Consider the following 125,799-nt stretch of genomic DNA (forward strand, 5'->3'; position numbering starts at 1 on the left):
TCGTAGATGAATTACAGCCGGCCGCGGTAGCCGTGCGGTTCTAGGCGCTTAAGTCCGGAACCGCGGGACTGCTACGGTCGCAGGTTCGAATTTTACCTCAGGCATGGATGTGTGTGATGTCTTTAGGTTAGTTAGGTTTAGGTAGTTATAAGTTCTATGGGACTGATGAGCCCGCATCTCGAGGTCGTGCGGTAGCGTTCTCGCTTCCCACGCCCGGGTTCCCAGGTTCGATTCCCGGCGGGGTCAGGGATTTTCTCTGCCTCGTGATGGCTGGGTGTTGTGTGCTGTCCTTAGGTTAGTTAGGTTTAAGTAGTTCTAAGTTCTAGGGGACTGATGACCTTAGATGTTAAGTCCCATAGTGCTCAGAGACATTTGAACCATTTGATGAATTACATTTCCTTAAGATTATGTGATTACCCCAATTTAGGTGGCTCCCGGTGGCAACTTCTAGGTATTTTATAGTAGTTACTGTTTCGAAAATAGTGTAATCACACAGTAGTGGATTTCTTTTCATATGTATGCGCAATATGTTACATTTATTTACGTTCACTGCCAGCTTCGAGTCACTGCACGATTCATCAATCCTCTGCAGATATTACTGCAGTTCTTCTGATGTTGATACATTCCTATAAACAAACGCATAGTCTGCAAATTGCCTCATCACACTTGGCTCTGGGGCTATATGAGGATTACGAATTCCGTCCATTAGCGTTCTTTCTCCTCAGAGCTTCCGTACGCAGATATGGGAATTGTAATGCTTTACGCAGAGACAGGTCTGAAAAGGCGATGCGGTGGCATTCCTGTTTCCAGTGCTGTCATTAACCACATCACCTCGCTCTCTCTGCTGCCATATCAACAGAAGCTACAACAATGGCCGTTGTACTGATATCTCGTGCTGCTCCAGGCGTCGTTGCACTGTCTGTGTGGACACTTATCTTGCTGTTAACTAACCCATTTCTGATCCAAAGTACCCTGACATGGTCACGTTATCCTCCATGGCCGAGCAACTATTTGAGCACGTCTGTCCCCTTGAGCGCTGGTTGTTCGGCCTGCTGAGATCCTCCAGTGCGTTGAGTATGGCCCTTCTGCACCCAGAGATTTTGCATTCGTAAGGTAGTAACGAAACACAATCTAGCGGCGTTAGTAACACAGTGGAACAACAAACCAAAGTGTCAACCACTGGTGGGCGTTTCTCCTTGTTACACGAGAGATAAGTCAGCCTTCTCACAAACAAACACTAACCCAAGGCGGTATCTGAATGGCAAAGCGCTACGTACAGAGTGTAAAGTAAGGCTGTCATCAATCCGATTGTTGCCCTAAACATCACAGCCCTTTAATAGACATGATCCTGTTAGGAGTGCTATGCCATTGCCTTCCTCCAATCTCTGGACTCCCTTATCCAGCCAGTGATAGGAGGAGCTGCAGTTTAACTTGGATTCTGAGCCATGGTGCAGCTCTGTAATTTATCACATTACTAGAGGCGAAAGAAGTGATAACTGACAGATAAAAACTACAGGACTGATTGGTGATCGAACTTGAGACCTTTGGATTTGTAGTGTGGTGCATCAATACTAAGACACCGAGCCACAAAAGGCAGATGGCTAAGTTCCAACCACCTTTGTACAGCTGCACTGAAATTGCAGTCATTTGCATATTCAAGTTGTTCTACACACCATGCCAATTTGACGTTTGTTGCAGTTTTAACGGTCAGCAATCTGGAATGGTTGGGCACATATCAAATGAGTCTTTGCTGAAAACTGAATTTGAAGGGACGTTGAAGGAATGAATCACAAGGACAGCATGTGCAGATGTAGGTATTCAAAGCAATTATCGAAGATGTGGACTGCCTTAGTCATGGTGAAATGAAGGAACAGTGGCAGGAATACATGATATGAATTTGAGGATTGATGTTCGAACCAAAACTCATGCCGGCGGCTGTCGCCGGGCGGTTCTAGGCGCTACAGTCGGGAACCGCGTACTATTACGGTCGCAGGTTCGAATCCTGCCTCGGGCATGGATGTTCCAGGGGACTGATGACCTCAGATGTTAAGTCCCATAGTGCTCAGAACCATTTGAACCAACAGCCATAGATATCCCCCAACAAGCAGGTCCAACTACCATACCCCACCCATACCAGTAAAATGCAACGGAACCATGTCACCGGTTTCCTCAGAGTCATTGTGCAATGATGTAGTTACTGTTATTCAGCCGAGTAGTTGTTTCTATTTTATGTTGATCTCGACGACCGACGCAGTTGCCTTCTTCAGGTGCAGCAAGTTTGTAAGGTGACAATTTTGAGGATGTATATTTCATATTTACTTAGTATGAGATCGCGTTTTCGGTGGTGTAATCGATTTATTATTTATTGCTTGCTACTCGGTTGCCTCATCTAACATTTCTGTAGAGTTGTACGCTTGGAACGTAATTTCGCACTGGCACAGCAGGGAGAAGTCGAGGGACTTCGCCATCGAAGAGACATACAGGCCGAGGGAGATGGCTCTGGAGGTAGGGCAGTTTTTATGCCTCTGAAGAGAATAGGAGAACAGGTGCGTTTATTGCCTAGGCCTGCCATCCCCCCGAGAATCTAGCGGAACAGGCTCCTCACGGTGGCCCATATCAGTGTTAAAAAGGGTTGAGGGCGAAGCGACAGCTGAAAGCATAAGATCGTAGAGATAACTCGGCACATGAAGGAATGTGCGAGAGAAGTTTAATGCAGATGCGAGCTAATGGCCGTGGAAATTCTCACAGAAGACACCATGTCGTATTCCAGCCACAAGGAACAGAAACGAATCTGGCAGAACTTTCTGACATAGGAGTAGACGGAATGATCTAGAAAGTTTAACCGAACTGCGTATGAGTTGGCTGACAGCTTCATGACTCGTAGGGTAGGAGGCATTTCGTTTGTAACGGGCGCGAAGATTGGCCACATGGCATGCGCATGCTAATGATGTGAGATATGCTGTAAACTGACGTTCGGCGTGTCGGGATTCTCTAGGGCGTGTGGACAAGACACACACCACTGGAGAGTCGTTGTTGTTGTGGTCTTCAGTCCTGAGACTGGTTTGATGCAGCTCTCCATGCTACCCTATCCTGTGCAAGCTTCTTCATCTACCAGTTCCTACTGCAGCCTACATGCTTCTGAATCTGCTTAGTGTATACATCTCTTGGTCTCCCTCTACGATTTTTACCCTCCACGCTGCCCTCCAGTACTATATTGGTGACTCTTGATGCCTCAGAACATGTCCTACCAACAGATCCCTTCTTCTAGTCAAGTTGTGCCACAAAATCCTCCCCAATTCTATTCAATACCTCCTCATTACGTATGAGGTCTGCCCATCTAATCTTCAGCATTCTTCTGTAGCACCACGTTTCGAAAGCTTCTATTATCTTCTTGTCTAAACTATTTATCGTCCATGTTTCACTTCCATACATGGCTACACTCCATACAAATACTCTCAGAAACGACTTCCTGACATTTAAATCAATATTCAATGTCAAAAATTTTCTCTTGTTCAGAAACGCTTTCCTTGCCATTGCCAGTCTACATTTTATATCCCCTCTACTTCGACCATCATCAGTTGTTTTGCTTCCCAAATAGCAAAACTCCTTTACTACTTTATGTGTCTTATTTCCTAATCTAATTCCCTCAGCATCACCCGACTTAATTCCACTACATTCCATTATCCTCGTTTTGCTTTTGTTGATGTTCATCTTATACCCTCCTTTCAAGACACTGTCCATTCCGTTCAACTGCTCTTCGAAGTCCTTTGCTGTCTCTGACAAAATTACAATGTCATCGGCGAACCTCAAAGTTTTTATTTCTTCTCCACGGATTTTAATACCTACTCCGAATTTTTCTTTTGTTTCCTTTACTGCTTGCTCAATATACAGATAGAATAGAATCGGGGAGAGGCTACAACCCTGTCTCACTCCCTTCTCAACCAATGCTTCACTTTCATGGCCCTCGACTCTTATAACTGCCATCTGATTTCTGTAAATATTGTAAATAGTCTTTCGCTCCCTTTATTTTACCCCTGACACCTTCAGAATTTGAAAGAGAGTATTCCAGTCAACATTGCCAAAAGCTTTTTCTAAGTCTACAAATGCTAGAAACGTAGGCTTGCCTTTCCTTAATCTTTCTTCTAAGAAACGTCGTAGGGTCAGTATTGCCTCACGTGTTTAACATTTCTACGGAATCCAAACTGATCTTCCCCGAGGTCGGCTTCTAACAGTTTTTCCATACGTCTGTAAAGAATTTGCGTTAGTATTTTGCAGCTGTGACTTATTAAACTGGTATTTCGGTAATTTTCACATCTGTCAACACCTGCTTTCTTTGTGATTGGAATTATTATATTCTTCTTGAAGTCTGAGGTTATTTCATCTTGCTCACCAGATGGTAGAGTTTTGTCAGGATTGGCTCTCCCAAGGCTGTCAGCAGTTCTAATGGAATGTTGTCTACTCCCGGAGCCTTGTTTCGACTTAGGTCTTTCAGTGCTCTGTGAAACTCTTCACGCAGTAGCATATGTCCCATTTGATCTTCATCTACCTCCCATTTCCATAATATTGTCCTCAAGAACATCGCCCTTGTATAGATCCTCTATATACTCCTTCCGCCTTTCTTCTTTCCCTTCTTTGCTTAAAACTGGGTTTCCATCTGAGCTCTTGATATTCACGCAAGTGGTTCTCTTTTCTCCAAAGGTCTCTTTAATTTTCCTGTAGGCAGTATCTATCTTACCCCTAGTGAGATAAGCCTCTACATTCTTACATTTGTCCTCTAGCCATCCCTGCTTAGCCATTTTGCACTTCCTGTCGATCTCATTTTTGAGACGTTTGTATTCCTTTTTGCCTGCTTCACTTACTGCATTTTTGTATTTTCTCCTTTCATCAATTAAACTCAGTATCTCTTCTGTTACCCAAGGATTTCTACTAGCCCTCGTCTTTTTACCTACTTGATCGTCTGCTGCCCTCAAAGCTATCCATTCTTCTTCTACTGTATTTCTTTCCCCCATTCCTGTCAATTGTTCCCTTATGCTCTCCCTAAAACTTTATACAACCTCTGGTTCTTTCAGTTTATCCAGGTCCCATCTCCTTAAATTCCCACCCTTTTGCAGTTTCTTCAGTTTTAATCTACAGTTCATAACCAATAGATTGTGGTCAGGGTCGACATCTGTCCCTGGAAATGTCTTACAATTTAAAACCAGGTTCCTAAATCTCTGTCTTACCATTATATAATCTATCTGATACCTTCTAGTATCTCCAGGATTCTTCCATGTATACAACCTACTTTTATGATTCTTGAACCAAGTGTTAGCTATGATTAAGTTATGCTCTGTGCAAAATTCTACCAGGCGGCCACCTCTTTCATTTCTCTCCCCCCAGCCATATTCACCCACTATGTTTCTTTCTCTCCCTTTTCATACTCTCGAATTCCAGTCACCCATGACTATTAAATTTTCGTCTCCCTTCACTACCTGAATAATTTCTTTTATCTCATCATACATTTCATCAATTTCTTCATCTGCAGAGCTAGTTGGCATATAAACTTGTACTACTGTAGTAGGTTTGGGCTTCGTGTCTATCTTGGCCACAATAATGCGTTCACTATACTGTTTGTAGTAGCTTACCCGCACTCCTATTTTTTTATTCATTAGTAAACCTACTCCTGCATTACCCCTATTTGATTTTGTATTTATAACCCTGTATTCACCTGACCAAAAGTCTTGTTCCTCTTGCCACCGAACTTCACTAATTCCCACTATATCTATCTTTAACCTATCTATTTCCCTTTTTAAATTTTCTGACCTACCTGCCCGATTAAGGGATCTGACATTCCACGCTCCGACCAGTTTTTCTTTCTCCTGATAACGACATCCTCTTGAGTAGTCCCCGCCCGGAGATCCGAATGGGAGACTATTTTACCTCCGGAATATTTTACCCAAGAGGACGCCAGCATCATTTAATCATACAGTAAATCTGCATGCCCTCGGGAAAAATTACGGCTGTAATTTCCCCTTACTTTCAGCCGTTCGCAGTACCACATCAGCAAGGCCGTTTTGGTTAGTGTTACAGGGTCAGATCAGTCAATCATCCAGACTGTTGCCCCTGCAACTACTGAAAAGGCTGCTGCCCTCTGACTTCGTCACTAGGACTGGATTCATTCATTTCTCTGTGAGCAGAGAAACGAGTCTATGCTTCTTTGCGGAGACTAAGACATTACCAAGTGCTTTGTTTACGACACGCACTCCTGACTTTTGAGCAAGCAGAATCGTTGATTCGTGTCTAGCACTGACCCTAGGAGTTTGCAACTGCTGGTTCACATTCTCTCTATTGTCATAATTTACAGCTACGCAACGCACTTTGGATTCACGTCGGCGAGCAGCACTGAATTTGGTGACATACGCACCATGCATCGGCAGACACGCATCTTTAGTAGCAAATGTGTTAAGTTCCATTTTCTTGATTTCTGAGGTCTTTACTGTCCGTGTTAGTCAGGATGGTGGCTTTCTTACATGCGGAGTGGCCGTGCGGTTTGAGGCGTCATGTCACTAATTGCGCAGCCCCACCCGCCGGAGGTTCGAGTCCTCCCTCGGGCACGGGTGTGTGTGTTGGTCTTAGCGTAAGTTGAGTAGTATTTAAGTCTAAGGACCGATGACCTCAGCAATTTGGTCCCTTAGGATTTCACACACATCTGAACATTTTTGATGCTTTCTTAACTTCGATGCTGATTGGTATCAAACACGTTGTCCGCCCCGATAGCTGAGTGGTCAGCATGACGGATTGCCGTCCTAAGGGCCAGGGTATGACTCCCAGCTGGGTCGGGGATATTCTTCGCTCAGGTGCTGGGTGTTGTGATGCCCTCATCATCGTTTCATCGTCATCCGGTACACAGGTCGCCCAATGTGGCGTCGAATGTAATAAGACCTGCACCAAGGAGGCCGGACCTGCCCTGCAAGAGGCCTCCCGGCCAATGACGCCCACCGCTCATTTCCATTTCCATCAACCACCTAGTGTTCCTGTTGAATAGAAGGGGCGCGATTTCGTGTCAAATCATAGATGTTTCACCGATCTCAAATTTAGATTAATGACTAGGAGCTAATGTTTTATGTCAATACCTGTTCACTCTGCATTTTTAGTGCTGGATTGGATAAAAAAAATTCTGGGATTAGATTCCAAATAGTGATACTGATTAAATAAGAGTATTATCCTAATTTAGAGATTTATTCCCATGATACTCCCGGTTGCAGGTTGCCAATAGCAGGGCTAATTTAATTCACTTTTAGGCGTGACCATTACACTGACACACGTTGTATGTACAAGCACACCTGGAGTAGCATTGGAAGCTGTGTTGTTATGTGTTCTCGCTGCCTGGACTCTAACCTGACTGTCTGGGATTGAAATTTTTATCTGATGATGCACATTTTGGACTTCTGCAGTTTACGTCAGACTGCTTCATCTGAAATTTAAGACAGCTCTATTAGCAAGGTCAAAAATATTCAGTTTTATCGCCAAGTTCTCATCGCATCAGATGATCACATTGTCGACAAGACTTTAATTTCTCACTTTTCTTCCGTCTTCCGTCACTCATATTCCGAAGGAGACGCTATCCAATCCAATTATGATCTTACAGAGTAAAGTTAGCTCCATCTTCTACCAATTAAGTGGAATGTATGCTGGAATATGGTCTCCAAAGATTTCGTATTCGTTTTAGTCCAGTGTAATGTCTAAGGACATCGATTTGACTGACTGACCTCTAGTTTTCACCTTGAAGGGTAAACTTCTGTACAAGTCCAGTTCCGCGCAACATTGAAGCTGCTTTTACGATTGGCAGGAGGAAGAAGTGCGCTGGCGGATGCGCCGGAGCCACCTTTAAGTGACGTCACAACTCCCCTCCCGACCCGTTCGGCAGCGGTGCCCCCCGCCATCGCTGGTAAACAGCTGGCGTCTGCACCGCAACACATCGCACAGTGTGGTATTCCCCGCCATGGCGAAGATCCTGCTGCTTCTGACGGCTGTGGCCATGTTCTGGTCTGCCGCCCACGCCGTCGTTGCCTCCAACCGCTGCATCGTGTGTTACTTCGATGGTGCTGCCCTCAGACGACCAGGTAACCTCCAGAGTGTCTTATGTTTTGTAACGTCCATGTTGTCTAAGGAAGGGAGGGTGGAGCGAAGGACGACTGTAACGGAAGTGATGTCATACAAGAGTATGATGACGTCAGACGTTTCGTAATGAAAAGATAATGTAGAGGGCACAGCTGACGCGCTTCAGGGAAATGGATGAATATTCCGAGTAATATAAACATGTCGTAGCACACAAAATGTAAAAACAGCATGGTTTTCACTTCTTTAGGTTGTACTATACAACTCCAATAACAGAAATTTTAATATCTTACACCAAAGAGCTGCTATAAAGCTTTAATGCGCTGCAACTTGTTTTTGCAAATTTACTTCATCAAGCTCTTAACTCATAATGCTGTATAGCACATGTCCATTATTGCAAGATATGTTACACAGCATTAAAATATGCATGATGTTTGTCTTGACTTGAGACAACTAAATATCTCGGGAACAATGCGTCGTATGAAAAAATGTTCTAGGTGAAAAATTAATTTTAATAACGGGGGCATCTGTCTGTGCTATAATCGGCCACCTCAGAACCCCCCCCCCCCTACGTGTACGGGGTTAACTTTCTACTTTCAAATCGGACCGCTCCCCCCCCCCCCCCACCCCCTCCCATACAGATGTTATTGTATTTTCGGCTGTAATCGATCAACAACCTGTGCGCCTGTCTTTGCAATTACGAACAGACGCATTTAATTCTACATTTCATTTACGAGATAAATGTAAACGTTTGTGCTGTAACGGTTGATACTGATACTGAAACGTTGGTTGAATGTTGCAGATGAGATTGTACAGTGCAGATAATATGGCTAGACATTGGCATTTCTCATGAATAAGCTACTTGTATGCTGTATGGTAACGTAGTTTTCTCTTCCCTACGACGTTAATTGTGATGAGATGCCCAAATCATCGGAATGCTTGGTTTCGATGGCTGCCCTCGAACCACCTCCCTCCCCCCCTCCCCCATCAGGGTGACAAATCTCGGTGTTTGTTTCGATCCAAACGACGTTAACTCTCGCACTGCCCTCTATGCAGCTAAAAGAGGAATTGTAACAAGGTAAAATGATCATGAAGTTGTAGTGACAGACGCACTTGTCAAGGATACTCACCCAAGTCAAGCACTGCTAAGGTGAGAACCTAGGGGGCTAACCGAAATCAAGCACCACAATCGTCAGAGGCAAGGGGACTCACCAAGCATGCCGATGGGAAAAGAAAATTATTACATTCACGTTATTGTTTCATGATGACGCTAAACATGATTTCCAAACAGACTTTCAAACCACTAATAATATTGTACTGTAAAATCAAATTTGCAACACTAAGGTAAATTTCGAACATAAATAGGAACCATTACATCGAAAGTGAAATGTAGAATCAAAAATGTCAACTCATACTTGCAAAAACGATCACACATGATATTTATCGATCACCAGCCATTGTCCACGAATGAGTAACAATGGTTTCAATAAACCGTATGTAATTTTTGGCGTAGAATCCGAATAGACAAAATACGGGTGGGAGGGGGGAGGAACTCATTTTAAAATACAAAGTTGATAGCGGCCACACATACGGGGTGGTTACCAAATGAGTACTTATAGCACAGACAGGTGTCCTCTTTGCCAATATTAATTTTTCACGATAACATTTTTTTTTTCATACGATGTGTCGAGATATTTAGTCGTCTTAAATTGAATCACACTGTATATATATTGAAATAATGGACATCTGCTATATATATCATTTCAGGCATTAAAGCCTACCGGATGATGACTAAATGGACGGAATTAATTCCAGCAAATTGAATTTTTAAGACAGTGTTTTTGGTGGTACACATCAAATTGTCTATTACATAAAAAGCAGAAGCCGAACTGTGTGGCCGATCGGGTCTAGGCGCTTCAGTCGGGAACCACGCGACTGCTACGTTCGCAGGTTCGAATCCTGCCTCGGGCATGGATTTGTGTGATGTCCTTAAGTTAGTTAGGTTTAAGTAGTTCTACGTTCTAGGGGACTGATGACCTTTAATAATATACACTTGCTCTCAAGTTCTCTTATGGGTCTAAGCTGAAGCTTTGAGCCAGTCTGTGAAGAAATCTCGGATGGTGTAAATGGCTGAGCCTGCCCGTGAAAGATAGGCATCTGCCTTCTGTCACAAACAATCATCACAGGAAATTACTTAAAGAAAGAGAATTCATTTTCACTCATGGGCCTGAATTACGATGTGGCCTCATGGAACTAGATACTGCCTTGAAAATACATCTGATTACGGGCTGGTGTTTTGTGGACACGAAGCTGACGCCAATAGCGCGTACGATATGCATTCAATTGAATTGGGATCAAGCGAATTTCATCACCAAAGTATCAACCTGAGTTCACTGCTATACACCTCAAACCACGGTATCACGATTGTGGCTTCGTGACTCAGTTATCCTATTGGAAAGTGCCATTGGCGTCATGAAGACGTCAAGCATGAAGGGATGTAGGTGCTCCGTAAAAACAGCGTTCACGTAGTCCACACCTGTCACGGTGCTTTCCATTACTGCCACATGTCTCGTGGAAGAGCGCTTGAATGGCCCACATACTATAATTTTGAAACGATATGTAAATCAAGACCCTAAGCTGTCAACAGGCGTTGATATACATGAACGGGGACAGTTGGAAATGTCTGCCCCGTCCGCGACTCGAACCTGGGATCTCCTGGTTACATGGCAGATTGTCTATCCATCTAAGCCAGCCAGCCGCGGTGGTCTCGCGGTTCTAGGCGCGCAGTCCGGAACCGTGCGACTGCTACGGTCGCAGGTTCGAATCCTGCCTCGGGCATGGATGTGTGTGATGTCCTTGGGTTAGCTGGTTTAAGTAGTTCTAAGTTCTAGGGGAATGATAACCACAGCAGTTGAGTCCCATAGTGCTCAGAGCCATTTGAACCATCTAAGCCACCGAGGGCACACAGGGCAGTGCGACTGCAGGGATTTATCCCTTGCACACTCCCCGTGAGACCCACATTCCCAACTTAAGGTCCACACACTATACTCGCAGTGCCCCTGCCCATTACATTCATTAGTCGCGGCAGACAATCTTACCGAGCCCCGCAAGAGTTGGGGCAATGCGTGTGCATCCAGCACAGAAGAAGGACGTCAATGGTCTGTTAGCCTTAACTACATGAAGATGGTATCATGTCCGAAAGAACAGATACCATCTTCATATGCTATAATTTTGCCCCCACCGCCCTACGTCCCTGGTGCGCCACTCGTTAGTCAAGATGACGGTGTACTCGGACATTACCATAGACCAAGTGTATTAAAAAAAATTTCTTCCAACCACACGACGTATTACTGTACGTCCACAGACCAAACTCGATTATGCCGTGCCATTTGTAATTGATGGCGTCAATTTACATACACGTAGGAACTGACTGCTGTAGAGCCCTGTGTTTAACAATGTGCACTCAACACTTGCGCCTGCACTAAGACTCTCCTCTATCGTCAGATCTTAAACGAATCGCATTCTATCCTATTTTACAGAGCAGGTAAGCCTCCGACCTTAAGTTTTTTACGATGGGACGTCCACGTCAAACATCAAGTCGCCTACTTGTGGTTTCACCGACCTTCAACCACCTTCCATAGGCGCTCGTGACAGCAGCAAAAGCACAGCTGACCAGGTTTGCCACTTCCGTGATGCACGCTCCCTGGCGCCTATAGCAATCTACCCTTTTCAAAATCGCTTATGTAAATAGATTTCCCTATGTCCAGCACTTGTTGCCAGAATGATTTCCCATTCGTCTCTGCTCCGCTGTACTTTCCTTACCGCGTCAGGTGACTGCGATGCCTCCATGCTAAAATCAGTCTCTCATTGGGTAGTGCTCACAATGTTTTGTCTCATCAGGCTATTTTTTCCTTCTGTTCACTGATTGAGAGGAGGATCAGCAGCTGCTTGTACGACTCTTTGTGAGATGTGGTTAGCTTAATTTCAATTGTACTGCCTCTACCAGATAGATTGTTAAGGGGCTAAAGAATATTTGTAACGTCTGTCCCGAAAGAAGGTCCTTGAAGATTTATAAGTTGGAAAAATAGAAAAGAAACTACGCGAACAGACCGTGAAGACCACGCCATGTTCATCAGCCGCCATCTCATTTTCCACGATGCGGCGTCATGCGGATGCCATAAGGCGACACGACACCGCACTTCCGACCACTGTCGTCGTTTAGACAGTGAGGCCGCTACCTCTCCATCAGGTTTGTTCCTCAATTGACTTTACGAGGCCGAATATAACCCGTACCAGTCCTCTCACTAAGGAAAAATCCATGGCAGTATCGGGAATCGAATACGGGTCCTTCGTATGGCAGTCATCTACACAGACCACTCACTTACGAAAGAGGACGATTCCAGAGTAGGTTCTTGAAAAATGTACAGCGGCTTTCAGTATCTGCCAGTTAATATGTCTGGACATTTTTTCCTCCCACCAGTGAAACGTCTACGATTATTCGGACCGTCCTCCTTTGTACTCAGTGCATTCGGGAATTCCCGTTATATGCTTCTAGGACCTGTAGAGGGGAGAGCGTATTTAATATTTTGAATAGGAACATATATCCAGAAATGTAACTTTTCCGTCCTAAGACGGTTTCAATTCAGATGTTTAACTCATCCACTTCTGCTTCAGGAATTAAATTAGGTGCAACGCAGTGCAATTATTAGGTAGCAGTTCGAAAGGAAACACAGCGAAGCATCCTTTTATCACTTAAGCACATTTGTTTGTATTAATAATTGAACATTACGTGCCGTGCATACAGTATGTTGGGTTCATTTTGGGAATAATGTAAACACATAATCATGTTTGATGAAAACATTAACGAACGACATCCACAAAATATTAGGCACATCGCTCTGAATAGAACAATGAATACGAAATCTATAGGTAATGATATACATGTGGCTTGAAATGAGTGAATGTCGAGCCCAGATTTGGATCGTCACTTCAAGTAAAAAGAAAGAAGGCATTTAGTGATAGAATATGGATACAAAAGACAGATAAGTTGTGTAGTGAACTGTCGATGTATGGAGAAAAATGCCGATACCGAAGTCATCTGGAAGGCTCTCGGACAATAAAAGATCCAAGCAAAGTATAAGGGACAGTACAAGGTCAAGGCGGAACCGCGCGTTATTGCTGTTTTTCAACCGAAAAAACAGTTATTGAATTATTAATGTTATCATAGAGAAGAATCGATCAGTAAAGATGCATAATTCTGCGAGGTATTACACGACCTTCAGCTTCAGTTGCACTGCAAAGGACTCGTCCAGCTCGTCTTAGTCTCCTACATGAAAACTGTCGTCAACGTTGGAGTACGACCCTGCACATTGCTGGCGAAGTTTCATGCACAACAGTCCTGCCGGCCTACACCCACACTGACCTGGGTACAGAAGCCAGGAGCGGCGGGTTTCATTGCAGTAACGAGAACCAATCATTTTCTTCGAAGGACGCATAGTTTCCGAAATAAAAGCGAAAAGCTGAAATAAGTCCGAAAATTGTGAGGGCCGGGCGCTGTGGCCGTGCGGTTCTAGGCGCTTCAGTCCGGAACCGCGTTGCTGCTACGGTCGCACGTTCGAATCCTGCCTCGGGCATGGGTATGTGTGATGTCCTTAGGTTAGGTTTAAATAGTTCTAAGCCTAGGGGACTGATGACCTCAGACGTTAAGTCCCATAGTGTTCAGTCCCATATTGTGTGGTTTCTCGGGATTTTCGTTGTGACCTTGACCTCGTACGAGGCGCTTACTTGTATCACACCGATAAGTCGTAGCGTGCCATTTTCTGTACCTTATGGTGGCTCTCCTTCATATCTCTACACACTGCTGTTCCCAACTGTCTGTGTGGCATGACTATTTGTTACTAATTAATCCCGTACTCGAATTATGCCTTGTGTCGTGAAAAGCTCAAGTTTGAATTCCTCTATATTGAGGACTAACTGGTAGACTTCGCGTCAGTTTGATACTTTGTTGAGATATAACTGGATATTACTAACATTTTTGTCGGTTAGAACTTACTTTGTTCTAGAAATAGTCAAATATTGCAACAGGTACCACTCGCTAAATTATTAATGACCATTCATGTATAATATGAACAGTAACTACTTTACTACAAGTAGGATGGCTCGCCATCCAGTATAAAGTGCTGTAGCTTATCTGTCACGATATTTTTGGTCCTTTAATAAGGAAACAACGTTATGAAAGGCTTTACCACGAGAAACTGGAGACTAGTGGCACTGTTGAGAGACATTTTGGAGTAATTATCTTAGCACAGGATAGAGCTGCATAGAGGAAAAGTTAAGAGGCATACAAAAATGGAAGTAATAGTATGGAGTGTGGAAAACGTTGGGCGTAGTGCATACGTAGGAACGTAACAAGTGTCCCATAACAGGCAAAAGTGTAGAAGGCTCTCGACACTTACTTTAAGCCAAAACACTGATGTAGTGCAACTCAATTCTTCAGGCCACAATTTAAAAACACCTTGTACAGGTGATATTTTCGACATGAGCAGTAACATATTTTTATACACTGAATATAATCTGGAAAGCTATTGCAAAAGACTTTCGGAAATTGATCAGTCAGGTTCTTTATCGCGTATTACGATACGCTGAGCTCCCAGAATATTCACGGAACTGTGCGTTCGTAGAGGTCAGCAACCGGTCACGTAAGCGATAACACATGATCTTCGGAGTACATTTTGAAATTAGTCTAGTACTGAAAACTTTATACGCAGTAGAGCATTATCAGCCTGAAGAAATTCATAACATACATAATGAGTCTGAGGAACTCGTCATATATTGGGCAAAAATGAGATGTTTAGAAAACAAACACACACGTGCCAGGCTCAATAGCAGCACAGTGTGGAATTGTTGTAACACTGTCTGGCTACAACAGATATAATAAAGACATAACAAACCTCATTTTACTGTATTTTATTATCTTCAAAATAATGGTTTTGGGAAGAGATACTACACGTAGATGTTAGTCAATACGCATGATGTTTGAAAAAGTGTTTTATGCTCTCACAGAAGTCAGGGTTGATGTCCAGAATTCAAATGTTATTACTGTTGTTGTGCTGTACATTTCGAAGACTGGTTTGACGCAGCTTTCCACGCTAGTCTACGTTCACCAAGCCTCTTCGCCTCTGCGCAGCTACCGCAGCCTACAGCCATTTCAATCTGCTTACTATATTCAAGCCTAAGCCTCCCTCCACAACTTCTACCCCAACCCCCACCTCCACCTCAGGTTTCTCTCCACTGCCAAACTGACCAGACGTGTCCTGTCTATCGATTTCTTCTTTAATCTAGTTATTAAATAATTTTCTTCCCCCCAATCGATTTAATATCCCCACTTTTTGGATTAGATCTACTGACGTAATCTCCGGCATTCTTCTGTGGCACCACATTTCAAGATCTTCGATTCTCTTCTTGTCTATACTGTTTGTCTCCCAAGTTCACTCCAGACAAATGCCTTCAGAAAACACTTGCTAGCACTTAAATTTATATTAGGTATTAACAAATTCCTCTTTTTCAGAAATGATTTTCTAGATATTGCAAGAATGCGTTTTGTATCCTCTCCACTTCGGCCATCGTCAGTTGCTGCCCAAATAGCACCACTCATCGACAACTCGTTGCCTCATTTCCTAATCTAGTTCCATCAGTAACACCTGATTTAATTTGACTATAATTAATTACCCTTGCTTTAATGTTGTTGATTTTCATCTTACTGAATCTTTTTCAATCCGATCAATTGCTCTTCCAAGTCGTGTGCCGCCTTTAAGAGAACCACAATAGTAGTATAGCTACGACGATCCTGGTGCACTTTACACACAGCTAGTGTCGAGAGGAGCGAAGCCCCACTTTAAAGACACAAACCAAGATGGCGCTCATGAGAAGTTTAAATGTGCAACATGGTGCTGACGATAAATTTAAACATGGAAAATGGCGGAACTAAACTAGCTGCGACTGTCGGAAACAAAACAAAAATTAAAATTAAAAAAAAATTCAAAGAAGACGGAACTCGCTTACATCTGATAGTGGCCATTATGGTGTCATGCTCAAAAGTATCTAAACGATCTGAAATTAGCGCCATTTCATAAAGGGTGTAATACGCAATATCTCCACTTCTTAAATACGTAAGCTTCATCATTGGCATCACTCACTCAATCACACACACACACACACACACACACACACACACACACACACACACAATGTTTATACTATAAACCTTCCGGTAAAGCGGAATTTTTGAACGTCCATAGCTAATCTCTGTACCACACTTGGTGTAAGACGCAGTAAATCCTTAAATCAGATATTTCCACATCTAAACTGATTTATGGAACGTTGATTCCCACTATATCTAACTTCGACATAGTTATTCCCCTATTTAAATTCTTTAACCTTCCTACTCAATTAATGGGTCTTATATCCCATGCTCTGACCAAAAAAATGGGAGTGTTGAGTTTTGTGACGACGACATCTTCCAGAGTAGTTTCCAGACGTCCAAATGGGGACTATTTCCTCTATGGTATATTTCACCCAAGCAGATGTCATCACCATTAAATCCTGTAGTAGAGCTGCATGCTCTTGCATTCAGCCATTCACAGTGCCAACACAATAAGCTCATGTTGGCTAATTTTACAAGGCTAATCAGTCATTCGTTCGAAATTTTGCCCCTGCAACTACTGAAAAGACACCACAGGTTTGTCTGGTGTCTCCAGGTCTCTCGAAAGATACCTCTCTTTTGAAGTTACACTTTTGGTACAGCTTCCGTATCACTGAACCACACGAACCACCTCCACTGGTCTAACGCACGGTTTTCCAGGCTGGAAGGAGCGCCGGTCCCTGGCACGAATCCGCCCGGCGGATTAGTGTCGAGGTCCGGTGAGCCGACCAGTCTGTGGGTGGTTTTTAGGCGGTTTTCCATCTGCCTCGGCGAATGCGGGCTGGTTCCTCTTATTCCGCCTCAGCTACATTATGTCGGCGACTGCTGCGCAAAGAAGTTCTCCACGTACGCGTACACCACCAGTACCGCAAACATAGTGGTTACACTCGTCTGTGGTGTGAGACGTTCCCGGAGAGGGGTGGGGGGGCTTCCACCAGGGGCCGAACCGCACAATAACCCTAGGTTCGGTGTGGGGCGGCGGAAGGGTGAAGTGGACTGCGGTAGTCGTCGTGGGGTTGCGAACCAAGGCAGCTGCGGCGGGGGCGCAGCCTCTCCGTCGTTTCTAGGTCTCCGGTTAACATAACAAAACATAACATAACTTGTGTGCTAAGCAATATAAGTTTGCTAATGCGAATCGAACATAGTGTTCAGGAGAATATAAAAGAGTGCGCTGAAAAGTAATGGCCCAGAATTTTTTATTCTGTTCTCAATATCGGTTGACATATTACGTGCTATACATGTTATACGGTCGAATTTCCCGCTTAGCTGACCGACGTTGTTAAGTCTGCCGCTAGAGGGCTCCGAATTATAGTGTGTAACATGGCGGTGTGTTACTTAATTGTGTCGGTGCGTGAGAAAACAGAAAGCACGAATTCGAAGAGTTCTTCCGCACACGGAGAACCCTCTCTTTCAACATGACAATACCAGATTACACAAGAGCACTGCCACGTCTGCAACAATCCGGCACGTTGCGTTTACTGTGTCATCGATCGTCCTCCATACTTCCCGGCTTGGCCCCACTCGACTTTCATCCGTTTCCAAAACTGAAAGAACATATTCGAGGACTTTGCTTTGATAGTGATGAAGTAGTGCTAACAGAGGCGACGCTGTGGTTTCGTTAACAAGTCTATAGTGACGGTATAAAGAAACTGGTCTCTCATTGGGAGAAAAGTGTTTGTGGCAGGGGTGACTATGTTGAGAAATAAATATGTAGTCATGAAGACCGAAGCTGTACAATGTTGATGAAATTCGTTTTATTTAAGAAAGCTTGAAGAGTTTTGACATAAGAAAACCGGAGGCATTATTTCTCAGCATGCCCTCGTACTTTGTGCAAAGCGAATTAAAATGAAAGTTAAATATGTCTTTACTCATAGAGCTAAATAGTTGTGCTTTGTCTGAAAAAAATAAAGAAAACAGCTACATGTAAAATTTGCCGATAGAATAATTTACTGCCAGTACATCCTAACATGCTGGTGCTACGTGTTTCGTGTACTCATGACGCTGATTTGCTTTGAGTTTCGACAGGCTGTCACAGAGATCCCACCCACCTGTCAAGTTGTTTCTGGACTAGAGGTCTCCTTCAACGATTGACGTACACTACCGACCATTAAAAATGCTACACCAAGAAGAAATGCAGATGATAAACGGGTATTCATTGGACAAATATATTATACTAGAACTGATATGTGATTACATTTTCACACGATTTGGGTGCATAGATCCTGAGAAATCAGTACCCAGAACAACCACCTGTGGCCGTATTTACGGCCTTGATACGCTTGGGTACAGAGCTTGGATGGCGTGTACAGGTACAGCTGCCCATGCAGCTTCAACACGATACCACAGTTCATCGAGGGTAGTGACTGGCGTATTGTGACGAGCCAGTTGCTCGGCCACCATTGACCAGACGTTTTCAATTGGTGAGAGATCTGGATGAGAAAGTGCTTGCCAAGGCAGCAGTCGAACATTTTCTGTATCCAGAAAGGCCCGTACAGGACCTGCAACATGCGGTCGTGCATTATCCTGCTGAAATGTAGGGTTTCGCAGGTATCGAATGAAGGGTAGAGCCACGGGTCGTAACACATCTGAAATGTAACGTCCACTGTTCAAAGTGCCGTCTATGCGACAAGAGGTGACCGAGACGTGTAACCAATGGCACCTCATACCATCACGCCAGGTGATACGCCAGTATGGCGATGACGAACACACGCTTGCAATGTGCGTTCACCGCGATGTCGCCAAACATGGATGCGACCATCATGATGCTGTAAACAGAACCTGGATTCATCCGAAAAAATGACTTTTTGCCATTCGTGCACCCAGGTTCGTCGTTGAGTACACCATCGCAGGCGCTCCTGTCTGTGATGTAGCGTCAATGGTAACTGCAGCCGTGGTCTCCGAGCTGATAGTCCATGCTGCTGCAAAGTCATCAAACTGTTCGTAAAGATGGTTGTTGTCTGGGAAACGTCCCCATCTATTGTCTCAGGGATCGAGACGTGGCTGCCCGATCCGTTACAGCCATGCGGATAAGATGCCTGTCATCTCGACTGCTAGTGATACAAGGCCGTTGGGATCCAGCACGGCGTTCCGTATTACCCTCCTGAACCCACCGATTCCATTTTCTGCGAACAGTCATTGGAACTCGACCAACGTGAGTAGCAATGTCGCGACACGATAAACCGCAATCGCGACAGACTACAATCCCACCTTTATCAAAGTCGGAAACGTGATGGTACGCACTTCTCCTCCTTACACGAGGCATAACAAAAACGTTTCACCAGGCAACGCCGGTCAACTGCTGTTTGTGTATGTGCAATCGGATGGAAACTTTCCTCATCTCAGCACGTTGTAGGTGTCGCCGCCGGCGCCAACCTTGTGTGAATGCTCTGAAAAGCTAATCATTTACATATGACAGCATCTTCTTCCTGTCGGTTAAATTTCGCGTCTGTAGCACGTCATCTTCGTGGTGCAGCAATTTTAATGGCCAGTAGTGTATATCACCGTAATAGGCGAGGTCATATTGGCACTGTATGTGTCTTGTAAGCATTTACATCAGCTTCAAAATGAAGCACCAGGTGACTCATCGTCGTTCAGCAAACATCTCTGTAATTCGTAGGTTGTTTCATTGTTTCCTTAAGTTGCTACGTTTCGACGTCATCATCCTGTTCACGGATTTGACACTCTTCCGCCTCTTCTGGCCGTTCGGCCCACGTCCTTTTTGATCGCTTCATGCTTCTTCCGTTTGGTCGGTGGCATATTCACACCGTACTCGTGGTCTCCAGTCTCAACGAAAGTAGCAGAAGATAAAACTGAGGATGTGTTAAATGTGTATCAGTTTCACTTTAGAAAAGATGACGGCACCAGAGGCGCAGTTATTACGGGAGTAAGAATTTAGGAAAATCAAGACACGTCCATAGGATTTATCGACCTAGAAAAAGCGTTGACAGCGTAAAATGGTGAAAGCAGTTCGAAATTTTGAGACAAATAAATGTAATCTACAGTGAAAAACGAGTAATAATCAATATGTACAAGAATCAGGAAAGAAAAATAAGATTGGAAGATCAAGAATGAAGAGTTGGGACTCGAAAGGGTGGTCTTGCACCCCTACTGTTCAATCTATACATCGAAGAAGCAATCACGGAAATATGAGAAAGATTATGGAGTCATAATTCATAGTGAAAGGATATCATCGATAAGATGCGCTGATGACATTTCTATCCTCAGCCAAACAGGAGAAGAATTTTAGGGCCTGTCGAATTGAATGAACAGTATAATGAGTGCACACTATGCACTGAGTAGAGTGGTGTTGTAAAAGGATGTAGAAAATTAGGTGGACTGTTAACGTAAGGAATGAAGAGGCCATTCGCAGAATCTGTGAAGAAGTCAACGTATGGAAAACACTGACAAGAAGAAGGGTTCAAATGGTTCAAATGGCTCTGAGCACTTTGGGACTCAACTGCTGTGGTCATTAGTCCCCTAGAACTTAGAACTACTTAAACCTAACTAACCTAAGGACATCACACACATCCATGCCCGAGGTAGGATTCGAACCTGCGACCGTAGCAGTCGCACGGTTCCGGACTGCGCGCCTAGAACCGCGAGACCACCGCGGTCGGCAAGAAGAAGGGACAGGACAATAGTAAGCGTGTTTCGACATCAGTAAAGAAACTCCGTGATACTAGAGGGAACTATAGAGGGTAAAAACTTGAGGGGAAGACATAGACTAGAAAACGTCCAACAAGTAATTGAGGACGTAGGGTGCAAGTGCTACTCTTTAGATAAAGAGATTGATTCAAGACGGGATTTGATGGCGGAGCACATCGAACTAATCAGAAGATTAATGACTCCAAAAAATATCAATTATATATGCCTAAATCAAATGTGGAACATACAGATCGTTTCATCTAGTATGTGTCTTATTTTAATGAGAACAAGTTAGGATACATACTCACTTTTCTTTTAGTTTTATTACGTTTATAGCTTGAGCGTTGGGCTCCTGTTCTGTATGAGAGCCGGGGTGTGCAAGTGCAAAGCTAGTTAAAAACAAATCTTTGATCATACAAGACGAGCGAGTGCAATTCTCGCTCTTTTCTCTGAATTCCTAATCTATCTTATCGTTGAGTTTGGCCTCTGTGTTCATCGATAATGCCGCCACAGTGAGAACAACATGCTTAGGTATGCGCCAGCTTATCTCTATTATTAGTGGGTCACCTAACCTTGGAAATGTTGTAGGACAGTGTATAGGACCTTGGTAACTAAGTCAAGACTGAGATTAAGAAATATTTATTAGCTCAAATGAATGACAGAAATCGCAAGAAAAATTAAAAGAAAATGAAGTTCTCTAAAACTCATATGAATTAAAAAATGACACTAACACTATGAGAAGGTACCAAAAAGTGTGAAAAAGTGTACGGAGACGAAGCAACAAGATCTCCTAATCTGAACAGATCGCGAAATCAATGTTAACGATACAACAATATGCCACAAATTATAATCAAATTAAGCAACACAAGTTGCGTACAATCTAAGCAAGTGGCGAGCTGCTCAGAATATGGATCGAACTACCAGAACTGCAACACTTACATTTCCTCGAAATCAGTAAACCTTGTGCCCATCAGTCCCTAAGGTCGGCTAGGAGATAAGGACTATCACAACGGGTGGCGACTGAATGACCATAAAACATAGATCTCTCTCGAAAAATCTCTAACTTAAAAAAATAAAAATAAAAGAAACACATTGTGTGGGCGGGACGACTCAGTTTCATGAAAAAACGGGAGGCCCTGTTGAAACATTCCGCATTTGGCATACAAAGCACATGTTAACAAGTAAGGGATTCGTAGTGGGATGAAGCAGGATCAAATCGATTGGTCGGCTTCTTCTCACCAAGCACAGTGACAGGGCGACTCAATTTGATTGGGTGCACAAAATTTTGGAGTGAAAACAATGGCCGTTCCCACACTGGTAGGGTGGCGTCTCGGCTTTTCGTCCTCTGATGTCCGAAAAGAACAGGCAAAAATGCCGTGCTCAGTCATTCTCTGGGGATGGCAGTGACGGCACGGTGCCATTCGCTCAAGGCTAGAAGAGACACTGGCTCGGCGGACAAAGGCGCAAAGGAGGCCGCATGATTACTTCCGCAAAAACAACCCAACACCAAAGGGACTTTACATCATCCTAACGACATTCACTGCTCGCCTCCTGCCGACAAAGAGCGTCCCAGAGACCACACTAGGAAAATGCCTCTCTAATGAGAAAATACAAAGTTTTTCTCATAATACAAGTACCAAGTGCGCCCTAAATAAATTTAATTATGAAATGATAGCAAAAATGAATTAGTATTGTGTAAAAAAATGTGACGAGTTGTATAATGTTAATGAATTGTCAGTTCATTTTTTAATGTACACTCATGTGTTTTCCTTATAACTGCTTACGTTAAAAGTATACTATTAACAGACAGAATGAAGCACACCTTCTATTTTACCTATATATGATTGTATAAAGATGCTAAAACTATGCATTTGCAGCACTTTCAGAATAATGACATGTACATACAGAGCACAAAATTTACAAGAAGATACATTTTATACTTTGCAGTAGCAAAAACTGGTATGTTTGCACATCACACCTATATTACCTGTAAAATTAATGTGAACTATAGTTCATTAAGTTTGGTGTAATTCAGTTGCTATCTGTGGTTTTCCTTATATATTTATTTCATCAAAAAAAAAAATGGTTCAAATGGCTCTGAGCACTAAGGGACTTAACATCGGAGGTCATCAGTCCCCTAGAACTTAGAACTACTTAAACCTAACTAACCTAAGGACATCACACACATCCATGCTCGAGGCAGGATTCGAACCTGCGACCGCAGCGGTCTCGCGGTTCCAGACTGAAGCGCCTAGAACCGCTCGGTCACACCGGCCGGCCTTATTTTATCAGACTGAAGATGGTTAGCCCCAAAACCGGTAGTTGTGACAAAGTGCATATGCCACGAATGAATGGAAATAATTGCAGTAAAAGTACATGCTGAGGCTTTATAGTTTCCAGCAAAGGGCCCGAAAATTCAGTGTGAGTCACATCACAAAAAACTGTTAATTATCCTCTTAACCCTTACGTGGTTCTTAGGTCATTTAGGTTCCACTAAAGTAATATGCAGTTTTGGACGTCTAGTGCTACCATATAGCGAGATGCTTTCCTAGCATTGACAAAAATCCAACGGAGCATGGAGTGGATACACAGGGTCAGCCAGAACCACTACCAACGAAATTTCGGAGGTCTTTCACGGATGTTTTTTGGACTATTTTGATTCAAGGAACTAATCTTCAATAGTTGGTTATGGAATCGGCTTTCTTACCAAAATTATTTTTGTTTCTGTGAAATATTTATAAGAAGGTGAAAATACCTAGGGACGAGAAAGGATCCAGTTATTCGTGGGCGCCTGTGAACGAATGGAAAATTATTGCGATGTAGTTGCTGTTACGGTGGGACCTACTGACCACAGCGTCGCCATGCCGTTTCTCCACTGTATTCAGTGGAACTATACATGGGGTGCATATTGATCAACTCTTCATCAATTACTCGTATTCCCATGTCAAAAATTACGTGGTGATCCTTTTGTTCTTATTTTGATGACTTGTGATTATTGTGTTACGTGTGATCCTACGGAGAACATCTGTCAATTCATTGCTGATCTATCGTGTTGGTTTTCTTGAATAATAATCAGTAATTATTCCCATTTACCTTCAAGAGTTTCTCATCCAGAAACCACTTATAATTTGTCATGCTTTAGTAGTCAGCTTCCACGTGCTCATTTAGCTTTTGTCTACAGTCAATAACTGACGTGAGCACGCTTAACGGAATACGTTCTGCATTCAGTGAAATCGTTGTTAAGAAAAGCTGTTATCAACAAGTTATGCAATTATTTTTTTGCATGCAAGTCACAGAGTGCATACGGTATGTCTGAGCTAAGAACGAGCCACGTGCTAATCCTTAGTATCTTGAGAGTAACTTTTGTGAGTAATGGCTTTTTACAAGTAGGCGTGATGTTATACAAATGGCCTACGTGAAATGGTGGATGCAGTATATTTCAAGTTGTGTTACCAGCTTTAAGCGAGTTGGTGCTACTGTACAGCATCCCCTCTTTTTATCGTTGCCATATCAAAGTCTTTCGTATCTCCGAATTTCTCATAAAAAGAAGCCAGATAGCTTAAATATTCATTCATGGGTGAAAATCATGTACACAAGGGGAATGATTACAGGGACCTGATACTGCAGTCATACCAGCTTGTACTCAGCTTAAGTTTAAAGAGAAATAGGAGGCTTTCAGTATTGTACTAGTCACAGGACGTCTTCAGAGACAGACAGTGGCTCGCTGTACTACGCAAATGCTCATGTAAGCATGCAGAAGTAACCTCGGAAGTATCGGTTGCAAGTGTAATGAGGTCACTGCTATATTATTGTTTACTAATTGGAGAGAGTATATTAGCAAATAGTATTAGTTGCAATAGCAGAATATATAGTTATCTGTGAGGAAGTTTCAAGAAAAGGGAAGTTTATTAATAATCTTTCTGTGCAGGTACAGTCGAGATAGGGCGGAGACGGGATATGGGCGTTCGGACTTGTCAGGAAAGTTCTCAGGAAAAATCCATGACCATAAGGCTTTGCGAAGTACTCGTTGAAGTTATTATCTTATTAACTGTCCTTTGACTCATGTGCGTGCATTCGAAATTTCACATTACTCCACTCCCAAAGATATGAAAAACCTCATCTAGAGGAATGAATTTAGCCCTGTGATATTTAGTTCAAGGTCTGGCATTTAGCACAAATTACTGCTGATTCTAACTGTTTGTAATAAACATCTGACTTACATGAATTTAAATTTACTACTTGTTTAAATCTGTATTCATAGCATACAAAATCTTCGAAGATGACTAGTGCTACAACTTGAAGCAAAGATGAATAGCATTTATTTTCACCATATAAAAATCGACACTGAACATGATTTCAACAACTACTGATCACATTAAGCCGGCCGCGGTGGCCGTGCGGTTCTAGGCGCTGCAGTCCGGAACCGTGGGACTGCTACGGTCGCAGGTTCAAATCCTGCCTCGGGCATGGCTGTGTGTGATGTCCTTAGGTTAGTTAGGTTTAAGTAGTTCTAAGTTCTAGGGGACTGATGACCTAAGATGTTACGTCCCATAGTTCTAAGAGCCGTTTAAACCATTTGATCACATTAAACATGAACCAGAAGGTCCATTAGAAAAACAACAATGTGTTTAATTGAACTAGGTGACCATGTCTTAGGATATGGGAAAAGGGGAAATACACTATTGGCCATTAAAATTGCTACACCACGAAGATGACGTGCTACAGACGCGAAATTTAACCGACAGGAAGAAGATGCTGTGATATGCAAATGATTAGCTTTTCAGAGCATTCACACAAGGTTGGCGCCGGTGGCGACACCTACAACGTGCTGACATGAGGAAAGTTAGCAACCGATTTCTCACACACAAACAGCAGTTGACCGGCGTTGCCTGGTGAAACGTTGTTGTGATGCCTCGTGTAAGGAGGAGAAATGCGTACCATCACGTTTCCCACTTTGATAAATGTCAGATTGTAGCCTATCGCGATTGCGGTTTATCGTATCGCGAAATTGCTGCTCGCGTTGGCCAAGATCCGATGACTGTTAGCAGTGGTGGGTTCAGGAGAGTAATACGGAACGCCGTGCTGGATCCAAGCGGCCTCGTATCACTAGCAGTCGAGATGACACGCATCTTATCCGCATGGCTGGACCGGATCGTGCAGTCACGTCTCGATCCCTTAGTCAACAGACGGGCACGTTTGCAAGACAAGAACCGTCTGTACGAACAATTCGACGACGTTTGCGGCAGCACGGACTATGAGCTCGGAGACCACGGCTGCGGTTACCCTTGACGTTGCATCACAGACAGGAGCGCCTGCGATGGTGTACTCAACGACGAACCTGGGTGCACGAATGGCAAAACGTCATTTTTTTTCGGATGAATCCAGGTTCTGTTTACAGCATCATGATAGTTGCATCCGTGTTTGGCGACATCTCAGTGAACGCACATTGGAAGTGTGTATTCGTCATCGCCATACTGGCGTATCACCTGGCGTGATGGTATGAGGTGCCATTGGTTACACGTCTCGGTCACCTCTAGTTCGCACTGACGGCGCTTTGAACAGTGGGCGTTACATTTCAGATGTGTTACGACCCGTGGCTCTACCCTTCATTCGATACCTGCGAAACCCTACATTTCAGCAGGATAATGCACGACCGCATGTTGCAGGTCCTGTACGGGCCTTTCGGGATACAGAAAATGTTGGACTGCTGCTCTGGCCAGCACAATCTACAGATCTCTCACCAACTGAAAAGTCTGGTCAATGGTGGCCGAGCAACTGGCTCGTCACCATATGCGAGTCACTACTCTTGGTGAACTGTGGTATCGTGTTGAAGCTGTATGGACAACTGTACCTGTACACGCCATCCAAGCTCTGACTTAAGCCCAGGCGTATCAAGGCCGTTTTGCGGCCAGAGGTGGTTGTTCTGAAAACTGATTTCTCAAGATCAATGCATTCAAATTGCTTGAAAATGTAATCACATGTCAGTTCTAGTATAATATATTTGTCCAGTGAATACCCGTTCATCATCTGCATTTCTTCTTGGTGTAGCAATTTTAATGGCCAGTAGTGTAGAAACCGATAGACTTTCTACTTCTCTTTAACAAGACAAATTTTCTTTCCCGAATGAATGTGCATGACAGAAGTTACCAAAAATAGTGCATTCATTAAAGAGAAAAGAAAAAGAACTGTCGAACAGAAAGAAATTATGCTGAATCTTGCCACCTGACTTGCGCACCGTCCCAGAGATGTGCAGTACTTTGTCATAGTTGAATGATCGTAGTATCGTGGCTATGATTACTAGTGGCGGTCGGATGTCCTCTGCATAGCGCGGTCTCTCCCGCTTGAGGTTCGAGTCCTCCCTCGGGCATGGGTGTGTGTGTGTTGTTCCTAGCATAAATTAAAGTAGGTGTAAGTCTAGGGACCGATGACCTGATCAGTTTGGTTCCTTAGGAATTACCACATATATTTTTATTCCCCTGCATACCGGGCCAGTGTTTTTAGAGTCGTCTGGCAGTGGTTGAATCACGTCTAAACCTACCCTATGCTGAAATAATTTTATCAAAATTTAAGTCAAAGAGTATGGCAGTATGCGTCCAAAGCAAGAACAAAACACTATCTTTAAACTTGTGTAGAATTTAAAACAAAGTCATTTTTAGTTTCCATGATCATAACCAGAAGCCTATCAAATCTTGCAGTTATGAATAGATTTTAGTCTGCTACGACTGAAGGTGAAACAGAAAAGTGTATACTTGGCTGTGAGCTGAGGTAGGTAGCTGGTCAGGAGGTGATGATTGCCAAGCAGAAGTACCTTATGTCCATTGCCAGGGTTGCCAAACATAGAAACGACTCTTAATTTTATAAATCAGTCAGCTTGAAGTCATAAAATTGGGAAACAGAATGACGCCAGATTCTCGCACTGGAAATTGTAAAACTTCACATACCCCCTCCTACTGTCATCATTTCTTGCATGCCTATGCCAGTCACAGGACAGAGCATAGTGCAGAGCATCTGTATTCAAATGAGAAAAATTTGCGTCCATTCCCGCGTTTTGCTACAATTTTATGTTTGTCAGGAAAGCGTCTTCTACCACCCCTCTGACATCATGCTTAATCCAATCAACATTTCGCTCTCTACACATTACTAAAGTTACAGCTTTCTCACACACAGTATACAGTTTCTCTAAAACCAGCAGTGGATGTCAGATGTATTTCACTGTCTTTTGGCTGAAATTCTAAGATCGTAAGTTCCAAGAGAGCCGTCTCTCCAATGTTTGGTGGGGAAAACTTTTTCCACGTTGTAGTGCATTAAAATAGCAAGCTTGTTCTGTGTTTTTGCCGGGCCTGAGGCCTATTGTATACTTTGGAGGCAAAAACGACTTTCTACATCAGGCTGTACATATGCTACGACCCTTTGCAAAATCATAGCGTCTGTCTCAGAGGGTGGTGCCGCCTCTGCATTGTAAAGATATTTATCTGGAGGCTGAGAGCATGCCACTGTTGATTGGCCCCTTCAAGATCTGCCTTCTCGCTCAGCCTTCACTAAGTCTGCTCTGCTATGAGGCATACTCACTGCAACTAAACTACAGTGGTTATAAGAAAAAAGAGAATAAGAAGAAGCAAATGTATGCATATTCACTGAGTACTCATACGAGTACCACAACAAATTTGTGTAGCCTATCGGTTCAATGCTCTGTAAGGCACTTAAAAGGATAGTTTTAAATTAATAAAAACATGAAAAACAGCACATACATCTGTAACGTTTTTCAACTTGATTTTACTACTTTAGTTAATTGGCTCCAAATCGTACTGCTAGTAGATAAAGAGGTGACTCGATCGGCAGCGACAAGAGGTTGCCCAGGTAGAATGTGTAAGGTGCAATATTTTGTGATTTGCTTATTCTAGAATTGAAGACAACTCTGTAAGTTGAAATTACATGTTTAATGTAGCAATATTAGCACAAAAATACACGCTTTTCACAGTGAAAAGTGAAAAGTGAAATAAACATAAACACAACAATATTAAGTATTAACTCTCAGCCGGCCGCGGTGGTCTCGCGATTAAGGCGCTCAGTTCGGAACCGCGTGACTGCTACGGTCGCAGGTTCGAATCCTGCCTCGGGCATGGATGTGTGTGATGTCCTTAGGTTAGGTTTAAGTAGTTCTAAGTTCTAGGGGACTGATGACCATAGATGTTACGTCCCATAGTGCTCAGAGCCATTTGAACCATTATTAACTCTCAGAAAGTTAAATATCCTAAACACGAAAATATTAAAGTGTAACTAGAAGTTTCTTTACAAAATTCTTCCTACACTTACATTATGATGTTGGTCAGTATTATAAAAGTCGTCCGATTCCAGTTCAAAGTTGGGTAATATTTTTAGGATGACAATCAAGTCTACAGTGGATGGCTGGTTCTGTGAGAAATTGAGCAAAAGATTACCCAAGGTCGCTCGAGTTTACAGTGGACACAAGATGGTGAACCAATAAGTTTACGCCTCTGGATGCTGTATTTACCTTAAGCTACGATGAGCTGTCATCTGTTAAGCCGCTCTCTTCTGCAGAAATTTCTATAAAACTAATTACACCTTTGCTGAATTTTCAAGCAGAAACTTTCCCTATGTTTCTCGTTATGCAAGAGAACATGTACTCATCCCTAGTCTCAAAATGTGGCGATATACACGCACATGGTTGGAGCAGCACACATATTATAATACTCTCTCAGTTCTCACAAAAACAGTTAACTAATTGGCTGGTTCGTTTCTCCACAGTTGGAGCTAAACGATGCTACAGCTAATTTCTAGGTGGATATCAGCCTCTGTGAGCGCAGTGTTCACACAAATTACTCCTCTGCATCGTACAGAGCGGTATGCATTCTGTTCTGTACTTGACGTCACTTCAGGCAAGAGTCCTCGAAAATTTCCGTCTTGTCTTATAGCCGAACTGTCTCCCCGCCTGGGTTCTTTCATTCTTCACGTCACAGCTTTTTTCGACCAATAGAAGCGTTCCCCTCTCTCTACCAATAGCAAGGTTCATACCATTAAATTGCGTTGAAACTTTGGCTCTTTTCTCCTTCCTAACGCGTTTCCGCCAATCAGACTTTTGCGTCTGTTCCAGACGCCTAAATGCGTACCTTGACTCATGTGTGTACCATTCTCTGGACATGTGATCGATAGTGCGTCACTGGTCTTGTTTCGTATCCATTTGGAATTTCGAAACACAGTTTTCTAAAAGCTTTCCTACCTGTTCTCCCTCAGATGAGCCGCTCTGCCCGTCTGAATCACCTGGTCAGTTATTGAGTCTCTGCCTGGGACACCCCCTTAAGTGGTTTCTGTGGTACCCCCTGTAGCGTGGCCTTACCTCTGCCCTCGTCCCTCTGAACTCCACACTAAACGCCTCTTACTGCTTGTTTCACCTTCCGCTCAAACTTGCATTATAGGAACGTTATGTTAATTATTGTCGATTGAGTGTCATCCCTTTTTGCATTACATACTGCTAGGCAAATTTACTCATAACTGCCATATTAAGTTAGGTGTCATATTCACCTTCCCATTGTGATGTATAAAGCTCTCATGTAAGGTGCGAATCTGACTTTCATTTATTCTGCCACCTCACAACTGAGGACATGTTATCCAAGAAGAGGAGCCAAGAAACGTGTCTCGTAGGGACGGGAACTGGAAGGTTAGAGTGATGCTGTGGCACAGACTAGCCAGCCCACTCTGTGTTCCCCACATGACCATTACTAACCCACCGACTGGCTGGTGGTGGGGACCTCAATGCATCCCTCTGTCACCAATGCGTTTTCAACAGCATCCCCTGCTCAGCAATACTTGATGTGGCAATGCTGCCCTCGTTAACTGAGCCTGGATAGTTGTGTATCTACCAACATTCAGTGCCATACTAGACCAGTTGCAGCCCCTGTTTCGTCATAAAATGAAATACCACAGTCCCAAGAATAAAATCAAGTGAAAAAAAATTAGAAAAATCTCTCAATCTTCTTGATAATCCACTGTGCATGACTGCTCATGCTCCTGTTACCTTCCCTCTTCCACAGGAGTCATGTGTAGGTTTGAAAATGAGGTAACAGTAGCGACAGATAACAAGAATTTATGGATTCCTAGGATACCTTGTGCCGACATTTAGTAGGGGACATTCTATTGGTGGGTGGTTCCCAAATTGGACAAATGTTTTAAAGTGGCAAAAGAGCAATGGCTACAGTGTCAATAGTTTCGAAACAATAATTATTGTTCAATTTTTGTGCAGTAAGTCATTTTAGCTGTGCAAGAAAAAATGAATATGGAGGAAAGTGGTTCTTTTTGTTTAGTTCGCTGATGTGGTCTGCCTGAAGACGAATTGTAGGCGATGGATGGAGCTGATGAGGGCGGCATGGGAGTGTCAGCCAGGCAGCAGCCGGGCTGGCGCACAGACAATGTCTGAGCTAGGCGATGAAGGATTGTGGTCACGACAGTGTTGACACTGTCAAAGGAAGGTCAGCAGGCACAGTGATCAGGCCTCGTGGGAAACATGACACTGCAACACACAGTTATGCGGACACAGTAATGGAGGGTAATATGGAGGTGTCAATATGAGGGGTAGGGGATGTTACAGGCTATAGTGGTACAAACTGTTCACAGCAGTAGTATGTTTACACATAACAAGTAAGACAATCAATGACTAACATTTATAAGCCTAACAACCTGTATTATTTCCTCTATATTTCAATGGTATGTATCTTTCAGAAGTTATATCCAGAATTGCACTCCCAATTTTGGAGGTTGATTAAATGGAGAACAGTAATTCCATGTTACTGCATTCCTATTACATTTAGTTAAATTATTTCTGTAGTATGAGGTACATCTAAGTGTAAACGCTTCGTTTGAGGAAAACAACTAATTGTCGTGAACACATAATTCTTAATCTAGGATGGAGGGCCATGTTTGCGATGTAAAATGTTCCACAGTGCTTCAATCACGATATTCGCCTGATGGCTGCTAATCAGGTATTGCTAGCGGTTGTAATTTACAATGTCTGCAGTAACCTTGGGTATTAGAATCCATATAACAAAACAAATAGTGATCATAGTTAGAGGAAGTGACGTAGCACTAGGAATATAACAGAGCTAGGTAATTCTTAGTGTTCCAGTCAACAATGAGAGCAGTTGCACAGTCAACCATTGCTCCCAAGGTAACAAGTCGTTGACAGACTTCAAGAAACGAACCTTGGTATTATTTGGCAATACAGGCAGGTTGTCAGAGTGATGCAACATCAGGGGTTTCAGGCAGGTAGAGTAAAAAGATTTGATACTAGCATTTTGTGCATGTACTCGTATTAGATGGGCAGACAGTTTAACAGTGAGTGTGACTACATCAGAGAGGAACTGTTAAAAAGACCTCCACTGTCATCCAAAGCTATCCAATAGGTCTGAGAGACAAATGCATGATTGAAGTAAAGCAGAACCACCATAACTGGTTGTTGTGTTGAGTATAGTATACTGTTACTGACAGGGACGAACCAGGGTTCATGTGTCGCAACAACAGAACGAGGGAAAGAAGGCGTTTTGGTTTTCTCTAGAAATAGTGCGGCCTCACAGCCACTCGCCCAAATCGGTAAAGGGTAAGGGCATGAATGCAAGATTGAAAGGCATAGATCGAATGGCATATCTGAATGTATTTGATGTTCTTTACTAAACATTAAAATATACTCCATTTGCCTAATAATGTGTTTCTGGGCAGCCGCAAAACCTACTGAAACGACTGAAGACGGTAACATTTGAATTCACAATTTGCACAAGTTACAGGTAATGATAATTGCACGTTAAATGTGGCTACATACCATAAGAATTGTGCCCTAGCAGCTGTTTAGTAATATGGCAGGGTTTATTCCCATATGGGGTAAATCATCTTCATTTGTGAAATGCCAAATACAAAATGATTATCTGAACCACAAGAACAAAAAACAACCTCCAAACATTATCATTACTCATAATACTTACAAATAAATTATTCTTCAACAGCTCCACAAACAGGACGAGGTAAATATCTACTCTTACACTGAACAAAATTCGTCCCTGGTTCTCAGAATATAAGGATGCTTCTTTCTTAAAGCATACCTAGGATGCGCTGGCAATAACTTGTCTTTTTTCTTCCTCACACTCTCCGCAGTGTACTTACTCTGCTGTGAAGTTCTTGAGGATCAACTTAGCGGTGCTACAGGGGGGCGGAAAAGTTGGGCCATTGTACGGCTTTAACTGATCAAAACGTACTACCACAGTGTGATCAGACAACTGGATCACTGCGTTCACAGGAGAAGTTACCGGTATAATAGGATAGGAGCCTTCATATTGATGTGTGACTTTCTTAGTTTTCCCTTCCTTAACAACATGACTTTGGAGCAAAAGTGTATGTCCTTTGTAGCTGCATTTTAATTGATTTGGAATATTTTTGGAATTATTTTCATTAATTTGTATCCAGATGGCTTTAAGGCGGCGGACGAGTTGCTTCACTTCGCCATATCAACGCCGGTTGGTAGTTTATAGAGTGTGAAGGGAGAGTTCACAGGTCTTCCATGAACTGCTTCATAGAATGTATGTCAGGTTGTTTTGTGTGTACGAGTATGAGATGTTGAAGCTACTTAAGCAAAATACGATCCCAATCTAAATGTGATTCATTTACGTAGTAGGACCGCATTCAAATAGCTGTCTTTTGGACATGTTCGAGATAACCATTAGCTTTAGGATGAAAAAGCATAATGCACCATTTTTTTGTTCGTAACAATTTGCATACTTGTTCGAACAAGGCTGAATAAAATTAGGTCCATAGTCGGTCAAGACAGCCAGTCAAATGTTATTGGATAGTATCCTCAAATGGTAGCCTGTATGGTTTCTTGAGCAATCGGTAGTGTCAGTTGCTGATAAAGTCTGCCGTTTCTCGAATAACGACGCAGATTCCTCCAGAACTGAATACAATAGATTCTGTTCTGATTGTGGCAAAAGTGCTAATTTATCTTTGAAGCGCTTTCATAGCAAAGGCTATTACAGCGCAAACCTTTGTCACTGGCGACTGGACCTCTCCGTTACATTTAATTTGCTTTTCACTTCGAATTTGTACATCCATCACTTCCTCACCACTAGCCAAACAGTTCCACAAAACATGACATGAATGTACAACCGATCGTGAACATCGTTCTGGCTGAGGGGATTAACCAGAAAGTTAGAGCTCAGTGATAACCGGGTTTTGGCATCAACCCAGCAAACTTTTCCTGTGCCTCCACTGATTTGAGAGGAATGCTATTTTTCAATGCCAGCATTCGCGATTCTATCTGAGCCTGTCGAGGAGGCCTAACATCACCGTTGCCTCGAGTCTAAAGCGCGCGAACTCTTCAAACGCTACCACACCAGTTTCCACCGACTCATCTTCCAGAACGCTAACATTTCATCTGCAAATTCTTTTTCTCTCTGCGAAATTCCTTGAGTTACATTCTGACGAAATGTCAACATCGGGAACTGTTGTTGTAGATGTAACGGAATGTTTGCTTTGTTTACCATTGCCGTTGCTCTGCTTTGTATCAACACCATTTTCACTGTAACACTGCTGCAACTTACTGCTCAACTAAGCATTTCAACTACGGTCTGTAGCCTCATGCTGTGTTCACCATTGGATACCTCCAGTCCTGCCTCCTGTTGCCATTAGCAGCCAATATTGTGGTTGCTTCGTATACAGTGTGGGACGTTGAATACCGTAAACATCATTGGCCTTTTCCGACCTCACACTCAAGGGTTTCTTGTAAGAGTTCGCCAATGCGGCGAGGGAGGGCTTAGTACAGACAGCGGCATGCATCACCCAAATGCGTGAGATGAAAATGATATAACATATCAGCTCCTTCTGTGGAATCAATCAGCAGCAACTATTCACAGCCGGCCTGTGTGGCCGAGCGGTTCTAGGCGCTTCAGTTTGGAACCGTGCGACCGCTACGGTCGCAGGTTCGAATCCTGCCTCGGGCATGGATGTGTGTGATGTCCTTAGGTTAGTTAGGTTTAAGTAGTTCTAAGTTCTAGGGGACTGATGACCTCAGATGTTAAATCCCATAGTGCTCAGAGCCATTTGAACCATTTGAACTATTAACAAAAGGATGTACTTCCCCATACCGAACGGCGAGTTTAGTCCCGCAGCTGGCACCAGTTTGTGCAGGTACCACCGAGTTAGGATGGAGATGGGATGTGGGTATCCGGGTATGCTTAGACGGTTCTCAGAAAAAAATCCATAACCAGACGATTTAATGTAACTGCTAGAACTTACGGGCTCCAAATTTTACTGCTAGTAGGTACAGAGGTGATCAGCGGCAGCCAGACTGAGGACACGTTGCCCAATAAGAGCAGCTAGGAAAGGCGCCTGGTCGGTAGAAGAGATGTCTGGTAACAGAGCGACATCGAGGTACAGGCGCGCTTTCGCCTGCCCTTTCTACGTGCCGCCCGTGACCGTTTCCAGCCCTCCGACTGGCTGGCAGAGGGGCACCTCAGCACATCCCTTTATCAGCAATACTTTTGAGACAGTGTCCCCTGCTCAGCAGTACTCGATTTCGGAACGCTGCCCAAGTGAACTGAGATCGGGTAGGTTAGGGTATCTAGAAACATCTGGTGCCTCACCGGTCCATGACCTGCAGCTGTTTCATCCTTAGACGCAGTATCAGAGTCACAAACATAAAATATACTGCAATAAAAATTTCTAACAGTCTCTCAATGTTCTCGATAATCAGCTCAGTCCGCCTGTCCACAATGCACAATTCATACCTCAATAGTATATTAAGCTTTTGCGAACACACTCAGTTACCTCTAAACGCCAAGAGAACTGTAGTTCTGTGTTTCACGGGACGAAAATTTTAATGATAATTAAATCGAAACCCTTAGCTGGCGACAGGCGTTGTTGATATACATCAATGGGGACAACTGAAAATGTGTGCCCCGACCGGGACTCTAACCTGGGACCTCCTGCTTACATGGCAGACGCTTTATCCATCTTTTTTTTTTTTTTTTTGAACTCATTTTGTTCTATATTGTTCGTTAAACTTGTTCGTGGCCGACGTCCTATAACACCCATTCAGGTTGTTCGTCGATCCGTTCACTCAGTTTTTTTTTAATACAGACGGTAGCTAAACCCTCTGACCGAACACGCTGAGCTACGATACCGGCTCCAGTGGGCCACCGAGGGCACAGAGGATAGTGCGATTGCAGGGACTTATCCCTCGCACGCTTCCCGTGAGACCCACATTCCCAACTGTCCACAGCCTACATTCGTAGTGTTCCGGATAGACACATATTTTCAGCTGTCCCCACTGATGTATATCAACAAGACCTGTAGGCAGCTAAGGGTTTAGATTTAATTATTATTTCATTCTAGATAATCTGCACGGTCGTCAATGGTATCTGTTCTTTTGGGAGCAGATCCCATCTTCATACAATGTTAATGAGTCAGAATAAGAATCTGTCATGTCATACAAATACTTGGAAGTAAAAATACGTATTGTTATGAAGCGAACAGTCATATGCAGGGTGATTATAATTAAAGTTAAACTTTCAAACCGCTGTAGAAATAACACCACTGGCCAGAATGACGTCGAATTGCAACGGAGTATTACCGGGAAAGGGGGAAAACAAAATGTAGCAATAGACGGCCCTGTGAGCATCATAATTTAATAGTGGTCGACCTCAAATGACAAATGAATCATACAAGAATGGCTAGGGTGTACGTCTGATGTTAAACAAACTGTACTACTCAGTGTGCATGGGTGTACAGATGTGATACTATTAGTTACGTAAGCCCATCCACCACGGCAACGTCATATCACATCGGATGGGAGAAATCGGTTTTTAATTGACCTGAGGCGAAAAACCTCATAAAAGCGTCAATCACATCGATTTTTAATTGTCCTAATATCAAAAATCGCATAAAAAGCATAAATCGGAATCAAATCGGATTATTAATTTCCGTGCGTCTGGCGCAAAACATGTTCAATACGTTGTCCAGCGATTTCTGCAAAAAGTTGAAATAGAAAAATAACATGTTCCACAACTGATCGAAGCTGGGGTCACGTTCAGAATGTGTTGCGCAATGCGTGCCTTCGATGCAGCTAAGTTTGCAATCGGAACACTGATCACAACATCTTTCAGACAACTCCACAGCCAGAAGTTACACGTATTAAGATCAGGTGGTCGGGCGGCCATGCTGTAGAGGAATGGCGGCAAATAATTCTAGCATTTCCGAAATGGCACTGCAGCACTGCTTAAATGGATTTGCAATATGCGCAGGTGCGCTATCTTGCGTAAAAATGATCCCATTCACACATGCAGAGTGTTTGAGAGCTGGAATGACGTGGGTGCGCAAAAGACACTCATAGCGCTTACCAGTGGCGGTACAGATAACAGGACTGGAAGCAGCTGTCTCTTCGGAAAAAAATAAGGCCCTATGATAATTGAGGCCGAAAACCTTCATCACACAGTCACCTTTCCAAGATGAAGTGTTACTGGTTGATTTGTGCGCGGATTTTCCGTTGCCCATATTCGACAATTCTGTATGATGGAAATGGGCTTCGTCTGTCCACAAAATCTCCACGGCCAGTCATTTTCCACTTCCATGCGAGCAAGAAATTGTAAAGCAAAGGCCTCTCTTGCTGGCAGGTCAACAGGAAGCAACTTGTGCACATGGGTAATTTTGAACGGATAGCAAAGAAGGATGTTTATGCACTGTGCTCACTGGTACGTCGAATGTTCGTGAATCACCACTCGTCTCCTCCTGCACTGCTGTGGCCACCGCTTCCACTGTCGTCAAATCAATTAGTTTCCTCCCTCTACTGGGTTGCACCCCAAAAGAACCCGTCTTTTCGAATTTCCGAATCATTTTCTCTAGACCCACGGCAGTCATCGGACCAACGCCTTTTTTCAAACCCTTCAGTGTCCGGAACTTCTGCAGAGCGACGTGTGCATAGTCATCATTCTTGTACTACAGCTTGACAAGCAGAGCACGATTCTGTATTGAGACAGTCACGGCTAACGTCGCAGATTCTAAAGGAGAAAAAACCGTGTATCCGGCATGTTTATACCAACTTCAATGGATCGTGCTTATGACATATTTCCAATAACGTGTGCTGACACATACAGCGCCATCTATTGATCAATTTTTCACAGTTTTTTTTTCTTTTGCCATACGTTTTCCCCCTTCTCCGATAGTATTCCGTTGCAATTTGACATCATTCTGGCCAGTGGTGTTATTTACACAGCGTTTTGAAAGTTTAACTTTAGTTTAACCACCCTGTATAAGAGGCAGTCAAATAGAAACGAGGCAGCTGGTTCGAATGGCTCTGAGCACTATGGGACTCAACTCCTGTGGTCATCAGTCCCCTAGAACTTAGAACTACTTAAACCTAACTAACCTAAAGACATCACACACATCCATGCCCGAGGCAGGATTCGAACCTGCGACCGTAGCAGTCGCACGGTTCCGGACTGCGCGCCTAGAACCGCGAGACCACCGCGGCCGGCGAGACAGCTGGGAAAGACATATGTTAATTATTTCAAAATTAATCACCAGATCTGTTAATACATTCATCCCACTGTGAGACAAGATGATTAATGCCTTCATCGAAAAAAGGGTGGGCCCACATGTTCCCAAAGTTGTTTCGACTACGCTCCAGACGTTTCGCTGCGAAGCCCGTTACGCACCATCCATGCAGTCCCGATCTCTCCCCATGCAATATCCACATTTATGGAACGCATAGGAAGACGTTCGTGTCTGGCGATATGCTTCAAACAAGGAGGCTCAAGCCTTGGTAAAATCATGATTCTGAAGACTACTGCAAACATTTTTCCATGAAGACACTGACCATCTTGTATTACAGGTGGATAAATGAGTTAACAGTTATGGCGATTACTTTTGAAATAATAAACAGTTTCCAGAATGAGATTTTCACTCTGCAGTGGAGTGTGCGAAGATATGAAACCTCCTGGCAGATTAAAACTGTGTGCCGGGACGAGACTCGAACTCGGGATCTTGCCTTTCCAAATCTCATTCTGGAAACATCCCCCAGCCGGTGGCTAAGCCATGTCTCTGCAATATCCTTTCTTTCAGGAGTGCTAGTTCTGCAAGGTTCGCAGGAGAGCTTCTGTAAAGTTTGGAAGGTAGGAGACGAGGTACTGACAGAACTAAAGCTGTGAGGATGGGGCGTGAGTCGTGCTTGGGTAGCTCAGTTGGTAGAGCACTTGCTCGCGAAAGGTACAGGTCCCGAGTTCCAGTCTCGGCCCGGCACACAGTTTTAATCTGCCAGGAAGTTTCAATGAACAGTTTATTTACTTTTCTTCCATCTGCCTCATTTTCATTTGCCTGTCCTTCGTACACTCAACGGTAGGCGAAGGAAATGACAGGACTCGATCTCTGGTAGGACCCTGCAAAACTGCAATTGTTTATTATAGAGATGTCCTATATCGGACGACTGCTCAAGCTTATGTGAATCGTGCGTTTGGCAAACCAATGGAGTGAATTGTAGAGTGCAACTTAAATTCCCACAAAGCTTCATAATTTAAGTGGGAATATGGCACGAAGTTCGTACCATTTAATAGAGCGCTGAAAACTAAATATCTTTTGTCTAAAAAGTCTTTCTGTATTTTGGGCCAATTCGATAGTATTTTGACAGCGACCCGTGTCATAACTTCTCAGCGCAGCTTAAGTGAGTGGCAACTGTTGACACTAGGTACTGTGACTTGTTCTTCGCTGCTCTGTTGCGACTTTTATTGTGCTTACGTTACTCGTTCGGCAGTGACGCATTCTGAAGGTGAGGGATTTGACATGTTTATGGTATTCGGAAATGTTACCAGAATTAACGACAAGGTGAATACGTTTATGCAGAGAAGTATCAAGACCGTTCACGCCGGTGAAGATTCGAGTATGTTTCTCGCCTATTGGAGACTCGGAATGACAATCGTGGTCATGAACAGTAAAAATGACTCACAGTCATAACAAAAAACGGCAAATGTGTTTCCGACGGCAGAAGTTCAAAGATTCTCGTTACAATAAATTGTGACCCATTTCTTTCCACACGAAGACCAGCACAGATTTCCCGAGTGAACACAAATATCGCCTGGAGAATTCTGTATGATAATGTTTTACACTCTTGTTCATCAGACTTTAGACAAGGTGATTTCCATACCAGAATCACCTTTTACAACCAGTTCCTAATTTAACGTCTAGACATCCCGGCTTTTACCTGTGGGCTGATGAGGCCACATTCAAATCAGACGACAAAGTAAATATCCACAATGCTTTGGAGCAGGAGAGTAATGTCACTAGATGATAAACCACTAGCGTAGATCCATCGACGATCAACTTGCAGATCTTATTATTGTATGAATGCCGAAAGCTAAATGTTTGGAAACTCTTGTAATTTTCCACCACTCATTGAATGAGTTGCTAAATCTTGCATTATGATTATGGTTATTTTTCACACTGCAGCATTAAAATACGCATCACCAACATTAAAGACTTCCTTTTTCTTCGTTTAACCGTTCTTGTAGTAAGATATATGAGGGTATTATTCTTTATGATACCAGAAATATCTAAAATCACATTTTTCGTGGTCTGTCGATTGGTCTATATGGTTCCATTAATTAGATGTTTATTTCTACGGGTTTGGTGACGGGGGCGTGCCAAATAGATCATTAAAGAGATACGATATGAAAGACCGGATTTTCAAAGCACAGTGATTCCAAATGCAAAGATACTTAGAGTACTTAGGAACTAGCTGAAGTGTACTTAGAAAACGCGGTAAGCATCTGGTGTGGTTCTAAACATTCATCGTGGTGTCTGTTTGCTCTATATCGTGTCTCCCTACCACTTTCGCGCAACGACGCTCTGACCGTGTTTTTTAGGGAATTGACTAGTTTCATCCTGGGACCTGTTGCTGGTCAGGAGACGCCAGACCACACATGACATGTAGAATTCAGAAGAGTTCAGCGAGACTAGCGATGATATAACCAAATACTAAATGATCTCAGCGTCAGCTCCACTGCACTCCCTGTAAAAGAATCTTAACACTGTAAAAGAAAGTGGAAGGGGTTGAAGGCTTTCCTATTTTTAGTTAGCTGGTAAAATAACGTCGAAAAAGCAGTTAAGTTTACCATTGGAAATTTTATTCTACTCACAAAACATTGTTTATAAATTGCACTATTGATAAAAGGAAGTGTTTTAATACAGGATGGTAAAAACCAACTGCGTTCAACAAAAATGTGAACGAATATTCCCTGAATGGGTTTCCAAGTTCTACAATGGATCGAAGGATGACCTATGCCATATCACATCTATAATCTAGGTTTTAATCAAGTTTCACAAAAGAAAAAAACTATCAAAATGGTCTACAGTGACCCTCAATTATCTTTAATAACTTATCTAACTTGTCGTAAATTACAGTGCCTGATGTGGCTTCTCAATAACTATATAACAGAAAAATCATCGCGTTTCAGATTTTTACGTCAAGTGGCAAATGTGAACACCATGAGCTTTAATTGACGATCGACACTAGTGTTATGCAAAAAGGAGGTGTAACAGATGAGACTTCTGCAGTTCTAAGTGAAGCTTTATGCGCTGTTATGCGGCATCGCCTGCGTTCATTACCTTGTTGGTGTTCGTCAGGCGGGCGGCGGCCGGCGTAGCAGCCATCCAGCTCGTCGTCTCGGAACTAACTCTCTCCTAACTTCTCCTTACTACAATTTACCGAAGTTGGTTTAAAAGAACTATCTGGTTGTGTTTTCATCTGACCAATCAGGGTCAGAATGTTAACCTTAAGCTCCGCCTACAAAAATTCTGTCTATACTTTTCTTGGTGGGGCAATGTGGTATTTTTTTATTTTTTTTAAAGTTTGCACCGTAACAGAGACGCGAAAAAGTCTCACGCTAAAACGTGCGGGTGGTGTGGCCATAGTGGTTAGCTTGGGTGTCCAGTCCGTCGCTTATCGTAGGGTCTTCTAGCTTAACACGGTTCTGCTCTCAGCTTCTGTTCTCGTTTCTCCCCTCGGAACTGCGTCGGTCTCACGGTGGGAAGGTACGACATGCATTTAGGCATTCTTGTGTTGGTCTGTGGTATTCCATTTGCTCACTCATTACTCGTAATACTTTGGTTAATTTAATGTCACGATTTATTCGGAGCTATGTGAGATACTACTGGACTTGCTTATCATGTCAGGGTTTTCATGGAAGGTGTGGATTTGCCTGACACCTTACAAAGTATACCCAAAAGTTAATTTGTTATAAGAAGTTATTCTCTCTGTATCACATTCAAAACCACATCGTCCAATTATGAAATTTCTTATTCGTCCAATAAGTGCCATTCAAATCGTCAGCTCCGAAAGAACTGTTTTGAACCGATATTCATATATAAAATTGATGGGGAAAGGAAAGAAATATAAAAATACAGCAAGTGAAGTACGTGTAAGAGAGTTCCGACGTTTAGAAACTGAAACTGACAAATAGGCCAAATGAAAAGTAAAAATTGCCAGAAAACAAAAGCTCGGTTGTAGAAACATGTATTACTAGGGGAATAATTGAAGCTACCGGCAGAAAAATTTAAGAGGCCTTTGGAGATATGAGAAGCGTAAACAAGTCTTTAAAGTGGATAACATTGCCTCATAACTACTGAGATCCTTGAGAGAGCCAGTCATGATAAAACTATTCCACATGACTGAAATTTTCACTCTGCAGCGAATTGTGCGCCACGAAACGCAAAGATCCCGAGTTCGAGTCTCGGTCCGGCACACAGTTTTAATCTGCGAGGAAGTTTTATTCCACATGGTTTACAAGGTATGTGCGAAAGGCGAAATATCTTCTGACTTCAAGAACTATGCAGTAATCTCAATTACAATGAATGGTGGTGCTAAGAGGTGTGAATACTACCGAAACATCAGTTTAATAAGTATGATTGCAAAATATTGACGGAAGACTGAAAAAAAAACTGCTTGAGATTGGCCTTGGGGAAGACCAGTTTGTATTCCACAGAAATGTAGGAACACACAAGGCAATATTGATCCTATCACTTATCTTAGAAGATAGGCTGAAAAAAGGGAAACCTATATTTACAGCATTTGTATATTTAGAGAAAGCTTTTGACAGTGTGGTCTGGACTACAGTCATTGAAATTTTCAAAATAGCAGGGATAAAATGCAGAGAGTGAAAGCTTATTTACAATGTACAGAAAGCAGATTACAATTATACAAGCCAAAGCACATGAAAAGGAATCAGTACTTGAGAAGGGAGTGAGGCAGGATTGTAGCCTGTCCACTGTGTTATTCAGTCTGTACACAGAGCAAGCAATAAAGAAAACAGTAAATAATATAGAAAGGGAATTAAAGTTCAGAGAGAAGAAACAAAAACAGTTGCAGCAGAGCACAACAGAAATGCCTTTTGCCTGCTGCATATTAATTTTTTATTTTACTTATACACCCAGATCATATCCAACAACCAGATTTTTCAGTAAGATAAAAGTGTCTTAAAAATGTAGACTGCACATTATTAGACAGAAAAACAGCAAAATTAATAGAGAGTATTCTCACTGTACCCACTCGCCGATGCCAACTAAAAATCCATACATCAAATATCCCAGTAACATCCATTATAAAATTCAAGAAAACTACCACTTCCACATTCGCAGGACTACTTAAAATTTATAATATATATGATAGAACTATAAGGAACACTTCATAGTTAATATGACTTATAAAAGTCCCAGGCACAACTACCCTCTTCTCGCTTGATATAGAAAATACGTTTTCAAGCATACCAGTAACAGAAAATACACGTCACAGAACAAAACCTGAAAAATAACAGCCAAATTCCATTTGAATACGTCAAAGAAATAAACAAGTTTCTGTAACTGATAATGGAACAAAAGTACTTTCAGTTTAATAATGAGTCCTATTTACAAGAAGCTAAGCTACCAGTATGATTCCCATTTCAGGTTCCCCAGCAAACATTTTCATAAAGAACGAAGAAAATCTCTATCACAAAAAGATACAACATACTAGACTGGGTCATATAGACAGATGATCCGTTGTTTAATTAATGAACCAGAAACAAATAGACAAGTTACGTACAGATATAAACGCAATACACAAAATGATAAGATTCACAGTGGAAAGAGAATCTGATAACATAATAAAATTCTTAGATACAACAATTAAAAAACAAAACAGTCACCACGGCTTTGAAATTTAGTGTAATCCTTCAACATCTGGCACAATCATACATCAAGTTTCAAATCACCCACACTCACAGAAACAAGCATCTCTTATGTACATAGTTTGCAGGGTTAACACAGTACCATTCAGCTGAGAAAACTTCCAGTAACAAAATAGACATCGTCAAAGAAATAGCAACAAATAAGAGGTACAACTGCAATCTAGTCACAAAATTAAACAGAAAACACTAAAAGCAAAAAGCGAATTGAAACTGTCGAAATGTGATGCTAAGGGCGAATGCTGATGATTAGGTGGGCAAATTGAATAACTAGTGGGAAGGAAATGAAGCGCTTTGAGGAAGAAAGAAATTTATTGCACAACTTGACTACAAAAGGGATTGATAGCTAGGACATATGGCGAAGGAATCATGAGTTCCAAAATGGAAGGAAACATGGTGGCCGAAAATTGTAGAACCAAATGGATCCAGGTTGCAGTAGTTATGCAGAGATGAAGAGACTGCACAGGACAGACTAGCTTGGAGAGCTGCATCAAACCAGTCTTCGGACTAAAGATCACAACTACTAACACTCAACTAAAGCTCCTATTCCAATTTCTAAGCGTTGTAGCATCCTCAGCCTTGCCTGTAATTGAGTTTGAGCCTGCTGCGTTGGACAATTCTGGAATCGGCAAGTGGCTTCCAGCACAGAAAACACTGTCACGTCACCTCACATTTCCCAGAGAAAGTTGTTTTGTTCGTGTAGCTGCGCTGAATTGGAACGAGCTACCTCTCTTGCGCAGTACAAGGTTGCTACGCTTGGCTACCTGGCGGAGAACTCAGCTTGTAAGGCCTTGAACAACACTCTTGAGGTCGGGGCAGTGACGTGGCGGGGATCCACTGGCCCACTTGGGGCAGTCCAGTTCCACGGCTGCTCTGTCTCGTAGCGACCCACAGCAGCGGAAGCGCTGCGCCACTTGGGTTCTCACAAGGTGGCCCCTGAAAGAGCCCCTAAGTAATGAATGATGTGTCAATCACAGGTCACCGGCTTTCTTAAGACCGTATGTAAGACATTTACAGAACGATTCTAAGATACTTTTGATACTGTCTTTGTTTCCAAAGGATGGAGCTGACACTAGTAAAAACGTTGGTCAAAATAATAATGTGTTCAGTTTATGGCAAGTACCCATATCTATGTATTTTCGTTTAAACATATCTCACAAAAACAAACAACTGATATCGAAACGCTTCTGGATAAAATTACTACGAGAAGTATCTGTGTTTTCGCTCGAGGCTATTACCTGAAAATAGTTAATTTAGTAATTATTAGTCATGATTTATGATTGCACGAGAGCATGCTTTGAAATTACGCCCCTGATTTTTTAGCTCAAAACCCTTAAAGCTGTCTAATTGAAACGAACTTTATTAACACTCAACATCTTTATTTTTCATGTTTACATATTTATTTCTCAAAACAGTCACCCTCTCGACGAACACATTTCTCCCAACGAGAGACCAGTTTGTTGATACCGTCTCTGTAGAATGTTTGACTTTGTTGATGCAGCCAAAACCTCACCTCCACTTGCACCGCTTCATCACTATCAAACTGAAGTCCTCGAAGGTTTTCTTTATGTTTGGGAAACAGATGAAACTCGGATGGGGTGAAGTAGCGGCTGTACGGAGAATGACCGAGACTCTGAACCCGGATTGCTGCAGATGTCACAGCGGTCTTGAACAGTCTGGTATAGTCACGCTGAAGGAGAGTGTGGTCCTTGTGGTTAGAAACTCGACTACATCAGGCTGTTTCTCACGTACCCATATAGTTACGTTGCACACTTCCGTGTTACACGCTATAGTTACGTGCCGTTCTGATGGCAGAGGGCTGTACCTTCCGTCAGCGAAGCGCGGGAATCGCTCGAGTAGCATGTACGACATGTAATAACTCAGCCGATTTCAGAACAGAAAAAAAATTCGGAGGCATTAATTGTCAGCACTCCCTTGTAGTTGGCTCCATCTCTAGCCTCTGAATCTCCTACAGAATCCATCCTTATACAAATGAAATTACACAATTTCAGAGACTTTACTGGTGTCATACAGATATGATTTTATGTATACAGACTGAAGCGGACAGTGAAAATTTGTACCAAGGCCGTGAATCGAGTAATGTGAAATTTAAAAGTAAACTGGGGCGGCAGTGTGAATGCGGATAGAGGAGGGAGACCTGCCAGTATAATCAGTGCAGTTGCGTGAACCGCTGTACCGACGTGGCTCTGTGATTTACGCACCTTACTAGCAAGCGGGAAGCATAGGAAAGTACGTAGAACGATGCATAGAATCCATCCTGGATGTACACTGTGGCGACAAAAGTCGTGGGATACCTCCTAATATCGTATCGGACGGTGCGGTGGAGCAATTCGACGTGCCATGGACTCAACAAAATGTTCCAAGTCCCCTGCAGAAATATTGATCCATGGTGCCTCTGTACTCATCCATAAGTGCAAAAGTGTCCGCCCCCGGTAGCTGAGTGGTCTTACGTGCCCAAAACGAAACGTATGGCTTCTCATCCAACGAATCGTGGGCTTTTACCTCCGTGCCCCGCCAACGACGGTAACCCCGGATTTCTTGTTGTTGCCCCAGATATTCCACTACCCTATTGTTCAACACCATACGCTAATCTGGTTTCGCGCACAATCTTTAGAATACCTCTTTCAGAGTGGTCGGCAAACAGTCCTTGACTTCTGGTACAAAGTCTTACCAACAAACTTTTGCCGGTTATCTCCGCAGCGTCTTCCTTGACCCCCCTCAAAGTTGGGGTGTGCCATGCCTACCCGTCACATGATGCAACACCCTTCTCCACGTTCTCATGGATCGACCAAAAAATAAAAATAAAAAAAAGGAAGAAGACAGAATATGTTACATTTTGTTGTATTTAAGGTTTTTCTAATATTTTCTGTTTAACTAACAGTCATTTGTATATGTTTTTTGGTACGTTGAAGAACTGTTGCATAGCGTATATATATGTATTGTTAGTTTGTTCAAAAATGGTTCAAATGGCTCTGAGCACTATGGGACTCAACTGCTGTGGTCATCAGTCCCCTAGAACTTAGAACTAATTAAACCTAACTAACCTACGGACATCACACACATCCATGCCCGAGGCAGGATTCGAACCTGCGACCGCAGCAGCAGCGCGGCTCCGGACTGGAGCGCCTAGAACCGCACGACCACCGCGGCCGGCCGTTAGTTTGTTCAATAAAGATTATTGAAAAAAAGGAAGAAGACAAAGTATGTTATATTTTGTTGTATTTCATGTTATTCTAATATTTTTGTTTAACTAACAATCATTTGTATGTGTTTAAATGGTACCTTGAAGAACTGTTGCTTTATATATATATATATATATATATATATATATATATATATATATATATATATATACTCTCAGTTTGTTCAGTAAAAATTATTTAAAGAAATGTGGTCAGCGCGACAGAATGTCAATCCTAAGGGCCCGGGTTCGATTCCCGGCTAGGTCGGGGATTTTTTTCCGCTCTGGGTCTGGGTGTTTTGTTGTCCTATCATCATCATTTCATGCCAATCGACGCGCAAGTCGTCGCAGTCGAAAGACTTGCACCCGCGGGACGGTCTACCCGAAGGGAGGCCATAGTCACGCGACATTTACAGTTACTGTGAAAGTGTTGCCGGTACAGGATATTGTGCATTAATTGATCTCTCGATCATTCCTCACAAATGTTCGCTGGGATTCATGTCAGGTGATCTGTGTGGCAAAATCATTCTTTTTATTTATTCATAATGTTCTTTGCACCAGTCGTGAAGAATTACAGTCCGGTGACATTACTTATTGCCATCCCTAAAAAATCCTTCGTTGTTTGGGACCATGAAGTCCATGAATGGCTGTAAATAGTCAATGATCAGTTCAGTTGGACCAGAGGACCGGGTCCATTTCCAAGTAAACACAGCTCTCACCAGCTTGCACAGTCCCGTGTTGACAGCTTGGTCCACGGGGTCTGCGCCACGCTCGAACCCTACCATCAGCTCTTACCAACTGTTATCGGACCCCATCGGTTTTCCAGTCATCTAGGGTCCAACCGACATGCTAACGAGCAAAGGATAGGTGCTGCAGGTGATCTCATGCTGTTAGAAAAGCAAGTCACGTCGATCATCTGCTGCCATAGACCATTAACACCAAATTTCGCCACACTGTTGTAACGGATACGTTCATCATACGTTCTCACTTTGATTTCTGTGGTTGTTTCACGCGGTGTTGTTCGTCTGTTGGCACTGACAACTCTACGCAAACGCTACTACTTTCCGTCTTTAAACGAAGGCCGTCGCCCACTGTGAAGCCCCTGATGATAGGTAATGCCTGAAGTATGGTATTCTGGGCACACTCTTCTCACTGTGGAATACAGTATTTCCTAACGATTTGCGAAATGCAATGTCCCATGCATCTAGCTCCATCTACCATCCTGCGTTCAAAGTCTGTCAATTCTCGTCGTGCGCCCAGAATCGTGTCGGACACCGTCTCACATGAACCATCTGAGCACAAATGACAACTCCGCCAATGCACTGCCCTTTTACACCTGATGTATTCGGTACTGTCGCCATAGTAACGCACTGAAGAACCAAAGAAACTAGTAGAGGTATGCTAATTCAAATACAAAAACATGAAAACAGGCAGAATACGGCGCAGCGGCCGGATCGGCATCCCCTATATAAGACAAGTGCCTGGAGCAGTTGTTACATCGGTTACTATTGCTACAACGGCAAATTATCAAGATTTAAGTAACTTGGTATTATAGTCGGCGCACGAGCGATGGGACTCATCATCTCCGAGGCAGCGATTAAGTGCACCGTGATCACCAGGAATCCGGTAAAACATCAGATCTCCGATATCGCTGTCGCCGGAAAAGGGTCCTGCAAGAACGAGACCAACGACGATTGAACAGAGTCGTTCAACGTGACACAAGTGCAACCACTCCACAAACTGTTGCAGATTTCAATGCTGGGCCATCAACAAGTGTCACCGTACGAACCATTCAACGAAACATCATGGATACGTGCTTTCGGAGCCGGAGGCCCACTAGTGTACCCTTCATGACTGAACGATACGAAGCTTTACGCCTCGCCTGGGCCCGTCAGCAATGACATTGGACTGATGATGACTGGAAACATGTCCCTGGTCGGACGAGTCTCGTTTCAATTGTATCGAGCGGATGGACGCGTTCGGGTATGGAGACAACCTGATGAATCCATGAACCCTGCACGTCAGCAGGGGACTGCTATAGCTGGTGGAGGCTCTGTAATGGTGTGGGGTGTGTGGGGTTGGAGTTATACGGGAACCCTGATACGCCGAATTACTACTCCGAAAGGTGACACGTACGTAAGCATCCTGTCTGATCACCTGCATCCATTCATGTCCATTGTGCGTTCCGAAGAACTTGGGAAATTCCAGCACGACAATGCGACACCCCACACGTCCAGAATTGCTACAGAGTGGATCCAGGAACACTCTTCTGAGTTTGAACACTTCCGCTTGCCACCAGTGTCTCCACATACGAACATTATTGAGCATATCTGGTATGTCTTGCAACGTGCTGTTCAGAAGAGATCTCCGCACCCTCGTACTCTTACGGATTTGTGGACAGCCCTGCAGGATTCATTGTGTCAGTTTCCTCCAGCCCTACTTCTGACAATAGTCGATTTCCTGCCACGTCGTGTTGCGGCATTTCTGCGTGCTCGCCGGGCCCATAGACGATATTAGGCAAGTGTATCAGTTTCTTTGGCTCTTCAGTGTATGTGCACACGGCTGTCAAACGCTGTGGTCAGTTTAGCAAAGCATCATATCATGTCTTATAAGTTTATTAATTTACTGTTTCTATTTTGTTTACAAAACATTATTAGTGACTGAACTTTAGGACTACTTCGACTGTCGTTTAAAATGTTCATGTCTTCAATTGATAACCTAATCAGCTGCAATATATATATATATATATATATATATATATATATATATATATATATATATATATATATATATATATATATATATATCTGTGTGTGTATGTGTGTGTGTGTGTGTGTGAAATAGGTACTGCCCTCTGATTTTTGTAGTTAACGAACTCTAACAGTGGGATCTCAACAAATCAAGTAACAGAGATGGCCAACACATACATTTCTCTTTACAGCATAAAAGAAAATGGAACGTTGAAATAGCTTTTGCCGGCCTAGGTGGCCGAGCGGTTCTAAGCGCTACAGTCTAGAACCGCGCGACCGCTACGGTCGCATGTTAGAATCCTGCCTAGGGCATGGATGTGTGTGATGTCCTTAGGTTAGTTAGGTTTAAGTAGTTCTAAGTTCTAGGGGACTGATGACCTCAGACGTTAAGTCCCATAGTGCTCAAAGCCATTTGAACCATTTTGAAATACCTTTTCCCTCTGCGAAGTGGATTAAATATACTGAAAGGAAATAAAGAACTTTTTAAAGATAAAATAAAATCTTTTGTGTCTGCAACTTTCTCTGTTCATCAGAAGAAGTTTGAATAAGTAATTGTATCTCTATCTCAGACTACAATATGCATGTATGCTCACCCGAGTGTGGGTGTATGGATGTGTGTGTTTGTCACTTAGTAATAAATTTTTGATGAAAAATATAACTAGTGATATAGGAACCATTTCGAAAAATTGTCAATGAATTGCATATAATAGCTACAGAGAACAACCTTAGCGTTTTGACTATTTGAAGTCAAACAATAACTGATAATGAACATACAGAAGAAACAATTCATTCGAAATTTGAGGATATACCTGAATACACCAAGAAGAACTGGACATCAGATATTAAATAGGAGGGTTCATGTCCATTGGTAGTTGCTGTCGATATGGTCTTCAGCAAGAAGACGGTTTTGATGTAGTATCCCAACTCACAAGTATTTTCACACGTTAATAACTACGGCAACATGCATCCATTTGGACCTGCTTGCTGTTTTCATGGCTTTCAAAATTGCGTATTGGCAAGATGTTTTGCTAGTCTGTCGCCACGATATTGATGCATGTGCGAAACACACTCATCATGGTTGTAAGTTTCAGGGCGGGGAAAGACATCGTCAGTCTTCGATGGCTCTCCTGAGGATGACTGATAGGTACCCTGTCGAAATATCTTGGGGTGTAGTAAGCGAAGATAGCTGGACGCCCTAAAATTCTTTTTACACTCCTGGAAATGGAAAAAAGAACACATTGACACCGGTGTGTCAGACCCACCATACTTGCTCCGGACACTGCGAGAGGGCTGTACAAGCAATGATCACACGCACGACACAACGGACACACCAGGAACCGCGGTGTTGGCCGTCGAATGGCGCTAGCTGCGCAGCATTTGTGCACCGCCGCCGTCAGTGTCAGCCAGTTTGCCGTGGCATACGGAGCTCCATCGCAGTCTTTAACACTGGTAGCATGCCACGACAGCGTGGACGTGAACCGTATGTGCAGTTGACGGACTTTGAGCGAGGGCGTATAGTGGGCATGCGGGAGGTCGGGTGGACGTACCGCCGAATTGCTCAATACGTGGGGCGTGAGGTCGCCACAGTACATCGATGTTGTCGCCAGTGGTCGGCGGAAGGTGCACGTGCCCGTCGACCTGGGACCGGACCGCAGCGACGCACGGATGCACGCCAAGACCGTAGGATCCTACGCAGTGCCGTAGGGGACCGCACCGCCACTTCCCAGCAAATTAGGGACACTGTTGCTCCCGGGGTATCGGCGAGGACCATTCGCAACCGTCTCCATGAAGCTGGGCTACGGTCCCGCACACCGTTAGGCCGTCTTCCGCTCACGCCCCAACATCGTGCAGCCCGCCTCCAGTGGTGTCGCGACAGGCGTGAATGGAGGGACGAATGGAGACGTGTCGTCTTCAGCGATGAGAGTCGCTTCTGCCTTGGTGCCAATGATGGTCGTATGCGTGTTTGGCGCCGTGCAGGTGAGCGCCACAATCAGGACTGCATACGACCGAGGCACACAGGGCCAACACCCGGCATCATGGTGTGGGGAGCGATCTCCTACACTGGCCGTACACCTCTGGTGATCGTCGAGGGGACACTGAATAGTGCACGGTACATCCAAACCGTCATCGAACCCATCGTTCTACCATTCCTAGACTGGCAAGGGAACTTGCTGTTCCAACAGGACAATGCACGTCCGCATGTATCCCGTGCCACCCAACGTGCTCTAGAAGGTGTAAGTCAACTACCCTGGCCAGCAAGATCTCCGGATCTGTCCCCCATTGAGCATGTTTGGGACTGGATGAAGCGTCGTCTCACGCGGTCTGCACGTCCAGCACGAACGCTGGTCCAACTGAGGCGCCAAGTGGAAATGGCATGGCAAGCCGTTCCACAGGACTACATCCAGCATCTCTACGATCGTCTCCATGGGAGAATAGCATCCTGCATTGCTGCGAAAAGTGGATATACACTGTACTAGTGCCGACATTGTGCATGCTCTGTTGCCTGTGTCTATGTGCCTGTGGTTCTGTCAGTGTGGTCATGTGATGTATCTGACCCCAGGAATGTGTGAATAAAGTTTCCCCTTCCTGGGACAATGAATTCACGGTGTTCTTATTTCAATTTCCAGGAGCGTAATTTCAATTATGTAGGAAATTTATAATTCGCTTTAGTCACAGTTTAGAGCTAAACGACTACATGTGCTGAGAAAGATTATCTCCTCAATCTCTACATCCCATTTGCTTGAGAACTAACAACTGTTGCAGATCCAAAGCGTATGCTTGTGTCGGAGATCGAGCCCAGCCTGACCTACTGCACGCACCTCATTTACGGCTACGCCACTATCGACACGGACAGTTACAAGGCGGTGCCGCGATACCAGGACGACACCACCAAGTACACCAGCCTGGTGGCGCTCAAGGAGCGCTTCCCGTCGCTGAAGGTGCTTCTGTCCATAGGTGGGGGAGGCGCCGATGCAGACCAGCGGAAGAAGTACTTTGAGCTGGTTAGTGTCGTAATAATAGGTTGTCATAAAAGAGAACTACTTAGTTCATACAGTGAGGCTATGAGATTCTGATATGATGACGGTATAAACAAACTCTCGAATGCACAAAGTGTGTGTGTGTGTGTGTGTGTGTGTGTGTGTGTGTGTGTGTGTGTGTGTGTGTCTCTGAAAGAGAGACAAAGAAGCAGACAAAGACAGGTAGAGCTGTGCAGTAATGTTACAAAAGAACAAAGAAGTGGGTGTGGAACAAATAGGTAACTCAGTGTTAACATCGGTGTGTTATGGGACATTTAATGAAAATTAAACTCAAGCATGGCAGCGCTAGTTAATGAAATAACTTCACAGTTGCTGATGTTGGGTTGGCTTTTTTTTTTTTTTTTGAGGGGGGGGGGGGGGGGGGAGGAGACCAGACAGCGAAGTCATCGGTCTCTTCGGATTAGGGAAGGACGGGGAGGGAAGTCGGCCGCCCCCTTTCAAAGGAACCATCCCGGCATTTGCCTGAAACGATTTAGGGAAATCACGGAAAACCTAAATCAGGATGTCGTCCTCCCGAATGCGAGTCCAGTGTGCTAGCCACTGCGCCACCTCGCTCGGTCACAGTTGCTGATGTCAGACATGAACTGCGGCAATAGAATATTACGAGTTTGGTCTTCTGTCCTAGACATAAGGAGCACACGACTTGTAACATCAGCTGCTAAAAACTGTTAACTTTTCATAGAACAATAAGCACAAGCACGATGAATATCGCATACATATCAATTCTTCATTAGAATAACACTTAGAAGAAGCGAGTGAAACACTGAAGAGATGTTGAAGGAGAACGCAAAATAATCGAGTAACAAATATGATTTTACATCTTTTAGTGAAAGGAAAAATGAAGAACATTGGTCATTCCAGCACAAAGCAGAAAAGTTAAAAGAACGGAAAGACTAGCACAGAATACATGAAAGGACGTAGAGAGGAAACCAACAATTTGCAGAACCTTTCTTAGGCACTACATAGTTGATACTTAACAATGGCCTAATAAGCAAAAAACCGAGTAATAATAAACAAATATTAGTAAAACTAAACGTTCTTTATTAGATTTTCACCCTTAGAACCGAAGTTGTGCAACGAAGAATCGGTCGAAGGATCAACTAACATGAAAGAATGCTCGTACGTGTGAAGTAAAACGAGATGGCTAAGCAAGGAAGAAATCAGATATAATGCCAGTCACGTTAAAGAATGTTTTGTTGAGTAAAAAGTTTAATTCTGATAATGACCTAGGACGGAACAATAGGTTTTGAAATTTGTACTTGTGGAGAAACGCATTGCTAATAATGATCAGAGGTAAATCTTGAAACGCAATTTAGGCAAGCATTTAGATTCAGTTACTACTGAAAGACATTAAAAGTTATTTGGCTAAAAAAAGTACGAATGGAAGGCGCATTTGATGGAAAGACGAGGCCAAAAGTGAATGGAAAACCAATACGAAGAGAAATTTTCTACCGTAGTCGCGGTAAAACGGCGTCGATGAAACTAGCGTACGATGTTTCAGCCTGATATTTCGGAATGGGGTGTGTCACAAGCTAATGAACGATCTGAAAGATTTATGTGCTTTATAGGTACTTTGGGAAGGGTTATCCTTAAAGTAACTTTGGGAATGACAGAAGCAGGCAGCATTTCAAACGAAAGTGACACTGGTCTCTTTGGATTTCAGGAGGAAAATTTAACCTGCAATTATTTTGTTTATTATGTGTACTTTGGCAGGCCTTATTGACTGACAGCTAACATGAACATTACAGAGAAAAGAGCCACATTAAAGAGTAATGTGTTGCTATTACCTAGAATGCCCAGAAAAATCAACGTCTACAGAATAGGCGTCAGTGCTATGGCAATATTTGTCTGTAACAGTCTCACTTTGTGGATAGACGGCAGCAATTCCTGTAAGTTTGGCTGTAGAGATGGACAACATATCCATTTTGTACCAGTTGCAGCCAGCCGGGACACTTGATGCAAAAGAACAAGAACTTATTCAACAACAGCCTTCCCAACTCCAAGGAGTGGAAAAAAAATTCTTTAAAACACAGAAGCCAATTAAGCTCTCAAATACTCAAACACCTTTTACTTCAGCGAAGTGAAATGAATACGCTGACTGACAATAACGTAATTTTTAAAGATAATGTCCTGCGGAAGAAGTTCTCAATACATCATTATCTCTTTGTCTCAGAATGGGTGTGTGTACGTTTGTGTGTATGTTTATTTGTTCGATTATGAACTTCACTCGTTAGGTAGTGTTTTGGCTAGAACCTATCAAGTGTAACCAGTAACTGATTATAAACAAATATAAAGGGTAAATTCATTCGACATTTAGCGATAAACTTCATAATTTGTAGAACAAGTGGAGAGTAAAGATAAAATAAGAGTGCTTAATTTGTTGTACACTATCATAAATAAAATAAAACAAAACAGATAGTATAATTAAATATTACAACACAATGTCAGTGGGCCTGTACTCTACTGAAAAAGGTAGAATATTACAAACTACAGAATTGACATATTTCTGAGAGGAATAGGGCGTCATAAGCAGAGACCACGAAAGGATAGTAGAATAAGAATGTAATTTCAAACACAAAATTGTAAAATTACTAATAGGACGAAATTAATAAATACTTCAGACACAGAGTCCACAGTTGTATTACGAAAAAGACGTATATGTATCAGACAAAGAGGTAAATACAACGAGAGACGTGCATCACTCATAATAAACCGTAGTGGGTTGCTGTACCCAATACGTTGGGCAAGAGGAACCAGAGGGAAAAAGAGGAATTTGAAAAAGACTAGTACAATTCAATACAAGAAAGTCAGGTTAACAATACAATGAGAAAACTCTCGATTTCTTTTTAATCTGTTGATTGACTTCTGAGCACGAAACACTGCGTCACTGCAATACACTTTGGAGGTGTGGCGGTGGGACTTGGAGTCCCATACCACCCTGCAGCGGTGATAGTACTCTTCTGTCGGCCATAAAAACGTGCCGGCTGGAATGGCCGAGCGGTTCTAGGCGCTACAGTCTGGAACCGCGCGACCGCTACGGTCGCAGGTTCGAATCCTGCCTCGGGCATGGATGTGTGTGATGTCCTTAGGTTAGCTAGGTTTAAGTAGTTCTAAGATCTAGGGGACTGATGACCTCAGAAGTTAAGTCCCATAGTGCTCAGAGCCATTTTTGAATCATAAAAACGTTGTCCGACATGGACAGGTAAGATTGGAAAGTCGTGGACGTGGAATGGAGGGCTAGTCCTGGCAAAGGAGGCAGCCGTGGTGGGCGTGCCAGACTCAAGGCTAGTCCTGTTCGGAAGCCGATTCCTCGAGGATGGTCAGTGAAACCCGATGGTGATGCCAGCGACGCGGATGTGTAGTCCCAACGTGGCGTAGCCCATGGACAGTGTTCCGTAGGGCAGCCACTTTCTCATATAGTCGCAGCGCCCTGTTGCGTGTGGTCTCCTTGACGGGGACGATAGTACGCATCTCGTGGTCGTGCGGTAGCGTTCTCGCTTCCCACGCCCGTTTTCCCGGGTTCGATTCCCGTCGGGGTCAGGGATTCTCTCTGCCTCGTAATGACTGGGTGTTGTGTGATGTCCTTAGGTTAGTTAGGTTTAAGTAGTTCTAAGTTCTAGGCGACTGATGACCACAGATGTTAAGTCCCATAGTGCTCAGAGGCATTTGAGCCATTTTGAGGGGCACGATACCTGCTTCCTCATGGAGAGTGAGTGGCGGGGCGAGCAGGCTCCACCTGAGAACCCTGTTCTGCAGGCGCTGCAACGTCCGCATCCTGGTGACACTAATCGTGGCCCATGCAGTGGAGCCATACGCGAGGGCAGGCAGGATAACGACCCGTTAGATATGGAGCTTGGTAGGCAGGTTAAGTTCCCTACTGCGGAAGAGGGGGCACAAGGTCCTGGTCAGCTTTTGCCCCTTGTTGGCGACATACTCTGCATGGCAGTGGAACAGCAGCTTGTGGTCCATCCGGACCCCGAGATAGGTGGTCGTCGGGGACCAGGGCACCTGCACGCCTGCAATAGAAATATTGCGGCGGAGGTACTGGGGGCCGTTTCGTGAAGTAGACCGCCGTAGTTTTGGCGGCATGAAGAACGATTTTGTTTGTCAGGCACCAGGTGATGGTGGCGTGCACCTGTCGTTGGAGGCGCGCGATGACGCCGTCAGTTCAAATGTGGGTGAAATCTTATGGGACTTAACAGCTAAGGTCATCAGTCCCTAAGCTTACACACTAGTTAACCCTAAACTATCCTAAGGACAAACGCACACACCCATGCCCGAGGGAGGACTCGAACCTCCGCCGGGACCAGCCGCACAGTCCATGATTGCAGCGCGCCAGAACGCTTGGCTAATCCCGCGCGGCACGGCGTCAGTGATGTCCAGTGGTATAGAGTGGTTTGTCATCAGCATTTTGTGCCAGTTGGCACTCGGGGATAACCGGTATATCATTCACGTAAATGTTAAAAAGAATGGGAGATAGAACTGATCGCTGTGGAGTGTGTAATGGTTCTTTATTTACGTGACCATTACGGCACTCCAACAAGAGTTCTCGATACCTGTAATATCGTACTACTTTTCTGTGAAGTAACAGACAAATTTTTGTGAGAATATTCACTTATGGTTTTATTAATGTATAGGTACTCCAATGTATCGATATATTACAGTGATATGGTTCTTGTGTGTACTCATTTCTGTGAGACAGTCATAATCTTTGACTTAGTTGTAACCGTTTTGGCGCGATTGCGCACAGAGCAGCCTTTGTTTCATTTTGCAGAAGTTAAGTTGTAATTTCGCTTTGTAAAAGAACAGTCAAGTCTTGTGTTTGATTAAAGTGGAAATTAAATATATGAAGATTGATACAAAACTGTTTTCTTGGTGATGTGCCAATTAAGAAGAAGTATATGTGAATTTACAAGAAGTTTAATAAAAATGTTGATCGTGAACACAAAGTCACAAAAATTATTTCTGCCATACCATTTTTCTGATCTGGGATTGTTTGATCATTAAGAATTTCCTGAAAAACGCATTTGTTAGGTCTTCAAATATTGCTAAAATACAGATCTAGACCTTTTAGCAGTCAAATTGGAATCACCCTAGAATCAACAAGATGAGCCACAACAACTTCGACGAAATCTATGTGGGAATCCATTCAAGATACGTGTCAAAATTAATGATTTTTTTACAGTGACTTCAATATTTCCATTCTGACGATACCATCCACAGTCAATAACTTTGTTGTTGCCCGATAAAGCGAACATATCCTGCGTGAGCAACATTATTAATCTGATTTCTAACCTACTTTGCAAGTGGTGGTATTGTTAGAAGTGCCAGCTGTCAATGGGCGAATGCCAGACCGCATTCCCCGGTGGGCCACGAGGAGAGTCCTACTGCGGAGGAAGTCATCCACAATCTTCACATAGGTGTCCGGTATTGGCGTCTGCGTCAGCATCTTGTGCACGAGGTTGTCAGTCCAAATCTTATCGTAGGCGTTCTGCAAGTCCAGAACAACTGCAGCTGTCGACTTGACTTGGCAGCGTTGAAGCCTTTGCTGACGTGTTCAGTGATTTGGAGGACCTGAAGTTCGGCAGAGAGGAGTGAAGTAGTCTTTCTTTTTTTAGTTTTCCTTAATTGACTTTCGATTCCCCCCGAAGGGGGCAGGCAGGCAACAGCTCAATACGCCACTCTTCAGCCTACAGAATTTGTTTTAAAAAGATGAATATAATAAATAATAAAAGCAGGTGATAAAATCGGTGGTAAAATGGCGGAAATCGTGGAACATAAAACATAGAACAAAGAGTTGATGACGCCAATAAAATACATATGAAGCAGACAGGTAAAATAATAGACAGACAATTAAAAAAACACGGCGACAGTCTGGTTTCTGTTCGCAAGTGATATAAAATTTACACCCAGCGACAGCGTGGTTTCTGTTGGCAACCCTTTGAAAAGACGAACAACACTGAACATTCACTTGAACACTTCACTAAAAAATTGGCACAAATATGCTATACCAGAGCCGAGGGCAGATGGGGGGCACCTGGACAGACTATGGGAAAAGAAAGGGGGGAAGGAGGGAAGGAGAGGAAAAAACGAAGTGGGGCGGAGGGGGGAAAGGAGCCGATGGAGGACAAGGACCCATAAGAGGGTGGTGGGTGCTGGGTAGACGCGACAAGGAGTGGGGAAAGGCAGAGGAGGGGTATACAAAAGGACTCAGCAGGGTGGGAGAAGACACACAGAGAGAGGTTAGGTGGGGTGGAAACAGGATGGAAGGGGGGGTGGAAGAGGGAACCCGGGGAAGGACAGAGGAAAGGAGGGGGGGGGGGGTGAGGATCAGAGTTGATAGGAGGGATAAATGGAGGGACAGAGGGCATCACCCGGGAGGGGGAGTTGACATAAGCCACCTTGGGAAAGGAGATGAAGGGTGTAGAGATGGAGGGTAGGGGGGACACAACAGTAAAGTCGTGGCAGAGGGCAGGGATTGGAGAGGAGAGGAGCAACCAGGGGGTGAGGGGGATCGAGTCGGCGGCAGGCATAGAGTATGCGGATATCTTCAAGGAATAGGAGCAGATGGGGGAAAGGAGTGCATGGCGCTCGAGGATCTGGAGGGACCTATAGAACTTGTGGGGTGGTGGGGCAGATATCCAGGAGGGACTGGCATAACAGAGGATGGGACGGATTAAGGATTTGTAGGTGTGGAGGATGGTAGAGGGGTGCAAACCCCATGTCTGGCCAGATAGGAGTTTGAGGAGTCGGAGGCAGTCGTGGGCTTTGGAGTGGATGGAGCGGAGATGAGGGATCCAGGTGAGGTGACGGTCAATCTTTCTCTCCTTTATTCATTTGTTCCTTTTATTACACACACTCGCGGTTTAATCAGCGAGAGTAAGCCGTTACTGATCTGATACATCAGTGATTGACTACCGAACGTCAGACAGTTAACGCGATTACGAAGGTGAAACTACTTGGTTGCAATTCTCTGTGAACTGTTCGCTGCCACTTGAGACCGTCGAAAGGTTGCTGCTGAGGGAAGAGCTCCCGCCAGCGGACTGTCGTGATTATGCTAATGTTCAGCTGCGACACAATAGATGGGTCTGGGCACAAAAGCTGGGGAGTAGGTCGCCGACGTGCGTCTGGCGTCCAGGTCCACTACCATGTTCAGAGTATAGGTAAGCGCAAGGCACTGGCGCCACCGCATTCGCTTCACGGCGGGAGAAGCGAGCTTTGGGGAGCGTAAATTACTCAGTGAGTTTTGTTTGTGCTCCTCTGACTACGATGGCACATTTGGCGCAGCAGGGAGTGCGACGAACAGGCGCAGATGGTGCGAGGGCGTTGGTTCGCCTGCAATTTTCCCGCGCTCGGAGTAGGCGAGCATGATCACAGGTGGACGGTTGATGACATTAATTGGCGACACTAACTTTTGGCGAGAAGCCAGTCGATTGCTGTAACGTTTCCCGCCGGAGTTTCTGACTGGAAATATAGCCAGCTGGTACCATCGAATGCCCCAGATTCTCGAGGATCGCTGCGTGGTGGAGTGTTGCAGAGATTCCATTCCGAACCGCTAGAGGAACAACAACGTGTTGCTTTCTCGGTAGCTCGGACAGTCTTGTTAGTGTTTCGCGTTCTGGACCACCGGTCGGAAAACTTAAGAGTGCTTCCTGAGACGAGAAACGCGCAGCCTCTTCTGTCGGAGTCCACATCTCAAGAGACGATAGAGCAGTTGCAGATCGAGAACGAGCAGCACTTCACTGCGCCAGCAGCGCATTGTGGTAGTGTAATTGGCAGCTCCGGCTCGGTAGGGACGTTATCGATTTGCACTGACACCCTCAGCAGTGAGAGTATCCGTGTTGCGGCAACAGCAGTCACTAGTTACATGAACGGTTGAATAATTCGGCGAGGTGCTCACTCACTGTGACGCGACAGTGCAATACAGCCGATAGGTCAGCTGTCGCCCTGCTCACAACAGTTGAGCGGAATAGTTACATCTACATTTATACTCCGCAAGCCGCACAACGGTGTGTGGCGGAGGGCACTTTACGTGCCACTGTCATTACCTCCAGCCCGCATCTCGTGGTCGTGTGGTAGCGTTCTCGCTTCCCGCGCCCGAGTTCCCGGGTTCGATTCCCGGCTGGCTGGGTGTTGTGTGTTGTCCTTAGGTTAGTTAGGTTTAAGTACTTCTGAGTTCTAGGGCACTGATTTGTCATTACCTACCTTTCCTGATCAGTCGCCTATGGTTCGCGGGAAGAACGACTGCCGGAAAGCCTCCGTGAGCACTCGAATCTCTCTAATTTTACATTCGTGATCTCCACGGGAGGTATAAGTAGGGGAAAGCAATATTCGATACCTCATCCAGAAACACACTCTCTAGAAACCTGGACAGCAAGCTACACCGCGATGCAGAGCAACTCTCTTGCAGAGTCTGCCACTTGAGTTTGCTAAACATCTCCGTAACGCTATCAAGCTTACCAAATAACCCTGTGACGAAACGCGCCGCTCTTCTTTGGATCTTCTCTATCTCCTTTGTCAACCCGACCTGGTACGGATCCCACAGTGATGAGCAATACTCAAGTAAAGGTCGAACGAGTGTTTTGTAAGCCACCTTCTTTGTTCATGGACTACATTTTCTAAGGACTCTCCCAATGTATCTCAACCTGACACCCGCCTTATCAACAATTAATTTTATATGATCATTCCACTTCAAATCGTTCCGCACGCATACTCCCAGATATTTTACAGAAGTAACTGCTGCCAGTGTTTGTTCCGCTATCATATAATCATACAATAAAGGATCCTTCCTGCATCTCTCTGCAATGTTCTAATGCTGCAACTTTTCTGTATACTACAGCATCATCCTCGAAAAGACGCATGGCACTTCCGACACTATCTGCTAGATCATTTATAGATATTGTGAAAAGCAATGGCCGGCCGCGGAGGCCGTGCGGTTCTAGGCGCTGCAGTCCTGAACCGCGGGACTGCTACGGTCGCAGGTTCGAATCCTGCCTCGGACATGGATGTGTGTGATATCCTTAGGTTAGTTAGGTTTAAGTAGTTCTAATTTCTAGGGGACTGATGACCTAAGATGAGCCACTTGTTCCATTTTTCTGAAAAGCAATGGTGCCATAACACTCCCCTGTGGCACGCCAGGGGTTACTTTAAAGGCTTTAGAAGTCTCTCCATTGAGAAAAACAGGCTGCGTTCTCTTTGCTAAAAACTATTCAATCCATCCACACAACTGGTCTGATATTCCGTAGGCTCTTACTTTGTTTATCAGGCGGAACTGTATCGAACGCCTTCCGGAAGTCAAGGAAAATAGTATCTACCGGGGAGCCTGTATCTAATATTTTCTGGGTCTCATGGACAATATTTCCATACCCCTCGATTTCTAATTTGCCAATCAATTTCTGCTGTGTTAGAAAATAGAGATAGATTTGACTTCATATATGCTTATTTACACCCCGGTGTTTAATATCAATTCAGTTTATGTTGTTTTGCAATAAATCTATTGTTATATTCCAACCATCAGTCGTTATAGTACTGCACTTACCCATCATAAATCCTGTCCTTAATGCCTTCTTTATTTTCTGGGGCTCATGCACATTAATTTCTGTCATCAATGCTTTGTGTACAATAAAAGTAGGGTTTCTTGAGGGTGGAGCGTTTCGAGAGGGAAGTCCAGGGACAGATTACGTATGTAAACGGGCAGTAACATCCTACCTCCATCTCGGGCATCTCTCAAAATATATTTCGTGTATATTATGTGGAGTTAATATTCTATGGTGTTCAGACGCACAAAACAAGATAAATATTTCTCAGATGTAAAAAAAAAAAAAACCTAACTGAAGTGCAGGAAACTCATTTAAACCTTTATTTATTTTACAGCTTGAAAGTGATGAACACAGACGAACATTCGTGGACTCAGTAAAAGAACTTCTTCAACAAAACAGATTTGATGGCATTGATATAGCTTGGGAATTCCCCTTCAGCAAGGAAAAGAAGGACCGAGGTGCACTTGGTGAATACGAAATATGTAAATTAGTTCAAGCTCTTAAACACATGCATGTACTAAATTTTTTTTATTATTACATGATGCAGTATTTTTCATATATATATACAGGTTTTCACTCCTCAAAAATAACCTTTTGTGCACAGTATTTCAGCTCCATCGCATTAGCTGACTAAATGTTAAATTCAAAAGTAAACTTTATTATTGTTTTAATAACTTTATATATACTGAGCGGTTTGTAATTCAGATTGATATTTCTCTTGTTGTTAACTAGCAGTAGAAGCTATTCAATTATACTTCTTGATTTTCACTGGCAACTAAAACCAGACTCAATTGTTTTCTTCAGGAAATGTTTGGCATGGTGTCAAGAAAGTATTAGGCTATGCTCACAGTCATAGAGATGAGAATCCAGATGAACATCGCAGGCAATTTTCAGCTTTAATTCGTGAACTGAAATCATCTCTAAAAACTCAAAACACATTGCTGACTATGAGTGTAATACCCTACATCAATCATAGTGTGAGTATAAAATACTTCTATTACATCTTGATATCAGATGCAGTTGTTTCACTTGCAGTACAAGTTTCTTACGTTTACTAAATTTACTTGCTTAAACAACACTAGAGATTGTAATGTAAGTTTTCTACGTTTTAAAATGAAATTCCTTTATAATTTTCCCTATTGGTATCAACGTACAAAATAAGAAAATCATAGCAATTATTATTTGATGAAAAACTTCTCTTTGTTTACTGAACATTTGTGTTTCACTCACATAAGCTAGTTACTTTCTCAGTATGTCTTAGCAATTGATAAGTATGTGCTTTATACTCCTGTATACAAATAACAGATGTCTTAATCTGAAGATCTGTATAGTTTTTGTAAATTATTAAATATTCAACCCTTCTTATTTCTTCCTATGTGAATACTTCATGGGATTTAAAAATTAGATAACATTAACGTCTTACTTTTATTGGAATTGCTGCCAGTTCACTGCCCTGAGCTTCAAGCGCTAACAGAAAGCACAGAAGCTGAAATCGTTATAGGTACAGAAAGCTGGCTAAACCCTGAAATAAGTTCTGCAGAAATTTTTACGAAGTCTCAGACGGTGTTCAGTAAAGATAGATTAGGCAGAATTGGTAGTGGAGTGTTTGTGTCTGTCAGTAGTGGTTTATCTTGTAGTGAAGTAGATACTCCGTGCGAATTGCTATGGGTGGAGGTTTTACTTAACAGCCGAACTAAGTTAATAATTGGCTCCTTCTACCGACCCCCAGTCTCCGATGATATAGTTACTGAACAGTTCAGAGAAAATTTGAGTCTCGTAGCTAATAAATACCCCACTCATACGATTATAGTTGGTGGGGACTTCAACCTTCCCTCGATATGTTGGCAAAAATACTTGTTCAAAACCGGTGGTAGGCAGAAAACCTCTTCCGAAATTGTCCTAAATGCTTTCTCCGAAAATTATTTCGAATAGTTAGTCCACGATCCCACGCGAGTTGTAAATGGTTGCGAAAACACATTTGACCTCTTAGCTACAAACAATCCAGGGCTAATAGAGAGCATCATGACTGATACAGGGATTAGTGATCACAAGGTCGTTGTAGGTAGGCTCAATACCGTTTCTTCCAAATCCACTAGAAACTAACGCAAAATAATTTTATTTAAAAAAACCGATAAAGTGTCACTAGAAGCCTTCCTAAGAGACAATCTCCATTCCTTCCGAACTGACTATGCAAATGTAGACGAGATGTGGCTCAAATTCAAAGATATAGTAGCAACAGCAATTGAGAGATTCATACCTCAAACTGGTAAGAGATGGAACTGATCCCCCATGGTACACAAAACAGTTCCGAACGGTGTTGCAGAGGCAACGGAAAAAGCATGCAAAGTTCAGAAGAACGCGAAAACACGAAGATTGGGTAAAATTTACAGACGCGCGAAATTTGGCACGGACTTCAATGCGAAATGCATTTTAAAAGGTTCTACAACGAAACATTGTCTCGAAATTTAGTAGAAAATCCGAAGAAATTCTGGTCATATGTGAAGTACATAAGTGGCAAGACGCAGTCAATACCTTCGCTGCGTAGTGCCGATGGTACTGTTACCGACGACTGTGCCGCTAAAGCGGAGTTATTGAACGCAGTTTTCCGAAATTCCTTCACCAGGGAAGACGAATGGAATATTCCAGAATTTTAAACACGAACAGCTGCTAGCAAGAGTTTCTTAGTAGTAGATACCTTAGTGGTTGCGAAGCAGCTCAAATCGCTTGATACGGGCAAGTCTCCAGGTCCAGATTGTGTACCGATTAAGTTCCTTTCAGATTACGCTGATACAATAGCTCCTTACTTAGCAATCATATACAACCGCTCGCTCACCGATAGATCTGTATCTACAGATTGGAAAATTGCGAAGGTCGCACCAGTGTTTAAGAAGGGTAGTAGGAGTAATCCATCGAACTACAGACCTATATCAGTGATGTCGGTTTGCAGTAGGGTTTTGGATCATATACTGTATTCAAACATTATGAATCACCTCGAAGAGAACGATTTATTGGTTTCAGAAAACATCGTTCTTGTGCAACGCAGCTAGCTCTTTATTCGCACGAAGTAATGGCCGCTATCGACAGGGGATCTCAAGTTGATTCCGTATTTCTAGATTTCCGGAAAGCTTTTGGCACCGTTCCTCACAAGCGACTTCTAATCAAGCTGCGGGCCTACGGGGTATCGTCTCAGTTGTGCGACTGGATTCGTGATTTCCTGTCAGGAAGGTCGCAGTTCGTAGTAGTAGACGGCAAATCATCGAGTAAAATTGAAGTGATATCAGGTGTTCCCCAGGAAAGCGTCCTGGGACCTCTGCTGTTCCTGATCCATATAAATGACCTGGGTGACAATCTCAGCAGTTCTCTTAGGTTGTTCGCAGATTATGCTGTAATTTACCGTCTAGTAAGGTCATCCGAAGACCAGTGTCAGTTGCAAAGCGATTTAGAAAAATGTGTACCAGGAGTTTAGTGTACATATGAACTCAGTTACAGCTATCTGAAAATCGAAAGTGCTCTTAACTTGAATTATTTAATAGCACCTATCCCAAAAGTTTCCTAAATGGTTACAGTTTGACTCCGTCCAAAAACTTTCGATATGAAGCTGATGTCTGCGGTCATAATTTCAATATTTAAACTTGTTTTATTGACAAATTTCTATGGAAACTTTTAGCGGAAAATTTTTAATGAGATGTCAGCAACTTGTTGAGACCCTTATATGTGAAAGTATTTCAAGTTGGTTTTTCACTTAGAAAACACATGTAGGATTCACGGATTCATACAATATCGTTCTTGTGAAACCCAGCTAGTGCTTTATTCACACGAAGTAAAGCGTTCTAACGAAGCTGACACCATATTTCTCGGCTTTCAAAAGGTTTTTGATGCGTTCGTCACGACGGTTGCTGATCAAATCACGTATCTAAAGAGTATTCTCTTAGTTGTGAGGCTATATTCACGATTTACTGTCAGAAAAGTCACAGTAATTACTGATAGTAAATCGTGTTGTGAAAACGATGTGATATCTTAGGTTCCCCAAGGAAGCATTACGGACCATCTCCTGCTCCTAATATGTATGAATGATTTTGGAGATAATCTGAGCAGCACTCTTACGTTATTTTGCAGATCATGCTGCCATTTAATCGTAGCAAAGTCCTCAGATGGAAAAAACGAAATGCAGAAAGATTTAGACAGGATACCAGTATGGCGTGAAAATTTCAAGTGAAACCAAAATAATAATGAAATGCGATGATAAATGCTCCGAATTTAAAAGCTCCAGATTCAAGAAAAATACCTAGGGGTTCGAGCAACTTTAATTGGATGCAAATATTGTGGAGAAGGTGTACAATGGATTCTGTTTCGTTGTCAGAACACTTGAAAGACGAGACAACTCTACTAAGGAGGCTGCCTGCACTATGCATGGCCATACTCATCTGAACTATTGCTACGTGGTACGCGATCCTTACCAGGTAGGACTTACGGAGGACATTGAGAAAATTCAAAGGAGGACCGCTCGTTTTATTTTATCGAGAAATAGAGGAGAGAGTGTCACTGATATAACAAGAAAGTTTGGGTGTCAATCATTAAAACTAACTTTATCCTCCGAACGCCAAAACGTTTTGTCAACTCCTATCTACATAGGGAGAACTGATCATCGTAATAAAACATGGATAATCAGAGCATCCACGAAAGTTTCAGGTGTTCACTTTTCTGACGTGCCGTTCGAGAGTGGAACGGTGGAGGAATAGTCTGAAAGCGGTTCTGTGAAACCTCTGCCAAACAGTTAAGTGTGAACTGCAAGGTAATCTTGGAGATCAGTGTTATTAACTGAGTGATAAATGAACGCCATCACCAGTTACAATTATTTTTTTTTTTCAACTGCGCACGATGTGTTTCAGACAGTAGCTATCCATCTTCAGGAATTGATTAACCACCTCTTGAACATACTTCCATAGGGTTTGAAATTATGTGTGCAGGAAATGAAATGTTTTTGAGGCTGAAGACGACGTAACTTACCATGGTTTGCTCTGTATAGTCGCGGATCAAAGGTGGTCTAAATTTACTGGATATTTTTCGATACCGGAAGTGGGAAAGATTGTTTTATGGAGTAGCCGCGTACCCTCGTAGCACGGAGAGTCTCTCTCCGAAAGCTTCCGGGGCTTACACTTTAGAAACCTTTGTTGTCTTATGAGATATCACTATGTGGCTCTAATTTTGTGACCCATTTTTTTCTGCAATTGACGTTTGGTAGTCGGATGAAAACGACTAATTGGTCGAAATGTGTTTCAGCTGTACTACGACTGCGCGTCTCTCTCGCCAGAAATAGACCAACTACACCTGCTCGCTTACGATTACCACAGCCCAACTCGTACCCCAAAGAAGGCCGACTACCCTGCGCCGCTTTATCGAGCTGGGGAACGTAGTGCAGACCTCACAGTCGATGGTAATGTGAGGTGGTTCCTGGAGAAAGGGTTCCCCTGTAAGTACATTCATTACCAACTGCCAAATAACAAATAAAAGTTCTCGTACCTTCATCAAAATGATTGTGTGTGTGTGTGTGTGTGTGTGTGTGTGTGTGTGTGTGTTTGTGTGGGTGTGGGTGTGGGTGGGTGGGTGGGAGTGTGGACGTGGCTTGGTAAATAATGTATTTTGAAGATCAAGCTGTGCATCGTACTGTTCACTGAACTGCAGAGTACAGACCTTTAAGGAAGGCTTGCGTGCTGCAACGTTTCCTGAAGGACTCGACAGGTATACATTCACTTAGATTTACACTGACGAGATAACGACAGGTGCGGCAGTAAAACGAGCGATTTGGCAGCCCTGGGAACAGAACGTGATGTTAGAATCAGAAAAAGGAGAGTGGGCCATTTGGACAACAAACTTTTTCAGTTGACCCTGACATCAATGTTCAGTCGAGTTAGCGTCGAGGACTGGTGAAGAACGCGGTGTTACCGTGGAGAAGAACAACGACAACCACGAGGCGGCGCAGCGTGTTTTTCCTGCTTATTACGATCTTGCACGTCATGCCCCAGTCCTGTCGGCACCTGCTATCAAAGTATGAATACAGAGCTTTGAGGAAACGGGGCCGGCCGGAGTGGCCGAGCGGTTCTAGGCGCTACAGACTGGAACCGCGCGACCGCTACGGTCGCAGGTTCGGATCCTGCCTCGGGCATGGATGTGTGTGATGTCCTTAGGTTAGTTAGGTTTAAGTAGTTCTAACTTCTGGTGGCCTGATGACCTCAGAAGTTAAGTCCCATAGTGCTCAGAGCCATTTGGAACGGGTGATACGGCTCGAAAGAGGGTGGAAGTGGAAAACGCATGTGCACACCAGAGAATGTCGCAAGAGTGGAAGAAGCCTTCAGCCGAAGTCCCAGGCGTTTTGAGCTGGCACTTAAAATATTGAATGGTAGTGTACGGAGCAAGGAGCGTCAATATCATCCATACTAAAATCAGATAGTGCAAAACCTCAGTGTGGACAATCTCAAAAAGAAACTATGCTTTTCCGGGAATTGCTGGAACTTATGAACGACAACCCAGGCCTGGGCGCAATTTAATCATGAGCTATGAGGCCAATTTTTATGCGTCAGGCTGTGCTAAGAAGCAGAATGTCAGATACCGGTCACATGAAAATCCTGAAATGCTTCACGAAACGCCTCATCACATGCAGAAAGTGGTAGTGTGTTGCGGCTTATGATCGTTTGGAATAATATGCCCTTATTTTCTTGAAGACGATTGTGGCAAGGCCGTTACGTGAACATAGAACACTATGCTCACATGTTGAAACATGCTGGCGATCTTCCTGTATATGCAAACACATTCTTCCAAGAAGACGGGATTACATACCATACATACTTCGCGGTATTCCATTAAATCGGTACAGTACATCTCCAATAACGGGGACGTATCCTGGACTCCAACATTCGCCGATCTTTCAACGCATGATTTCTTGCTTTGGGGTCATTGGGAACCTCGTATCTTCCGGTGCGACCCATAACGCACCATCGATAAAATGAAGAATCAAATTAGAAAGAAAGTTTATCGAATTCCAGTGTCAGTCATCCAAGATGTGACGTAAACGTCTTGAAATGTGTGAAAGGAAAAAAGGCGGCCACCTCCGTGATGGGAAGTTCAAACTGCAAGCATTTTAAATTCATATTGCGTATGTTTTATATCGCTGTGAATAAATTTGTATCGCTGGTGGAGGTTTCAAAATCGCCCGTTTCGCTGCCGCACCTGTTAAATAACCACTGTAAAACTGCGGGACTGTACGCCACCTGGTGGCGTTGTGGAAATATGACGCGTTAAGAACAGTATATCTCAGCAGAAAAGAAATCAATAGGTAATCATTCTAGTGACGATACAGGCCAAAAATGCTCAAATCCATTGACATAAGTGACTAGTACAAACAGCACAATGATGTGACCGGTCGCCCGGGACCTAGCATCCTGGAAACGGCGGAGCTGGTCGGCTGTTGCAAACATCTGCGGCAAGTAGTTGAAGGGTGGTGGAAGCACTAGTAATGACAAGAGTTTAGATGTCATCACAAAACGTGGAAAACGAAGTCTTGCCCGTTCTTTTAAGTAAGATACATCATGTAATCAAAAGTATCCGGACACCCCCCAAAACATACGTTTTTCATATTAGGTGCATTGTGCTGCCACCTACTGCCAGGTACTCCATATCAGCGGTGGACATCGTGAGAGAGCAGAACGGGGTGCTCCGCGGAACTCGCGAACTTCGAACATGTTCAGGTGATTGGCTGTCACTTGTGTCATACGTCTGTACGCGAGATATCAAGACTTCTAACCATCCCTATGTCCATCGTTTCCGATGTGATAGTGAAGTGGAAACGCCAAGGAACAAGTACACCACAAAAGCCTACAGGCCAACCGCATCTGTTGAGTGACAGAGACCGCCGACAGTTGAAGAGGGTCGTAATGTGTAATAAGCAGATATCTATCCTGACCATCACACAGGAATTCCAAACTGCATCAGGATCCACTGCAAGTACTACGACAGTTAGGCGGAAGGTGAGAAAACTTGGATTTCATTGTCGAACGGCTGCTCATAAGCCACACATCACGCCGGTAGATGCCAAACGACGCCTCGCTTGGTGCAAGAAGCGTAAACATTGCACGATTGAACAGTGAAAAACGTTATGTGGAGTGACGAATCACGGTACACAATGTGGTGATCAGGCGCATGGTGTGGGTACGGTGCCAGCGTATGTGGTGCCAACAGTAAAATTTGCAGGTGGTGGTGTTATGGTGTGGTCGTGTCTTTCATGTAGGGGGCTTGCACCCCTTGTTGTTTTGGGTGGCTCTATCGCAGCACAGGTCTAAACTGATGTTTAAGCACCTTCTTGCTTCCCACTGTAAGCGCAACTCGGGGATGGCGATTGCATCTTTCAACACGATCGAACAACTGTTCATAATATACGGCCTCTGGCGGAGTGGTTACACGACAATAACATCGCTGTAATGGACTGGCCCGCACAGACTCGTGACCTCAATTCTATAGAACACCTTTGGGTTGTTTTGGGACGCCGATTTCATGCCAGGCCTCACCGACCTACATCGACACCTCTCCTCAGTGCAGCACTCCGTAAAGAATGGGCTGCCGTTCCCTAAGAAACCTTCCAGCACCTGATGGAAAGTATGCCTGCGAGAGTGGCAGCCGTCATCGAGTCTAAAGGTGCGCCATCACCATATTGAATTCCACCATTACCGATGGAAGGCGCCACCAACTTGTAAGTCATTTTCAGTCAGGTGACCAGATACTTTTGGTCACATAGTGTAGGTGGCGATCTGCGGCAGATCTGACGACGTAGTACAACGTTGGTGCAAGCACAAGTGTTTTGGGGCACATTGTTCAGCACACTGTTTTGATCAAGGGGTATCGCAGAAGGCGATCCGCAAGTGTTACCACGTTGACCCAACGATATCATCAGTTACTACTGCAGTGGGCACACGATCAACGAGGTTGGACTGTGGATCAATGGAATCGTGTCTACGTGTCGGATGACTCACGTTTCTTTTTACATCAGCTTGGTGGTCATTTCTGGATGGGCCCCCGCGCCCAAAGGAACCGCTACTCGAAACACTGAATGTATGACGTTGCAATTTTATGCAATCGAAGGCACCGAGACAGCTGAGAATTACGTGAACGTAAACATTATTGCGAACCCTTTGCTTCCTTTCATCTTTGATATCTTCCCCAATGACGATGGCATCTTGCAAGTCGATAACTGTACCCGTCACTTGGTCCGAATTGTGTTAACTGATTTGAAGAGTACGTTAACGAGCTAACGTTCATCGTTTTCCCGCCAAATTCGTCTGATTTGAACTGGATGGAGAACATCTGAGAAGCTATTGAGCACTACCTTTGCATCCGCAAACAATTGGCTTGTAATGTACGGGAACTGCGTGGTATGTGTGTAGATATATGCTACCACTGACCTCCGGAAACATACCAAGGACTTGTCGAATCGATACTACGTAGAAACACTGCTGCATTGCGTTTCAAATGTTGATCAGCACATTATTGAGCAGTTGGTAACAATGTTTACATTCGACGAAACAGTTCATAGATCAACGGCCAGATGTCAGTGTCCAACGAGCACAATATTTCGGCAAGGACCAAATTGCTACTGTCAGGTGAACTCATTAACTGTCTTCTTAGAGGGCAGCATGGTGCTTTTATTTCCTCTTCTCCCTACGAACTGCCATTTTGTACGCCATCTGTGCCAAGACTACTTCCTTCTCTCCTCCCGCCGACACGTTGCTGAGTCTTTGGTTCGCACCCAGGGAACCATACTGGTGGCCCCTCTTCTATTGTTCAGCCTCCCCCGAAGTCAGTGGAATAGTTTCTTCAGTAACAATGGGTTCTCAGGCGTTGCTAAGAACGTACTCACTATCACGACTTACGAGCGGGTCCCTTACGCGAATCAGGATACAGTCGTTAATGACATAGTGCCAGATGTTAGACCCCAGCATCATATCCATAGTATGATCGGAAACACGCGGAATAGATTACAACCATACTAAGGTCCTCAGACAGACGTATAACTTCTGGTACTGTGTCATTAAATAAGCCATCAACATTCGAGTAAGGGAATCGCTGATCAGTCGTGACAGTGATTACATCCTTAGTAGAGCACGGCAACCCGCACTTAGTCTCATTAGTAACTGTAAGGAGATATTCCACAATGAACTGACTTCAAGGGAAAGCAGGGCAACACCTGAGGTGTCACCAGCATGCGTCCCTGGGCGCGAATCGAAGATGGAGCAACTTCTCAACAGAAGGACGGGGGGAGTAAATGCTGAGCGCAGACTGCGTACAGGCAATCAGGTCAGAGGGAGAGGGGGGGGGGGGGGGGAAGAGGGGCAAGTGATTAAAGCACTACACCGGCCCTTAAACAATCAGTTTATCAGTTCACCTGATGAACATAAACTGGTTGTGTGTAGGAATTTCTAGGCGCGCAGTCCGGAACCGTGCGACTGCTACGGTCGCAGGTTCGAATCCTGCCTTGGGCATGGATGTGTGTGATGTCCTTAGGTTAGTTAGGTTTAAGTAGTTCTAAGTTCTAGGGGACTAATGACCACAGCAGTTGAGTCCCATAGTGCTCAGAGCCATTTTTGTAGGAATTTCGTGTCTGTTGGAAAATTACACACGGCGGTACAACCATGAACTACTTCGTCATTAATAATGCCAGGAGAAGCTGAAGAATCATATCTCTTATCGCTATGTGGAGGAGATGTGCCACAGCATGGAAAGACTTGACGATCTGTGCCACCAGAGAAACCGTTTGCTAAGTGCCTTTGCATTTCTTTTGAGATACCGTGAACAACGCGTGTTGCTGAACTTTGCCAAAGTAACGCATAATATCGAGTCCGGCGCCCGCAGAAAAACCAATAAACTTGTCATCCTAGCCATGGTACGGAAAGGAGTATGCTTTACCTGCTGGTGCCTTGTCTAACAAAGAATTTTTCGTTACATCTACAGCTGACCAACCAGTTCAATTTGTGGAGTGGGAATGGATTGATGGGATCTCATGGGCACAACTGTCTCCTCACAAAGGAAATTCGATGGTGTATCCGAAGGATATCCTTCTGATGCTCTCTACAAAATTATCATCAATCTCTAGGCCAAGCAACTGGATAATGTTGAGGTTTCAGTTCTTACAAAATTAATCAATTTTGCACTCATTCCTAAAACCGCAGCTATCACGGACATCATCGGCGCAGCGGAACAGACAACTGCACGACTTGCACCTGATCAGCTGAAGAAGTACGTCGCGAGAACTGTCGTGCTCTTACTCAGACAAAACCTACTAAACTGGACGTCCCTATCAGGGAAAAGGCTACTCATACGAAGCTGTTAAGAGGTGCACCAGTTTCTCGTGCTCTTACTCAGACAAAACCTACTAAACTGGGCGTCCCTATCAGGGAAAAGGCTACTCATACGAAGCTGTTAAGAGGTGCACCAGTTTCTCGTGTTCTTACTCAGACAAAACCTACTAAACTGGGCGTCCCTATCAGGGAAAAGGCTACTCATACGAAGCTGTTAAGAGGTGCACCAGTTTCTCGTGCTCTTACTCAGACAAAACCTACTAAACTGGGCGTCCCTATCAGGGAAAAGGCTACTCATACGAAGCTGTTAAGAGGTGCACCAGTTTCTCGTGCTCTTACTCAGACAAAACCTACTAAACTGGACGTCCCTATCAGGGAAAAGGCTACTCATACGAAGCTGTTAAGAGGTGCACCAGTTTCTCGTGCTCTTACTCAGACAAAACCTACTAAACTGGGCGTCCCTATCAGGGAAAAGGCTACTCATACGAAGCTGTTAAGAGGTGCACCAGTTTCTCGTGTTCTTACTCAGACAAAACCTACTAAACTGGACGTCCCTATCAGGGAAAAGGCAGCCACACATGAACTAACAGAAGATCCACATATTGTGGTCTTATCACCCGACAAGGGCAATGCAACTCATCAGAATTACACTGAAAAGATGGTGGACCTGCCAGAAGAAAGTTCACATCGGGAGATTGACACTGATCATAGCAAGAGCAAGTACAGAAAAGTTATACTGCTTATTACAGAAACCGGGTACTCATACGAAGCTATTAAGAGGTGCACCAGTTTCGCAGAGACTTTATGGACTCCCGAAGGTTCACAAGATAAGGTGCCCTTATGTACCATTGTTAGCAACATTGGTGCCCCAGCGTACTCACTCGTGAAACACCTGAAGTATCTGGTCAGCCCTTACGTTGGAAATTATTCGCATCACCGTGGATTTTCTTGGAAGCCTTAACAACTTTAGCCTTAATGATGCGGATATACTAGTGAGCTTTTGCGTTGTCTCTCTTTTCATCAGAGTGCTTTTATAAGAATCCTGGGGACTTACTGGCGAGTGATTTGACATAGAGACGACCAACCTTTTTAGGCGTATCTGTCGTCGACATAATTTCTTTCCGACGATGGCTAGTACGAACAGCCGGAAGAAGTAGCCAGGGGAGATCATTATCATCAGCTGGAGTAGTCACAGGGAGTCTATCCTCACCAACTGGAGTAGTCATGGGGAGTCCATTTTTACCAGCTGATCCCAAAATATATACCGAACATTTCGAGGAGGAAGCCTTGGAATCAGGTCAATGGAAACCTATCCGCTTTTTCCGGTATGTAGTCAACAAATAACGCGTTGGGCACTTATTATGAATTCCGATCACACAGTGACGTACAAAGAATGACCGTGTGAGCTATTATTAACGTAGGTACTTTATCCTCGACGTCCGACCAGGGAATTAGTACGCGGCTGATGTATATTTCTGGATACCGTCATAAATACCAGGTTTGTAATATTCTAGAAAGTTTTTCGCGAAGTATTAGATGTTTCTTCAGTCACGTTTGCCGCTTATTGACCTGAAATTCCTAAATTTCCTTCGAAAAATTATATTTTTCTCAACACTTTCGATCAATATATTTGGGCAACAGAAGAGACGCAATGCAAAATTACTACTGGCATCTGTAGTAGGCCTTAGGATTGAACACCAGATTATTTGTTTATTTTTTTTCTCCATTCAGAAATTGTCATATCCTAAATTCGAAAAAAATTGTTTGCAGATATTTTTAAAACTGGACAATGAATTACAAACACAAACGCATGAGATGACGAAATATGTACTGACTACAATGTGAAACACTTGCTAAAAACAAAATAATGATTCTCCTAGTCAAAACACAAACCAAATTGAAAATGTTGTTATTGATATACTAGCAGAATAGGTAAATCATTTTAAAAATTTTATTCCGTTTCATTTCACCACTGTGGAAGAGATATGAAAAGCAATGTTAAAGAGTTTAGTATGTGGATCAGGTAACAAGCAATGAAAAATAAAATATTTGTCTGAAAATAAACCACAATTCTGTTTGGAAAAGTAATGTAATAGTCAAAAGAAACTCTGAATGGTGCCATGAGTCGCTATCGGATGGGTCAGCTCTTACAGCACTGCCAGCTAAAAGCGATCCACATTTTTAGCCCGCCTGATAACTGCAAAAGTACAATTAAAATTTTATACGTAGGTAGTTACCCGCACATTGGTATACGAAAATGAATTCAATAAATTTACAGTATGCGGAGCTAGGTATCCCCTGGAGCCCACGACGTCGCTGTTCAAACATTGGCCAAGGTAAAGTTAGTGTCTGAAACTGTTAACGAAAATTGTTCAAATGGCTCTAAGCACTATGTGACTTAACATCTGAGGTCATCAGTCCCTCAGTCCCCTATACTTAGAACTACGTAAACCTAAGTACCCTAAGGACATCACACACATCCATGCCCGAGGTAGGATTCGAACCTGGGACCGTAGCAGCCGCGTGGTTCCTGACTGAAGGGCCTAGAACCACTCGACCACACCGGCAGGCACTGAAATTGTTGACAGCATTGACATTATACTGAGGTGATAAAAATCATGTATATAAACAGACAGTGGTAATATCGGGTATGCAAGGTATAAAAGGGCAGTGCATTGGACAGCTGTTATTTGTAACCACTGATTCACGTAAAAAGGTCTCTGGTGTGATTATGCCGTCACGACGGGAATGAAAAGTCTCTGAACGTGGAATGGTAGTTAAAGCTAGAGCATGAGACATCAGTTTCGCAAATACACTCCTGGAAATTGAAAAAAGAACACATTGACACCGGTGTGTCACACCCACCATACTTGCTCCGGACACTGCGAGAGGGCTGTGTACAAGCAATGATCACACGCACGGCACAGCGGACACACCAGGAACCGCGGTGTTGGCCGTCGAATGGCGCTAGCTGCGCAGCATTTGTGCACCGCCGCCGTCAGTGTCAGCCAGTTTGCCGTGGCATACGGAGCTCCATCGCAGTCTTTAACACTGGTAGCATGCCGCGACAGCGTGGACGTGAACCGTATGTGCAGTTGACGGACTTTGAGCGAGGGCGTATAGTGGGCATGCGGGAGGCCCGGTGGACGTACCGCCGAATTGCTCAACACGTGGGGCGTGAGGTCTCCACAGTACATCGATGTTGTCGCCAGTGGTCGGCGGAAGGTGCACGTGCCCGTCGACCTGGGACCGTACCGCAGCGACGCACGGATGCACGCCAAGACCGTAGGATCCTACGCTGTTCCGTAGGGGACCGCACCGCCACTTCCCAGCAAATTAGGGACACTGTTGCTCCTGAGGTATCGGCGAGGACCATTCGCAACCGTCTCCATGAAGCTGGGCAGCCTGCATTGCTGCGAAAGGTGGATATACACTGTACTAGTGCCGACATTGTGCATGCTCTGTTGCCTGTGTCTATGTGCCTGTGGTTCTGTCAGTGTGATCATGTGATGTATCTGACCCCAGGAATGTGTCAATAAAGTTTCCCCTTCCTGGGACAATGAATTCACGGTGTTCTTATTTCAATTTCCAGGAGTGTAGTTAAGGATTTCAATATTCCGAGATCCACAGTGTCAATATTTTGCTGACAATAGCAAATTTTAGGCATTGCCTCTCACCACGGGCAACGCGATGGTCGACGGCCATCACTTAACAATCGAGAGACCGAGAAATGTCAGTGCTAATAGACAAGCAACACTGCGTGAAATAACCTCAGAATTCAATGTGGGGCGTATGGAAAACGTATCCGTCAGGGCAGTGCGACGGAATTTGGTGTTAATGGGATATGGCACCAGACGACTGAAGCGAGTGTCCTTGCTAATAGCACGACATCATCTACAGCGCCTCTCCTTTGCTCGTGACCACATTGATTGGACCCGAGACGACTGGAAAACCGTGGCCTGGTCAGATGAGTCTCGATTTTAGCTGGCATGAGCTGACGGTAGGGTTCGAGTGAGGCGTAGACCCCACGAAGCCATGGACCCAAGTTGTCAACAAGTCACTATGCAAGCAGGTGGTGGCTCGATAATAGTGTGGGCTGTGTTTACATGGAATGGACTGGGTCCTCTGGTCCAACTGAACAGGTAGTTGATTGAAAATGGTTATGTTGGCCTACGTGGAAACCATTTGCAGCCATTCATTAACATGTTTCCAAACAATGATCTCATGTCCCTGGGCCACAATTGTTTGCCGTTGGTTCAAAAATGGTTCAAATGGCTCTGAGCACTATGGGACTTAACATCTGTGGTCATCAGTGCCCTAGAACTTAGAACTACTTAAATCTACCTAACCTAAGTACATCACACACATCCATGCCCGAAGCAGGAATCGAACCTGCGACCGCAGCAATCACGCGGTTCCAGACTGAAGCGCCTAGAACCGCACGGCCACACCGGCCGGCTTTGCGGTTGGGTTGAAGAACATTCCTTACTATAAGAGTGAATGATTTGGTCATCCCTATCTCCCTGTACGAATCCCATCGAAAATTTATGTCACCTAATCGAGAGGTCAGTTTGTGCACAACATCCTGCACCGGCAACACTTGCAAAGTTATGGATCTGAGCACTATGGGACTCAACTGCTGTGGTGATCAGTCCCCTAGAACTCAGAACTACTTAAACCTATGTAACCTACGGACATCACACACATCCATGCCCGAGGCAGGATTCGAACCTGCGACCGTAGCAGTCGCACGGTTCCGGACTGCGCGCCTAGAACCGCGAGACCACCGCGGCCGGCCTTCAAAGTTATGGTTAGCTACAGGCGCATCATACTCAGTGTGTCTGCAGGGGATTTTCAACGACTTGTCGAGCCCATGCCACGCTGAGCTACTACATCACTACTTTTATCACCACAATGTAAATGGAAGCGAAGCAGACAGTGTTTATAATCAAGGCATAGCAAACATTATCATTCCAAATAAATTGTATCTAAAATTATGAACTGTGTCTGTTCATTGTAAGCGACTGTAAGGGGTGTATGTACGATTTGGTGTCATGTATTACAGAGGAGACGCAGTGTGCAGCCTGGTTTACCAGCATATAGCGTCTCTCTCTCTCTCTCGCTCTCTCTCTCTCGCTCTCTCTCTCAAGTCATTTAGTCGATTCCGATTCTCCATGACCCCTTGAACTAAAGTATGCCAATTTCTTCTACCCTGCAGTTTCTCATGCGGACTTCTCAGGTTGTAATAAATTACTTTTCTTTTTTCCTTTTTTTAATACTGACCTATTTGTTTTCTTTTCGGTCCGGGTGTCTATTCTACGTCGTTCAGCCATTATTATGGTCCAGGTGTCACATCTATTCGTCACAACAGAAGAGGTCATAGCCCTTACTATACAGACCTTTGTTGATGAAATGAAATAAAGTGATCGTATGGCATTGTTGGCCGGGAGGCCCTTTTCGGGGAAGTTCGGCCGCCATATTGCAAGCCCGTTTAGGTGACGCCACATCGGCGACTTGCGAGTCAATGATGATGAAATGATAATGAAGGACACACAACACCTAGTCCCCTGCCGGGAATCAAACCCGGGCCCCCTGCGTGGTAGGCGGTAACGCTACCGTCACGCTACGGAGGAGAACACCTTTATTGATAAAGTTCTGTCCGCTCGTTATAACATTTCCAAGGCTGGATATTGCCTTTCTACCAAGTAAGATGCGTCTCTTGATTTCGTGGCTGCAGCCAGTATCAGCGAAATCTGAGCGCCGAGATAATAAAATATAGAAGCATCTCTTGATTTCGTGGCTGCAGCCAGTATCAGCGAAATCTGACAGCCGAGATAATAAAATATAGAAGCAACCTGCATTGATTCTAATCCTATTAGTCATGATGTGATAGATGTAGTTGCCATAATTTTCATTTTCTTGAGATTCAACGTTAGACCAGCCTTTGCACTTTCATCTTTCACCTTCAGACAGGCAGCGTCAAGCTGTAACACGTCCTTATTTTGTCAGTCAGCGTCCAGAGGCGCTACAGTGAGACTGTGCTTACCGTGTTTGATGTGTATCATGGATTTCAAACAAAGAGTGAACACGAAGTTTTGGTGCAAGTTGCAATAAAGTGCCAAAGGAACTCAAGAAATGTTGAAATTGGTGTATAGCTACAAAGCTCTAGCTCTGAAGACTGCTCATAAGTGGTATGAACGATTTAAAAGCGGAAATGAGTCGGTAGAAGACGAGCAATATTCGCAACTTCCTTTAAACTCAAAAACAGAAGAACACGTGCAAAAATTGGCAAAAATAGTGCGTTCAAACAGGCGAATAACGATCTGAGAGCTTATCGAACAACTTAGCATCTCGTACGGATTCGTTTAAACCATTTTAACCGATAATTTGTTACGAGACGAGTTAGTGCAGTACTTATTCACAGACTTTTCAGTGAGGGACAGAAGAAAAATCCTGAGTCAGTTTGCACGGAGTTGAAGAACCGTCTTTATTCAGCTCCGGACTTGATGTCCAAAATTGTAACTAAACTTATGTCTATGGGTGTGAGCCAGATTTTCCAATGAAAAACCAGTGAATTTCGCCCTAAAAACGTACGTTATGCAGAATAGAATACCAAAGTTGTGTTCATTGTTTTCTTTCGTTATTGAGGACATAACGAGATCAGAATTGGTTCCAAGGGGATCAGCTGTAAATGCCGAATTTTACGAGGGCTAATGAAGCATTTGCGAAAGGATGTACGAAGAAATAGACCATAAAAATATGACAATAGCTTTCTTCTTCACCACGACAACGCGCAGTGCCACACCTCGCTTTTGATCCGAGACTTTTTGGCTGAAAAAATGTGTTCCTGTCGTCCACATCGGCCTGAATATTCCGTACTATTCTTTAGTTGGCGGTAAATTTCTGCAAGGGTCAACTTCCGAAAATTCAAAAATCCAGTAACATGTCTGACCTCAGAAACAGCGCAAACAGTCACAGAACAAGAACAACAACAACATCTTGTTTATATTGGGACTGACACAACACAGATATGAGATTTCTAGGGAACCGGTCAACCTCAGACAGAAACCTCATAATGGGCAATAGGTCACGACTTACCGGGCTATTCTCTTATAAGGAATTATAAGCGAGAAGAGGATGTTTTACCAGTTTTAGTACGTGTCGCGGCTTGTCACTGCATGTTATTATTACGCACGAATCGCGTGTGAGCTACTTCACGAAAGGCGGAGCATATTGGGACTCTGCCAGCTACTTGCTGCGAGCTGACGTACGTCACCGCCCATGTACAAGGATTTACGTGACGCTAATGCGACATGCAAGACCCTCTCAAAGGACGCGGGGTATTCTTCTTTTTTTGTGTTCTCAGCATTCACTGCAGTCCCATTAACGGACTTCCAAGATCTCGCCAGTTACGAATCTAGCGACAGAGAGGCACTGTTTCTATCCTGTGGGGATCACCTGAATTCGAGAAAAATTGTTGCCAATTTTGATGGAGGCGTATGCATTGATGAAAGCGTAGTTTTTATTTCTCGGTGTAAATGCAACTGGTCAGATTTTACTCGACAAAAATAGCAGGTCCGAACATCGTCGTTTTTTGTTTATTTTTCTGTCCAGTTTTCGATTATAAATGTTACATCGTTCCAGTCGCATTGCTTTTACTTCTGTATGTCAAATTTCTGCAGTGCTATTACGAGGATATAACATCTCTTCCGCACATAGTTTTAATTGCTTCAGTTTGCCAATTCTGTGGAGTGTGCAGATTTTCAGAGTTCGTGGGAGACATATTAGATCAAAACTCATGCAAGCATATCTAGGAAGCTTCGCTTCTTGATGTCCTGAGCTCTCGATGCTCTGGTGCTCCACTGGGACTAGTATGAACAGTCCCGCCGGACTGTCTCCTGCCTGGAGTACTGTAGGGGTCGCCCACATAGGGGCTGGAAACCTCTGTTGTATCGTCAGGATACAGACCGACAAACTGAGTGTCATCTTTGGGCGCAATTGAACAATATTCAAGATTATTCCACTTATTACTTATGATAAAAGTCGTTGCCTTGCTTTCCCGAAGGCTGGGGTCTACGTAATCCTTAGAGTAATCCGCAGAATCCAACAGTGGACTCACAGCTACCGAGGAGGCTGCATCAGCTCGGAGCGGAAGTCTATTACACCCGGTTTGCCGCCCGCTGGCGAGGTAAGCACGCCCTGTCGCTAGTCCTGCTCGGAAATGTCGGTGACCGCGACGTGCGTGTTTGATTCACGAGCCTTTTTGGTCAATGCTCAATTCCTCTTAGATCACTGCCTGTGTTTATCCCGCCGTGATGTCGTCAACAGAATACAGTATTTCCACAGAATACAGTTATACAGTTTATCAGCACGTACATTTTATTCAGGGCCTACTACGTAGCATAGATTCTTCCCATCCCATCACTGATGGCGATAACGATCATGATGATCTTAGCAATTTTTTTATGGAAAGGGGAATTATTTCGGATCCAAGCAGTGAAGGAAAGGGACTAAGCAACATCAAGTCTAAAGCGATGGCGTTATATGTCAAACGAACATCGAGCATAATGTGCAACAACCCAGAAACCATTACAGCAAAACTATACCGCTTTGCCAGACCGGAAAGGGTAGAGCTGCCAACCAATACACAAAAAATTAAACTAAAACATATTAGTGAAATTTACCTTGAGAGAAGCTACCTCAGCAAAAAGCTTTTAAAATCCACGAACATTAGAGAAAAGTCGATTTTAGAGGAAAGAAGGAAATACGAAAGGAAGAAAAAACATAGAAACTAAATATGCCGGAATAGTAGGGACTGTAGTCAGGAAAAACATCAGTAATAACGTTCTTTCGTCTGACGTGAAAACAGCGTCGTACAAGGTAGTCAATATAATCATCAGCACTAATGAGCGACTCGTTGTCATCGATTTAAGTGACTCTAACCTCTGCAGTAACTGCAACCTTGTTAACTCTGAGCCTCATCGGTATACCTGTGGAGATCGGATTATCAACTCTAGGTGGACCAGCGAGAAAATTGCTCAAATAACAAGAACTTCTGCAAACAGTGTACTGAATAACATTTCCTACAGGCCAGAAGAAAGTTGCTACCCTCAGGCAAAAGTAACGCAGAGATCTGGCTAATGGAAAAATATAGAAGCTACATTTCTAACAATTTGGAGGTGATGAACTTCTTGAATACTGAATTCGAAAAATCACTTAAGTATCCGCACCACAATAAGAGATATGGTAAATCAGTAGTACAGCAGATACAACTATATGACGACAAACATCTGGTGTGTGCTACGAAGAAAGGACTTTAACTCCATAAGGATGCTGTTAGAAGGCAGAAACCGACAATAATGACAAGGCAGTGAAGGCCTTTGCGGTCTTGCTGCTCCGGGCTTCTCTTCAGTCCCCATAGTTTACTCTGGATGAGACTAAGGAGCATGCATTAAGGATTTACTGAATGGTAAAGTTGGATCTGGACATTGACTAAGAAGTGCCTCAGGCTGCAGAAGAAGGAAATCTGGATGCACAACAGCCACCAGTTGAAGGTGACGGTAAAAATGCCTCTCTGCTGGAGGACGTTGTTAAATTTGTTTCCATGTACTTCTGTTAAGGTTCAAAATGGTTCAAATGGCTCTGAGCACTATGGGACTTAACTTCTAAGGTCATTAGTCCCCTAGACTTAGAACTACTTAAACCTAACTAAGGATATCACATACATCCATGCCCGAGGCAGGATTCGAACAAGGGACCGTAACGGTCGCTCGGTTCCTGACTGTAGCGCCTAGAACCGCTTGGCCACCCCGGCCGGCTTCTGTTAAGGACTGAATATCATTCTTCATTCTATGAATGCTGTAATTGATGACTGCAATTCACTGTCTATTTGTTTATATCATTTCATTGTAAGCTAGTCACTTTTGTTACTGGTTTTGCGGAAGACAAAACAGATAGGGTACGGCCTTCAAGCGCAGTGGGTCGTAGGTTCGAATCTTCCCAGATGCTATATTTCTTTTTATTTTTAAAACTTTATCGAAATGAATTCGATTGTTATTTTTATTCAGTTAATTGGCTTAAATGTAAATTTTTATTTCTATTCTTTTATCACGTCATTCTAATCGTCGTATGAACTTTTTCGTTTGTTCTCACTTTTGGTCGTGCTTTTTCCACTCAGAATCTTTGTGAATGTGAATTTAATTATATTTATTTGTTACAATAATTAAATATCTGAAAGTGCTGATCTATAGGTAAACAACGGAAGATGAAATAATCTATTTATATTGGCTTGCAATGCTGTCAAAAATGTATTTTTATTTAGAAGATGTGTATTTCTTATGGTAATCGACATACAGACGTTTAAACATAGTCTAAATTCATACTGAATGCTGGAAAAAATATTGTAGATGAAGGTTTAAATGAAAGAAGGGATTATAAGCAAAACAAATTCAAGAAAAATACGGAATAGACATAATGAATGCAATGACGTGGCGTCCGCAACTCGTGGTCTAATGGCTAGCGTTGCTGCCTCTGGATCACGGGGTCTCGGGTTCGATTCCCAACCGGCTTGGGAATTTTCTCTGCCGGGGAACTGGGTGTTTGTGTTGTCCTCGTCATTTCATCTTCATCATCATTATTCGCGTAATTGGGTGGCGACAGGAAGGAAATCCGGCCAACCCTTAAATTTACCCTGCCAAATTGCAGCATATCCATGCTGACCCTGCAAAACTGTTGGACAAAGGCACAAGAAAAAGAAGAAGAAAAGAATACATTAACATCGCCGAAAATATAGAATGATAAAAAGAAAGTAATTAAATCAAAATTGATACATTGAATTAATTAAATGCACATGAACAAAAATTTCAAGGAGAAAAAGAATGATAGGAAAAAAATGAATTTGACGTGATGATTAAAATGATGAGACAAAGGAACAATTAAAAAATATAGGTACACCAATTAATTGAATAAAAACAATGATCAAATTCATTTCAATAAAAATTTAAAAATAAAGAAAAAAATTAAGGCACCTTACAAGGTTCGAACCCACAAGTTTCTACAACTGAAGGCCTTACCATATCCATCACACCATCCAATCAGTCATCACATAAAACTCAGTTTTTTTTTTTTAAATTACTCCCAAACGATGGCCCACCATAGTGAACGGCTGCAGGCTGTGATACCTGGGATCTTAAGCTACTTCACCGAGCAGATGGTTTCAAAAAGATGTCAGCCCAACCACTGGAGACCTCTCCTTGTGAGTCTCGTCCGTCTTGAGCGATCATTTTCGTTTACACGTCAGCGTTAAAATTACATGTATTGTAAGAGCTGTCTGCTGTCCAATTTAACATTTTAACGGTGAAAATGAGGTTATGGGAGATTATCCTTTTTACAAAAGAGTCAAAATATAGTAGCAAAACAGTAAAACAAGCAATGATAATAGAGTTTATCAATGTCTATCTCAGAATTCATAGCGGATGCTCTCCGCTCTTGTCAAAGGTTGGGTGATAAATATTTTACACGCCTGAACACTGATAGAATAGGAAAACTGACATCCAGATATTTCAGAAACATACAGGCATTCATTTATTTGCTGGAGGAAATATATACTTGCTAAGTGCAAACGCATCAAACGATATCCAGAATACTGTAAACAGCGTATTTTTGCTTGATCCTTTATATCTTTTCTCTCTTTTTTTTATAAGTGCCAAATGACATCGAAAATTATTTTTCTCGTCAAATAACTTGGACCTTTTCACTGTTGAATAATTTTCATCAAAACACTTTATCCAGCAACATTCTTATCTCTGCATAGAGAGATACGGAAATATCTTTTTCGTTTGGATATATCGACCATCTTGTAAGAGAACACTAGTGGGAAAAAATTTCAGAACCGTGTGTATATTTTCAAAGTGCCTCGAAAAAAAAAAAAGCAAACAATACAATGAAAATTAAGGAGACACGAAAGTCAAAGTCCGTTTCTATAATAGATGTGAACTCGGGCAGGAGAGATTAACTTTAGGTTTTAGCAGACGCCGCCAAGTTCTCTCGTTTTTGCGAATGTGCAGTGTGCAGCATACTCGGAAATTAAGAACTCCCTACACGGCACAACCTGCAGATCGTTGACGTCACAGACACACTCGCGTCGCGGTCGGTTGCTGATTTACGTGCAGGCACAACAGGTGCACGCATACTGAGAATTCGATTTTGACCAGAAAGTAGATCGTATAAGACGGGCTTGAGGACAGCTTCTACCTGGAGCGGAGCTGTGTTGGTAGACTCCTACACTACCCATTAGTGCTGGCTGCTATGCCGAGCCGGCCGGGGAACCGAGAGGTTCTAGGGGCTACAGTCTAGAACCGCGCGACCACTACAGTCGCAGGTTCGAATCCTGCCTCGGGCATGGATGTGTGTACATATAAGAATATACAGCCTGCAGTTGCAGGTTAACTTTATCGTTTACCTAGGTTTATATAAACAACATTAGTTGCTGTCGCTGCATAAAAATGTTAAAAATCATGAATGTGTGTGATGTCCTTAGGTTAATTAGGTTTAAGTAGTTCTAAGTTCTAGGGGACTGATGACCTCAGAAGTTAAGTCTCATAGTGCTCAGAGCCATTTGAACCATTTTTTCGCTATCCAGACTTCAGCACTGGACGCTGGACTTCGTTGTCCTCGGCTAAGGATTGCTGATCTTCCCTTGAGGCAGCAGGTGTAAGACCAAGGGTAGAATAGTCTCCACACAAGATGTTACCATACTGCAACCAAACAATCGAGTGCGAACGCTATGAACGCCATAGATGCCACTAATCGAATGCTTTAAAAATGGCTCTGAGCACTATGGGACTTAACATCTATGGTCATCAGTCCCCTAGAACTTAAAACTACTTAAACCTAACTAAGCTAAGGACAACACACAACACCCAGCCATCACGAGGCAGAGAAAATCCCTGACCCCGCAGGGAATCGAACCCGGGAACCCGGGTGCGGGAAGCGAGAACGCTACCGCACGACCACCAGATGCGGGCCCCGAATGCTTTAAGATGGTGGGAGTGTACTATTTGTGTCGTAAAGGAGAGGATCTCCTCTTCAGCGTCATTCGTAACGATCCAATCGGTTCTGCTCTTCTCGAACTGTCAGAAATCTTCAGTTGCACATGATTTGCTTAAACAGTTTGTTACAGTGCCTTTACTGTTTAGTCAAACATCTGCTACGTCAGTCGTTGTAAAACCGACGCCCGCGGCCCGCATGCGGCCCCAATCAAGCGTTCGTGTGGCCCGCGACTCTCAGACGTACTTCCTAGTAACACTAGCGACCCGCCGCGGCTCCTCGCACGTACCACCGAGTATCTACTGCTAGACGATTTATCTACCGTAGAGGTAATTTTGTTTGTAGGGCGCGGCGTATAGTTATGATCAAAAATCAGAGAAAAACTTTAGGTAACTGAATGAATTTATATGAAAGTTATATTATTCAGCAGCAAACGCCACTTGGCGGCGTACTGTAGCAGCTAAAGGGTAAAGCATCTGTAAGATCGAAAGAAACACCTCCCACTGGTGAGAGTATTAAAATCGTAATGATAAACTGCCGAAGCATTGACAACAAAGTAATAGAGTTTGAAGCGCTGATGAAAATCCGTGAATCTCACGTAATACTTGCTACAGAAAGCTGGTTGAAACCTGAAATTGATATCAGTGAGATTTTGGGGGAAAATATAAGCGTATATCGAAAGGATAAGCGAACGGGAAATGGGAGTGGTGTACTTTCTGTCGAAGTAGACGAGAAACCCAAACCCGCCAAGGTAGAAGTTAAGGTTGCATGTGAGATTGTTTCGGCAAGACTCAGTATCAGGGGTGGTAATAAATGGTAATTGCATCTTCTATCACCCATCAGACTTATCTCCTGACGTAACAGGAAACTTTACAGAAAACCACAGTCCACTTGTACTGAAGTACCCAATCAAATTTTAATCATCGTTTCAGACTTGAATCACCCATCAACTAACTGGGAAAACTGCAAGTTTGTTAGCGGCGGTCGTGATAATGCATCCTGTGGAACTTTACTCAATGCCTTCTCTGAAAACCACCTGTAACTGATACTTAGGAATATGATGGAAAATATTGCACCTAAAGGCAACAAATACACCTGACCCCTTTGAGGATGTCCACATCGAAACTGGTATCCGTGGCCGGCCGATGTGGCCGAGCGGTTCTAGGCGCTTCAGTCCGGAACCGCGCTGCTGCTACGGTCGCAGGTTCGAATCCTGCCTCGGGCATGGATGTGTGTGATGTCCTTAGGTTAGTTAGGTTTAAGTAGTTCTAAGCCTAGAGAACTGATGACCCCTGATGTTAAGTCCCATAGAGCTTAGAACCATTTGAACCATTTGGTATCAGTAACCATGACACGGTTGTTGGGGTTGGGTTGTTTGGGGAAGGAGACCAGATAGCGAGGTCATCGGTCTCATCAGATTAGGGAAGTACGGGGAAGGAAGCAGGCCGTGCCCTTTTAAAGGAGCCATTCCGGCATTTGCCTGTAGCGATTTAGGGGAACTACCGAAAACCTAAATCAGGATGGTCGGACAGGGGATTGAACTGTCGTCCTCCCGAAGACATGGTTGTAGCAACAACGATTACCAAAGTACAAGGGACAACTAAAACATATATATATATATATATATATATATATATATATATATATATATATATGCTGGGTGGGTGGTCCAAAAGTCCGGAAACACCCTCATAAAATTCAAATCGAGTAACAAACGAGGAAACAGAGTCCCTACACACGAGGAACTTGAAGGGGGAAAATCTATACGCTATACCACCAACACACGAGGAACGGGATGGGGGAAACTTTATAGGCTATACCACCAACATGGCGGCCATCTTGAAAGCCGCCATCTTGGATTCAACTCCAAAATTTCAAATAGGAATGTGGTCATGTGACATATCAAACAGATAGAGAATTTCACCAGAAAAACAATGCCGCTATTATTTTAAACATAGCTTTATTCATTCTCGGGTTATAGCCAGTTACATGTGGCAGTGGTGGGACGCTCGGCAGCATGCGTGTTATGTGCCGAAGAGACATTACGCCGATGTTACACAGTCCCGAGAGATCACCAACAGTCATAGGAAGGGCTCGATATGTTGTCCATTATGCTGAATTGTTAATGCTATCCTCCGAACCCAGTCCTGATGAAATTTGACCAACACATCTGGCTGAATTTGACCACACCCATCAACAATGCGCTGCTTTAGATGATGCAAATCCCGTATTTTCACAGATCAAACCAGTGCTTTGACATGAGCCCAAAGATAAAAATCCGAAGGAGTCAAATCTGGTGAACGTGGGGGCCACTCCACAGCACTTCTACGAACAATCCACTTTTGAGGGAACTGCACATCCAGGTATTGCCGCACATTGTGCCCATAATGTGGTAGGGCTCCATCATGCTGGAAGAATTCCGGAAATATCCCTCCCTCAGTTAACAACGAGGGAAACACTTCTTCATCCAATAACCTCAGATAACTGTTGGCTGTTAATATACGATCAATAACAAATGTCCAACGACATTGGTACCCCAAACACCATACCAGACCATCACTTTTAAAGGGGTCGACCGTTCTGGAAGCATCAATCCAGTGCGGATTTGTGTCAGACCAGTATCTGTGCTTCATCACTGAAGAGCACCTGATAGGGGAAACGTGGGTTTATCTGCAGCTGCCCTGTCACCCGTTCTGCAAACTGTACCCGACGGTCTGAGTCATCCTCGTTCAGCTGTTGGAGCAGATAAATTCTGTATGCGTGCCATTTGTGCTGCGATAAAATTCGCAGTATGGAGGTACCGCTAACCCCACACTCTTGTGACAGGCGTCGACTACTCCGTTGCGGACTCTTGCTCAATGATGCCAACACGCTCACTGTTGTTGCTTCATCGGTGGCGGATTTTGGTCTTCCAGCCTTAGGTTTATCTGTGACAGAACCTATTGTTCGGAATTTGACCAAAAGCTTGGCAAACGCGCTGTGAGTGATGGGCTGTCTGGTTGGATGGCGACTGTTGACATCCTTAGCAATGACCCGTGTGCTTCTTTCTCCTGATATCAAGATGATTTCAATGCGTTTTTCATGTGTTAAGCACATTTTGTAACCTGTAAATAAGGAAACAATGATTAAAACGTTAGAATGAGTAAATGATACCTAACTGTTAAACACATGTAACATATCAGGCATGGGATAGTCACTTTGCACCGTTTCAGGCTCCATTTTATGACTTCTCAGTGCGTAATACTCACGCTGCCAAGCGTCCAACTGCTGCTGAACGTAATTTGCTATAACACGAAAATGAATAAAGCTATGTTTAAAATAACAACGGAATTGTTTTTCTGGTGAAATTCTCTATCTGTTTGATATGTCACATGACCACATTCCGATTTGAACTTTTGGAGTTGAATCCAAGATGGCGGCTTTCAAGATGGCCGCCATGTTGGTGGCGTAGCCTATAAAGTTTGCCCTTCCCGTTTCTCGTGTGTAGGGACTCTGTTTCTTTGTTTGCTACTCCATTTGGATTTTATAAGAGTGTTTCCGGACTTTTGGACCACCCTATATATTTATACGTTCAGTAAACTAGATAGAAAAAAGTAGTATCATATCTCAATGAGGAACTTGAAACTTTCAGCACAGAGCAGGAACATGTAGAGGAACTCTGGCACAAGTTTAAAAGAATAGTTGACCATGGTCTTGATAGATATGTACCCAGTAGAACAGTTCATAATGGAAGGGAACCCCCACGGTATACAGTCACTATAAAGAAACTTCTAAAGAAACAAAGATCACTGCATAATAGATGTAAAGCAAAGCCTAGGGCTATAGATAGAAAGAGGCTGAATGAAACACGTTTGGCTGTTAAGAGAGCGATGCTTGATGACTTCAATGACTATCGTAGGAGAATATTGTCAAGTGATCTTTCACAGAACCCAAATAAATTCTGGTAGTATGTAAAAAGTGTTAATGGCACCAAAGTTAGTATCCAGTCCCTACCGAGTGAAACAGGAACTCAACCTGACGGCAGCAAAGAAAAATCTCAAGTGCCTAATTCCATTTTCAAATGTTCCAATACAAAGGAAACCCGGGGATAATTGCCTCAATTTAATCCTCGTACCACTGATACGGTGAATGACTTAAGAATTAGTGTCAGTGGTGTTTAGAAACACCTGAAATCGTTAAAACTGAACAAAACGCCAGGGTACGACGGAATCTCTGTCAGATTCTGTACTGAATTTGCGCCTGAGTTAGCCGCTCTTCTAACTATAATCTATCACAGATCCCTCGAACAAAAAACCGTCCCAGTTCTTGGAAAAAGTCGTAGGTCACACTAGTCTAAAAAAAGGGTAGACGACGTGATCAACAAAGCTACCGTCCAATCCTTGACATCGGTTTGTTGTAGAATCTTAGAACATATTAGGGGCTCTAACACAATGAGGTATATTGAAGAGAATGATCTCAATACCAACCAGCACGGATTTCGAAATCATCGATCATGTGAAACCCAACTCGCACTTTTCTCATATGACATGCTGAAAGCTTTGGATCAACGCAGTCTGGTAGATACCAATTCTCAATTTCCGAAAAGCAGCTAACTCAGTACAACACGCACGCTTATCGTCAAAAGTAAGATCATATGAGGTATCAAGTGAAATTTGTGAGTAGATTGAGGACTCTCTGGTAGGGAGGAGGCAGCACGTTATCTTGGACGGAGAATCATCGTCAGATGTACAAGTAACTTCGAGTGTGCTCCAGGAAAGTGTGTTGGGATCCTTGCTGTTAATTTTGTACATTAATGACCTCGCAGACAATATTTATAGTAAAAGCTGCCTTTTTGCAGATTATCCAATTATCTACAATGAAGTACTATGTGAAAGAAGCTGCATGAATACTCAGTCAGATCTTGATAAGATTTTAAAGTGGTCTAGAGACTGGCAACTTGCTTTAAATGTCCAGAAATACACACATCAAAAAACGTTTTGCACCACCCCGGCTCCCGGAACTCCTGAAGACAGACGTTGACTGTGGTTACTGTATCACAGACACATCCCTTTGACTGTTCAGGGATGTCACTCAACTCGCCCAAAGATATAAATAAACAACCATGCATGAGCACTGCCTAATAGACGGAAGGGGTCCGACAACCGATCAGTTCCAGTCATTCCACCAGGAAGGAGATACACGGCTCGTGTTGGCTCTCGTTCAACCGTGCCAAGACGGCCAATACCGTGGTTCGATCGCGTCCGCATTGTTACTTTGTGCCAGGAAGGGCTCTCAACAAGGACAGTGTCCAGGCGTCTCGGAGTGAACCAAAGCGATGTTGTTCGGACATGGAGGAGATACAGAAACAGGAACTGTCGATGACATGCCTCGCTCAGGCCGCCGAGGGGCTACTGCCTAAGGATTATGGCTCGGAGGAACCCTGACAGCAACGCCACCATGTTGGATAATGCTTTCCTGCAGCCACAGGACGTCGTGTTACGATTCAAACTGAGCACAATAGGCTGCATGATGCGCAAGTTCACTCCCGACGTCCATAGCGAAGTCCATCTTTGCAACCACGACACCATGCAGCGCGCTACAGATGGGCCCAACAACATCCCGAATGGACCGCTCAGGACTGGCATCATGTTCCCTTCACCGATGAGTGTCACATATGCCTTCAACTAGACAATCGTCGGAGACGTGTTTGGTGGCACCCAGGTCAGGCTGAACGATTTAGACACACTGTCCAGCGAGTGCAGTAAGGTGGAGGTTCCCTGATGTTTTGGGGTGGCATTATGTGGGGCCGACGTACGCCGCTGGTGGTCATGGAAGGCGCCGTAACGGCTGTACGATACGTGGCTGCCATCCTACGATTGATAGTGCAATCATATAGGCAGGCAGTCATCTTCATGGGCGACAACTCGCGCCCCCATCGCGCACATCTTGTACATGACTTCCTTCAGGATAACGACATCTCTCGATTAGAGTGGCCAGCGCGTTCTCCACACATGAAACCTAACGAACATGCCAGGGATAAATTGTAAAGGGCTGTTTATGGACGACGTGACCCACCAACCACTCTGATGGATCTACGCCGAATAGCCGTTGAGAATAGGACAATCTGGACCAACAGTGCCTTGATGAACTGGTGGATAGAATGCAACGACGAATACAGGCATCCATCAATGCAAGAGGATGTGCTACTGGGTATTAGCGGTACCACCACCTCTAAAGGTCTCACTGTATTGTAGTACAACCTGCAATGTGTGGTTTTTCATGAGCAATAAAAAGGGTGGAAACGATGTTTATGTTGGTCTCTGTTCAAATTTTCCGTACAGGTTCCGGAACCCTCAGAACCGAGGTGATGGAAAACTTTTCTTGATGTGCGTATAAAACGTCGTATTTCACAAAACGAAAAAAATATAGTATGCTATGACAATAACATCAATGACTGACTGTGGAATCGGCAAACTCACCTTGGTGTAGTACTTTGTAGGGATATGAAATGGAGTGATCACTTAGAGGCAGTCGTGGGTTAAGCAGGTAGTAGCCTTCAATTTATTGGTAAAATACCGGGGAAGTACATCAATCTACAAAGGAGTTTGCTCACAAATCATTCATGCAACGTCCGCCCCCGGTAGTTGTGTGGTCAGCGCGACAGAATGTCAATCCTAAGGCCGCACGTACGATTCCCGGCTGGGTCGGAGATTTTCTCCACTCAGGGACTGGGTGTTGTCCTAATCATCACCATTTCACGCCCATCGACGCGCAAGTCGCCGAAGTGGCGTCAAATCGAAAGACTTGCACCCGGCGAACGGTCTACCCGACGGGAGGCCCTAGTCACACGACAGTCATGAGACTGGTTCTAGAATATTGGTCACGTGTGTGTGACCCGTACCGGATAGACCTAACAGGGGATATTGAACGTACACAGTGAAAGGCAGCACGGCTGGTCACAGGTTTGTTTAATCGACGGGGGTGAGTCGCAGAGACGCTGAAGGAACTGTACTGGAAGACTCTTGAAGATTGTTTATGTCTATCTCGGGGAAGTCTACTAACAATGTTTCAAGAACCGGCTCGTACGCACCGCTAACATATGGATCGTGAGGATAAGATTGGAATAATTACTGCACGCACAGAGCTATTCAATCATTCTTCCCGTCCTGTGTTCTATACGTGAATGGAACAGGAAGAAACCCTGATAACTGGTACAATGGGACGTACCTGCTGCCATGTGCCTCACGGTGGTATGTAGACGTAGGTGTAGATTTAAATGTGTGAACGGACTGCCCGACCACAACCCGCTTACAAGGCGAGCCGTGCATCAAACGCGCCATACCTCCGCGGCCACTCACTTGTCAGGGAGGCGGTCTCTTCAGTCCGCCACGATTGTCAACATCCCTATACTCATTCCTAAGAGTAGGTCGCACAAGCCGACAGCAGCGAGAAGGAAATCTAATTTTATATGCAGGGCTATTCAAAAAGAAGAAACAGGTATCAAATATTTATAGCTTCCAAAGTGGAAGGTATACAAACACAATTCCAACGTTCCTGGAACGAGGAAAGTTCAAATTTTTATGCATTGAATGTGAGCACCATGTGTTACACGACAAATATCAAAATGATGGCTCATTTCCTGCCACACACGAAGGAGCTGGCCTATCGTTATTGAATTCACAGATTCAACAATGCGATGTCGCAGACTTTATAGAGTGTCAGTCATAAACTTAATAAAAAGGCAGTATTTTACCCAACCCCACAGATAAAAGTCACAAGGTTTGAGGGATAGCGACCTGGGTCGATGAAGTTCATCATCTGCTCTTCTCTAAGAACGTTCGTCGTTACCTGAATGATATCATTCCAGGGCCTTGGATTGGAACAGGTGGGGCAGAAGATGAACTTCATCGCCACTGGTCTCCTACATCTGCGACATCGCATTGTGAAGCTAAGAATTCGATAACGAGAGGCCAGCTGCTTTGGGCGAGGCAGGAAATGAGACATCGTTTTCATATCCGTGGTAACACACGGTGCTCACATTGAATGCATACAAATTTGAACTTTCCTCTTGCCAGGAACGTTGGAATTGTGTTGCTATCTTCTGTAGTTTGGAAGCAATAAATGTAATCTGTTTCTTCTTTTTGAATAGGCCTGTATACATGGAAGACAAGAGCTGCATAGAGCAACTAGTAGCCCAAGCCATACATATACAAACAGAAAAACTGGCTGGGGGTCTTTAATTTATAACATGTATAAGAGGAGAATGTGTTTATATATGTATAGATTTTGGTAATAATAAAAGTAATAATATACTGTGACTCAATGTCCAGGTGCAAGTGTTTCAATTGGATCTTACTTCGCCGACTTACGTCCCCCTACTAAGTTATCCAGTCAGTAAAAGGCGACCTACAGATAAAAGTTGAATGTGAAATACGTTTCTTTTGTGGCGAATCTCCGCCATCATTGAGAGGTGCCTGCTAGATTAAAAGACCGTGGTCCGACCAGGATTCGAGCCCGCGACATTTCGGTTGTCAGGCATGCGCTGCACCTGCAGGTCTGTTCGGATTCTGTTGAAGCTTGGCTGCTGTCAGGAGCTGCGGCGGCTGCACCGCTGGATGGCACAATCACTCTTCCTGCAGGGGTGGCAGAATCTAATTCGTTATAGTTCAGCCAGTTTTCACAAAATAATTATGAATTATACATGGGATCTTTTCTCGTGAATCAATGCCAAAAGCCGATCAAAATACCTACTGAAGTTTCAGAGATTACACCGTATATACAGAGGCGAGGAAGGCACTTCAGTTTATTTCAACTTTCGTTAAGAGCTCCTTGTTCAGTATAAAAAAATCCTTAGAGAGATAGTAATATTTTAAGATGTGCTTAATTAAACTGGCGTTGCCGAAGTCGACAGTGATGTAAAAGAAGTTTGTTGCTTAGAGAGGTACGTAGCGCAGCTACGGCGGGGTTAAGGGATGTGAAAGGGGGGTATGTCTTATTGTTTGTCATCCAGTACTGACAAATCACAGGCATGCGTGACTCGTACAGGTTAGCTTCTGTGGTATAAATTTTGACACGGATATAACATACATTCGTGAACGTGCATTACAGAAACGGGTACATCTTTTGTGGTAAGGAATATGAAATAAAATTAAGGCTGTTGTAATACAATGCAATGAATAGAAGAAAAATGACATCCAAAACATTTAGTAAACATTTGTGATCGTATATTATTTTGCATAACGCATTTAAAGATAAGTACAGCTACTTTTGTTAATCAGTTACTCATCTTCTCACAAAGACAAGACAACAATGCTTCGTCGGGTAGTTACGGTATCACAATCCTAGGGTCGCTGAGCGAGGTAATTGTCTAAAATAGAGAACAGTCAACACAAAGTGTTCGGAAGAATGTTGACTTTTAATTATTAATGCTTTGAGGTCAGCCGCAAACCTATTGCGCCCTTACTGTGGATAGTCTGTTAGGGGCTCATAACAGTTTATAGGGGTTACCTATTAATATTAAATGATAATTTAATCAATACCATAAGCTGTCGACAGGCGTTGATATACATCAACGGGGACAGTTGAAAATGTGTGCCCCGACTGGGACTCGAACCGGGATCTCTGCTTACATGGCAGACGCTCAATCCATCTGAGCCACAGAGGGCACAGATGATAGTGCGCCTGCAGTGACTTATCCCTTGCACTCTCCCCGTGAGACCCCCACTTCCAACTTACTGTCCACACACTACATTCGTAGTACCCCTGCCCACTATACTCATTACTCGCGGCAGACAGTCTGACTGGGTCCCGTAAGAGTTCGGGCAATGCGTTTGCATCAGCACAGAAGAAGAAGATCAATGGCGTGTTAGCCTTAACTATATGGAGATGGTATTTGTTCTTTCGGACATGTCCAAAGGAACAGATACCATCTCCATATATTAATATTAAGGCCGGTGCATATGCGGTCCGAGGTCAGTATTGGCTCTTGAGCATAACGTTACGAGGGTGACGAAGTCAGTTCGGTCTCCACTCTTGTAATCATTTTCTGCTAAACTCGCTCGCAGATGTACACAAGAGAGTCGAGATTGCTGTCTTCCTGGCAAAGTAACAAGAGTTGAAACGTTTGCGGTTCCCGGCTGGCGGCAGCTGGTCCTTCCTCTTGGTCTAGTAATACCGGCAGTTCGGACTTCGAAAATTTTACTATCCCATTTGCTTACTAATTTGTCGCGTTATAGTACTTTAACGTTTGATTTTGTTACTCCTCTTTCTAACTTTACAGCCACATGGTACTATGTTGCTGAAATTGTCAAGTTTTTGGTTTGTGTTGCGCAATATCTACACCGCCGGCAGTTAAAAATGCAGCACTAGGATGTATAGTAGGAAGAACATATGATTACATTTGTTGGTGACCCAGGATAGGAGATGTAGTACGCAGAGCTGGCACCTCTGGCAGACACGACTGTAGTCACGATGAACATCGAGTCGGCCTGGAATAGGTGACATAAGGGTACATCATCCTATGCTGCAGAGATTTCATCAAACGCTGAGGTTGACTACTGGTGATATGGTAGATTTTGTCAACCATGACAATGTTTTATAAGAGGATGACAGGTCTGGAGATTGAAATGGCCAGAGCAAGTGTCGAACACCAACTGTATCGAGGTAAGTCAGACAAAACGCCTTGCATTAGTTTGTAGATTATGCCGTCACAGCGATCTCGAAAAAAAAGACCAAGAAACGGGTTTATTACGTCAGAAATGCAACAGCTGCTCTGATAAACAGAGGTGTTCTTTTCGTGTACCCAATGTCAGCTCCACTACTCCGCCTGATGTTGACTCATGTGACGATGACGAATGCAATCCGGCAACGTGCAGTCTCCTCGAAGCCTCCACAGAGGACCACATCCGTCACGATGAGGTACGCTGAACTAGCAATCGTGTGAGAAGAAGTGGCAGCGGTCCTGCGTCCTATGGCGTTCCTGGGAGCACCACTATTGGTGCGCCTCTCTGCTACCACGTCGAGAGAAACTGCATCAACGGTCGCCGTGAGGACGGATCGGGTGCTCCAGATGTTGTCGCACTGTCCGTACCAATGTCTTGCTGAAAACAAGGCCGTTTCCTAACTAAAAGTATATGACGAGGCTCTGTTGTCCTGCACGGCCTAGTGAACGGTATCTGTCCTCCAGGGCGCTAATCGCATGCAGCCGTTGACATGCTGTATGGCGTTGAGTGTGGCGCTCCTGAAACTGTAGGTTCCATATTCGTATAACAGTGGTGGCATCGCGACCAGCACGAGCAGCAGCAATGTCGCTGTGTGATAAATCACAGTTCCGATAGGCCACGACCCTACCGATGACGAATTCCGTCATATGTTGGCAGGCGTTTCTCCTTCTAATATTAGACATAACATGATCTTCTCACGAGAAACCAACATTCAAATGCGGTTTCTGAATGAGAAACCTACTGCGTAATCTTTCCTTGCTGACAATATGTATTTGGCGATAGGCCTACCTGCTTTGTGCAGTTGCCTTCAAATGGTAATCATTCACATATTCAAGCACGTAGTAGCTTCCTACAGTTTGAAGTTTATTGCATGCTCCCTTCAGGATGTTGCAAGTTTAATGACCAACAGTGTTGTACAGCACATAATATCACAGAATTTTTAGAGGATTCCTGATTATATGTATGAGGCAATATCACCAAGCGAGGTATCACAATGGATTGGCATTCGGGAAGACTGCGGTTGAAATCCCCCATCCCTGTCACATTGTTTTCGACTGGACATTAAACCTCAATCCTTATTTCTTCCATTCTTCGTTCAGCACATTGCCCAGTGAAGTACGCGGGGAATTAAACTACTACTACACACAAACCATAGGCTTCGATTTGAAGAGAAACTTCGCAGTACCTACATAATTATTTATATCCGCGTTAGCTAAATTTAGGTACCGTGACTGTGTGAAATAGTTGTTTCTGCTGCCAGTCACATTTATTTAATTTTATCAGCCATTCCCTTCCACTTGGGTCACGTATGGATTCGACACATATATCGAACACACTCGTAATCCATCTCTCAGTGTCCACCACTTCCTCCATCTGTCTGTCCACCTAATCCTCTCACCTCTACCTATCCCCTTCTGCCTACTCTCTCTTTGTCTTCATCTCCTCCTGTCTCTCTCTTGGTCCATTTTCTTGAGCTCCTCTCTCCTACCATATCTTCCTTGCCTGTTCACCTGATCTTATCCTCCTCTCCCCTCTCTTTCCATTTCTGCCTCCCCCATTCATTTCCACCTGCCACTTACACCTCTACACCGTCCATCTTATCCACCTCCCCTTCCTCCTCTCTCTCTGTCCATTTCTTCCTCCACTCATTCTGACCATCCCCTAATCAATCCATCTCAATCTTTCCCAGCTGTGTTCAAGAGATGTGTAGGCCTTGCAATACAGTTCAATAAAGCAGGTCAATATTATTCCCACCACAACACAATTGTCATGCAGGGCAAGCTGCACATTAGGGACCTGAAAATCATTTCACGTACACGCCATCATGCAAAGCAGGTTGATAGAGCAGTACTGCACAAATATAACAGGCCAGTCATGCAGGGCAGCCAACATGTTGGGACCTGGGAAACCTTTTCTTGCCCCTGACATGTAGTCTGCCCTCTACTGTTCCCACATGACATGCTTGTTGTGCAGAGTATCTTATACGCCAGCGCTGGAGAACTACTTTTTGCCTGTATCTCTACTCCTATTGCGGCTAGGTGGTTATGAATACCACAGTGCTCATATTCTTGAGGACTGCTGTTTCTGTGCCAAATTTGTATCATATTGATCCAAGTGTTCGGGAGAAGATTCCAGATAAATACACACACACACACACACACACATTGCTTTCTATATAGAGGCTGATTCAGCTGCCACTGCCGCTGTCGTTTAATGCGATCTGCTATGCTGTATTTGGTCTTCAAAAACGACGTGCAAGATTTTCATATTCTCTCGCTCGCAACGCGCAAAACCTATACCACTACAAAAAAAAAAAAAAAAAAAAAAACGCACCCCCACTCCCACACCAACCGCCACTGGTGAGGGTTTTTAGTATAATGTTCATGGCACTCCCTCCTACCGCCATACAAAAATTAGTGACTGCACTAATTATATCCCATATCGACCTTTCTTGCTATTCAATTGATTGGTTGTGGTATGTCACTCACTAATTTAAAAAGATCGGCATCAAATAAACAATAACTTCTTTGTATTCGCATGGCCTTCGGACTACGAAACTAAGGCGCTTGTAAGGATTAAGTTCGGATCGAACTATCGGCATAATTAGTTTGAGGGTAATGTTTACAAGAGTCGTTTTTCTTTTATTATCCTCGTGGGCACGTTTAAATTAATAATGTCAACGAAATATCCGACTATGCTGGTGGCGTAATAGCCCAGTCAACAGAGACCAAAAACGGTCGAATATTGGGAATGATTCCTGTAGTGCCGGCCGCGGTGGTCTCGCGGTTCTAGGCGCTCAGTCCGGAACCGAGCGACTGCTACGGTCGCAGGTTCGAATCCTGCCTCCGGCATGGATGTCTGTGATGTCCTTAGGTTAGTTAGGTTTAAGTAGTTCTAAGTTCTATGGGACTGATGACCACAGATGTTAAGTCCCATAGTGCTCAGAGCCGTTTGAACCATTTTATTCCTGTAGTCTGAAGTGTTTCTCCTAACTATGGTCAAAGAGCGGTCGCTTTTAGCGGATATTTCGGCCTGCACCCCACCAGTAATTCGTATTCCTGTTTTCTTCTGTTTACAGCCAGGAAGATCATCCTCGGCATACCAACGTTCGCCCGCACTTGGAAACTGACGAAAGATAGCAGGATCACGGGCGTTCCACCGATCGACGCCGACGGTCCTGGAGTCGCTGGCAGCATAGCCAACATTTCTGGACTGCTCGCCTACCAGACGGTCTGCACGCTGCTGCCAAACGACGCCAACGCTGCCTACAGAACAACACTGCGCCGCGTCACGGATCCGACGGACCGCCTGGGTTCCTACGGCTTCCGGTTGCCTACAAGAGAAGTCTCCGGCCTCTGGGTCGGTTACGAGAATCAGCACTCTGCCGAGTACAAGGCGGCCTACGCCAGAAAGAAAAGTCTGGGCGGCATAGCGTTCTCCGATCTGTCCCTTGACGATTACAATGGCGTGTGCACCGGCGAAAAGTTCCCCATTGTACGTGCCGGGACACTAAAACTTCTCTCCACTAGCGTGTAAATAAGTGTGTTGTGTACAGTATTTCTTCGCCCTAAAGATTAAAATTGTAAAATAACATATATATGTGTATCAATAAAATACAAAACTCTGTTGTATTCCCGATTAAGTCTAAATATGATACCGCATATCATGACACACTGTGTGTCACTAAATTTGCAGTGACCCTCTGTCACAGAAATATGGTTTGCTTCATAATGCCCAAAAATCTGTAGATCAGACACAAAGTAGAGTTACACAATTACTGATGCACAGTTCGGAAAGCTCTTTCTGGAACAGGGAGGTGAAGAAAAGTCTGTGCAAACAAACGGCGAAGGCACTTCTACTTCAGGGCAATAGCACTTTCAACTTTTATGAAATGGCACTGAGATACATTATAAATATTTTGACAAGAATCCTGTATGAATGTGCGACGGTAAGTATTGGCAACCTTTAAACATGACGTCGATGGTCGCTGCTTCACAATAACTGCTGCAATAACGCAGGGTTATTCACCCCAATTAAGGTCGGAGGAAGGCTATGGCAAACCACCTCAGCTGGGACATTGCCTAGTACGGCGGCGCGAGTCTCTCGCATCGTCCCCTACGCCCTGTCAAGGAGTGTGGGACCTCATAATCATCATATTCATAAGTACCTCCAGCCTTTCAGAAGAGCGACTGTGCGAAAACTACAAGGGACAGTCAATTGAAAACGAGACAAAGGGATAAAAATTATGTAAACTTTTTATTATTTGACAAGTAATCGCCACAACTAGTAATAGATTAATCCCAATGAGAGACCAGATGGTCAGTGCCTTCATGGGCAAATGTTTGTGGCTGCCTATAGAACCATTATTGTATGCAGGCGCGCAACTTTTCGTTCAAAGCAAATCGGCAGCCACAAATGTTTTTCTTCGGGGAGGCCGGCGTGTTGCCAAGGTTGATTCGACTACGTTGCAGAAGTCTCGCCGGGAAGCCCATACATGTCCTCCATGCAATTTCGACCTCTCTCCATGCGATTTCCATATTTCTGGAGCCCTGAAGAAAGACATCGTGGTCGTCAATTTACTTCTGGAGGAGGAGGCCACGCCTGCGTACAATTACGGTTCCGTATGCAACCGCAATCGCTTTTATATGAAGGCACTAACCGTGTTGTCCCACAGTGGGATGCAAGTATTAACAGTTATGGCGATTAGTTTTGAAATAATAAACAGTTTACTTTTTTTTTCACCTGTCTCATTTTCACTGACATACAAAAGATTGACTCAAATCAGTTGGTGGTTAGTTAGGTTTAATTAGTTCTAAGTTATAGGCGACTGATGACCTCAGAAGTTACGCCGCACAGTGCTCAGAGCCATTTGAGCCATTAAATCTGACAGTTAAACATCTGAAAATTATAATGTAAGTGTTGTATGCTAATCAGGTACATGTTTGGCAACACGTCCTGCCATGCTCAGCAAGTACCTGTTTTCGTTTATTAATTAAGCTGATTTGAGTTACATGCCCGATTAAAGTGCGTCTCACATATTAATCATATAATCATGAATGTAAAGATGTCAATCGATGTTTACCGATTAGCAGTTTAATCTGATGGGTCGATCTATTTTGTGGACACGTAATTAAATTTTTTACTAAGTATTTAGTGAAAATCCGTCAGAGAAACCTTCTTGGCGCTATAATTATTACACACATCACTTTCATAGTCTGTCTCTGTACCAGTTGAACCGTCGTTCTCTCATCTTTCAAACACTGTAAGTACCATGGCTTGCACTGCACTGTGTGAGTACAGCTGGTGCAGACAACGACACATCTGGGCCCGTGCGAATCTGGGCAGGTCTGCGTGATCCCAGTGCCTCACCTTGTGAGATCACCACAGCCTCCTCCTACCTGTCAGTGCCACATTGGCTGGCCTGCTTGATATGGTGTGCAAATTTAGATTAGATGTACTTTTCGTTCCAATTGATCCATACTGAGGTAATCCTCTAGTATGTGGAACATGTCCAGAAACAAGAATAGCCGCCCGGAGTAGCCAAGCGGTTCTAGGCGCTACAGCCTGGAGCTGCGCGACCGCTACTGTCGCAGGTTCGAATCCTCCCTCTGGCACAGATGAGTTTGATGTCCTTAGGTCCGTTAGGTTTAAGTAGTACTAAGTTTTAGGGGACTGATGACCTCGGAAGTTAAGTCCCGTAGTGCTCAGAGCCATTTGAACCAAAACAAGAATAGCATAATAAAAAATTACAGAATAAGAACAAACAGACTAATGTATCTTCCACAGATCACAAATGAAATTGCTCTTGTAGATGTGGAATGGTAAAAATGCGTATTTACACTAAAAATGTTATAAAACTTCTCATCAAATATTAAATATTCAGTACACTTAGGTACATGTGATAACTCTTAGGCTTTTGTAGCCACACGTCATCAAATGAAAAAAGTAAAAGAAACGTTTTACAGCATTTATTTACACTAACAGCGTTGTGCAGAAGTCATATTGTATGCAATATTCACATTATGTGGTATTATTAAAACATACACACATCAATCGGTTCTGCTAAGAAATTCTTCAGTGGAGTAAGAGGAGTTGGCCATCAATAAATTCTTCAGAATACTCTCAACCTGAACTTTACTGTTAGTTAAACTTTTTGTGGCTGCTGGCATTTTAGTGAGAAGTGTATTGCTGAATGAACCAAATGCCTTGCTCGACCTAAACCAGCCAGCTCTGATCTCTTTATTTTCTTCGTGTCACAAGATCTTCCTCCAAAACAATTCCCTCTTAACTGTAGTAAAGGCTCTTACGTCAAACGATTTCTGACCAATAGTTCTAAAGAAGTAATCGAGAGTTTACGAGCCACCCTCTTTTTGAAGTCAAATGTACCAGAGCAATTGTGTGTTACGCACATACTGCATCAGCTGTAATGTGTTCCAGTAAGTCCCCCCTTTCGATAGCAGTGCATACTGCCTGCGTTTGTCGTAAAATTCTGCTGTTTACGAGTTACACGAATGTTAGTGAGCATAATGTCAACAAAGTTCTAGTGACAAAGTTCCGACTAGCTTCGGAGAATCAGTAAACTTTATCGCAAATTTTTCTCTTTCTAAAACATAAAATCGCTTTGTTTGGCGTTGTAGCTGAAGTTATTAAAGGTAACTGACATTAAAAGAGTCAGAGGCGTTAAAGTCTTTGTTTATTACCAAGGAGAACATTACAGTAACCATAACTCAGCTCCACTGCGAATGTTATTCTCGGGAACGGGATGAGTTAGTTGCTGTTCGTAAGACTCTGTAAGTCTCCCTTACTGCTGACAAGCGACATGAAACTGTTGCAAACGGATGTGTGGGACGGGGTGCCTACAGCCACGTACAAGAGATTTCAAAAGTACCTTAGGTGCTGTGCACTCCCGTGGATACTGTCTCATTTCCAGAAAATACGAGACAGATCATTAGTTGTTCACTTGACTCTGAGGGCACGTCAATGGTAAGTCTAGAGGCGCTGTACAGGAACGGCATGGAAAAGGGATAATCCAGGCAGTTTCACCTGCCCCCTTAACGAACAAGTTTCAGGTGCTGTGTTCCAGTAAAATAAGTTGCACCAGTGAGTCGACACTTCGAACGTATAGCAAATATGCGAAAGTTATTTAAAATTTTATTTGAATTGTAACCTAATTTGAGAACACTCTGATCTTTAATACCGAAAATGATCCAGTGTATGTTACGTTCTGGTCTGAACTGTGATAAGAGTTATTAAAATGCATGCGCTAATCATTAAAAATCTCTAGTCTATAATATATAATTACTCAAATTTTTAAATGTTATTAACTAAAAATCCTAAACTGTAATGAAGAAAATGATCTATTAAATTATACATACCCTGAACTGTCATCATGCATGCTTGACCTCTGATATTACGCTCAAAAAAATTTCTCTTTGCACCTTCACTGCACCTACTGGACCCGTAAAGTACAAAACTTATAAGCTGAAGGGAAATACATTTATGTACCTCTCTATGTAAAAAGTGCGCAGTGTAACGTGTGTCGAAGTCTGTGACGGTGACTTTGGTAGGTAATTTACGATTCTTTCGATATAATTATGTACCCGATATGGCGTGACCTGTGCCCGTTTCCAGTCATACGGGGCCATTCGCTGCGCAAACTATTCTCGATAAGTATGAGTTAGGAAAGAAGTTAATTCCGTGGCGTATTCACTCACATGTTGCCAAGGTTATTTCAAGTACGCTGCAAAGGTTTCGCTGGGAAATCGTTATACATTCTTCGTTAAGTCCCTATCTCTCCTCATACGATTTCCATATTTTAGAGACCTGAAGAAAGACATTTGTGGTCGTGGATTTGCTTCGCACGAAGCGGTGCAAACCTGGGTACAATTGTGGTTCCGTACACAACCACAAATATTTTTCCATGATGGCACTAACCGTCCTCTCTCATAACGGAATAAATCTATTAACGGTTATAGCGATTACTTTTGAAATAATATACAGTTTACTCACTTTTTCCCATTTGGCTCATTTTCGTCTGACTGCCACTTATACTACAACCCCCCTGCGTGTCGCTCCAGTAAGGATCGCAAGAACAAGATTAGATTGATTACAATACGCACAGACATATTAAACAAACATTAATCCTACGTCTTGTACGTGATGGAATGACAAGAAGCCATAAAAACAGGTAGAATGGGACGTACCCTCGGCATGCACTTCGCAGTGGTTTCCAGACCATGGATGTATATGTAGATACAGGTATGTTACAAACTAGTAGCCCCTCAGTTTTATCAAATCCACATGAAGCATTCACACTGAATGTAATCCATCAGAAGTTGGACAGGAAATATGCCAGACATCAAGCCGCAAGAGCAGTGATGCAGTTCTCATGTTTAAAATAATGGATTAGAGCGCTGCAGCATCAATCTGTCAGCCCTCTCTGAAGATAGCCAAAGGGTATACGGCCGAAAAGTAGTGGAAAAGTCGAAACACCTCTGAAAAATCAAAATGCACGGAAAAATCCAGGTTACATGTTTAACATCACTATGCCACAGGATTTGACTTTTCCAAACCAGAAATAACGGAGAGTTAGGTGATTGTACTCAGGGTCATTTGAAAAGTTTCTGATCATCAGACTAGTCACCTTCATTAGACTGTAGGATGGTGAGCCAGTCGGCAGCTCCTGTGATGCTTTCCAAGAGAAGCAGGCCATTCGGTCGCATTTACGTGCTAGAGTAATAACACAATATTGAAAAAAAATAGAAATTAAGAAACTTCAAATTCGCATTAACACGTGCATTACAACAGGAAGTGCACTCCCCTAGATTGCACTGATCGCCAAACTAATTCCAACATGAGACTACAAGCTTGTTCTCGGGTGTAGAGATGATGTGAGGCCCAGAGACGGTCGTTAATTGTATAGGAGAGACCGCAATGTAACTAGCTTTCTCTGCCTTTCAACTAACGTATACATAAAATTACACTTGAGCGCACATTTATCATCTAAATTAAGAGGTGGCTATCCTTTCCAGTTAGCTGCTTCTCAATCTCGATCAGAGAGAATGGAGTAATATGCTACTGACAAACAGGTGCTGACAAAGGCACTTAGAATCGTAAGATTGGATGTGACACTGATCGCAGAGGCAGTACCTACTATCTATGCTGGCTATTCCTTTATTGTGGCCGCTCCCTAGGAATGCAAGCAACCACATATTTTTCATTGCTATTCCTTTATTGGAATAGTGGCCGCTCCCTTGGGATGCAAGCAAGGATATATTTTTCATAGATAGGCTGTGAACTGACAGGAGGGAGAAAGCAGCAGATCCGGCTTTTTGGAGTCAAATGGCCAGGCGTCAGACCTCAGTTCCTTCCAGCCAAGGACGAGATGGGACACACTTACGGTGGCAAAATTGCTGACCGCCCACCGTTTCCGTCAGGCTGGTCTGCGGGCAGTGTAGAGCACTGGCAGCCAAGATTTTGGTTCACAGGCCATCCCCGGGCGCAAGTTTCAAAGCACTCACCATGGTTGGCACATATCCGCCATCGCCACGCCACTCTCTGTCAGCGTGAGGCAGGGCAAGAGGGGAAAACTGCGAACGCGCTGCTTTTAAATGCCATTTCTGTCGCTCTGCATACGGCTTTGTTTTGCATTTCATATTTCTCAACAACACAGGTCACAAACAAAACAAATTTCAGTATTATTTAATTATCTTTGCATCACTGATGACAAAATATAGCTTTTATTCGCCACAAACTGGCGGCGTACGGGTAGATGAAGAAAGTTTCACAGACTTTCGCACTCAAGTTTCCAAGTAAACGTGACTTACACTGAAGCGCAAATGAAGCTGGTACAGGCATGCGTATTCAAATGCAGAGCTATGTAAACAGATAGAATACGGCTCTGCGATCGGCAACGCCTATATAAGACAATAAGTGTCTGGCGCTGTTGTTAGACTGGTTACTGCTGCTACAATGGCATATAATCAAGATTTAAGTGAGTTTGAACGTGGTGTTATAGTCGGCGCACGGGCTATGGGACACAGCATATCCGACGTAGCGACCGAGCGAGGTGGCGCAGTGGTTAGCACACTGGACTCGCATTCGGGAGGACGACGGTTCAATCCCGTCTCCGGCCATCCTGATTTAGGTTTTCCTTGCTTTCCCTAAATCGTTTCAGGCAAATGCCGGGATGGTTCCTTTGAAAGGGCACGGCCGATTTCCTTCCCAATCCTTCCCTAACCCGAACTTGCGCTCCGTCTCTAATGACCTCGTTGTCGACGGGACGTTAAACACTAACCACCACCACCACCACACCGACGTAGCGATGAAGTGAGGATTTTCCCGTATGACCATTTCAGGAGTGTACCGTGAATATCAGGAATCCGGTAAAACGTTAATACCCTGACACCGCTGCGGTCGGAAAAAGTTCCTTCAAGAACTGGGCCAACGACAACTGAAGAGAATCGTTCAACGTCACAGAAGTGCAATCCTTCCGCAAATTCTTGCAGATTTAAGTGCTAGGCCATCAAAAAATGTCAGCGTGCGAACCATTCGACGATACATCATCGTTATGGGCTCTCGGAGCCGAAGGCCCACTCGTGTACCCTTCATGACCGCACGACACAAAGCTTTACGCCTCGCCTTGGCCCATCAACACTGACATTGGACTGTTGATGACTTCAAACATGTTGTCTTGTCAGACGAGTCTCGTTTCAAATTGTATCGAGCGTATGCACGTGTACGGGAGTGAACAAGACCTCGTGATTCCATGGATCCTGCATCTCAGCAGGGGACTGTTCAAGCTGGTGGAGGCTCTGTAACGGTGTGGGGCGTCTGCAGTTGCCGTGATATGGGACCCCTGATACGTCTAGATTCGACTCTGACAGATGACACGTACTTAAGCATCCTGTCTGATCACTTGCATCCATTCATGTCCATTGTTCCGACGACTTCGGTAATTCCAGTAGGGCAATGCGACATCCCACACGTCAAGAATTGCTACAGCAACACTCTTCTGAGTTTGAACAATTCCGCTGGCCACCAGCGTCCCCACACACGAACATTACTGAGCATATCTGGGATACCTTGCAATGTGCTGCTCAGAAAAGATTTCCACCCCCTCGTACTCATGGATTTAAGGACAGCTCTGCAGGATTCATGGTGCCAATTCCCTCCAGCACTCCCTTAGACATTATCCGAGTCCATGGCACGTCGTGTTGCGGCACTTCTGCGTGGCCGCACGGTTTGCGGCGCCATGCCACGGACTGCGCGGTCTCCCCCGACGGAGGTTCGAGTTCTCCCTCCGGCATGGGTGTGTGTGTTTTTCTTAGCATAAGTTAGTTTAAGTAGTGTGTAAGTCTAGGGAACAATGACCTCAACAGTTTGGTCACTTAGGAATTCACACACATTTGAACATTTTGAACTTCGCGTGCTCGCTGGGGCCCTACACGGTATTAGGCAGGTGTACCAGTTTCTGTGGCTCCACAGTGTATTTAGTTTCAAAATCTAAAAAAGGTCTTTCAGGGATGTATATACATCGAAATATTGTAGCAATGTAACAATCTCTTTATGTACCCTCTCTGCGGAAAGCAATGTGGACATCCTGACCTGTTTTAACATAAAAAGATTTATTTATTTATTTATTTATTTATTTATTTAACCTGGCAAGATTAGGGCCATCAGGCCCTCTCTTACATCTAACCAGGCATTCTACTTATTTTACAGTCATATGTTTTAGTAGGCATGTTAAACTACATCTAATACAAAAAGTGAGATAAACAATTAGAAAGGTACACCTCGAAAAATACATTATTGAAGAGAAAGATTTTAGATAGGAGTGCTGGCAGCAGGGAGTATGAGGGAGACTCATGGTGAAGGGAGGAGAAGAATAGAGAGACATGATGAAACATGATTAAGGAAAATATAAAGGAAAAGAAGACTGCGTGGCTAATAGAGATAGATGAAGTGGAAGGCATCTCAGGAGGAAGATAGGAGACGCTAGCTTTGCTATTTGACAGATGAGAGGATTGGCCTTGCACATTAATTTTGTGGCGAATTTTATGCGGATGATAGTAGGAAATGCTTCAACTTCTTCTTAAAAGCAACAGTAGATTGAATTTTCCTCAAGGTAAGGGGCAGTTTGTTCCAGAGGCGGACAGCGGCAACTGAGAAGGAGTTTGCAAAAGTTTTTGTTTTGTGAGCGGGCACAGTTAGAATACCAGATAAGAGTGACCTCGTGTTTCGATTATGATGGCATGACAGGTTTTTAATCTCTGAAGCTAGGTACTGGGGTGCTTGGGCGACGAGGAGTCGGTGAAGTAGACATAGAGTGTGGTAGTCACGCAGTTTGTCCGGCCGCAGCCACCCTAGCTCGGAGTATGAAGCACTAACATGATCATATCGGCGAATGTTGCAGGTGTAACGCACACAGGCATTCATGGTTAGCTCTAGCCGTCTTTTGTTTTCACTGCTCATGCCTTGTTGAATCACATCACACTAATGGAGGTTCGGTAGAACGAGTGCTTGCACGAGCTGGCGTTTCAAGTCCTGTGGGAATATGTTCCGAAACTTTTTGAGAGCATAGAGACAAGAAGACGTCTTTCGGCACACTGCGACTGTATTCTCCGCCCAGTTGAGATGCTCGTCCAAAGTTACACCCAAGTTCTTCACTGTTTTCTGATATGGTATTGGAGTACGTTCGAGCAGAATAGGAGGTAGCCGTTCGCGGAAATCTGAACTTATTAATTTCTGATGGGCTATTAAGATTACTTGCGTCTTTTTTGCATTTAATTTAAGCCCCAGGTTTTTCGCCCATGTCACTACTGAAGACAGATCATCATTCATCAGAGCGATTGCAGTGTTTACGTCTTCAGGTCGGACGCTTAGGTAGAGCTGGAGGTCGTCGGCATAGAAATGATGTTTACAGGAGGACAAAACCGACGAAATATCGTTGACATATAAAGAAAACAAAAGTGGTCCTAAGACTGATCCTTGTGGCACTCCCGAAGAAACATGTTTCCAGGAAGATTTTTCATTTGCGCAGACAACACATTGCTGTCTGTCTTTTAAGTAGCTTTCAAACCATCTCATTGCACTATCAGAGAAGTTAAGGGGTTGCATTTTTCTCAGTAATATGTCAAAGTTAACATTGTCAAAAGCTTTGCTGAAGTCCAGTATCGTCAATATTGTTGCCTTTCGATTGTCGATGGCATATTTGAGGTCATCAGTTACTTTAATTAGAGCAGTGTTTGTGCTGTGATGTTTACGGAAACCGGATTGAAATTTGTCATATAGACTGAATTCATGCAAGTGTTCAGTGATTTGGTCATGAACAATATATTCAAGTGCTTTGGAAACAGCAGGCAGTATGCTAATTGGTCGGTAATCACTAGGCAGTTGTGGGTTTTCGATCTTAGGGATGGGTCGAATTATGCTTCTTTTCCATGCAGTGGGGTATATTCCGTTCACGAGGGAAAAATTAAATATGTCAGTTAAGACAGGTACTAAGATATCGGCAACATTCTTAATCATGGTTATACCGATACTGTCGTTGCCTATTGCATCAGAAGAGATTCTCATTATTGCTTTTCTTGCCGTATTTGTTGTTACATGTTTTAGATGGAAGGTAACGTTGTTAGTTATCCTGTTTGGGGATTCTTGTGGACGGTAATTATCAGCCGTGCTGGTATTCAGACGTGCAGAGAAGAATTCATTTAATTCGTTAGCTGCCACATGAAAAGTAGTTTCCGATTTTGCCTTTCCGACCCCCAAGCTACGGAGATTCTTCCATAGAGTCTTGGGTGTCAGATCGCTGCATACAAGGGAGCGAGCGTGCCTGATTTTGGCATTGCGAATGCATTGTTTCACTCTGTTCCGAAGCTTTCTATATTCTTCGAAACGCTCGGGTTTCGGATCTGCCTTGAAACGCTTGTGGGCAGCATCCCTATTAGTCATCATTTGACGTAATTCAGCTGTCAGCCATGGAGCAGGAGATTTTCTTACACGGACTGTGCGCACAGGTGCATGTTTGTCATAGAGGGCAGTGAGTTTATCACCAAGTTCATTAATTTTGCCGTCGATTGTAGGTTCTCTGATTATTTGATGCCATGAGATTTCTGAGCAATCGGCTGTTAGAGCGTCAAGGTTTCATGTTCCTACAAGTTATGTAACGCGATTTGATCCTTGGGGGCTGCACAGAGTAGGCCAGGAATATTACATCATGTGCTGAGAGGCCAGGGGCCGATGATTGACCAACATCTCTTACTTTGTCAGTCTGTTTCGTTGCGATCACGTCTATAAGAGTATGACTGTGCGCCGTATGGTGTGTAGGTTGTAATGGAAGAATGTTCATGCTATTGCAACTAAACAATCTTCTTAGGTTTATTGCGGAGGGAGTGTCTCTTAGCAGGTCTATGTTCAAGTCACCCATTACGATGACATGTTCGTATTGACACTGAAGTGAATGTAATTCCGACTGGAAGGAACTCATTGAGCTTATTTTTGGCGGCTTGTACACGACGCCAGTCAAGAATTTCCGACTTTGTATAATTATTTCAATGAACATGAATTTAGCCTCTTTTTCTTCAGCAGGATTTGACGTACATAAGACTTTCGCTTTGAGATCTGTTCGTATATATGCGCCGACCCCGCCACCTCGCTTTTTTGATCTGTCTGCCCTAAGAAATGTGTAACCTGGGAGATGAATAGATGCAGAGGATATGTGTGGTTTCAACCACAGATTTGTCATTAAAACTGGAATTATCTTACGGGTCACTGACTTAGATTTGCACATGTACAGGAGCGCTTTCAACTGAAATGGCAAACGGTCTCGAAAACAGAAGGAAGATTGAAAATGTCCTCAAAACCTTACAAAACTATCCTTTTTATACTTTCATGGGCAAAATGAATTCTTCAGACCTTTCTCTTTAATGTCAGTGAGCTTAGAGAATTGGACTGTCCCCATCAGGAAGTGTCCCTTGTACAATGGGAGTTCCTTTTTAAATGCATCACCATCAAATCAGAAAGAAGTTATCTTGGGATGTCGTAATGTGGGCAGTGTGCTGTCAAGTCTATTTAAAATGAGAAGTGTGCAACCCATTTCAGATATTCTAATTGTCGTTGCTGCAGTCCTTTTTCCCTCATAAATTCCACAAAAGCGAGTTTTAAATAGAAAAACCGTTCCGGGCACGTCACTTGGCTTAATCAGCATACTTTGCAGTAATATATAAAGTCTCCATACTCTTCCTTTAGTTCCACTGAAAACTGTTGCAAATGACAGTGGAACGGTGCATGTGAGTTCAGAAATTTTACTATTCATACCACCAATTTCTTTACATGCTCTTCGCCTACCAATTGAGCGTAAAGTGCTTCTTGATTTGCAGAATAATGAACTCCGTCTGTCGATCATTGTAATTTTTTGGCCTTTCATTGTCAACTAAATCTTTAAATTCTTTCTGTCTGGTACTGTATTGTCATTTCATAGCGTATATACAGTACCTGTCCCTTATGCGAATTGAGAAATCTGATCCCTCTCTTCTGTCATTCACAGTCATTTTAAAGGAGTGTGACGATACATCACTAGACTGCCTCTTTCTCTTGTAACAGCCACTGGATCTGTGAACGTCTTTCATACCATTAACAAATAGCGATGGGGAAACAGCGATGACACCATGATTCCGCCGAGCTGAAGAGAGTTGTGCAGGTCGAAAAATGCCACACTGCGAATTTTAAGGGAATGGTGCGCTGTTCTGGGTATTTCCGAGAAGGACCGAGCAAAGCCAAGTGACAGGGCAGGTCTTTGGTCCACAATTGGCCCGCACACATTGCACACGTGAAGTTTGGCATGCCGTGGCTGGGCTGGCCCTTGTGTAGAACATCCTCAGTTGTACGAGACAGACATGCCAGTGATGTGGCAGAATTCAGGGAAACACTATTCTTGGCCTACAGGTGTACAGGTTCTAGATGGTGATAACATCTTTAGAAAGCTGACCAATAAACCGCAGCGGCGGTATCGTTACTACCAAGTAGGCGGCTGTCCCAGCCGATGGTAAATGGGCGGAAACTATTTTCTCCCTTTTGTTTTTTCACGGAGGCAGGAAGAACATACACTGCCATTCATCCTGAGTTTCACATTCTGAGCAGGAATTGGTGCTAAAGAAATCAATTTGGAGACGGGTATCCTCATTCATTGTCAATTTCTTGTCATGCGATCACTTCAAACCTACCACACGGTTTTGAGCTTTTATACTCATGATAGGATCACGTAATATCCTAACATTCTTACTTTTCTCTGGAACATGCCAACCAGCGGTGACGATTGTTAATGTAAACTGTCATATATTATCTGAGATGGTATTGCGAATGATAAATGTCCAATATTTGTAAATTTCAACGTTGTTTATGAAGTAAATTCTCCATAACTTTGCTTTCATAGCAAGTAAGTCCAATTTCATACTAAACGCTTACAGAAGATTCAAAGAGACCCTACACAGGACACAGAGCTCAGGGCCCCTTACACCATATCGCATTATCCAAAACGCTTTGTGTAACTTTAGTAATTAACACTCTACCATTAGGAGAGATCTGCAACTGGAATTAAACCGGTCAGATCAGATAGCAGAACCTCAAGAAAAGGGGAAGCTCTCACACTATCTACATATTTGACTTTGGGAACCACAGTATCCTCCTGAGGTTTTTTTGGGATAAACTGGATAGTCAAACAAAGGATGATGTCATATCCAATCAAAAGAACGCAAAAAGTTGTGCTTAGTAATTCAAACAATGTAAGCAGCAGAATTTCTTCTCACTGTGGATATGTCACTTATAGTGTTCCATAAGGCCCAGTCTCAGGTCCAATATTGTTCCTCATGTATGAAACATCCTTTCGTATAATATACCACAAACTGAAAAAGTTTTTTTTGATGACACTAGTATTGTTCTCAACCCAATCAACCATATAGCAAGAGAAGAAATGGTAAACAATATTCTTAAAAGTGTCATTGACTGGTTTTCTGTGAAAGGTCTCTCTCACTTTTAAAGAGGCACAAAATACTTAGTTCTGCATATTTAGAGGTATTACGCCAATGGTAAGTATAAAACACGGCGAGGAAATAACAAATAGGGCGAAAACTTCAAAGTTTTTAGGTTTCCATAATGATGACAACATAAATTGGAGGAAGCACATATCAGAACTCTTACATCAACTTAGTGCAGACATACTTACATTTACGATCACTGCAAATTTTGGGAAGAGACAAATCACTAAGTTCACATACAGGGTGTATCAAAAAGAATCATCCGATTTTTAAAAAAAATCATAACTATTGTGTTATTTGATATATATGCCTGAACAACGCACTGTTCGAAAGAGCAAACTCTCGAGTCTTACATAGTTCCCGCTAGGTAGGAGCAGTGTGCGCCCATCCAAGTTCTACTATAAATGGTACCCGGTTAACAGAAAGTGTTTTGTGCATTAGTCGATGGCATGAGCAATTCCGAGAAACAGGTTGTTTGCGTAAAGGCAAAACGCCGGGCCTTCCCCAAGTGTCAGACGTCGAACGCACCCGCCATAGTTTCAGAAGGAGTCCGAAGAAATCCGTTCGCCGTGCAGCTCGACAGCTCTACATGCCCCCGACGTCCGTCTGGCGTGTGTTTTGTCGACGTTTGCACATGAAACCATGTAAAATTCAGCTACTGTATGCTTTTGGTGAAGGTGACAAACAACAACAACGTTTGGAATCCTGTAATTTCGTTCTTCGCAGGATGGAAGAGACAGTTTTCTTCCACGCTTAGTGTTTATTGACGAGGCAACAGTCCATTCAAATGGGAAGGTGAACCGTCATAATGTGAGAATACGGAACATCCCCATGAACTTGTACAATACGAGAGGGACTCTTCAGAATTTAATGGGTTTTGTGGGTTTCACGGGAAAATGTCTATGGTTCATTTTTCTTTGCCGTGAATGTTACAGGAAGCACATACCTCGGTATGCTCGAGAATCTTCTTTTCCAACAGTTAGAGGTTGATTCTGACGACTTCATTTGTCAACAGGTTGGGACACCGGCACACTGGCATCTGGAAATGCGGGAATTTTTAAGTCAAAGGATAAATGAACGATGGATCCGTCACACTGGACCAAATTAATCAGCTTTATATTACTGACCTGACCGTATGTGATTATTTCTTGTGGGGGTTTATAAAAGACTATGTGCCTCCATTACCAGCTGTAACTCAAGACGTGCTTGCTGCAGTGTGGGAACAATTTGAATACCTCACTGACATGTACCGTGCATCTCAAGGAGGGGGGGGGGGGGGGGGTATGTTGAAATCAATCAAAAGGTATGAACAAAACTTTTTTGAGTTTCCAGTTCAACAAAAAACAAATTTCATTGTATATAGTTATTAGTTTCAGAAATATAGACGTGCTAATTGGGATGATTCTTTTCGATATACCTTGTATCTTACATATTTTCATTAAATAATTACATGGTTGAAAATGTTCTGAGGTACCTCATCTTTAAGTAAGAACGTCTTCATTGGTCAAAACCATGCTGTAAGAACTGTGGTGCCGTGCCACAAGCATCCTGTAGAAATCTGTTTGATGAGTTAGGCAGTCTGAGTACTGCTTCACACTGTATCTATTCCCTAGTAAAGTTAGTTGTAAATAACCCACTACAGTTGAAAAGGAACAATAATACATATAATTACAACACCAGAAGAAAAAATTACGTTAATTACCCCACATGAAGACTCTCTTTAGTACAAAAAGGGAATTGTAATTGTGCCACCAAATTTTTTGATCACTTACCCAATGATATAAAATGTTTTACAAACAGCGAAGCTAAATTTTAAAACAAACTGAGAAGTTTTTCCTTGACAACTCCTTTTATTGCACAGAATACTTCCTGTTCATGTAATATGTAAATTGTAGTGGGTAGAAATTATTAATTCACACCGGCATTTAAAAAAGAAAAGAAGATGGTAAACGGTGTAACGTGTGTCTTCAGTGTTATGTACTCAATAACCTGCCCCCGGGCCGAACGTTAATCATTATTTTAAAGTAAGGTGCATCGAAGGGAATTTCCACAAGTGAAAATACGAAGTTTTACTTAGCTGATTATCTTGACGTTGCCTTCACTGTCTCCTTTGGAGGCGTAACAATGTCCGCAGATTTTCTTATAGTATGAAGAAAATTAACTGATGAAAGGACAGCAATTCTCAGAAACTAAATGAAGTAAAGTATATGAAATTTTAAACTTCTGTACTCTGCAACATTTCACACATTATGACGGCACAGTTTGAAAAAATAATATATCTGTCTTCTGCAGCCCCACAAAACCACCTTTTCATTTACACCCACTTCCTGTCAAGTCGCTACACAACGAAGATGAACAGAGATACTACACACAGCAAAGTGTTTACATCTTTGTCAGAGGCAATCGGTGGTACATATTTATCAGAGTTAATAGAACTGAATTTACAAAATGGTATGTTAAAATTTCATCATTACTTTAAATACATGTAATATAACAAGTTAGGTACGAAATAACCGATTTTTTATGGACACAGTTTTTATATAAATTCACCTTTATGTAAACAAAGACGCTGATACCCAATGATATCGTAGGATCCGTAATGTACCAGTGGCTTGATTACATTACAATAATCAGCATGTATAGATAATTACATGGGTGTGTAATATGAATGTTAAGTGACCCATTCTATATTACTCTGATTAACTGTACAAATCGTCCATGGAGTATAAACTAATAAAGTAACGAAATTATTGAAAAATGCATAAGCGAAGTATTCTCATATTTTTCGCTACAGTTCTGATATAGAGTTCCTGAGCCCAGAGTGTTTACACGCAAACTAACCATCTGAGTTTCTTATTCCTGTGTTACTAATAAAAATGCAGAATTCATGATATCCTATTTACTCTGGTTCAAAATTCTCAATTACCTTGTTCAACCATATTCCTACTCTCATAAATTTTTCACACGATTCCTTTACATGCCTCCACTGTGAGTTCTACCTTAGGACACCTCGCCAATAACTCTACATCAGCACTCTTTCCACCATGAGGCCTCCCTATGAAACGTCTTACACAGATATGTGCCTCAACGAAATTACAAAATCGAATACATTAAAATATATGACACTGAAGTTTATCTATAAAACTTACATATTAATATTATAATTTTACGACTGCTCCACAATAAATTATTTTTCAGACTAGTAGTTTTTTCACTTTACATTAAATTTTATTCACTTCGTCTTTACAATCATATTTTGGATAGCTACATGATTGTAAGGGATCGTTTTATTTTTATTGTTTGAATCTCAGTGTTATTAAATAATTTCTAATTTCATGAATTGACATTAAAAACGGTTATAACATGCCTCCCTGTTAATAAATAACGAAAAGAATAATAACCCTAAGTAACTTCACTTTACAGTCGTATGTATTTATGAAAAAGTACTCATTTACATTACATACTGCATGGATTAATTACACTTGAGTGTAGCTAAATCACAATACATTTGCCTGGTTTTGAATACCGATCATAAATTTACTGTCTGTGGTTCCACCATATTGTTCATCAGAACATCGGCACTTCCTAGTAGCCTACCAAGTTCACTTCTTTAGTAACATTCCAAATCCCACTGTCTCACGTTGTATCATTCATCTGCAGTTGTCACATCAGTAGTAGCTGGATTAAGTCCATATAATTTACGAACTTAGTGTTCGTGAGCAAAATAATGTTCTCCAACACACTAATCAATAGTTTATTCAAACAAATAGCGTTAAACAAAAGTCTCTGAAGTGAAAAGCACCTTAATTAGATCGGAGAGTCCTACAGTCTCTAAAACACACCACTTTACTAGAATTGAAGTGAAGTTCGAAGTTTGAAACAAACCATTTCAACTTATTAAATTAACCGAACTCCCAGAGTGACCTTCCTCCAATCAATACAACCCTGCATCTCGACAGTACTAGCGAAATTCCTATTGGTGACTGCACTGGAATTTACTGTCTTATACCCACTATGAGGATATTTCCAAATCGATGGAACAAACTACTGTAAGTTCATGTTTTCGGAACTGTGTGCCCCATACGTCGATTAAACAGAAATCGTGTAACTCTTTCCGAATGTTACTTTCCAAGAACAAAGTATTTACTAACCTTAAATATACTGAGATCATCTCACTAGCTTTTCCTATCTTAACATTCAAGCTATGTACTGAATTTCTACTTCCTACGCCTTAAAAGCTACCATAAAACTAAGTACATCATTAAATAAAGCTTTCAAGTCAAGTGAAACGGTGTCATAAACATTCACCAAGTGTTATCAAAATTATTGTCTCTAGGAACGTTTATTTGATACGAGACAATTCAATTGAAAAAATATGGAATAGATGTAATTGCTACACACATTTCCTACATTGTTATCCTTTACATTGAAAACACTGACCCTCTCACATACTGTTTTATTCTGTAGTTTGTACTGATTCATTAGAGATTAAAATCGTTGAGGCCTATTTCTTCTACCGTTAAGTTTTCTGTCCATAGTGACTGTTTTCAATAAATGCACAAATTGGGGTACTACTCATCTTGTTAAAACACCGAATCGACTAACAGCTGAGAATCGTTTGCCAATGTAATTATTTGCATTTAGTCACTACTATTTCCGCGGTGACTGCTCTAATTATAAGCATTCAAGTAAAAGAAGCACAAGCCGACACACAGCAGCATTTATACATAAGAAAGGTTTTTATGAAGCTTAAGAAGAATTTAGCTTAAATATTTTTAAGTAATTGAATATCTGCCGTGATAAGGCGAGATAAAACTTCCACCTGCAGTAACATACACTCCTGGAAATTGAAATAAGAACACCGTCAATTCATTGTCCCAGGAAGGGGAAACTTTATTGACACATTCCTGGGGTGAGATACATCACATGATCACACTGACAGAACCACAGGCACATAGACACAGGCAACTGAGCATGCACAATGTCGGCACTAGTACAGTGTATATCCACCTTTCGCAGCAATGCAGGCTGCTATTCTCCCATGGAGACGATCGTAGAGATGCTGGATGTAGTCTTGTGGAACGGCTTGCCATGCCATTTCCACCTGGCGCCTCAGTTGGACCAGCGTTCGTGCTGGACGTGCAGACCGCGTGAGACGACGCTTCATCCAGTCCTAAACATGCTCAATGGGTGACAGATCCAGAGATCTTGCTGGCCAGGGTAGTTGACTTACACCTTCTAGAGCACGTTGGGTGGCACGGGATACATGCGTACGTGCATTGTCCTGTTGGAACAGCAAGTTTCCTTGCCGGTCTAGAAATGGTAGAACGATGGGTTCTATGACGGTTTGGATGTACCGTACACTATTCAGTGTCCCCTCGACGATCACCAGAGGTGTACGGCCAGTGTAGGAGATCGCTCCCCACACCATGATGCCGGGTGTTGGCCCTGTGTTCCTCGGTCGTATGCAGTCCTGATTGTGGCACTCACCTGCACGGCGCCAAACATGCATACGACCATCATTGGCACCAAGGCAGAAGCGACTCTCATCGCTGAAGACGATACGTCTCCATTCGTCCCTCCATTCACGCCTGTCGCGACACCACTGGAGGCGGGCTGCACGATGTTGGGGCGTGAGCGGAAGACGGCCTAACGGTGTGCGGGACCGTAGCCCAGCTTCATGGAGACGGTTGCGAATGGTCCTCGCCGATACCCCAGGAGCAACAGTGTCCCTAATTTACTGGGAAGTGGCGGTGCGGTCCCCTATGGCACTGCGTAGGATCCTACGGTCTTGGCGTGCATCCGTGCGTCGCTGCGGTCCGGTCCCAGGTCGACGGGCACGTGCACCTTCCGCCGACCACTGGCGACAAAATCGATGTACTGTGGAGACCTCACGCCCCACGTGTTGAGCAATTCGGCGGTACGTCCACCCGGCCTCCCGCATACCCACTATACGCCCTCGCTCAAAGTCCGTCAACTGCACATACGGTTCACGTCCACGCTATCGCGGCATGCTACCAGTGTTAAAGACTGCGATGGAGCTCCGTATGCCACGGCAAACTGGCTGACACTGACGGCGGCGGTGCACAAATGCTGCGCAGCTAGCGCCATTCGACGGCCAACACCGCGGTACCTGGTATGTCCGCTGTGCCGTGCGTGTGATCATTGCTTGTACAGCCCTCTCGCAGTGTCCGGAGCAAGTATGGTGGGTCTGACATACCGGTGGCAATGTGTTCTTTTTTCCATTTCCAGGAGTGTAGGTTATGATGCGACGAAGATATCTAGCCCTCATGGCTACCAACGTTCTATGCTGTGCAGATTCCCTTCCCTCATCCACTGTGCGACGTCACATCCGTCAGCTGAAGACAGTGCGGTTAGTACACGATTGAAAGGTAAAATATGTCTTTGACCACATATTTAGCTACATTACATTTCAGTGGTGACTGTGACTCGCATTGTCACACACTAAACAATGAAGAGTGGGAGGTTCTCCACTTTATTACTAAAAATTCCGTTAAATTTCAATTACATGACAAAACAAACAAATTTATATTTTGTTGATTCAAGTAACTAACTGAGGATTAGAATTACGAACAACTTATATTAGAAACATTTTGTGGTTAACTTAGAGCATGGCTTCCCAGCGTGTGGGACCCCCTTAGGGGTCCGCCGGCTCTTTCTACGGGGTCCTCGGCCACCTTTCACCAAATCGTGTAAAATAATGAGTAAAATTATTGAATAAAAATGTGAAAATCAAATTCATCATTAAATGTTAAACTTGCTTTGTCAGTGCACTACCATCGCAGTCTTTAACACTGGTAGCATGCCGCGACAGCGTGGACGTGAACCGTATGTGCAGTTGACGGACTTTGAGCGAGGGCGTATAGTGGGCATGCGGGAGGCCGGGTGGACGTACCGCCGAATTGCTCAACACGTGGGGCGTGAGGTCTCCACAGTACATCGAAGTTGTCGCCAGTGGTCGGCGGAAGGTGCACGTGCCCGTCGACCTGGGACCGAACCGCAGCGACGCACGGATGCACGCCAAGACCGTAGGATCCTACGCAGTGCCGTAGGGGACCACACCGCCACTTCCCAGCAAATTAGGGACACTGTTGCTCCTGGGGTATCGGCGAGGACCATTCGCAACCGTCTCCATGAAGCTGGGCTACGGTCCCGCACACCGTTAGGCCGTCTTCCGCTCACGCCCCAACATCGTGCAGCCCGCCTCCAATGGTGTCGCGACAGGCGTGAATGGAGGGACGAATGGAGACGTGTCGTCTTCAGCGATGAGAGTCGCTTCTGCCTTGGTGCCAATGATGGTCGTATGCGTGTTTGGCGCCGTGCAGGTGAGCGCCACAATCAGGACTGCATACGACCGAGGCACACAGGGCCAACACCCGGCATCATGGTGTGGGGAGCGATCTCCTACACTGGCCGTACACCTCTGGTGATCGTCGAGGGGACACTGAATAGTGCACGGTACATCCAAACAGTCATAGAACCCATCGTTCTACCATTCCTAGACCGGCAAGGGAACTTGCTGTTCCAAAAGGACAATGCACGTCCGCATGTATCCCGTGCCACCCAACGTGCTCTAGAAGGTGTAAGTCAACTACCCTGGCCAGCAAGATCTCCGGATCTGTCCCCCATTGAGCATGTTTGGGACTGGATGAAGCGTCGTCTCACGCGGTCTGCACGTCCAGCACGAACGCTGGTCCAACTGAGGCGCCAGGTGGAAATGGCATGGCAAGCCGTTCCACAGGACTACATCCAGCATCTCTATGATCGTCTCCATGGGAGAATAGCGGCCTGCATTGCTGCGAAAGGTGGATATACACTGTACTAGTGCCGACATTGTGCATGCTCTGTTGCCTGTGTCTATGTGCCTGTGGTTCAGTCAGTGTGATCATGTGATGTATCTGACCCCAGGAATGTGTCAATAAAGTTTCCGCTTCCTGGGACAATGAATTCACGGTGTTCTTATTTCAATATCCAGGAGTGTATTTTGACCCAACGGCATCGCCAGTTACGACTGCAGTGGACACGGCAAAGCCGGGATTCGACCGTCGATCAATGGAAACGTGTCAGCTCTTCGGATGAATCACCTATGAAACACTACGTCGTTGGTCGTGCCCACAATATCGGTCATCGAGCTGAACGGCAGCTCGACACGTGCAGCGTGCAGCAGACGCAGGCTGGTGGGACCTGTATTATGCTGTGGGAGACATTCTCTTGCACTTCATGGAACCTGCAGCAGACACTATGACAGCGGCGAACCATCTACATCCTTTCGTGCTTGATCTCTCCCCTGACGACGATGTCATCTTTCATCAGTATAATTCTCCGTGTCTCCGAATCAGGACTGTGCCACAGTGGTTTGAAGGGCGTTACAGTGAAATCACGTTGACGTCTCGCGACCAAATACGCGTGATGTAAGTCCTATACAACCCACATGTGTCGTTATCGGGTACTTGACCGTGTGCGAAAATCAGAGGCCCGTTATTTACATGAATTACATGAAATGTGCGCAGACACCTGCACAAACCTACCAAAACACTGTGGTCATAATGGTTTGGCTCATCATCATAATGTTCAAATAACTTACGGGACGCAGCCGGGTGACGTCATCGACAACCGCCGATATTTCGACAGGAGCACACCTGTCGTTTTCAAGGCAAAACGGCAGCAAATAAGTGGTGTGTGAATAAATTTACAATATCAGATTTCGGAGAAATTCCGGAAAGATAAGGCACACACACACACAAAGAAATTTAAAACCTCAACTTTCGGAAAAACTCCGGAAAGATAAGGCGCACCCGCGCGTGCGCGCACACACAGACACACACACACACACACACACACACACACACACACACACACACACACACACACACACACACACAGAGAGAGAGAGAGAGAGAGAGAGAGAGAGAGAGAGAGAGAGAGAGAGAGATCGCGCGTGCACACTGTAAATAATAGCATCATCATAAACCAAAGATGGCCGACGTCAAACGTTGCCGATAGCAAAATTAATAATCAATGGGTGAGGTGGCATAAAATCTGTCCCTCTGTTTCATGAAAAGGGAGAGAGCAATATTCCGTGTTGAATTTAAACAAAAACCACCACCTCTGTTTATAAGGTTACCTTCTAATTTAATTTGAACAAGTCCCTTAATAGCAGCATCCCAATAGCTGGAAATTCATGCCAGAATCTTCGTGTTGTTATATCCATAGGGTGACTGGTGACAAAACAATGTTGTACAATGGCGGATTTGCTCGGCTGTAGTAAGCGTGTTTGCCGTTTATGCTTAATGGTCCACCGTCCTGACCGTCTGACCAACATATGACATGCCACAACTGAAAGGAACACGCAGACGTCCGCCTTACGAGAACCAAGATCATCCTTTGGGGAACCTAAAAGGACCCTAAGGTGGTGATCGAAAAACGTACTTCACATAATATTTCGTGTTCGAAATACTCATTGCGTAAGGCAAAAAGGCCGCAGACTTTGGTGGCATCTCGGTATTATTATCACTGAAAGCTGGTCATATCGTTTCGCACGTCTAACCTGTCTGTTACTATAACCATTCCACGAAAGACGACTTCCATATGGGCTAATTCAGCTGATAAACTGTCAGGTTCCGGTATGACGTGAGCCCTGTAAACCAAGGAAGGAAGTACCCTTCACGTCGAGCCGGATCTCGATAACTATCAGCCTGTAGGTACAAGTCAATGTGAGTAGGCTTTCCGTAAACGGCATGTGGCAACGTACCATTCACCTTCCTCCCGACCAGCACATCAAGGACGGAAAGATAACCATCCTTTCCCACTTCCATCGTGAAACAATCTGGTGGACTGAATTCAGGTGTTCTAAAAATTCGTTCAAATTCTCACTGTCTTGAGGCCAGACAACAAAAGTATCGTCTGCAATAACGAAAACGGCGACCAAATTCGCGTGATGTAAGTCCTATACAACCCACATGTGTCGTTATCGGTCGCTTGACCGTGTGCGAAAATCAGAGGCCGAGATTTCAAGGCCGCCAACTACAAGGCACATTCCTCAACATCTTCCATAAACAACCTGGAAATAATGGGTAAAAACCGACTTCCTATCGCAAGTACATCTGTCTGCACGTAATACTGGTCATTGAATAAAAAGAGAGTCGAAGTGAACACATGTCGAAATACGTAGGTTCGTTGATTCAGCTCCAAACCTAGCCTCAATCAACCATTACGAATCAGACGCAGGAACACGAGTAAAGGGAGCGACCATATCAAAATTTACTAGAATATCAGAGTCATTCAGACGCATCCCCTCTAATTGATGTAAGAAATTCGCAGAGTTCTTCATATTGTGCTCATACCGAGCTACAATAGGGCTGTGAACTTACCGCCAAACGACATGTGAATTGCAGAGCAGTCGTATAGATGTAGATGAACTTCCTCTCCCAAACTTTTCCGTGGTTTCGTTTATTGAATGGTTAATGGAAAAATATCCCAGCCGAACTTCTGGAATCTGGAGGAGCAAAACTGAATCAGGAGTTTTCAACATGTACGAGCAGGGTAAAATTCCTAAAGACTTTGAGAAAAACATTATGATCTTCATTCCAAAGAAGGCAAATGCTACAAGATGTGAAAATTGTAGGACACTCAGCCTAGTTACTCACACCTCTAAAATAGTAACCTCAATTATCGCATAGAACAAGAAGTCGAAGCTACACTCTCCGAAGACCAGTTTGGATTCCGGAAAGATAGAGGAACCAAAGAAGCAATATTTGCTCTAAAACTAATAACAGAGAAACGAGTAGATAAGAACCTGACAACATACATAGCTTTGGTAGATGTAGAGAAAGCCTTTGATAATGTTAAATGGGATAAGATGTTTGAAGTACTCAAAATAGTAGGAATAGATTATAAAGATAAAAAAGTTATGGAACCTGTACAAAAAC

The 125,799-nt window shown here is 43.6% G+C and overlaps 1 protein-coding gene across 2 annotated transcripts; it reads left to right on the top strand.

Annotated features, from left to right (window-relative positions):
• The first annotated feature begins 7,828 nt into the window (after positions 1–7,828).
• On the top strand, positions 7,829–101,449 carry LOC126346580 (chitinase-like protein Idgf4). Of its 2 annotated transcripts, none has more exons than XM_050002199.1 (6): positions 7,829–8,102; positions 52,915–53,153; positions 63,063–63,195; positions 63,533–63,705; positions 68,009–68,198; positions 100,897–101,449. In XM_050002199.1, the coding sequence occupies exons 1-6, from the start codon at positions 7,982–7,984 to the stop codon at positions 101,352–101,354; spliced, it is 1,314 nt and encodes a 437-aa protein (XP_049858156.1). In that variant the 5' UTR covers positions 7,829–7,981; the 3' UTR covers positions 101,355–101,449. The 2 variants fall into 2 exon arrangements, with proteins under 2 accessions (XP_049858156.1, XP_049858157.1); XM_050002200.1 differs by having other exon boundaries at positions 7,946–8,102; positions 63,063–63,186.
• Positions 101,450–125,799: the final 24,350 nt, after the last annotated feature.

This window comes from Schistocerca gregaria, chromosome 1 (genome assembly GCF_023897955.1).
Source record: "Schistocerca gregaria isolate iqSchGreg1 chromosome 1, iqSchGreg1.2, whole genome shotgun sequence".
Lineage (NCBI taxonomy): Eukaryota > Metazoa > Arthropoda > Insecta > Orthoptera > Acrididae > Schistocerca > Schistocerca gregaria.

Coding starts and splice junctions, on each gene's coding strand:
- LOC126346580 (XM_050002199.1), top strand. CDS start 7,982: ATGGCGAAGATCCTGCTGCTTCTGACGGCTGTGGCCATGTTCTGGTCT. Junction 53,154..63,062: donor GGAAGAAGTACTTTGAGCTG/GTTAGTGTCGTA, acceptor TTTATTTTACAG/CTTGAAAGTGATGAACACAG. Junction 68,199..100,896: donor CCTGGAGAAAGGGTTCCCCT/GTAAGTACATTC, acceptor TTCTGTTTACAG/CCAGGAAGATCATCCTCGGC.